The sequence below is a fragment of the Prionailurus viverrinus genome, chromosome D1, assembly GCF_022837055.1.
Source record: "Prionailurus viverrinus isolate Anna chromosome D1, UM_Priviv_1.0, whole genome shotgun sequence".
In the NCBI taxonomy this organism is placed as follows: domain Eukaryota; kingdom Metazoa; phylum Chordata; class Mammalia; order Carnivora; family Felidae; genus Prionailurus; species Prionailurus viverrinus.
In genome coordinates, this window is record NC_062570.1 from 88,281,021 (window position 1) to 88,402,916 (window position 121,896).

General features: G+C 42.8%; 2 protein-coding genes, 1 non-coding gene and 1 pseudogene across 5 annotated transcripts; all 4 read left to right on the plus strand.

Annotated features, from left to right (window-relative positions):
- The first annotated feature begins 17,170 nt into the window (after nucleotides 1–17,170).
- On the plus strand, nucleotides 17,171–20,255 carry LOC125146529 (40S ribosomal protein S17-like; annotated as a pseudogene).
- A 21,781-nt stretch (nucleotides 20,256–42,036) lies between these two features.
- CAPRIN1 (cell cycle associated protein 1) lies at nucleotides 42,037–80,568 on the plus strand. Its single transcript, XM_047824021.1, has 19 exons — nucleotides 42,037–42,220; nucleotides 42,798–43,013; nucleotides 57,074–57,136; nucleotides 57,250–57,336; nucleotides 61,001–61,239; nucleotides 61,327–61,409; nucleotides 65,068–65,205; nucleotides 66,376–66,428; nucleotides 66,504–66,590; nucleotides 68,615–68,770; nucleotides 68,853–68,961; nucleotides 70,066–70,127; nucleotides 70,621–70,731; nucleotides 71,430–71,579; nucleotides 72,491–72,641; nucleotides 75,343–75,537; nucleotides 76,029–76,129; nucleotides 77,181–77,244; nucleotides 78,777–80,568. Exons 2-19 carry the CDS (start codon nucleotides 42,798–42,800, stop codon nucleotides 78,839–78,841), a joined length of 2,130 nt encoding a protein of 709 aa, XP_047679977.1. The 5' UTR covers nucleotides 42,037–42,220; the 3' UTR covers nucleotides 78,842–80,568.
- A 450-nt stretch (nucleotides 80,569–81,018) lies between these two features.
- Nucleotides 81,019–119,834, plus strand: NAT10 (N-acetyltransferase 10). 3 transcript variants are annotated; one of them, XM_047824018.1, is made up of 29 exons: nucleotides 81,019–84,841; nucleotides 86,787–86,909; nucleotides 87,222–87,313; nucleotides 88,166–88,337; nucleotides 89,820–89,942; nucleotides 91,788–91,849; nucleotides 93,257–93,371; nucleotides 93,469–93,576; nucleotides 96,685–96,818; nucleotides 98,054–98,147; nucleotides 98,289–98,387; nucleotides 101,197–101,333; nucleotides 104,083–104,207; nucleotides 104,684–104,834; nucleotides 105,101–105,197; nucleotides 106,281–106,397; nucleotides 107,281–107,382; nucleotides 107,478–107,552; nucleotides 108,355–108,471; nucleotides 109,271–109,404; nucleotides 109,617–109,665; nucleotides 112,722–112,818; nucleotides 112,897–113,007; nucleotides 113,903–114,075; nucleotides 114,576–114,695; nucleotides 115,065–115,163; nucleotides 115,533–115,606; nucleotides 116,766–116,849; nucleotides 119,024–119,834. In XM_047824018.1, the coding sequence occupies exons 2-29, from the start codon at nucleotides 86,802–86,804 to the stop codon at nucleotides 119,133–119,135; spliced, it is 3,081 nt and encodes a 1,026-aa protein (XP_047679974.1). In that variant the 5' UTR covers nucleotides 81,019–84,841; nucleotides 86,787–86,801; the 3' UTR covers nucleotides 119,136–119,834. The 3 variants fall into 3 exon arrangements, with proteins under 3 accessions (XP_047679974.1, XP_047679975.1, XP_047679976.1); XM_047824019.1 differs by lacking the exons at nucleotides 81,019–84,841; nucleotides 86,787–86,909; nucleotides 87,222–87,313 and having other exon boundaries at nucleotides 88,202–88,337; nucleotides 88,745–89,942; XM_047824020.1 differs by lacking the exons at nucleotides 81,019–84,841; nucleotides 86,787–86,909; nucleotides 87,222–87,313 and having other exon boundaries at nucleotides 88,208–88,337; nucleotides 88,818–89,942.
- Nucleotides 89,010–89,116, plus strand: LOC125147240 (U6 spliceosomal RNA). The gene has a single exon (XR_007145078.1). It is a non-coding gene; the product is annotated as a U6 spliceosomal RNA (small nuclear RNA).
- Nucleotides 119,835–121,896: the final 2,062 nt, after the last annotated feature.

Genomic DNA, 121,896 nt, shown 5'->3' on the forward strand with positions numbered 1-121,896 from the left:
CAGAGAACAGGAGCCGAACTCCCATGCTTTGGCCACCATGACCAGCTTCCGATGCACTCAGTACCCTTCATGCAGTCAATCCATTGAAATAGGACCAAACCCGTCTGAACTTCTTGCCACAGGACATATGTCAGGGCTCCTGGACACCTAAAAGAAAGGCAGATGGAGCCCTGGGCCAAGTCCATAGGACTTCTGAACTTCCGGATCCTACCAGCAGGTGGGGCCGCAAGCAGTGCAATCTGGGAACTGAGACCTTCGTATCCAGTAAGAGGAAACAGACAGGGAGTAAAGTCTCTAACATACAGTTAAGTACCTTTAAAAAAAATGGTAGGTAGTATTATGGGAAAGGTGATTACTCACATAATACCACCACCACCACCATCACCATTATGTTTTCACAGAATAGAAAGAAGAGAGGGAATTTCTCCCAACTAGCAGAAGAATGAAACTCCAGTCAGGAATATCATTTTTCCTCCATCTTAAAGGATTGAGTGGATGGTATGAAAAGTCTTTAAGTACCCTCCCTTTCCTTGTCACCTCTCCTTCTACCCTTACTCCTTAACATTCAGTCGCCTACTGTAGCTATAACCATAGCAACCCAGCTGGTGGGAAATGATGGGAACTCCTACTCATTCTTATAGAGTCAGGTAAGTCTTCACCTTATCCGTGAAGCCTCCTTCAATCCTCACTTCAGCCTCAGAGGAGACCATCTTACGGCTACCCCGTGCACACCTGTATGGGAACATTTATTGCATGCATTCAAAACCCTGCTTGCTTGCTTGCTTGTCTCTATCACAACACCATGACCTTTTTGGGCATATTTGCACGCCCACTGCTTGGATTAGTGCCTGGCGCATAGAAGCTGCTCAGTGCGTTTCATGAATGTCGGAAATGTAAGGGAGGTGGGTAGGAGAGTGCACTGAATTGCCTTCGGAGGAGGTGGGAGGCAGGTTGTCGCAGGAATGGAGTCAAGCCAGAGTGGCCTAAGGGGCACTAACAGCTAACAACTAGGGGCACTAAGGGAGGAGATGGGAAGCATGTCCTCAGCCAGCACTCAGGCTGCCAAGGGGAGCAATGGTAGCTAAGAAACTAGAGAAAAGCAATGGGGATAGGAACAGAACAGAGGTGGCGGGATCGCTTGGGGAGGGAGAATTGAAGTCCAGATCAGCGTGCAGCCCTTGCAACAGGTTAGGACCAGGGATTCAAGACTGAGACTTGGTGGGAGGGGGCTCCAGTCCTGTTTTTATTTATTTATTTTTAATTTATTTATTTAAACTCAAAGTTAGTTAATGTATAGTCTAGTATTGGTTTCAGGAGTATCAAGTCCTATTTTTAAGTGGTGATGACTGCTTAGTGGGGGTGGGGGGGGGAGCGGGGAGTTTAAACAGAGGAAAATCTCTGTGCAGATTTCCTCTCCGTTGGCTCAGGGCGGTGAGAAAAGAATCAATCTAGAGTGTACACCTTTGTGGTCACTCTTTTAACCTTTAAACTGCCAAATTACACACGTCATCTCATTCAAAAGCAAATATGAATTGATAGTCAAGCAGACCTGGGTTCAAATCCCCGAGTGTTCCACTTACTAGCTATGTGAAAGAGAACATTCAAAATAATGTATGTAAAGTGCTTAGGACGGGGCCTGACACAGGCAGACATCTAAGACCAACTTCATCCTTGGTCCCACTTTCCAGCGCCAGCCAGGGCTGTATTTCTCAAATGCTTCTTTCTAAATCCATTTACACTGCACCGAATCTTACGGTGATTTATTTTTCAAATGAGGCGTGAGTTCTCAATCTGATCGCACAATCCCAAATTATGAGCACAGGCGTCTTCTTTCAGGGTCTGCAGAAGATCACGTGCGTACTCGCAAGCTTTGGAACTCTATTCTTCTTCTTTCCCTCATCTGTTACCTGGTGGATGCAATCTGTGCCATTTTATTTTCCTGTTCTTTCACCTTTGAGTGATGAGGCAATAATCGTTCCTGCAGGAGCATTTACTCAGCCAAGCTATTTCGCCAGCCTTTCGCCCTCAAATATACTCTTTGTTCCCCAACTGAAAATTGGGCTGTCTTTCATGAACAGAGATGACACTGTGACACTCTTCACCTTCAATGGGCTTTGTTAGTTTTCTTACAATAGCAATAGGTTGTAAGCTATCCACAAACCGTTTCACTTGGGATCTCAGCCTTATTAGTAAGAAACATGATTGGAGGACCGAAGCAGTAGGCTGGAAATTTGTGCAATTACAATTCCAGCCTTAGCCATAAAACTGTCACATATCAAAGGATGGATGGCAGGACATATAGACGGAAATTTCAAATAAGAAATCTCAAGGATGGCTCTCTTTGTATGATAACCATCTTACATGAGGAAGGAGGGAGTGGCCTCCTCTATATTATATCATTAATCTACTCTCAGCACATCCCCTGGCATTTGTCAGTCCTGCATAGTAATAAGGAGATTCTGTAAATACACTGAAAAACACAAGGTGCTTAAAGAGCTGAATTTCAATCTGGGGCCAAAATGAAGGGCAAAACACCCATGTCATCCATTTCACTGTTGAGAGATATTTGGACATACCCAGTAACACTCTTTGTGTCTTAAAGCTGGTCATAGAAAAATGAGCCATACCAGGATATCCCCACAAATTCGAGTCTACAGATGTTTCATTCCCAAGTGAAGGTGGGTTCTGGACGGATGTTGCCACTTTTTAAATGTGTGAGCCTAGACAAGTCACGGAACCTCCATTGTCTTGTCTATAAACTGAGAGAAATAACAATAAAGGAGAGGTGATAGTTTACCAGAAAAGATAGAACGATAATACTAAAAATACATACTTAGAAAATAGATAGGTGGCTACAGTTAAAACATCTTAAGGTCTTGGGGCACCTGGGTAGCTCAGTGAGTGAAGCATCTGACTCTGAATTTCAGTTCAGGTCATGATCTCACGGTTCGTGAGTTCAAGCCCCATGTGGGGCTCTCTGCTGTCAGCAAGGAGCCCACTTCGGATCCTCTGTCCCCCTCTCTTTCTGCCCTTACCCTGCTTGTGTGCTCTCTCTCTCTCAAGATAAATAAATAAACTTAAAAATATATTTAAAAATAAAAATAAAATAAAAACATCACTAAATTAAAAAATATGGTATTATTAAATTTTATTAAATATTTTCTTAAATATTTAAGACAAAATCACACCCAAAGAAATATAGATCAAACCACTAACGCAGATTTTGAAGGTGAATATATAAGCTTAAAAAAGAAAGATTGGAAATTAATTTATCATTCAACTAAAGCAGTTACTGAAAGAACCACAGAGAGAATGCTCAAAAAAGAGAGAAAAAAGAAGACTAAAAATTGGCACAGAAATTAATGAAATAGAAAATAAGGAGACAAGAAAGAATAACACGGTAACACCACCAAAACATTTGGGGCGGGGGGGAGGAATATTTATCTAATAAACAACCCTCTAGTGAGATCTATTAAAATAAAAGAGAGAGGGGCGCCTGGGTGGCGCAGTCGGTTAAGCGTCCGACTTCAGCCAGGTCACGATCTCGCGGTCCGTGAGTTCGAGCCCCGCGTCGGGCTCTGGGCTGATGGCTCGGAGCCTGGAGCCTGTTTCCGATTCTGTGTCTCCCTCTCTCTCTGACCCTTCCCCGTTCATGCTCTGTCTCTCTCTGTCCCAAAAATAAATAAACATTGAAAAAAAAAATTTGTAAAAAAATAAATAAAATAAAATAAAATAAAATAAAAGAGAGAGAAGACATAAATGAACAATATCAAGAATGAAAAGAGTATATATTACAGAATATTTGAAAAACAATAATAAAATACCATATCAACTTTATGCCAAGGTATTTGAAATGTAGATGGGCAGTTTTATTGAAAAGTTTAAATTACAAAAACTGAGTCAAGAAGAAATAGAAAACCTCAGTGAACTTTATAAGAAGGAAAATGAACCCTTAATTTAGAAAATCTGGGCCTCCTGGATGGCTCAGTTGGTTGAGTGCCCGACTTCAGCTCAGGTCATGATCTCACAGCTCGTGAATTCGAGCCCCGCGTCCGGCTCTGTGCCGACAGCTCAGAGCCTGGAGCCTGCTTCCGATTCTGTGTCTCCCTCTTTCTCTGCCCATAAGCCACTCGCATTCTGTCTCTGTCTCTCTCAAAAATAAATAATATTAAAAAATTAAAAAAAAAAAAGAAAATCTGCCAGTGATAAAACAATGAGAAATTATTGTTTTAGCGGACAGATTGATGAAAACCTGATACGTGTGATAATGCCAAGAGTCGTCAAAGATGAAGGGAAATGGGAATTCTCAAACTCAGATAATGGGAGTGTAAATTGGGACACTTGGGAGAGCAACTGGCAGTGTCACCTAAAATTGTAGGTTTTACCCTATGACCCAGCAATTCCACTTTCAGGAATTTGCTCTAGAAAAAGTCTGGCCCGTGGCTAACAAGAACAGATGCACACCGGCCATTGCCATATATTTTGAAATGGTGCAAAACAAAGTTACTACGTTTCTAACAGCAGGAGACTAGATGAGTAATGCATGTGTCCACATACGCAAGTAGAGAGAGAGACGCTATCTAGTAAGTAAAGTGAATAAACTTAGATACATTTCAATGGAGAGAAATCTTAAAAATGTAACTTTGCAAAAGTTGCAAATGGATACATATAGTATGATATTATATGAAAATTTTAAGAATGAAACAACAATATCCATTGTGGATTCAGATAGATAAATAGATCATTAGATATAGCTTTAGGACCTGTGTGGGATGGTTCAAACATAGAATGGGTTTTTTTTTTTTTAATTTTTTTTTCAACGTTTTTATTTATTTTTGGGACAGAGAGAGACAGAGCATGAACGGGGGAGGGGCAGAGAGAGAGAGAGACACAGAATCTGAAGCAGGCTCTAGGCTCTGAGCTGTCAGCACAGAGCCCAACGCGGGGCTCGAACTCACGGACCGTCGGGCTCGAACTCACGGACCGCGAGATCGTGACCTGGCTGAAGTCGGACGCTTAACCGACTGTGCCACCCAGGCGCCCCTAGAATGGGTTTTAAAATGCAATGTTTAAATACAGTAGGTTCTCTGAGGAAGGACAGAAGGAAATGGGATGAAAGTATTCAATGGTATCTGTAACATTGTATTTCTTTAAGGAAAAATACATGTAAATGTGTCAAATCTGGGCACTGGTTCATGGATCTCTATATCATTCTGTGTATGCTTGAAATGTTTGTACATTAAAAATAAATAGAGAACGTAGTACCTGCTCTGTCTTCTTCTATAAACATTGGAGGACATTTTTCAAGTGTACTGTAAATAAAGGTTTACGCAAATGCAAATGGTGTCCTCCTCAGAGGTCTCCAGTATGGCAGAGGTTGAGGGGGCGGTGGGAGCCAAGTCTGGGGCTCTCTCACCTGCATTTCCTACAAGGTCAATGTGAAGATCATTTCCAAGAGAAAATTCTGGTGGGGGCTCAAGCGGCTTGTCAAAATGCATATAGCCAGAAGTGTAGACAGCTAGAGTCAGGAGCTAAGAAAGGCAACCAAAAGGAGCGAAAGCGTACTAGGAAGTCGAAAAGGAGAGCCTGAGGAAAGAGAGCCAGGCAAAGACAGAAATGGCGTAAACGAATCCTGGAGATGAAGGCTGAGATCCACAGCAGGTTTTTACACGAGTTGGTAGGTCAGCTCTGTGTGAAGAATGGGGCTGGTGAGGGATAGAGTTGTTTTTGCTTCTGTAAGATGTGCTACCTTACAGTTTTGTAGGATTGGTTTCGCTTGCTCAGGCAGCTTTTCTTTGATGATGTTTCTTGCTCTTGAGACTCAGGCTGCGTGTCCCGGGTAGGTTTGGTTTGCCTTGTGGAACATAAACGGTTGTATTCACTGTTAGTTACAAGCATGGGCTCTAGGGTCAGAGATGAGAATCTGAATCCTGGTTCTACAGCTTACTAGATGTCTGTTCTTGGAAATGTTGAACTTTTCTTCTTTTCTTTTCTCTCTTTTTTTTTTTTTTTTTTTTGAGAGAGAGAGAATGAGCACAAGCAAGGGAGGGGTGAAGGGGGAGAGAGAGAGAGAGAGAGAGAGAGAGAGAATCTTAAGCAGGCTCCATGCCTAGCTCAGAGCCCAACTTTGGGCTCGATCTCACGACCAGGGGATCATGACCTGAACAGAAATCAAGAGTTGGACGCTTAAACAATGGAGCCACCCAGGCGCCCCTGAACTTTCTGAACCTTCATTTTTTCATTTGTAAGATGGAGCTAATGAAGGGCCTTCTCCACAGGGATGTTAAGAAACCAATTAGCAGCAAGGTACCTGGCACATGAAACACTTAATGAGCATGGGCCCTTTCCTGTAAAAACAAACAAAAGTAATAATTCAATCATGCTTCTACAAAGAGTGCCAGTCATTTAAAAGCAAATGTAGGGGCGCCTGGGTGGCTCAGTCGGTTGAGCAGCCGACTTCGACTCAGGTCATGATCTCATGGTCCGTGAGTTCGAGCCCCGAGTCGGGCTCTGTGCTGACAGCTCAGAGCCTGGAGCCTGTTTCAGACTCTGTGTCTCCCTCTCTCTGACCCTCCCCTGTTCATGCTCTGTCTCTCTCCGTCTCAAAAATCAATAAACGTTAAAAATAAAATAAAATAAAAGCAAATGTAGACCTTTATCTTATTCCAGAGTGGTGTCAGGAGAGGTGATACTAACTACCCAATTAACGAAAGATAGTTGATCCTGGTGTGTGTGTGTGTGTGTGTGTGTGTGTGTGTTGGGTTGGGGGGTGTTCCCTTGCACACAACACATGCCCACATGCCCCTATGTGGGGTTTGCAGGCAGCAGGGGCCATGCCCTCTCCTCATGGTCACAACAGATTCCTCAGCCTTGTTAAACCAGTCTGATCAGGATACATGGCTTCAAACAATTTCCTTCAGTTCTGGCTCCGGCCAGGTCTACAAACTGAGATGACTGAAGGAGTTAGTTCAAGAAAAAAAGAATTAAAAGGAAAGGTATTCTTGGGGCTGGGTGTGAGGGCTGCACAACATTATGAATGTCACTAAATGGTAAATTTATGTTGTGTGTGTGTTTTTAATGTTTTATTTATTTTTGAGAGAGAGAGACAGAGAGAGAGACAGACAGACAGAGGATGGGGGGGGGGGCAGGGCAGAGAGAGGGGGAGACAGAATCCGAAGCAGGCTCCAGGCTCTGAGCTGTCAGCACAAAGCCCGATGCAGGGCTCAAACCCACAAACCGTGAGATCACGACCTGAGCCGAAGTCAGATGTTTAACTGACTGAGCCCCACAGGCCCCCTATTTATGTGTGTTTTAGTACAATACAGAGAGAGAAAAGAATGCATGCATAACCACCGAAATTCACAGACCAGTCCACCAGACACAAAATTAGCCTACGCCTCCAGCAAAGAACACAGGACATGAGCAATCACTTCATGAATGGACCAAGATATATACATGAGGTGAGCACTTCCTGCATAACAGACAAAAGTATTCCATGTCAGACAAGTGATCTTTAGCTTTTCAAGGTGAACTGAAACCCAGATCCGCCTGACCTCTGAGAAACAACTGTGTATGATTTGAATTCAGCTTTATGGGAATAAACAAAATGTGACAGGTTCTAATGGTGCCACTTTCTTGGTGTGGTCATAGCCGTGTGGTTCTTCACCTATCAAAGTTGTCTGGCTTAGGACTCGCTTAAGAAGGGCATAAAACTTACCAATGGTTCTTGCCCCAAATTAAAGGCTGGCATTCATTGTTTTTGGCTTCAACGATTTAAATATGAAATAAGAGGGGTGTGTGGCTGGCTTAGTTGGCTAGGCATCCAACTCTTGATTTGGGCCCAGGTCACAATCTCACAGTTTGTGAGTTCGAGTCCCACTTCAGGCTCTGTGCTGACAGCACGGAGCCTGCTTGGGATTCTCTGTCTCCTTGTCTCTCTGCCTGCCCCCCTGCATCCCCCCCCCCGTCCCCCGCTCACTCTTTCTCTCAAAAAAAATAAACATTTTTTCAAAAATAAGAGGAAATAAGAATGTTTTAATTAGAAGGCTTCTGCCATCAAAGATCTTTTGCTGTATGTTACAGGGTTTCCAGTGCAGTCTCACTTGGATGGGGACCTCACTTGGGACCTTCAAGGACAAAGCCAGGAGAGTCTGTTGAGGAAGAGGTTCTAAGTGCATTTCAGTTTTCTATAGCAGTCATGTGCTGAGGGCTTAAACTGAGCCCAGCACTTTACTAAGCTCATCACAAATGTTATCACAGTTAATTCCCACAACACTCCTATGAAGGCAGGTACTATTATTATCTACATTTTACAGCTGATGGATCCAAGGCTTGGAGACACTGACTTCCTCAAAGTTACACGGCTAATAAGTGGCAGAGCTGGGTTAGAACTCAGGGTGGTTAGAACTCAGAGCTCTTAACCACCAGCTCTACGGCCTGTCTGTTCCACCTGAGTGGAAAACTGGGTTTCATCATTCTTTTTTTTTTATTTTCCGCCTCTTGCTCTGCTCTCCTCTGGGCTGACTTTGTTCTCAAGCAGGCTTTTTCCGCATGGCAGCAGGGATGGCCCCGTCAGCTCGGGATTTGTGAGATTCCTAGTATGTGGGCTTCTCAGAAGGAGACTAGGTGTAATAATGGCCCTGGGGAGGGCTCTGCGGTAAGTTCCCCGCAAAGTGGTCACCTCACCGACAATTCTCTTTTCTGTGCAAGCATGCTGCTCCTCCATCAAGAGATGGAGTCTATTTCTTTTCCTCCTGAATCTGAGATGGTGTTCTCTAACACTGTGACAGAAGTGACATTCTGGGACTTCTAAGCCCAGGCCTTTAAAACGCCAGCAGCCTCACTGTCATTGTCATGCCCTAAGAAGTCCAGGCTATACCACTGGAGAAGGTCACATGGGAAGGCCCTGTGAGATGAGATGCCACACAGAAGGAGGCCCACAGAGGAAAATTGAGGCCCCTTAGCTGAAGGTCACCAAGCACCATGGTCCCAGACCTCTCAGCTCAGCCTGGCTGCCTGCTGAATGGCGCTGTGGGAATAAGCCCAGCCAACACCACACGGGGCAGAGAAACGCCCAGTCAACCCACAGAATTGTGAGAAATAATAAATCAGTGTTTAAAATTGCCAGCTTTGGGGCGCCTGGGTGGCTCAGTCGGTTAAGCCTCCGACTTCGGCTCAGGTCATGATCTTGTGGTTTACGGGTTTGAGCCCCGCGTCGGGCTCTGTGCTGGCAGCTCAGAGCCTGGAGCCTGCTTCCGATTCTGTGTCTCCCTCTGTCTCTCCGCCCCTCCCCTGCTTGCTCTCTCTTTCTCAAATAATAAAAATTTTAAAAATTAAAAAAATAAATAAATAAAATTGCCAAGTTTGGGATGGACGGTTACATGACAATTGTCTTGGTGCAGGTAGCATCACATGCCCAGGGGCGCACAGGCCTCTGACTGGAAAGGTGTGCTTCACCTGTGTCCTCTCTTGAACCCTCAGTGGCTGCCCGTAGAAATACGAGGCAAATGGGCAAAGCCTATGCCCACTTGCTTTGTGTGGGTTTCTTTTTTTTTTTTTTTTTTTTTTTTTTTTTCAACGTTTATTTATTTTTGGGACAGAGAGAGACAGAGCATGAACGGGAGAGGGGCAGAGAGAGAAGGAGACACAGAATCGGAAACAGGCTCCAGGCTCTGAGCCATCAGCCCAGAGCCTGGCGCGGGGCTCGAACTCACGGACCGCGAGATCGTGACCTGGCTGAAGTCGGACGCTTAACCGACTGCGCCACCCAGGCGCCCCGCTTTGTGTGGGTTTCCATTAGCGTAGAAGAAAGAGCAAAGACTTTGGGGTCCAAATACTCGGATTGGAATGCTTGGTTCTGGCCTCTTGCCAATGAACCACCATCAATAAGATATCTTGCCTCTCCGGGTCTTTCTAAAACCTAGAAATAATCTCAATTTTTCATCCAAGCCTCTTCCGTTAAGATGAGGTGAGACTTATTCCACATTACTGAGCCCTTCCAATACACCTGACGCTACCTGTTGCATGGTCAGCTCTTGGAGAACAAGCTCTTTGTACTGTCGCTTTTTCTAAAGTTCCAAAAACATTTATTGAATGGATGCGTCGGGACAGATCCTGGTGACACGAAGATAGATGCAGAATTGACTTCTGAAAAGCTCAAGGGTCCGTGGTAAAGAATGTATACAGGACTACAAAGTGGGGAACAACATTTCACTATTATTTAACCTTTTAAATACAGTGGTTCACCAATTCACTTATTAGATTTACTAACTCTCCCACCTCATTCACAAGAGGATTTGCAGAAGCTTAAAAAAATCATCAAACATTAAAGGATAAAAGGTAGGTGAGAAAATTAGAGCAACGGGAAAATAAAGGTCGGAACAATGATTTATTCATCTATAACTAATTGCAGCGTTGATTGTTTTTAAGCTGGTAGCTTCACTTAAGATAATTAATCTCTAACTAGTGCCAAGATTTCTAGAAGCAATAAAATCTGTTAAATTAGCCACGTGTAGTTTTGCCTTAAACAGATCCACTCAGATTATACTGTACATTTCAAATCATTTTAATTGGTAGTAAAGGTCTTGGAAAAACTGCCCCTCCTCTAGTTGGGTTAAGTCGGTTAGTTCAGTCTAGGAATGTAACCATTGTGACATGGTGATCAGGTGGGAAGCAGTGGAGACCAGCAAGTAAAAACTAGAAAGCAGTTAGTAACTGAAAACCAAGCTTCAGGCTCCTGGGTCTATCACTTGCTAAATATGCGACGGTGAGCAGGTGACCTTTCCAAACCTCAGTTTCCCCGTCAGTAAAATAAGTGAATGACAGTACTTGCAGCATAAGGTTGTTATAAGAATTAAATGAGATAATCTGTGTACCATTCAGTAAATTTTCATGAATGTTTGCTAAGTTCGTTATCAGCACTGTAGCAGAGAGAGGATGTATTGTGGAAAGGAGAGGGTCTCTGGTTCGTGGGCAGCTGTAATTTTATTGTAAGTCTGAGTAGGTGGGTATTAATTAGGACACTTTGGTAGCAAGTGGAATGGAGCTAATACTGGCAGTTTGAAAATCGTCAATGTGCTTTTATATTTAGCTCGTCAGAACACGTGATCTTCCCCCCTAGTCTCCCTGAAGCATCCTTCTGGCTAGGGAGATTAAAATTGTTACAGGGGCTTCTGAGTGGCTCAGTCAGTACCGTCGGACTTGGGCTCAGGTCGTGATCTTGTGGTTTGTGAGTCCGAGCCCTGCTTTGGGCTGTCTGATGTCAGCACAGAGCCCACTTCGGATCCTGTCTCCCTCTCTCTCTGCTCCCCTCTCTCTCTCCCCCAAAAATAAACATTAAAAAATAATTTAAAAAAAAAAAAAAACCTGTTACATAGGAGAGGTGCCTGGGTGGCTCAGTTGGTTAAGCGTTTGACTCTTGATTTTGGCTCCGATCACGAGATCAAGCCCTGTGACAGGTTCCGTGCTAAGAATGGAGCCTACTTGGGATTCTCTCTCTCTGCCCCTCCACTGCTCACATGCTTGCTCTCTCTCTCTCTGTCTCTCTCAAAATAAATAAACATTAAAAAAAAAAAAACTTACAGAGGAATACAAAGCGGGTGTCTGGCTCTGGCACTTGAATATAGGATTTTTCTGCACCACTCCAGCTTTGCAAGTCAGACTATTAAGGGAGCATTGCATGGCTTCCTTTATTTCCATCTTTATTCATCACGGCCCAGGCTTGTAGAGTTCCATATAGGAGGAAAGCCTGCCCTTTCTTGGCCCCAGAAGTATCATAGGAGGAAGGATAAAGAAGAGGAGGCAAATCAAGCCTAGTTTTCTCTCTCTAGGCTTCAGCCGGAGTCTTTTGCCCTGTTGCCTGGGGCTCTGGGAGGGAAACACCTTGGTGGCTGCTCTAAAGCAACAAGGAGATCACACACACCCATTAAATTTGGCAGCTCAGCTTGATCAGGCAGAGGCAGTCTTGAAGTTTAGGTTTCCTGAGGGGCTCTCTAGCACTGAGGGACTGCAATCAGTCTGCCATCCTGGAGCAAGGCCACTAACTCCATCCCAGAGGTTAGTGGAGTTTGGGGGGGGGGGGCGGGGGGGAACCACTGGCTGGAGGCCAGAGGATGAGGCAGAGGGTCAGCAGCCTGCAGCCGGGAATGATGAAAGGAAGCCGACAGCACAGGAAAGAACGAACCACACCCTCCGCCTCAAGCCTCCACCAGCCGCCGTCACGCTGCTGAAAGAAGCCTGCTCTGTGTGACCTCGGACAGACCACATATCACTCTGGGCATCCAGTTCCTCGTCCGTAAAATGAAGAGGTAGGTGACATAATCTCCAAAGCTCACCCTTGTCACGGAATTTGATGATTCTACAATTCAAATCAATGTCAAACTTTCTCCTAATGCGTGCAATTTACAATAACAACACAACTTAATTAAAGTCACAGGTAAACCTGGTATCCCGGGCGTTGTAACAGAGTTAGAAGGCCTCGTATTTAGTGCATTTCAGACAGGCATTTAATGCATTCAGACATAGGCAACGAAAGACTTAGCAGAATTAACAAACTTCTATTTTATGAATTGCAAGAGCAGAGAAGAAAACTCTCTATTCCTCACTACTCAGCAATGAAACGCAGCAAACTACTTTATGGGTGAATCTCAAAATAATTATGCTGAGCGAAGGGAACCAGATACGAAAGCGTACATTTTGTAGGATCCCATTTGATTAAACTTTGTGATGACAGAAGGCAGATCAGTGGTTGCCTCGGATGGGGGTGCACAGAGGGGATTACAAAAGGGGCCTGAGGAAACTTTGGGGAGTAATGGATACATTCACTATCTTTTTTTTTTTTTTTAATTTTTTTTTTTGTTTCAACGTTTATTTATTTTTGGGACAGAGAGAGACAGAGCATGAACGGGGGAGGGGCAGAGAGAGAGGGAGACACAGAATCGGAAACAGGCTCCAGGCTCCGAGCCATCATCAGCCCAGAGCCCGACGCGGGGCTCGAACTCCCGGACCGCGAGATCGTGACCTGGCTGAAGTCAGACGCTTAACCGACTGCGCCACCCAGGCGCCCCTACATTCACTATCTTGATTAATGGTGATGGTCTCATGAGTATACACATATGCCAAAACGTAGAAAATTCGGATGCTCTAAATGTGTGCCATTTATACTTCAATAAATGTGTTTTTGTTTTTATTTTTATTAAAAATTTGTTAATGTTTATTTATTTTTGAGAGAGAGAGAGATAGAACACAAGCAGGGAAGGGGCAGAGAGAGAGAGAGGGAGACACAGGATCTGAAGCAGGCTTCAGGCTCCCAGCTGTCAGCACAGAGCCCAACGTGGGGCTCGAAACCACAGACTGCGAGATCATGACCTGAGCCAGAGTCAGACGCTCAACCGATTGAGCCATCCAGATGCCCCAATAAATGTGGTTTTAAAAAGATTAAATTTTACAGAATAAAAGAAGCTTTATACATTCCTTCATTTGTCAACTTCAGTAGGAAATATATGCCAAAATGAAAATTTTAACTCTTAGCTATTACAGACTTGGAGAAAAAATGGCAAAAGAGGATGTATGTATATATAATATGTATGATATATAATGTGTAATATGTAATATGTATAAAATACATGAAGTGTATGATTAGATAAGGTCTCTCCGTTTGATGGTCACAACACTGAAATCACACTGACTGGATTGGACTACAAAGTTGTCATCCGGTGAAGTAACAAAATGTTAAATCATAAGATGCTGTATTTTTCTAAAGTATTCATTGTTCAAGATACCGAAACTTCAGGAGTAAATAATATCATCATTTGTTTAGGTTTTGCTCAATCAGCATTTGAGATTCTGTTTACTTCCTTTTGGATGCTTTGCCTGCAATTGAAGCATGCTGTCACCAGTGAGCAGCTATGTCTCAGTTATAGCCATCACGTGTCAACAGCAGGGCTTCCACCATGGGTGCGGCTAATTGAGAGAACGCAGCAGAAATGAGCACTCACCTTTAAGAGACCAAATGAGGGGCCCCTGGGTGACTCAGTCGGTTAAGCGTCCGACTTCAGCTCAGGTCACCATCTCATGGTTGGTGAGTTTGAGCCCTGCGTCAGGCTCTGTGCTGAAAGCTCGGAGCCTGGAGCCTGCTTTGGATTCTGTGTCTCCTTCTCTATCTGCCCCTCTTCCACTCACACTCTGTTTCACTCTCTCTCTCTCTCTCTCTCTCTCAAAAATAAATAAACATTAAAAAAAAAAAAGACCAAATGAAAATTCTTAAAACTGATGCTCATCAGTATTGCTTATGTTCATTTGTTTTCATTGTAAAAGCAGTTTTAGAAATTAATATGGAAGTATAATTTTATTTCTTTGCAAATTCCTAATTGTTATACCTTTCCACTTCTTTGGAGGGGAAAGTTTTTGTGTTTGTTTTTGTTTTTGAGAGAGAGAGAAAGAGAGAGAGAGAGGGAGCAAGTGAGCGAGGGACAGAGAGAGAGAGAGAGAGAGAGAAGTGGGGCTCACCCAGGGCTCATGTTTTTTACCCGAAGTGGGGTAGAAGCTCACTCAAAGTGGGTCTCGAACTCACAAACTGTGAGATCATGACCTGAGTTATATTCAGATGCTTCATGACTAAACCACCCAGGCGCTTGAAGAGGAAAGTTTGGTTTTTTTTTAATGTTTATTTATTTTTGAAAAAGAGAGACAGAGCATGAATGGGGGAGGAGCAGAGAGAGAGGGAGACACAGAATCTGAAGCAGGCTCTAGGCTCTGAGCTGTCAGCACAGGGCCCGACGCGGGGCTCAAACTCAAGAACTGTGAGATCATGACCTGAGCCGAAGTTGGACACTTAACCAACTGAGCCATCCAAGTGCCCCAGGAAAGTTTTTAAGAAACAAACATTGGAACTCAAAGAGAGAGCGTGAGAAAAGTGTATCAGGGTAGCCAAAAACAAAAGTCCCTTGTTCTGGAGAAATCTGTGGCTTTGAAAAGATTGGCAGAAGACCAGCTCAATTCACATAATGGCATACACATTCTTGGTAAAACTTCAAACTGCTTTTTGTTTTCAGGTGTTGGGCTAGTGTGAAACAGGATTAAGGCCACATCCTTTAGACTTCGCTTGTGTAAAGTCTGAAGTTGATTTTAGATTCTAAAGTTGACTTTGCTATTACAGTGAGACTGTCAAAGCTGAGTTTCAGGGCACATAGTGACTCAACAACTCCAGCTATATTTCAAATTCACTGAAGGACCCCGTCATTCCAGAGTCATTGAAAACTTCAACTCGTAGGGTCAGTGACTCTCCATGTTTCATTGTCCTGTCATTATAAGAAAAGCAGTGGAGAATGAGGCCGGAATACCAGCAAGGGAGAAGAGCCTGCTGGAATACGGATGAGCTAGAAATATCTGTGAAACCATTTTATTGGTGATGGTGGGTGGGAAATTCTGGTAGGAGGTGAAGGGCGGGACAAAGTGTTTGCAGTGGACATTTCCTCTCCTGGTAATAGCCAGCTCCCCACCCCCATCACCAGCCATGTGGCTTGGGTGGGATTGACCCTGGCTCCATTTTAGATGGGCTGTGACTTGCTTAAGCCACCCGAGGCCTCTTAGTCACCATGGTCTTTCCAATGGGCACCTAGTGCATTGAAGGCAACTAGAATGCAAGGAAGTATTGGGACATCTGGGGGGGGACTGTTTGCTTTCCCTTCAGTGGGAGTATCACAAGAGACCCTCTTCCTCTGAAGAGTAGTAATAAGGACGGCACACCTGACCCACTTGGATTCTGAGTATCCCTAGGATCCCTGGACAGGTCACCCAGTTGTTCAAAATCCACCTTTGCCATAGTCCTCTAAGAGAGCCTTTTTTTTTTTTTCTGGCAGGCATGTATAGACATCCCATCTTGATGGAAACAGCTTTTATTCTTTTCTTATTTCCAGATCATGTGGGACTTGGTGAAAAATGGCAGCAAACTCTCAGCTAGGTGCTTGTTCCATACGGGTATTGTGCTGAGTAATTTATATGTACCATCTAATTTTCTTTCAGTAGCTACTATTTTTACTATCATACCTATTTTCTAGATGGAGAAAACGAGGGTTAGAAGAGTTAAGACACCTGCCCATGCCCACACAGGTGGCAACATCAAGGCCAGGGCTTGAACTCTTTCAGGGCCACATTGAAGGGTAAAGGCTACAGCTAATAATGTTAGTTACTGGTGGGAAAAGCCAAAGAGGCTGGTTCAAGGTCTCTTGGGCATAGATAAGCTGTAGCCAACATTTCCTCCTCGCCAGGAGACGGGAGCAGAAAAACAAACATTGCTGCGCAGCACGTGTACTTCCGCATTAATTATATGGTCATTACCAGGATCATTTCTTTCTGATTAGGAATGTGCCAACAAGCTCTGCTTTGGGGGGAAAGGACTGAAATCCCCCCTGCTTCTGTCCCTTTGGCACTATCTATGTGTGTGCTGAGTTGTGGTCCAGAAAGAAGATGGGGGCGGGGCGGGGTGGGACAGGAGATGGGAAGGGAGACTGAAAAGAAGCTTGAAGGGTCCTGAAAAACTCGCTAAAGGAGTGAGGTTTGAGCAAGATAGTGACTTAAACAATTGTCTTAAAGACAAAGGTGAATCTGAGATGTAGCATGAGTCGAGCTCCAAGGGGGTAGACTGGGAATACCCCCAATTCTAAAATGGGCAGATTCTACAGCAGAGAATTGGCAGAGACTGGTGCCCAGATCTCCATGTCGTGATAATGGTTTTGAAGTTGTGTTATCTCTTGCGTCTTTTGTAAACAAACTGATTCATTTCACAAACATGTTCTGATGTCTTGCTATGTGCTAGGCACTGTCCCAGGAGCTAGAAGAATAAAGATAAACAGGAGGGAATCCCTGTCTTCAAGGAGTTTATAGTCTAATGAGGAAAATAAATATTGGAGAAAATAAAATGCTATGTGTTAAGTGCTAAAATGGAGATATGAGAATAACTCTGACAAAGAGGCTTCAAAACGACAATATTGGGGCTGAGTCTTGAAGGATAAGTAGGAATTCTTCAAGGACCTTACAGGAAGGAGAGATTCTATACAGAAGAACTTAGGTTTGCAAGGGTATAAAAGAATGCAGTCTGTCTATAGATCAGCATCATAATTTGTGAGACTAGAGTATAGGGTCTCAAGAAGGATTTGGTGGGAGGGGGACTGATATGGGAGAAGTAAAGCCTCGGAATAATTCAAATGCCAAAAAGGGCGTTAACACGGAGTGGATTTGTTTCTCTGTTTTGAGTTGGCTGAGAGGTAAGATAGCAAGATATAAGTTATGATACATACGAAGGTATATCAGTCAGGGTATAATCAGGAGACAGAAATCATACAGTCATTACAACAACGAAAGTTCAGTATAAAGAATTATCAGCTATAACATGACTTTGGAGTGATGAATGATTAGTAAGAAGAGAACTCTAAAGAATACAGAAATAGCAGATCTCTAATAGCAGTTCTATTACCTATATTATATCCAATCGCGATTACCCCTAAGGTTGAGTTAGGGTACAGAAGAAGAGCCCCCATGGCCGCTAAGGTTGAGCTCATACTGGAGAGGGCATGGCCATGGCTTACTGGATGGCAAAGGAGTCTCTGTGGTGCTGCACCTGTGAAACTTACCATAAATCTGCTCCCTGGAGTTCACACCCTTATACAACTGCCTGAGGAGGGACCAGGGGAGGCTGGCTGCTGGGCCCTGGTGCACTTCAGGGGCAGGACACCAGAGAAGACTGCCATGCAACTGGCCACTGGGGAAATGACATGTGCCGCCAGAGCCCAGTGTTGAAGGAAGACACAGGAACTCAAGTTTGCTGCAGGAACCAAGAAAGAAAACCCTTTCCTCCTGTAATATCTCTCCAGCACCCTCTACTGACAAAGCTCCAGGGTCAGCTGGCGAAGGACAATGTTAACGGCCCAGACCCATTTTCACAGAACAGGCCAAAAGGTTGAATTGGAGCTGAGAGGAAGTAAATCTACAACTGACACCAAGGGACAGGGAAAAAGTCTTCCGACATACCCCGAGAAAGTTATTTTCAAACTAAACTCACGATGTCAACGTGTTATATCTGATAAAATCCTTTCTAGTGGCTAAAAATCTGTCCTGGGAGATTTGTGCCAGCACACCCCATTTACTAATATGACTTTTCTGTTATTAGTATCAGGGAAAGTTGTTTCCATTTGTGATTGAAAGTGGTGTTGTGTGCCTTATTTTTAAATGGTAGTTAAGAACAGGAGCTTTGGAGTTGAAAAATCTGAGTGTGGCCAGTTACTTGACGGCCTGGTACACATATAAATATTATCAGACTGCTAATAGCAGCTGAAAAGAATGACAGCATACTAACGCTTAAAATAATTCACTACATGCTAGACCTAACAGTGGCTTTAAAATATTATTTATTCATCCAATATTATATATCAACATTAATCACATCTTGGAATTTGGGAAAGAGACTGGTTTCAGATGCCATGAAGCTATATCAATATGGCAATTAGAATGTATTGCTCTTTTCTCTGTATTTCTGAACTAAATGCCTTATTTGTGTGCCTATTCTAGTGCTTAAATCATTTTGTCTGTTATTATGGTGTTATGGAAGATGGTTTTCACTAGACAGTGATTTCCTCAGGATGAATACTGTTTACCCATTTTTCTTTCCCCTCCAGACTTTAAAAAATTGTGTATTTTGCATACGACAGGCACTCAGATAATTGCCAAAATGGAATTTTTTATTTTACCATCAGTCTTTCCTTATTTTTGCATATCTTGAAATTCTTACAAACTCCCTGTAAAGATTTAAAGGGAACAAGAAGGTTTAATAATTTTGTTTTACAGGAGAAGATTCTGAGACCAGAGTGTTCTGCCTAAGGTCACACAGCTAGCTTAAGGACAGGCCTAGGACCAGAACCTAAGTTTCATTTATGGATTGGTCATTTTTCAGATGTTGAGCTAGGTACAATGCTGGGCTCTACAGTTCTACGAATTAAGCACAAAGTCTTTGCTTTCAAAGATCTGACAATATATTGGGATGGGGGGACAGGGGACAAGTAAAAGCAATCCTATGGATACCAAGCAATGTGACAAGTGTACTATAGGGAAACATGGGCTGATATTGAGCTGATGGTCCAAATACTGAAATATTTTTATGTCACTGATCAATAGCCACCTCCCCCAATACCTTCTCTCAGACATTCCCATGATCTGGAAACTAAAAGATTAATTCAGGAGTATCCAGAACTCTGTTCTAGTTGTTGCAACCAGGCTGCTGTTCTGATTAGTCACTCTCAAAGCAAAGTCAGTTTTTATATATCTTTTCATATTTTGAATATCACCCTGGGGATATGCATAGGGAGTTAGAATTCAATGGAGTGTAGCTCAGGAGAGGGAACGAATTCAGAACAAAAGGTTAAAAAGCATCTTCAAGAACTTTAAAAAAGATTATTTTTATCTGATTATAACATATACTAAAGAATTTATGAAATACATATATTGTTATGTAAGATACTGTCAAGGGGTAAACTGAGTGAAGGGTACAAAAGACCCCTCTACTATTTTTCCAACTTCCTGTAAATCTTCAATTATTTAAAAAAAAAGTCTTTTTTTTTTTTTTTTTAACATGAAGGAAACCTATCTACCTGGGTTGCTATTGTTAATTACAAAGATATTCAATATGCCATTGCAAATGGAATTCTGCTTGGGCTTAATTAAAATGCACAAATTTTAATGACAGAAAATTTTAAGTCTAAAATAGATCTGAAATATTTCACTTCACTAGTTTGCAGTATAACACAGACACATCTTACAAAGGTCAAATATTAAGGCCTTGGCCCTTTTACCCCACCCGCCAACACAGGCCATGTTCTCACCAGAACCGTGAAGAAGGCGACTTGGGTCATCACTGAGACGTACTACACACACCTGGACAACTTCCGTACCGACACGGCCCTGTGAGAGGAGACCGCCATTATTCCCAGCCAGAAGCTCCACAACAAGGCAGCAGGGCTATGTCACATGTCTGATGAAGCAGATGCAGAGAGGCCCGGGGAGAGGTATCTCCATCAAGCCACAGGAGGAGGAGAGAGAAAGGAGGGCTAATTATATATCTGAGGTCTCAGCCCTGGATCAGCAGATCTTGAGGTAGATCCTGACACCAAGGAAATGTTGAAACCCTTGGTTTTGGTACTGCATCCAACCTGGAAGTCACTCAGCCTACGATCAGGATGAATTTCAAAACACCATGTGGAGAAGTTTGAATCTTCCTGCCAGGCTGTAACATCTTCAATAAACCTTGGACAACATCATCAACATCATCATCATCATCATCATCATCACCATCAACAACAACAAAAGGACTTGGTCTTAAGGAAATCCCTCCTTCTCCTGAAGTTCTCCCTCACAGATGCCCATTCTCCATGATTCCTGTGGCCCATGCTGCATGTCAAACCCTGGAAACTCAGACTGCCAGGCCCTTCTGGGAAGCACTGATTCACCCTCACCATTTCCTCAGCAATTACTTGGGAGAGCTCGGTCAGGAAGGTTCTAGAGTCTACCACTTGCTCAACCTGGAAGCATTTACTCCAAGCAAGGACATAGTCATTATCCTTAAATTCTTCTGAAGTAAAGGCAGACCCCACCATACAGATGAGGCAAATATGATAGTCTATTTTTTTAAGTTCATTTATTTATTTTTGAGAGAGAGGGAGAGAGAGAACATGAGTAGGGGAGGGGCAGAGAGAGAGGGAGAGAGAGAATCTCAAGCAGGCTCTGCACTGACAGTGCAGAGCCCAGTACGGGGCTTGAACTCACAAACCATGAGATCATGACCTGAGCGGAAACCAAGAGCCAGACGCTTAACCGACTGAGCCACCCAGGTGCCCCTGAAATTACTAAAATTTTAGAAAGCCATTTCTCCTTCTTCTTCAAAGTCACAGGCTGGCTAATGACAAGCTCAGTTTGCATTACCAGACAGAACACGAAGTCTCAGTCTGTGGCATCAGTGTGCAGATTTAAAGTGAACCGTATAGCTTTCTTGGAGACCACTGAGTAAATATTTGCCTCATATAATAATAAATAAGGAGCACATTGTGCTGAGTTTCCCAAAACCGAGGAGTCAGCTCCAAAGAGAACTCCAGAAGCCAAAACAAATGACAGCTTCCTTGGATGGAATGACTTTACACACAACATGCACACATGCACACACACACACACACATACACACCTATAAACACCACTGTGCACATACGCTTATATATTTTAGTATAAGATTTTTCTTAGTTCCTATATATATTTTTTGAGTTCTTCTGGTACCCCACAAGATAATAAAATAGATCAACATAAACACAAAATGACAAATAAATGAAGTTAAATTTTAAGAGTATCTTTTCGACTCACCTCTCAGTACAAGTAAATATACATGAATGAACACGTATATTTCACTCTAATGCAACCACTAAGTGAGATATGTGAAACTCATACATTAAATAATGAATGTGAGATTCCCCATCTGCCAACATATGGAAGCGCTGATGAGTGGAGAGGCTGGGATGGAAATAAGTCACGGCATGTTAGTTCTAGAAGGCATGGTAACTGGTCTCCCAAGGTGGCTCCGATGAACCACGTTTTCTAGTAGCCACACCCTCTGTAGTCCTCTCTCACGGTGAATCTGGGCTGACCCTTCTGCTTGCTTTAACCAATAGAATGCAGTGGAAGTGATGCTCAACAACAAAAGCATTTTTTAATTCTTTTTTTAAAAGTTTATTTATTTATTTTGAGGAGGGGTGTGAGTGGGGGAGGGGCAGAGAGAGCAGGGGAAAGAGGGAGAGAGAGACTCCCAAGCAGTCCCCGTGCTGTCAGCCCAGACCTCACATGAGGCTCAAACCCATGAACCATGAGATCATGACCTGAAGTCAAATCAAGAGTCAGAGGCTGAACTGACCAGGTGTCCCAACAAAAGCATTTGTAACAATCAATTGCTATATAGAATTTAAGATTAAAAAAATATATTTTATTGTATGTTGTGTCTATTCATCTTTTATAGTGATAAATTATAAAATACACACAAACACATACATGTCACACACATACACACGTGCATGCACACACACACTTTTTTCCCAGAAAGCCAGTTGTTGAATATTCACCAGCACTGTTGGGCTTGCCTCATCTCAACATACCTTCCTGGAGTTGTAATCTTCTGGAAAAAAAAACAAGTCCTCAATCCTTTTACTCTGAACTGGAAATTAGTAAAATCTGCCAGAGTGGTCTTGGGTGACCCTTTGATCCCTGTGATAGGAAATACAAAAAAATCATTGTGATACAACTGCCCATGAGGATAGAAAGAGCGGGAAGCAGTGGGCTCACTTCTGCGTCATGCAAAAGAAAATGAAGGTCCTGAGTCTATGAGAAGGCCCTGGCTCAACTTCCTTAAAGGCAAGCTCCAAGAGAATGATGGAGTTGGTGATGCGGATTTGCTGTGGCACACGGGATTCAAGGTGATCTTGATGTAGAATACCTTGCCATAAAGACCATCAGACTCTATCCTGGCCTGCCACGGTCTCAGCAGGCAGTGAGACCCAGTCTCCGGGTGACAACATTGAGCAGAAACTTCTCTGCACACAGCATGGGTTTCAGCCAAGCAAGCAGGCGGCATCCAGGAGCACATGCAGAAGACTTCAGGCTCAAGCAGGTCAGTCTGACTTTCAGCTTCAGAAGCCAAGCTGTGCTAATACCCCAAGTCCCAGAAGGCTTTTGGCTCTAAGTAAAGTTTTAGTGTCAGATGAGATTTATTTTCTAGAAAAAGAGCAGAAGCTTAATTTTAAAAAGGAAGAGGGGAGGGGAAAAGAGGAAAGGAGAAGGAAAAAAACATTTTGCCTGGTCATTAAAGACGAGCATTAAGTTGGGTTCAAATTTAGCACCATGGCAAAGGGCATGACATTCATCCTTAAAACGGAAGTGGAATGGGAATGAAGGTTCTCACATAGACACATCTTGGTAGGTTGCCAAAGGGCAATGTCCCAGCAAACAGGGGAGCTTGCCACCAAAGGCAGAGGTAGGAAACTAAGGGCAGAGAATGTTTCCTAAACGAGGAAGGTACTTTAAAATGTATGGTCTTTTTAAAGAACTGTTTTTTTACCCTCTAAATTTTAGGCCCAACCACAGACTAAGCCTGTTACTAAATTGTAGCTCTAGATATTAGCTAAGTCACTTAAATTCTCTGAGTCTCCATTCTGGTGTATTGGTAAAATAACACCTGCCTCACTGTATTAATTGTGCAGGTCAAATAAGGATACAGATGAAGTGCTTGGCATATAGTGAAAGGTAGCCAGAATTGTTTCTGTTGAGGCCTTTCAATCAGAATTAGATTAGCAACGCTTCATACTAGATTTTTAAGTCTAAGAAAGCATTCAGTTTTACTTAGGGTTTATTTCTTTAAATTTTTCTCTAAAATTAGGAATTGTGGGACACCTGGGTGGCTCAGTCAGTTGGGCATCCTACTTTTGGTTTCAGCTCAGATCATGATCTTGTGGTCTGTGGGTTTGAGCTCTCCATCGGGCTCTGTGCTGACAGTGCAGAGCCTGCTTGGGGCTCTCTCTCTCTCTCTCTCTCCCTCTCTCCCTCTCTCCCTCTCTCTGCCCCTCCCCCGCTCACTTGTGCACACTCTTGCTCTCTCTCTCTCTCTCCCAAAATAAATAAACTTAAAAGTAAAATAAATAAAATTAGGAATTGCTTCATTAACGGTTTCTGCAGAAAAGTTATTGAAGATGTTTGATGAGAGCAGGTACCTGGGACTTAGGAAAAACAATCCAGTTTGATATGTAGTCCTACACAGGTACTACCATTCATCTTTTTTTATGTTACCTAAATTTCAGGCATAGTGTGTAGACAGAAAGAAATAGCCTCTGAAGGACTGTGCAAAGCAAATTTATAAGAACGTGTATATTTGGTGGGGGGGAGTGCCCCTGGTGATTCTGATGTGCAGTCATAAATATTTATTCGAATGAATGGATTTCCAATCCCTAAACCCCACAGTGGAGAACCTCTGGGAGCATGTTCAAATTTTGTTGCCAAGCTGTGCTTACTTGCCCTAATTTCCAATTAACTTTAGCATGCCCAGAGGGTACATGGCACAACACTTTTAGACCTTCTAAGGACTTACCCAGACAGATATTTCATGTTCTGATAGGTCCGTGGCTCTGTAAGGGCTCGCCCTGCCCTCACCTGAGCCAGACTGCACACAGGTATTTATGGGTGGCTCTACTTTGCTCCTATGGCCAATTGAAGGGAAGGGCCCAATATAAATCCAGTCTCATCTTGAGAAGTAACAGAAGTCGGATTAATTTTGCTCTTTTCGTGAGGACTAATATGTTAAGTTAGGGCAACTTTGGGTCATTAGCCCCTTCTGAAGAGCCTATAGAATTCTTTATAACCCCTCTAGGACATGGTGCCGGAATGAGAATTCCACCTGCAATCCCCAGAGAATTGATTGGGCTCTGACTCAAAGTGCCACTCCTTTCTCTAGTGTACTTCCTTCATTCTGTTCAGACGGAACTTCCAGCTTTATCCTGACTCATATGCTAGTGTTTCTGCCTGAAAGGACACATGTGACTTCTCCCTCTATTAACAGGCTAGAAGCAAATGATGGCCAGGAGTGATTCACGGACATGTGTGATTTTCCCTGGGAACTTGATAAATGTTAGGAGGGAGAGGAGTCTGAGAGATACCATAACATCTTCAAATCAACTACGTTAGGGCTTGGAGCTTTGAGATTCTGGAGTTAAGATTCAAAAATATTCCCAGAATTCAAGTGAAGTATCAATAAGTTTACTCCAAGTTTCAGTTCTCTAACTTGCCCAAATATTTTCAGGAAAACCTTGGAAACAATTTGAATCCCTGCTAGTCAATCAGGTAAGGTCTTGGAGCATCAAAATCAGGGGGATTGCGGGGTGCCTGAGTGGCTTGGTCAGTTGAGCATCCGACTTTGGCTCAGGTCATGATCTTGCCATTTGTGAGTTTGAGCCCCGAGTCAGGCTCTGTGTTGAGACAGCTCAGAGCCTGGAGCCTGCTTCAGGTTCTGTGTCTCCCTCTTTCTCTGCCCTCCCCCTGCTCACCCTGTCTCTCTCTCTCTCTCTCTCTCTCTCAAAAATAAGTAAAACATTAAAAAAAATTTTTTTAAAGATTAGGAATATTGGTACATTAGGGGTATTGGTATTGGGATATTGTGACTTCATTTATGTAAACCAGCTTGTGAAGCCTGAGATCTAACAGCTGTTGGCAGCTCTATGTCACTGTTGTTCTGATCCAGTTGTCTATGCCTGGCAGTCCTTGGACGTTTCAAGCACTATCACCACTCCTCAGTGGAGCCAGACAGCTGATTATATCTCGGCCAAGACTTCACAATCTAAGCCCCAACAATTCCACAGTGCTGCAGTTTTAGGCCAGCCTCCAATTTTCCTGAACTTAGTATAAAAATCCTTCAGTTCACAAGGTAGCACTGCTTTGTGCTAGGCTCCTGAAAGGGATACTTCATAATAAAGATTTCTGGACTCCGTGGTATATTCTCTGGGACTAAGCTGACATTACTTGAATTAAGACAAGACCCTCAACACCCCCCCCCCCCCACCACCCACCCAAGCTGAATATACTGAGGCCACTGGTGTCAAGCTGATGCCACCTAGAGTGAAGGGAGCCAACCCCTCTGTCCATTAACCCAGAATCGGACATCCTCCAGGGGATGGTGGATGGTGGACTAATCCACTCAGCACTCCCATCCCGGTTGTCCTTGCCACATTAGTCACTGGCTTCCCATCACATCTGTGGTCTCTGAAAGTGTGGACCTTGGATCAGAGCATCCACATCACTTGTAACACAACTTGTAATACAAATTCTCAGGCCCCACCCAGACCCACTCAATCATACACTCTGGGAGTGGGTCCTAGCAGTCTGTGTTACAACAAGCCCTCCCCCGTGATTCTCATGCACATTAAAGTCTGAGCATGACTGCATTAGAACATCATCCCCATTATGCTCCATATTTCCTTGTTCCTGAATCAGTACCCCTTCCCCCCCACTGCCATCCAATGTACCTTCTGGAGCAACTGCTCTGGGATCAGCAAATTGCCCTTCATTCTCCACATATTCCAGGCATTTTCTCCATACCTCCTCGCATTAATTGAAGCCCAGTGTCTTCTAGACAGGCCCTCTGTGGTGGTGGATAGGTGGTCGTATCTATTTACAGCAGGGCAGGTCCTTGTCCCCCTTCCTCTTCATCAGTATTTCTACACAATTACTTCTTTCCCACCTTTTTAGAAAAACACCTACTCCATTGAAGCTCATGCCCTGTAGTTATATCTCCCTTCCCTCTTCTCATCATTCAAGTCTTCTGTACCAGGCTCATCCTGGGTCACTTTGAAGTCCATTGTGCTGGTGAACACCTGAGCCTCTCCATTTCTTGACTACTTTATCTCCAATGACTTTCTCCTTTGTCCTCTAACACTGACTCCCAGAGTACACACAGAATCTGTTCCCCTTGAAACTACCTTCCCTCTAAAAATCACAAATACAGGCATCCCATTCCTGACCACAAATTCTTGCAATATAGTTTGTTTGACCGCTATTCCCATCAGGATCATTTTCGAACCTCTTTGGGATATCTAATTCCAACCCTTCCCCTTTTAATCCCCTCATGTGGTCACCTCCTTTGTTCCTTTCCCAGCTTTGATTGGATGGCCTATCATTTCAGTCTTTTGTATATATCTTCATTTACTTTGTCTTTCTGACCTCTGTCTCTACTCTGGCAAAATCCAATCATGGTTGACATCAACCATCAATAAATCAGATATTGAATAAGCATCAACTTCATGTCCAGTACTTTTTACAGGCACTAACACTGCAAAGTGAACAAGTCCGATCATGGCCTTGGCCTAGTGGAGTTTATTCCCTATTGGAGGATAGATGGGGATGAAAAAATCAGACACACAGATATTCATTTCTTTATTTTCCTTTTTTTTCTTCCAAGATTTTATTAAAATTCAAGTTAGCTAACATATAGTGTGGTATTGGTTTCAGGAGTAGAATTTAGTGACTCATCACTTACATATAACCCAGTGCTCATCACAAGTGCCCTCCTTAATGGTCATCATATATCTAGCCCATCCCCGCCCCTACTCCCTCTCTTGCAACCCTCGGTTTGTTTTCTACAGTTAAGAATCTCTTATGGCTTGCCTTCCTCTCTTTTTTTTATCTTATTTTATTTTTCCTTCCCTTCCCCTATGTTCATCTGTTTTGTTTCTTAAATTCCACACGTGAGTGAAATCATGTAGTATTTGTCTTTCTTTAACTTATTTCACTTAGCATAATACACTCTTGCTCTATCCACATCATTGTAAATGGAAAGATTTCACTCTTTTTGATGGCTGAGTAATATTTTATGGTGTATATAAACCACATCTTCTTTATCTACTCATCAGTCGATGGACATTTGGGCTCTTTCCACACTTTGGCTATTGTTGATAGCGCTGCTATAAACATTGGGCTACACATATAATATGCCCCTTATAATCAGTATTTTTGTATCCTTTGGATAAATACCTAGTATTGCAACTGCTGGGTCGTAGGGTAGTTCTATTTTTTTAAAAATATTTTTAAACATTTATTCATTTTTGAAAGAGAGAGAGATAGAATGTGAGTGGGGGAGGGGTAGAGAGAGGGAGACACAGAATTCGAAGCAGGCTCCAGGCTCTGAGATGTCAGCAGAGTCTGATGCAGGGCTCAAACCCATGAGCCGTGAGATCATGACCTGAGCTGAAGCTGGACGCTTATCCGACTGAGCCACCTAGGCACCCCAGTGTAGTTCTATTTTTAACTTTGGGAGGAAACTCCATACTGTTCTCCAGAGTGGCTGTACCAGTTTGAATTCCCACCAACAGTATAGACGGTTCCCCTTTCTCCACATCCTCTACAACATCTGTTGTTTCTTGAGTTGTTAATTTTAGCCATTCTGACAGGTGTGAAGTGATATCTCATTGTAGTTTTGATCTGTATTTTCCTGATGATGAGCAATATCGAGCATTTTCCATGTATTTTTTAACATTTACATGTCTTCTTTGGAGAAATGCCTGCTCATGTCTTCTGCCCGTTTCTTAACTTAATTATTTATTTTTGGGGGTGTTGTTTGATAAATTCTTTATATATCTTGGATACTAACCCTTTATCCTATATATTTGCAAATATCCTCTCCCATTCTGTCAGTTGCCTTTTAGTTTTGTTGCTTGTTTCCTTCCCTGTGCAGAAGCTTTTTATCTTGATGAGGTCCCAATAGTTCATTTTTGCTTTTGTTTCCCTTGTCTCTGGAGACATGTCTATTAGGAAGTTGTTGTGGCCAAGATCAAAGAGATTGCTGCCTGTGTTCTCCTCTAGGATTTTGATGGTTTCCTGTCTCACATTTAGGTCTTCCATCTATTTTGAATTTAATTTTGTGTATTGTGTAAGAAAGTGGTCTAGTTTCAGTCTTGTGAATGTTGCTGTCCAGTTTTCCCAACATCATTTGTTGAAGAGACTGTCTTTTTTCCACTGGATGTTCTTTCCTGCTTTGTTGAAGATGAGTTGACCATATAGTTGTGTGTCCATTTCTGGGTTCTCTGTCCCATTCCATTGATCTTTGTGTCTGTTTTTGAGAAACATAGATATTTAATATGTGTCAGGATCATGGTAAGTGCTTCCAGGAAGAATAAGTGCCAATAAAGGGGATAGGAAATGATGGGAGCAATGGGGTGGGGAAGAGGGCAGCACTATTTTAGATGCCATGGTCTGAGAAGGCATCGTGAGGAGGTGAGTTTTGAGCAGAGACCTGAATGAGGTGAGAGAACCAAGGCATGGGAGGAGACTCCAGAGAAAAGCAGGTGCACAGATCCTCAGGTGGGCATGTGCTTTGCCTGTCAGAGGAAGAGCACGGTAATGGCAGAATTGAAATTCAGAGAGTAGTACAAGATGAGGTGGGAAATATACCCACAGGATGTTTCATGAAGGTCTTATAGATCCAAATGAGGACCTGAGAGTTTGTTCCAAAGAAGCCACTGAAGAGTTTTAAGCCTTTGAATGAAATGGTCTGACTTTCCTTGGAAAACATCACTCTGAATACCGTGTAGAGATTATACTGTGGGGAAGGCATGGACGGAGTTGGGACACAGTGAGGGAATTCTGCTGTGGTCCAACTGGGAGATGAAGGTGCAGCCATACACTTTCTCTGTACTTTTCTCTGAAAGTGTGGTCCCTGAGCCAGCATCATCCACATCACCTGGAAACTTCTAATGCAAATTTCCGGGCCCCAACCCACTCATCTACCTACATTTATTAAACTTCTAGTCCCTTACATATCCCCTCGTTCTCAGAAAATAACCCTCACTTCCTACTTTGCAGGGAGAATAAAAAAAGGGAATCCATTGTGTAAGAATTCTTCCATTTCCCATATCTATAAAATTATTTCTTTCCAGTCTATTCGTACTAAGGACTTATCCCTCTTTCTAATTGTGGTCTCTCCATCTTATTTGTGTTTATTGTTCACGCGTGCTCAAATCTCTACCAACATGCTAAAAATAATTTTCCCCACCTCGACCTCCAGCCATCACTCTGATCCAAAGCTGAACAAACTCTTCGAAAAGCTGCTACATTCATTCTCTCTACCCTCCAATCCCTCTCTCCTCCCCAACCTACTTGAACCTGGCTTTGGCTCCCACCATTACCCTGAAAGATCTTTCACCAGGTTCCAGGTCATCTCTTGCTGTTAAGACCATAGAAAACATTCAGCCATGTCACAAATGTACCCTTGAACTTCATGTTAAATTATTGGAATACTTTTGTACCAGTTTTATAAAGAGCTGCCACCCAAACCCCACCCCAATACATCCTCTCTCTCCCTGTCTCAGACCCTCCTGCTTAGATCCCCCTCACCTAGTAGCTGAGGGGTTAATGCCAGGCACAGCAAGTGCCCTCCTCACCCAACTCCCATATCAGCCATTCTGATTGGTTTGTATACTATATACTTTAGTATAACCCATCTCAGCTAAAATCACAAAACTTCCAGGCTCCTTCTTGACTGTTCAGAATCATTTAACACAGTGGACTATTTGAAACAGTCTCTTTGATTTCTCTGATGACACACTCTTGATTTTCTTCTTGCACTTTTCAGTTTCCTATACTGCCTTTCCCCATTGACATAACCTTTACGTGTTGATATTGTTCTGGACCCTCTTCTCTTTACTTTACTATCTCAATAGATCTCACTTATTCTCACCTCATGTCTTTAATTACTATCTGTATGCAAATGAATCCCACATTAAATGTTTAACCAAGACCTCTCTTCTGAACTCCAGACCTGACTCAAATATCTGCTTAGCAAATCATTTGGATGTCCCATCAAATCTGCAAATGTAACATGCATGAAATTGACTTTCTAGCTCTTAGCTTCCCATCTGTTCCTTCTGCAGAGATGGTTCTACCACCATCTACCCAGATGCACAAATCAGAAAGCTGGGAGTCATCGGTAACTCTTCTCTCTCCCTCACTACCCCTTCACTACCCCTCATTTTCCATCAGTTACCATGTCCTATTTACTCTCTTTTAACCTACATGGGATATATATTAAATCCATTCCGTTTGCTCCCCATATCCCCTGCCATCTCTGGTTCAAGCCACCATCACCTCCTACCTCACTGATTACAGTGGGCCTCTTGTATTCCTGCATCCATATTTGCCTCCCTCCATTCTATTTTCTCTAAAGCAGCCAGAGTGATCTTTTACAAAATGCAAATCTGATTAAACTAATATATCCTGTTTCACTCCCCTGGAGTTCAAAATGAGGTCACATTCCTCTTAATGTTCAAATCAGATGAGTTAGAGCCTTCAGCTTGTCTGCCAGGTGTGATAACTTCAGATTCCAAAGGTTCAGATGGTCTTAATAAATAGAGCTGGAAAATCTGCTTGACTCTCAGTAAAATGCCAGATTGTACTAGTCCTCTGTCCTTGGGTAGTCCTCATCCATTGCTGCATGATCTGTAGTGACCAGGTACAAACGTCTGCCAAATAACCCAGAGTAATCCTTACCCAGTGAAAGAAAGTGTTTTTAAGGTCTAAGCCCACCAGTGTTTCAGTTCTGGAAGTAGGGGGAAAGAATCTTTACAAATGTCATAGCCAGCTATGATAGCTCAATGCCATGGTAGGCCTGGGACCCAAATGTTAAAGCTCTTCCCTTATTCAGCTCTTTTAGTTCAGATACACGGACAGGAGTGATGGTGGGTATCAGAATCTGCTTACATTTCCCAAGGCAAAGCCTTAATGCCTTTGTGAATTTATGCACGGAGATTGATTTGCTTGTCCTCAGGCCTGCAGGCCCCAATGCAAAGGATATTACCAGAGGCCAGCAGCCTGGGCCCCAACACTAATCAGAATGCACCTGAAGCCTAATGAGTTAGGGTGTAGTCTACCTCTTTCTGAGAAAGATCATTTTTAACCCAAATGTCCCTGACACTCTCTAATTCCTGTCTTGAGTAGGGGGTCTGACTACTAATTCAAGGTAGAAACACAGGAGAATCCCAGGAGCTACCCTCTCCCTGAATCACATCTAATCAGCCACCAATCCTTGATGATTCTACCTATGAACGTCCTTAGAATTCAGCGCTGACACTTAGTTCAAGCTCTTATTTGTTCTTTTACCATTTTAATCAGTTCCTACAGGTCACCTTGGCTCGACTTCCAATATAACGTCCATATTGCACTCATTGATCTTTCTAAAATATAAATCTGATCCTGCCTCTGTTCTGTTGAAAGCTCTTTAGTTAATCCTCCATGTATCTTTTGCAAGGATAGGATACTTAATCTGAGATGCAAGCAGCAGGAGTCAATGGATGGGCATCAGAAGAATTGTGAATCATATGCAAAATTGTACATGTGCATTTTCCCAATGAAATAGCTCACAGTTTTCATTGGAGTTTCAAGGGAATGTATTTCCACAGAAAGGCTAAGATCTACAGCTCAAGCTCAAGCTGTTTAGCTGGGATGAAAGGGATTTTCATGACCCGGTCGTTGCTTACCTGTTCGGTCTTATCATCCACATCTCTCTCCCTGCCACCCCTCCCCACTCAATACTCCAACACTGTAAAACTGCTTATGATTCCTAAAACACACCAGGCGATTCTATGCCTCCATGTGCTTTTGCGCATACCGCTCCCTCTGCCTGCAGTGCCTCCTTCCTTTATTTGCTTTTGTCTGCTTGTAAAATTTATCTTTCAAGATCCAGCTCTGGCAACATTTTCAGAGAATTTTCCTGGTTCCCTCCTATGAAGAGTTAACCACTCTGACTTGTGAGCCACCTCTCTTTTTTTGTACAGGTGTCTGATTTGGCCCACCCTTGTGTCCGTAAGCAACCGAAATATGTTAAGGAGACATTTTTGTTGAAGTACAACATGTGTCCAGAAATGTGCAAACCTTTTAAGTGTGCGGCAGCTCTGTGATTTTTACAAAGTGCATACACCAGTGTTAACCGTCACTCGGATAAAGGAAAGGAATACTGCCAGGGTCCCGAAAGCCCTCTCGTTTCGCCCCCCGTCATTATCTAACCTCGAATGTAACCACTGTTCTGATTTCTTCTTCCATAAATTAGTTTGTCCATTTGAAGATTTCCGTGCCTCTTGTCCAGCTTCTTCGCTTCGACATTCTGTGTATGAGACTCATCCATGGCGTTTCTGGTAGCAGCGGGTTTGTTCGCTGCTGTGTGGTATTCTTTTGTGCAATTTGCGTTTCTTTTTCTACCACCGATAGACATCTGAATTTTTTCCATTTTTAGCTACTAAGAACAGGTCGCTATGAACATTCTTATCCATGTCTTTCATTCACCTTACATATACATTTCTATTAGGTATACATCTAAAAGTAGAATTTCTGGGTTATAGGGTATGTGTGTATTCAGGATACTGCCAATACTGCTCTAAAGCGGTTGGGTCAATTTATACCCCCAGCAACAGTGTTGGAGGGTTCACTTTGCTGTACGTTGTTGCCATTACATGCTCATTTCAGTTTTTTTAAAACATTTTTTAATGTTTATTTTTGAGAGAGAGAGAGAGAGAGAGAGTGTGTGTGTGTGTGTGTGTGTGTGTGTGTGTTTGAGAGAGAGAGTGGGGGAGTGGCTGAGAGAGAGGGAGACACGGAATCCAAAGCAGGCTCCAGGCTCCAAGCTGTCAGCACAGAGCCACACTCGGGGCTCAAACTAATGAGCCATGAGATCATGACCTGAGCCAAAGTCGGACATTCAACCAACTAAGCCACCCAAGTGCCCCGATTTCAGTTTTTAAGCTTCAACCCACTTTGATGACTGGAGTGTTACCTCACTGAGGTATATACTATACTGAATTTTATTTCTTTACATATCTGTCTGCCCTCGTCAACACTGATTTCCTTGAGGCCATGGGACAATGTCTCATGCAGCATTGGGCACCAACGTGTACAATGCCAGCACACTCGGGTGCTAAGGAAGTGTTTGTTGAGTGAACAGACTGTTGGAGAAGTGAGAAGGGGCTCACAAGTCTTCCTAAAGGCAAAATCAAGCTTTTGAGGTAAGTGAGTGTCTATTTTTGCCTAACTTTAAGTCAAGTCCTAGTCATTAGATTTGAGTGTCCATCCACTGCCAGTATTATTGTTCTGGTACCTTCTCAAGGACTCACTAGCTAGGTACTTCATAGCATTGACCAGGAATGTATACACCAGGGCTGTTGACAATTCTAACCATAAAGTTAAAGACACCTTGAAATATAATTGTATTTCCCTCCTTTCTGGCAAAATCACATCTAAGCCACCCGCAGCAAAGAAGAAGCTAATCCTTGTTTAAAGATGCTGATCTTTGTTTAAATCCTCGATTAAAGAAGTTAATTCTTGTTTAAACCTTGTGGGTTTGATGAACACCATTTCTCACAGAGATACATTCACCAGGATAGCTTTAATAAAAAGGAAAGGATAGTAAGTGTTGGCGAGGATGTGGAGAAATTAGAGGCCTCACAGACAGCTGGTAGGAGTGTAAAACAAATGGTGAGGCTGCTATGCAAGATGGTTTGGCCGTTGCTCAAAAACACAAGCCTAGAGTTACCACAGGATGCAGACATTCTACTCCGGCCATATCTATAGAACTGAAAACACATGTTCACACAGAAGCTTGTACATTCATGTTTATAGCAGCATTATTCAGAATAACCAAAAAGTGGAAACAGCCCAAATGTCCATCAGCTGATGAATAGAATTCGTAACAGTGGAATACTATTTGGCCATGAAAAGGAATGAAATACATGTTACAACATGAGTGAATCTTGAAAAGATTGTGCTAAGTGAAATAAGCCAGACACAAAGGCCACGTATAGGGCCATCTACATAAAATGTCCAGAATAGGCAAATTCGTACAGACAGAAATTAGGTTAGTGGTAGCCAGAGGCCAGGGGAAGGAATAATGGAGATTGATTTGTCCCAGGGAGGGACCGATAATGGATACACATTACTTTTGGGGGTGATAAAGTACTAAGATTAGATAATGGTGATGCTGCATGACTGTCAACATATTTTAAAAAACACTGAATTGCATACTTTAAAAGGTTGAATTTTATGGTACATAAATTATATCTCAATAAAGCTGTTATACAATATTTTGAGCTGTTAAATTTATTTTTTTTACGTTAAGAAGTAAAATTTACAATTTACTTCTTATCTGAACTGTTTGCTATAAGCTTGTACTGCTTGTGCAATTTCAAAAATACAAAGGTTTCAAAAATACAGGTGACCCTTGAACAACATGGGTTGAAAGGGGGGGGGGAGGTCCACTTATAAGCAGATTTTTCAATGAATATAGTACAGTAATGTGAATGTATTTTCTCTTCCTTATGATTTCCTTAACATTTTCTTTTTTGTAACTTGCTTTATTGTAAGAATACAGAATATAATACAAATACCATTCAACATATGTGCTAACCAAGTGTTTCTGCTATTGGTAAGGCTTCCTGTCAACAGTAGGTCATTAGTCACTAAGCTTGGGAGAGTCAAAAGTTATACACGGATTTTCTACTCTGCAGGGGAGAGTGTCCATACCCCTAACTCCCAGACTGCTCAAGGGTCAACTGTATATTTAATTATGATTTGTATTTTTTTTCCCTGTAAAAAGGTTGCATTAATGTACTTCTCCTGTATTATTGCCTCTTCTTTTTCTCATTGAACCGGGCAGCATCATCCTAATGAACTGGCCCCTGCCTTCTTCAGGTGGATGTCAGCATAGCATTCGTGAGGATTGTCACCGGCTCTAACTCCAAAGAACGCCAAGGAGTATCATGTGCAGTAGGAAAGGGCTGGCACAGGCATTTGGTTCAGACCAGAAGAACCCAGGGGAAAGTTTGCTGTTTCCTTCCCTCATTGTCCTTTGGAAGCGACGTCTTAATTGAATATGACTAGCCTGATCAAAGTCCCCTTCTACTTCTTCTCTTCTGGTCTTTTGGAGAGGAAAATACCAAACAAAAAGTAGGTACATGAAACATGGTATTAGAGTATGTACCGTCACCTTCGACGGCTTTTAAAAATTTTGTCTTCCCCTTGGTTTTTTTCCTTGCTCCAATGATTTAAGAAAAAAATTTTTTTTTGTTTTTAAATTCCTCTAATCCTGTGCTTCTCAAAATGTGGTTCCCAGCCCAGCAACACCCACATTACCAGAGGAATTGTCAGAAATGTAGATTATTGGCCATGGGAACCTGCACACGCCTGCACTGGGACAGGGACCCCGGGGCCTTAAGTAGCCCCCCCTCAAGGTGATTGCGAAGGCTGCTGGCCTTTTAGCACCCCTGCTCCGGTTTCTGCTTCTCTCTCTCAGCCATCAGCTTTTCAAGCCTAATGCACATTAGCAAGGCGCCACAGATCTGCTGAGTCACCCTCCTTTCCCTTCCTTTCCCTTCCCCTAACCTTCGCCACTCTGCCTGGATTCTTTCCTTAGCATATTTCTCTGCATTTTCTCTTCCATCTTGGAATCCAACTGCTCTTTCCCAAATCAGCAACTTGGGTTTCTGGCCTTTCCCACCTATCCGGCGACTGACAACATGCCCTACTTAAGAATCCCTCACGGCATTGCCTGGGAAGAAAGAGGGTACCACGAAAAGAGGAATTTTTGTTCGAACATTTGTGGTACTTACTTTTGTAAAAATAATTGTGCCACTGCTGTGGAGCAGAGATTGACAAACTCAGATGTGTAAAGGGGAGTTTGTGATTTTTAAAATGCATGTTTCCAGGGGCGCCTGGGTGGCTCAGTCAGTTAAGCATCTGGCTTCAGCTCAGGTCATGATCTTGTGGTTCGTGGGTTTGAGTCCCCACGTGGGGCTCTGTGCTGACAGCTCGGAGCCTGGAGCTGTGAGATCATGACCTGAGCTGAAATCAAGAGTCCAATGCTCAACCAACTGAGCCACGCAGGTGCCCCGGTGCCACAGGTGATTTTGAAGGTGGTGGGCCTTGCCCACTTTGAGAAACACTGGCTAAAGCATGAGCTTTATGTTGGGACAGGCCTTCCATACCTCTTCCCTTTGGAGAGTCTACGCTCACTGGAAATGTATACAAGAAAAAAAAAAGTAACACAGGACCTATATCTTTTAGTAACTGAGTGCGAAGTACTGGAACAAATGACTACATTTTTGGCCCCATAAAATAGGGTTGACCAATTCCAGCATCACCATTATTTTGGTCTGGATAATTCTGTGCCGTCCGGTGCTTTGCGGGAGGTTTACAAGTATCCTTGGCCTCTACCCACACTATGTGTCAGTAGCACCTATCCTCCAAGTTGTGATAACTTAAAAATACCCCCAGACATTTGCCAAATGTCCTTGGGGGAGCAAAATTTACACAGGTTGAGAACCATTGAAATGGGAACCTTAAGTGAAGAGAATGTACAATTCATATAAGTAACTCTATGGAACATTTGAATGCCTGTGGTCAAAGTAGTTTTGCGTTTACATTAGAAATAGTGTGTAAATGGGGCGCCTGGGTGGCGCAGTTGGTTAAGCGTCCGACTTCAGCCAGGTCACGATCTCGCGGTCAGTGAGTTCGAGCCCCGCGTCGGGCTCTGGGCTGATGGCTCAGAGCCTGGAGCCTGTTTCCGATTCTGTGTCTCCCTCTCTCTCTGCCCCTCCCCTGTTCATGCTCTGTCTCTCTCTGTCCCAAAAATAAATAAACGTTGAAAAAAAAATTAAAAAAAAAAATAGTGTGTAACTTCTAAGAGTGTTCAGTTAGAAACGACAGTGTTTTAAGAAATCTGAAAAAAAAATCTTATATCACTACAAAATATGAAGCATATCGCTAAAAGTAACATGAAGAAAGTTAAGGTGGACACATGAAAATGTAAGTGGAAAAGAAAGTTATCTCAGCTGATGACCATGTAAGAGGGCAAAGAGGCAGTACGGACCAACAATAATAATATCAATACCATACTGTATGTTAATACAGTAGGCGATATTGACAAAACATTTGTGCCAGGCGTATTGTTACTTCTGAGAATGCAGAGGTGAGAAAGAAAACAAAGTAACTGCCTTCTCTCATAAGGATCAGAGTCTAGTGGGGACTCAAGGGCACAGACAAATAATTACAACATTGACTGAATTAGCATTAAAAGGGCAGTACTGGAAAAATTATGATAGCAGTATCTACTGCTCACTTGTGGTAAAATAACTGAAAATTTTAAGAGACTTTAAAAGCCTTACTGTGTGAGCAGTATAGTTCACACCCAGGCCAGGTTTCTGTCATCCTGACAGAGTTAATATAATTCAGACGGACGTACCCCTCTTTTGATTGTAAATAAACATGGCATTAGTTTATTGGGTGATTGAAGTTGAAGCAGCTGGACTATTTTGACAAAATGATCAGGATAAGCAGTTCAATTATTCACTTCACTTGTCTGTGAAGAATTCAGACGGCTGTGGTCCAATGAATTAAGTGAATGTCAACTTGGGAGATTTGTGTTATTAAAATATGTTGGGGCGCCTGGGTGGCGCAGTCGGTTAAGCGTCCGACTTCAGCCAGGTCACGATCTCGCGGTCCGGGAGTTCGAGCCCCGCGTCAGGCTCTGGGCTGGTGGCTCAGAGCCTGGAGCCTGTTTCCGATTTTGTGTCTCCCTCTCTCTCTGCCCCTCCCCCGTTCATGCTCTGTCTCTCTCTGTCCCAAAAATAAACGTTGAAAAAAAAATTTTTTTAAAAATAAAATATGTTAATATTTGATACAGCTTTAAAACCAAGGTCTTGGGAGAAAGCGTTGTCCATTTATAGGCACACCTCATTGTGTTGCACTTTGCAGATACTGTGTTTTTTTACAAATTGGAGGTTTGTGGCAACCTTGTGTTAAAGCAAACAGCATCTTCTCATTTCATGTCTGTGTCACATTTTAGTAATTCTCACAGTATTTCAAACTTTTCATTATATTTGTTATGGTGTTCTGTGATCAGTGATTATGACTTACTGAAAGCTCAGATGATGGTTAGCAATTTTTAGCAGTATTTTAAAATTAAGGTACATACAGTATTTTTTAGACCTATTACTGAACATTTAATAGACTACGGTATAGGGTGAACATAACTTTCATATGCACTGGGAAACTAAAAATTCATTTGACTCGCTTAATTGCAACGTTTGCTTTATCGTAGTGGTCTGGAACCGAACCCACAGTATCTCCAAGGTATGCCTGTATACACATATGCTCTCCCACTGGTTTGCTGGGAAAATGCTTTAATTTTCTTGTTTCTTCAGTGATCCAATTACCCCAAGCTACTGCATGGCTCTGGGTTAGAAAAAAAGGTTAAATAAGAAAAAGACAGTAAAGGATTAAAAATCCACATAACCATAGCTGCAGTACCTTTTTTGTCAAGTAGGAATCAGACAAATTTGGTTTGCTGGGCCCATGGCATTGGACTGGGGAGGAAGTTAGACAAACGATATTGATTTGCCTTAAAATTTATTGGTCTTCCTGGACTTGCTGACCTAAGTAAGCAACTGTGAACACATTCAAACACCAAGGAAATGGGGTTGGGATGACTGTACATAGGAAATGACAGTGTGGACAGCTATGCATATTCGCAAATATTTCTAGTTCACCTGGCTTCCTGCTAGGCATTTGATAGAACGGAGCCCTTTGGATGAATGGGATCATGTGACTCTTTCTGGCCAATGAGGTTTGAGCATACATGTGGCATGGCTGGCTGGGGTATTTGACAGCTAGAGATACTCCCTAGTTCTTTTCCTTATAATAATCAGCAACACACGAAATATGGTTTTATCAGCCTGAAATCTCCTGAATGACTGTGAGCATAGCCCTCTGCTGAACCTTGATGGATGTATATCATGTCTTAAGCAGAAAATTGGCAAGCTTCTTCTGTAAAGTATGAGTATTTTAGGTTTTGCACACCATACTGACTGTATCACAACTACTCAGCTCTGCTCTGCGTGGCCTGAAAGCAGCCATAGGAAATATATACGTGAATGGATGTGGCTGCAGCTCAAAAAAGCTTTACAAAAACAAAAGGCCACTTGGCCTTGGGACTATAGTTTGCAGACCAGACCCCTGCTTTAAGTCATAGACTTTTTAGGATTGTTACTGCAGCATAACCTAGCCCATCTTGATATACTGTGGGCTGTGAGATGGCCCCCCAAGTGAGAATCTTTGTCATCTGTGTTATCTTTCCTGCTCTCTCTTGATAACCTTTCCTTTTTCCTTGAAAAGCCTAACTTAGCTGACCATAACTGCTTCCATAACTGTTACTGATGTGCCAATGAAAGGCAGCAGTGGCCTCTCCTCACACCTTCTCTGGAGCCCTCTTCAGCTCAAACCTGAATCATTCATTAGAGGTCTCGGTATCATCGGTTTCTGTACTTTAGAATCACCAGGAGGAGGTGTTAAAAACAGATTGCTGGGCCCCACCCCTGGGGTTCCTGACTGTAGGTCTGGAGAGAATTTGTCTAGCAGACTATTTCATGTCTGATCTTAAAGACATTGGTCCAAGGAATAAAAGCAGTGCTTTTTTTTCTTCAAACTTCAATTTGTATGCACACATCAGCTGAGGAGCTCGTTAAAATGCAGATTAATACAGTAGGTCTAGGGTGGGGCCTGAGATTGTGATAGTGATAGAGGTCAGGCGGAGTACACTGAGTTGCAGGGGATATAGGATTCTAATCTTCCTTTCTAGCCTCTAGGTGTAGCAGTGCTAAACACAGTGCAGGTGCTTCAATCTTGAATAACCTGAGGTCAATATTGACTTGTCACACCTTACGATTTTGTTAGCAAACTCTGTTGGTTCTATTATCACAATACACAAAGCAACCAGCCACACATCACCACCGTCATTGTAACACCCTGACCTTGGCCACCACCACCTACCTGTGGGCCATATTTCAAAAGCCTCCTAATTGGGCCCCCAGATTCTGCTCTTGCCCCACTCTCCCTCTTACCTCTAATCCACACTCACGGTAAATTCTTTACATAGCAGCAAGAGGATTTCTTTTAAACACAGGTTGATTACATCACTCCCCTGCTTAAAACTATGTGTGCAGCGACTTCCCATTTCACTCAGCAAAGGCAAAAGTCCTTATGATGGTCTGGCAGGATTCATAACACTGGATCTCTCTTAGATCTTTGACCTTATCTACTACTCTCTGCTTCAGTCACTGTGGCCTGCTTGCTGTTCTTGAACCCACTGAGCACACTCCCATCTCCGATCCTCAAACTGGGGTGTTGCCTCTACCTGGAAAATTCTTGCTCCAAGATAACTATTGGGCCTCCTTCCTCACTTCCTTCAGTTTGGTCTCAAGTGAACGGTAAGACTTTTCCTACTTTTTCTTCTGTATCATTTCAATATCTGACATTTTCTTTTCCTCACGTGAAATGAAGTTCCACAAAGATCTTTGTTTTGTTCACAGTCTCTAGCACTAAAGAGTTCTTAACACATAGTAAGGTGCTCAATAAATATTTGAATGAATAGGTAACATACTTTGCAGCTAACTGGAATATTTTAAGGCTGGAGGCTGCTGTTGTTTCCCTAGGCTCCCTCAGGATACACTGTTGCCAGCCAGTATTACTCATTTTATTCCCCAGGGAATAGTGGGTTTGGTATATAGTACTTCTCAAAATCCGTTTTCAGAGAATTGAAATCATAAATTGGTCATTTACTGTTGTCATACATTATGCGGCTGAAATTTCTGATCATGTTCCATACATTTTCTTCCAGCACTTGGCTTATTTTCTGTTCATTGTCCACACCCAACCCCACCACACCCCTATTTAATTACAGGACTGGAATAATTCCCTTTGAGCAAAAAAAATTTTGTTTTGTTTTGTATTTAACATTCTCTTGCGAGTATTAGGAATCCAAAACAAAAAGTCTAATTTGTGATACTCGGGTTTATTGGTTAAGTGTCATCTTAAGATAATTTTTAACATGAGTCCCGAGTTTTAAGACTTTTTATAAGCCACCCATCTTGCTCATTTCCAACGCGTTCTATAGGGAACTCCTAGGTTACCGGGTGATTGTTTTGTGGGGGTTAGAGGCGAGCTTTTTTCCAAAGACCTTTTGGGGTGTGGGAATTTGCTTGCTCTGCATACAGAAGGAATTCTAGAAGCTGGGACTGCACCACCCACCCCACGTACCCCTAACTTGCAGAAACCTTTGCCCCCCGCACCCCCCCTTGGCCCCAAGGCTCTTTACAGGGCAGGGGCCAGCTCCGATCCAGCTGCTTGACACCTATTGTCCCCGTTTGGACGTCAAGCGACTTCGCCTGAAGGACCCTAGGTTTGATTTCGCTCAAAACTCAGGACTCCGCTGGGGCACCCCTCCCGGAGCCGTCCCGACCTGCGCGGATCGACCGTCCCCCCGCAAGGGCAGGGGCTAGAGCGGCGCAGTAGGAGACCCGGTGGGCCCTTTCCCACAGGCGTTCGCGTCGGGCAGCCCGAGCGGCCGCGAAGGCCCCCGCCCGCAGCTTCTCCCGCCCCCTCCGCCCCAGAGGGCCGGCTGGCTAAGTCCCTCCCGCTCTCGGCTCTCCGCCTCACTAGCAGCGGCTCTCGGTGCAGCGGGGATAGGGCGAAGCGGCCTGCGCCCACGGAGTGCACGACACTGCCCGGAACGCACAGCCACCCTTGCCCCCTCAGCCGCCCACTCGGGATTTCCAGCGTCCTCTGCGCGCGCACGGTGAGCGCCACCCGGACCGAGGCGCTGACGGTGAAGAGGGCCGCTGCCCCGAGTGTCCTTTACCTCCGGATCGGCTGGACCTTCTCGAGGGGCTTGCTCCTCAAGTCTCCCCTTCCCCCTCCGCCCCCCCTCCCCCGGTCATTTCCAGTGCCCTTCTCCGCCTCAGCCTCGACCTCTCTCCTCCCTCCTTTCCTCGCCAGGCGACGAGCGCTGGCCCACCCCGGCGGGGACCGTTGCACTGGCCGTTGGCGGCCGGCTCTGCGAGGCCCCGCCCCCGGCGCGAGCCTCGGTACCCCGGGGCTGGTAGGCCGAGCCGGCGGCCTGCGCGGGGGAGGGGCGGGCCGGGGGGGGGGGGGGGCGGTGCGAGGCCCGGCGGGGCGCCCTGCTGGCGGGTCGCGCGCGCGTCCGCGGTGTCTTCCTGCCCTCGCGGCGCGCGCCGGCCCCATCCCCACCCCCACCCGCTCGCGCAGGCTCCCGCCCGCTGCGCGTTTTGTCCCGCGTCTCGCCCCGTCCGCCGCCTGACTCGCCGCTCTTGTCCTTCCTCCCGCTTTTTCTTGTCTCCTCTCACGGTCTAAAGATGCCCTCGGCCACCAGCCACAGCGGAAGCGGCAGCAAGTCGTCCGGACCGCCACCCCCGTCGGGTTCCTCCGGGAGTGAGGCGGCGGCGGGGGCCGGGGCAGCTGCGCCAGCTTCCCAGCACCCCGTAACCGGCACCGGCGCTGTCCAGACCGAGGCCATGAAGCAGATCCTCGGGGTGATCGACAAGAAACTTCGGAACCTGGAGAAGAAAAAGGTGCCAGGAGTTGGCGGGGAAGGGAGGGTTTGATGCTCCAATCCTGACTGCTGTGGCCTGCCCTCTTCCCGTCCCTGTCGCATCCCCTCCACCCATCCCCACCCCCCACGCCCGGCCTGCTCTGTAAACGGAGCTTCGAGCCCTGAAAACGGGCTCCTAGGGGAGGTGCTTGTCACCTGACCCGGACGGGGCGCTCTCCCCCCCTCCCGCCCCGGCCGCTTTATTACTCTCCTCCGGCAGTGGGCCAGGCTTCTTGGCCTTTGGGAGTGGGATGTGTAAGGGCGGGGGCCTGCCCTGTCGCCAGACTTCGCCGTGTGATACCCTTCCCTCCGTCACCGAGGCCCGATTTCTTTGACGAGGGCCAGCGGGGAGAAATGAAGGGGTCCCGGTGAGGGGGCTCAGGGCTCAACCCACCGCCTGGTGGAGTTGGGGCGGCCTACGTCCTACAGTCGTGGGGTTGGTCCGCTCGGTTACCGTGTACTTGAGGCCTGTTCGGTGTGCCCTCACCTCTCTTGGGAGAGAAGTGTGATTTCACCCAGAATTGCTTCTGTGTCAGGCCCCTTTTGAGTGTGTCTTCGATTTGCTACCCCCCCCCCCCCGCCCTTATCTGATGGGCGCCCCCACGTTTCCTTCTTTGTTTCGATTGTCTAGGTGCCCCCCTGAGCCTCAAGCTCAACTCGATCCCGAGAAGATTTTCTGCGGCGGCTCTTTGCCCCTCCGGGACTTTAGAGAGGGATGGGAGGGAGACGGCCACGATCGAGATTCGTTGGGGGGCGTGGGTCCGTGTTAGACCGAGGGGATCGCCAGGTCTCCGGGCACATGGAGAGAGCGTCTAACATGGCGGCGGCTGCGAGGAGAGGGAAGCGCTTTACAGGAGCTGCATTGTGAGCACAAAGCGAAAGCAGAGGGGGAGGGCAGCGACCAGGCAGCCGCCCCGGCTGGCCTTCCTCGCCCCCCTCCGAAAAACAGTCGAGCCACACCCACAATTTTTTGGATTCAATAGTTTGCCATTCTAGGTCACACCGTGAGGTTTATCTTCAAGTAGGCCTTTTGTTTTATGCTTTCAGTGCAGGACAGTGTACCAACTCTGTTTGGAGCGGCACGTGTGTGTGTGTGTGTGTGTGTGTGTGTGTGTGTGTGTGTGTGTGTGTGCCTGTGTGGGTGTGTACGTATGTAGAGAAAGGGTCTCGGCAGAGTGGATAATTCCACCTTCAGTAAGACTGGAGGTGGAAAGGGAGAAGCAAATCAGTAGTATGAAAAATTGGATAATTACATATGTGACTATTATGCAAACTTTTTGCCTTTTACCTTAAGAAAAATAACTTTGCTTGGATAACTTTCGTTTGTCTGCTTCTAGTAAGACATTTATTATAAAACATCTTGAATTTTGAAGAAGTCATTTAAGAATGTTTATTTAGTCACCCACCTAACAGTGTTACTTAAGATGTTGTTTGAGATAGTAGCTATTTAAAATTTGGGCCAAATAACTTGAAGAAAATGGTGACATTTAGGCCTTAATTACTTTAATTGCTTGTTTAATTGATTTTATAGTTTTTGGGAGTTTTAAAAGACATTTTTAGATTAGATACTAATCTGTCTCATTTTTTCTACTAGGGATATTACTTGAATTTCTTAGCTTTTATTTGAAATCGAGAGATGCACTAATTGTGGATGTCTCCTACCTTTTGGTGATACTCTATTTTGATAAACAAGTGTAGTTTATTATAAATGATAAAAGTAATAGATGAATCAATATCAGCAAAGCAACAAAAGTATTTTACTTGTAAAGTAGTTGCATTTAAATACGTATTAGAATAAGCATGCCCAAGGCCAGTATCTTCTGAGTCTGCCATCTGAATCAAGATTTAGGAATCTTTTTAAAACCTCTTGCTACAATAAATCCCGTCAGTCTGGTTGATGCCTGAGTGGTTTAATTTTCAAAATTCTTCTAGGATAGGAATCAAAAATAGTAATGATGTAGTAAATGTTAACTATAGACATATAAATGTAGATATTCATATTTTAAGGACTGAAAAGTAATTTTTCAAAGCCCTTAATGTAAAGTCAGGTACTGATTAGCAACCAATTTAGTTATGACATGACTGATTCTAGTGCTCCAAATGAGTATGGAAAAAAATTAGTTTTTAAGCCCCATGAGGACCTGAACAATGATAGGTCACCTGTGTATGTGTTTATATTGTATACATTGCCTAACACCTGCCACCCCCACCCCCATAGAAGAGAAAGTAATTACAGACTTAGGCTAGTAAGTACTGAAAAATTCTCTTGTAATGGTGGAGGGAAAAAACCTCACAAAGTAACAGAAGTATTTCGTCTTTTTTTTTTTTTTTTTTTTGGGTCTTATTGTTTTGAGTGCTAGGTAGTAGAAAGGTCAAATTACAGGTAAGCTTTTTGGTAACTCACAGACTGAGCTACCTACTTGTTAAATAGCTAAGTTGGCAGTATGTTGTGACTATTGAAATTAAGTTTTACTTTTTGAGAGACTTAAGGATTTTGGATTTTTCTCAAAGCACATCTGGTTTCTAGTTTATATTGCATTTTTTCTATATCTAGATTTACTGTATGAAAATGTGATTTTTTTCAAAACATGATTAATTTTTCAGTAGTGAGCATTTCTAATAAACCTAAAATAGGATTTACTTTACAAGTCAGTTTTGAATCTTTATAAACCTTTATGCAGTAAAGGAAGATGGTATTTATAAATAACTGGGTTTCTTTTTATTTCAGTCCATTTAGCAACTTCTTTTTGAGCTATATTTTAGACTTGACCTATTCGTAACGGTCTTCAGGACAAAATCTTTTTTTTTTTTTTTAATCTTTATTTATTTTTGAGAGAGAGAGACAGACAGAGACGGAGCGGGAGCTGGGGAGGAGCAGAGAGGGAGACAGGAATCCGAAGCAGGCTCCAGGCTCCAAAGCCTTCAGCACAGAGCCTGATGTGGGGCTCGAACTCACGACCGTGAACTCATGACCTGAGCTGAAGTCGGACACTTAACCAACTGAGCCACCCAGGTGCCCCAAAATCTCTTTTTTAATGGATTCTAAAATCCAGTGTCCTGACCAAAGTTACTACTAGAAATGTATTATCATTTAGTTTAAGACTTGGAGAATTGCAGTAATTTTATTGTACTTCATTTAAAAAAACAAAGTATTTGTTAATTTTCTGATAAGTCAAGCCATTAGAAGAACGCTAAGCATCTGTTCAGTAAGAATGCATGCTTAACATTAATTAAATATGATACTATTATGTAATGCAACTAAATGGCCTGGTAGTTTTTGAAATTTGGGTTTATAAAGACTATACTATGTATATGCTTAGCAAACAAGAAATGCAGTTATAATCAAAAGAATCAAGTGCAAAACTCCATTTACAAATCTTTTAATTTTTATAAGTAATAGAAATTGCCAAGTTCTCTTCATCAGTTTGTTGGTATAAAACGGGGCTATAGGCTAGGCAAGATGTTATTTTGAAACCAAGTTTTAATTTTCACTGAAGAGAGAGCTTATTTATATGGTGAGATGTAATCAGTTTTGATGTAGAATAAAGGATGTTTAAATAGATGACATTTAAAATTTTTATGCTTTTTGTAAGTATAATAGGTTTAGACACTAGAGATTTTGGTAGGTGAAAGATTAACCACTGTTCTCTTGCAGAGCAGTCTGACAGCTTTGTAACCAATATGTGACCAAGACAGATAGCCAAAGTGTACTGTTTTTCATCTACTCTCTCAAGTCTTTTTTGCTCTTTAGATCTTTTTAATTAATTTACTGAAAAAAGATGCTATCATTGTTAGGATAACATTTCTTTTTAGAGCATTGCAGTGTGCCTCTACTTAGAATTTTCAATGCAGCTTTTCTACAGAATTTCTTTGCTAAGTATTTTGAAATAATAACATTCTCAACTATTTTATAAGTAAAATCTTTCCTTGGGGCTAACATCTGAAGTTTTTCTTGACAGTTGAAATTGCTGATGTATCCTCTTCTCCCATTGGTTGCATGAACTATTTCTCTGCAATGCAGAGGGCAAGATTACTTTGTTTTGCATTCACCTTGTCACAGGAAAAAAAAAAAAAACCCAAACATTTATAATGCTTCATTTGTTTCTCTCTGCCTGCCTGCCTGGGTGTGGGTGTGGGTGTGTGTGTGTGTGTGTTAGGGAGAGAGAGAGAAAGAGAAGTATTTAAAATTTGAATTTAAAAAGGAAAAGATGTGAATTTCCTCGTGTAATAATTATAAGTATGTTTTTCTTGCATGAGAGTAGAATCCCAAGTATTATAATGAGAATGAATTGGTTTAACCTGACCATGTTATTTTGCTCTAGAAAATTCCCATGTGGCAAATATTTGTATTAGAATACATTTTGTGTGACTTAGAGATTAAACATACAGTTTGTTATAATTTTATGTAATTAGTACCTTAGTTTACATTTAGGAGGAGAGGAAGATTAGTACTGTTTCATCTTTTAAAAAAATTAAATTCTTTCAAAGGTTAAAATTATAACAACCTGACATCGATCTTATTGTTATACTGTTAATAGAATCTAAGATCTTTTAAGGCCTTAAAGTCATCTTAGAATTTATTCTAATTCATTTTATGGAAGAGTTCATTCAGATGCCCATGTAAAGTCAACCAGTTTGGAAAGAGTGAATTCTAAGGTCTCTGGTTTTATGGGAAAAATTAGAATTTGTAATGTTCTGCAACATAAGTATTTTTCATGTTTAAGCCAATAATGTAGAACCAGGTGAAGGCTTTAACTTAAATCTTTAATTTTAGAGTTCCTCTGTTTTAAAATGCTGAAAGCAAAAAGAAAAAGCTTTTTATTTCTTCATTGTTCGACCTTTATTAGTATCTTGTTAAATTGTGTTTTTAGGCTGTCCAGGTAATGGGTCTTGAGAAAAACAGTACAAGTAAAGCCCCATTGTATCAGGTGTCATTGGGACATCTGTATTGTTGTAATGAAATGAACTTTTAAAGTTTAAATTCTGATCTTTCTCTTTGTGCTTAAGTAAGCCCTGATGCTCACTGGTCCGTCTTAATGCAGGCTTGGTATGTCGTAGACCAGATAATTTGGGAAAAGTGTTACCAGTAAAGCAGTAGGAGGTGTGTCAACCTTTCCGTATTCTTGTATTACAGGCTTTGGATATTTTTTTAGTAATTGGTCCCTTTCTCTGGTGGCAGTGAATTGTATGTAAGCAGTAGAGAAGAGTAAGAGGAGTAGCAGAAGAGACAGTATCAGCCAAAGTTGGAATTGTAAATCGCTTGGCTTCTGCTCATTTCTTTATTTCTCCCCCTAGATGTACCAGTGCTTTTGTTGGATAGAGTATGAGTGTAAAAACATACATGACAGAGACTTTATTGGGCAGAGTTCAGAATTCATATTTCCTGAGGAAAAGGGAAGGTGTGCTTTTTGGCTGTGCTCAGCTAAAGGATGCTGTTTCCTTTAACTTCTGTACTACCTATTGTCTCTACACTTCCTTGACATTTTGTATTGTCTTATGCTCTTACCTTATGTGTTTTTCTAAATAGGTAGTTAAGCTCCTTGGGGAGTATGAATGACAGCATATTGGGCCTTACACATGGTAAATGCTAAATATTTGTTAGTTTGACTGAATCATTATATAGAAATATTTGTAGCTTCATCAGTAAAATCCTGTTAAGACGGATTAACCCATGAGGGAGAAAATGCTTTTTGTACAGAGCTGTTTACTTCACTGTTTTTACTGAGATGGAATTTTTCCTGAAGAATTTTCTTTTGATCTATTTTTTAAGCGAGTAGAGTTCTTTAGGCAAGTAGAGCACTTTTATAATTTTTAAAAAAAAATATTTATTTTTGAGAGAGAGAGACACACACACAAAGCCCAAGAAGTGGAGTGGCAGAGAGAGAGAGGGAGACACAGAATCTGAATCAGGCTCCAGACTCCAGACTCCAAGCTCAGCACGGAGCCTGACGCGGGTCTTGAAACCATGACCCTTGAGATCATGACCTAAGCGGAAGTTGGACGCTTAACTGACTGAGCCACCCAGGCACCCCCTGCAAGTTGAGCACTTCTAAAATCTTGGTTCTATAAGCACAATTTGTAAATAGTCTTAGGAAGGAGAATAGATGATTCTTTGTATTTGAACCATTGTAAATGATTAGAAATTTTCATTGTATTCCCCTTAATATTGTTATCTAGCCATAGAAATAACTGAAATATACTTTAATCATTGGGAAAAAACCTTTGGTCTCCATTTTAAGTGAATTACAGTTCTCATCTTTTTACATTGAACTCTGAATAGAGTTTCTAAATCATTCATGTAACGAATATACTATACTCATTCTACTGAGTAGTTTGGTTAAAGCAAGTAATAATTCAAAAGATACTTGTTAAGATTGTTGATAATCATGTGTTTTTCAGATGCACAAGATTTAGACTTAAGAATTCAAAGTGGGTGATACCGGAACTCTTCAAAATTATCCTTTTTTGTTTTCCTACTAGGGTTAGCTGCTTCCATTCATTCAGGCTTAACTGCATAATTAACAACCATGGACAAGGAATAAGGATTATCTGTTACCTTTTTTTCCCCTTTTTAGTTGGACAAAAGTCCTGTCAAGTTAAACTCCTGGTTACTTATTTGCTTGAAAGATTATCTTACAAATTGTCTTAGAAAACCTCTAAGTTAGGAGCACCTGGGTGGCTAATTCGGTTAAGTGTCTGACCCTCGGTTTTGGCTCAGGTCATGATCTCGTGGTTTTGTGAGTTCAAGCCCCACATCAGGCTTTGAGCCTGCTTGGGATTCTCTCTCTCCCTCTCTGTCCCTTCCCCACTCCTGCTGTCTTGGTGTCTCTCAAAATAAAAAAAAAATAAATAAACTTAAAAAATATTAAAAATAAAAAACAAAAAAGAAAACACCTAATTTAGCATCCTCTTACTGTTCTTAGTGTTAAGAAATCCTGCATTCTTGACAAGTGTTCATTCAGTTTCTGCATTAATCAGTCTTCTAGGGCCTGGTAGAATGCTCATTTCTCTGTGAAAGTCGATTTCATTTTTGAACAACTCTTTAAGATCTTGATGCTAGTCACCTCTCAACCCACTCTTCCTCTGTCCTACACAATATTTAATATTTGTTTTCTGGAACAGCTCAGATTTCTGCTACATGAGAAGTCTTCCAGCATTAGAAGAGCACTGTTAGGGATCATCTATGGATTGTACTATATGTTCTCTCTACCCTCCTTTTTATAATTGAGAAAACTTTTGTTTCATACGGTCTTTCCTGTGAAGTTTATTAGCAACTAATTGTCATTTGAACTGGTGAAGGGTAAGCAGGAGGCAGTCAGCTGCCTACCATTATATGGGCAAAGTCAGAACTGATGTTTCTAGGTGAAGAACAGGGAATGTAGGGATTGGGGACTTGAAATAATGTCTAGAAAGTCCACTGAAGATTATGGAAAGTTGACAAGAAAAATCTTTATCTTTTGTTTTTACATTTGTCTTTCTATAGGTTTTCAATACTGAGAAGTGATTTATTTGGCCTGGAGACACAAAATAGCTTCTAGATGGGTGCTCTTACTACTTTTGTTATTTTAGGCTTTATTTTTAAATTTTCTGTCTCAGTGTGGAGATCTTCTTAATTCAGAACAGAAGGTACAGTTTCTTGGGTAGCTAAGCTAGTTTTTTCAGATGTTGTCCCCTCCTAATCTTTCTTGTTGTGACTGTTTATAATTGTCTAGTTAAGGAATTTGGTTTTTTGGAGTCTCTCCTTTGCTATTTATTTTTAATTGTGTAATTAAAAAAAAATGTTTTCTTTATTCATTTATGAAATTTCAGATCTAACAGGAAGGAAGGAAAGCTCAGGAGGATAGCTGTTCTGGATATTCATCATCTGGCATCCTCACAGCACTGTATTGAATTTTTAAAAACCATTTCAGTTAAGTAACTTTGGTGGTGGTGAAAAAATCTTTGGGAAGAGTGAAAGATCTAGGTGTACTGCGATTAAGTCACCTAATTTTTACTCTGGTGAAAGGAAGGGAGGAAAACAGCAGCAGGGCAAAAATGAAACGTAGCAATGTCTAGAATCCAGAGTGACAAAAAAGAGGGGTGTAATGAGGCACAAATGATTTTTCTGGGACTTATGACCTTAGGCAAGTTACTAACTGCCCTTTCAGTTTCTAATTAGGTGAAATATGATTGATAATAGTCCTTGCTGATAGGGTTAGCTACCTGATATTTTAAATTTGAATGTCACGTAGTGAATACTGTCAGCTATTAAAAGCAACAAAGAAACAGGAGATAGGGGATAGGACTGGGCTGTACTTCTTGGGTAATCATTTGTCAGGACCACATATACATATAATCTTTTGACATTTACTGGGCATAGTCACATCTCCATACTATGGTTCCCCTTTAGAGACCAGATAATCTGGGAAATGGCCTGATTTTTATCTTAATCATATGTGGTGCTATAAGTGAACCTTTAATACTCTTAGGATGCTCAGTAGTTTGAAAAGGAGCCCTAAATAGAATTTCTAAATAATTATTTCCAGATAGAATGTAAGAGAGCAGGTTTTTGTTACCAGTTTCGTGATAGGCTCTTTGATAAAGATTTCCTTTTATGCTAGGAAAACAACTCCATTTTCTAGAAAAAAATACTTAATGTTCATTTTATGTGGATGATATGTGTATCAGCCAATTTATTAACTAGGTGTTAGGCAGCCATGTTCTAGCTTAGGGAAGAAAAAAAAAAAAAGCAGTGTTTGTGTGGAGCCCTTTGCTCCTATCCTTGCCCCTTTGCGTTCATCGGAGTTCATGTTGGATCAGTCATTGTGAAAGGCAGTTTCTTATTTATATATTGATTTAGTTCATACTGCAAATTTTAACCTCAAATGCACAGTTTTTCTACTTGGACTTAATTTAAGCCATTTGGATGGGATGTGACCATAGGAATGAAGTTTGTCTTTGAGTAGTCTACTCATGAGACTAGTGCAGATACATCCTTTTTTTTTTTCTTTTTGAGATCTCTGAAAGCTACTTAGGAGTGAGCTGAGATTGCAAACCAACCTCATTTTTCAAAGGTAGAAAATTAAACCAGTTGATTTTTCTATGAGGCTTTCTGTTTCTAGTGCAAAATTTGGCACTCACCAGTGAGTTTAAGTGCTCTAAACTTCTGGAGCTTGGCTCACAATGCAGAACTTAATAAAAGTAGTATTTATGAATGGAAGATGGTACCCCTTCAATGTTTGGATCATAAATGGATTTTTTCTTATGTAACTAGTGACTAGGTTAAATAGATTTATAAGCTGGTTTAGAAAACCACTATTCAACAAGTTTTCGGAGTTGTTTAATGTTAAACCTTTAACCAAATTGAGGTTGCCATATAATGTGTTTTATGGTCACAGTTTGTATTGGTTGTGTGATTCAGAATAATTTCTTATTTCTAAGACTCAATTGCAATGTATTTGATCTAGGTTAGTGTTTCTCAAACTTAAGCACACATTAGAATCAACCAGAGGGCTTGTTAAAACACAGATTGCTGGGTCCCAGCCCCCAGAGTTTCTGATTTAATAGGTCTGGGGTGGTGCCTGAGAATTTACATGTCATTTTTCTTTTTTAAAGATTTAATTTTGGTGGCGGAGTGCCTGGGTGACTCTGTTGGTTAAACATCCGACCTTTGATTTCAGATCAGGTCATGATCTCATGGTTTGTGAGTTTGAATCCCACATCGGGCTCTGCGATGGCAGTGCAGAACCTGCTTGGGATTCTCTCTCTCTGCCTCTCATTCTCTCTCTCAAAAAAAAAAAAAAATTAATTTTGTAAAAGTAATTTCTACACCCAGCGTGGGCTCTAACTCAACAACCCCAAGATCGAAGTCGCATGCTCCACCAACTGAACCAGCCAGGTACCCTGAGAATTCACATTTCTAATAAGTTCCTAGCTGTTGCTGATGTATTGCTGGTTTGGGGACCACACTTTGGAAATCACTGACTTGCAGACTAATACAGGGTCTCTGCTATGTAGAGTTAATTACGTGTAATAGTGAACAGAGGTGCCTTTAGTTCAAATTTCATGGTGATGAAAGTCTTTATACACCCAAGCAACCAGGAGATCCTGTATTATATGGACAAAGGAAAAAAAAACACCTAGTGCCTTTTAATGTAGAACACTTTTTTCATTGTCTTTGCAGTCTTATTAGAAAGTTTTGAGTTTCCTCAAATGAGAGCTGTTTATTAGGCACTTTGATCAGACTCAGCATCTTGCTTTTTTAAAGGTCGGGTAAGGACAAGGGGATGGGATATTTATAACAGTAATATAGCAAGTGTTAATGGCTATATAGAGGAACAAATGTAAAGCTGTAATGAAACTTTTGTTTTATTATGGTTAGAAAAATGTTCATGAAAGACCTGTAGTTTCCATTCATTTGATTAACATTTTTTTTTATTGGACACTATAGCTGTATTAATTCATCTTACCAGATATAAGGAAGTGTGGTCTGCTTTTGAAAATCTTCTGTTAAAGACGCTTGAGATTTTTAAGTTATGTCATGATTTTTGAACATATTTCTTCTGTCACAGTGAACTGTCATTTCTTGTGGTGTTAGTGACAGTCCTTCCTTTCAAAATTAGGGCTCTTGGGGTGCCTGGGTGGCTCAGTCGGTTAAATGTCCAACTTTGGCTCAGGTCATGATCTTGTAGTCTGTAGGTATGAGCCCTGCATTGGGCTCTGTGCTGACAGCTCAGAGCCTGGAGCCTGCTTCAGATTCTTTGTCTCCCTCTGTCCCTCCCCCGCTTGCACACGCTCTCTCTCAAAAATAACATTAAATTTTTTTTTTAATTATGGCTCTTAAATTGTTATGAATTGATAAATTTGAAACCTGTTATAGCAATATAAAAATCAAAAGAAACAGATGTACGAGTTCTAATGAAATAGATCTTTGTTTTGGCTGCACAGAGTCCTTTTGCCTATTTTTTGGTGACGGTATTTCATGAAGATGTGTACTGTGAAACCGAGTTTTGCATAGCAGCTGCTTTCCCTTTCTTTTGATTTCTCTTTTACCCTTGTTCCAGTTACTCCTGTGTGATAAATCACTCCAAAACTTCATTTTATTATGCACACATTCTGCCTGTTAGGGATTCAGATAGGACACACAGTGGGGTTGGTGTCTCTGCGCTAATGATTCCTGGGGCCTCAGCTGGGAAGACTAATAATGCTTGTTTGCTTCATGTCTGGTACTTGGGCTATGATTCTAACACTAGGATTGCTGACCAGAATTCTTAAATAAGACCTCTTCATGGCTTGGCCTCCTCGTAGGATGGCAACCTCAGGGTTGTTGGACATCTTTTATTTATTTTTATTTTTTTAAATGTTTTATTTATTTTTTGAGAGAGAGAGAGGCAGAGCATGAGCAGGGGAGGGGCAGAGAAAGAGGGAGACACAGAATCCGAAGCAGGCTGCAGGCTCTGAGCTGTCAGCACAGAGCCTGATGCGGGGCTTGAACCCACAAACCGTGAGAAGGGTTATTGGACTTCTTAAATGATAGCTTGGGACTCCAAATGTTTTTAGTGACTAGCAAATAGGATAGAGATACATTGCTTTTATGACACAGCCTTGGAAGTTGTACAGGATCACTTCCACTGTACTCTGTTGGTTGAACCCCACTTAGTACAATGGCAGGGGAATTGGACTAGTTCTTAATGGTGCAGTGAACAGTATGTAGACCTACAGATGTGGCCATTTTTGGAAAATGCAATCTGCCGTAGAGTTTGGGTTGGATAAATACTAAATTTGATATTGTGTAGAAAATTGGAGCTTTGCTTTTCTCTAAAGGTTATTTATTTTGAGAGAGAGAACGTGGGGGAGGGGTAGAGAGAGGGAGAGAATTCCAGGCAGGCTCCTCACTGTCAGCTTGGAGTCCAGTGTGTGGCTCAAACTCATGAACCATGAGATCATGACCTGAGCCAAAACCAAGAGCTGGACGCTTAACCAGCTGAGCCACGCAGGTGCCCTTGGAGCTTTTCTCCTTTAGGGTAGCTTGCCCAACTATAGGATAGTATATAGATTCATATTCAAAGATTATTATAGGTTAAAGTCTTGGCAGTATCCTAAAATCTGCCAATCTTAATAACTTTTTTATAGCATGAAATTATAATTTTTTTATTATACAAACTATATGTTCATTGCAGAATATCTAAGTGTACAAAACAAAGCAAAAGGAAAAAAGTTCCACCTATAGTTCTACCACTCAGGTACATTCTTAACATTAAAAAAGCTTTTCATATATATTTTTACATATAAACCATCATGATTTAGGAATTCGATTTGACATCCATTTTGATGGCATGTATGGTTTTAAATTTGTAAGACATTAAATGATAGAGCTAAACTAGGTATGTAAAACTCTACCCTGTAAGGGATATATACTGCACTCAACTCTGTATTAATTTTAGATTTAGCAACAGTTTCTTTGAAGAATGTATGAAAAAAGAAGATAATAAATGCTAGGTATGAGCTAATAGCAGTTTTTCTTTTGCCTAGCAGTGAATTCAGAATTTTTACTGTACTAGCACTACATTTCAGGCCCTCTTTCCATTTGCATATCTTCTGTTATCTGTATATTTCTAAATAGAGGAATCCTGACTATAATAAAGTGCTATTATACCCTAAGTCATCATTAAAGGCAAATCTTGTTTGTTTTTTTCTTTAAAATAGCCTACCCTTTTAAAAAATGAATGAGTTGTTTTTATTCATCCTCAGAGAGTGTTCTGAGACAGTTGAGCTTATCTTTTTTACCTGGAATTAGGCCTGTCAGATCAGTGTAGAAAAAACTTGCATTTTTCAACTGGTAGACTTGAATTTTATACCTCTTCAGCCGGAGGTTATTGTGTGAAATAGTCTACCTAAGCATAAAATTGGGTACTTGGATCAGCCTTTAATGTTTTAATGTTTATTTTGGTTTTATTTGCCTCTAGGATAACTAAGGAATTGTTAGGCTTTTAATTTAGGGTGGAATGGTTATGCAAGTTGACTAATGGTTCTGGTGCAAAGAAAATGGATGATTTGACCTAAAACAACTTTTTAGTATTGTTTTTAAACTTGTTTCTTGACCCTGAATGCATTTTATCAGATTTTGTGTTTCGTGGCTAATTTTATTATTACTAAGGGTGAGGAACAATATATGTTTATAATTTATTGTGATTATATTAATTTAAAAATTTGTCCCCTTTAATTTAGGTTTCTACTTATTCCTGCTCCTCTGACTTTTAAAACAATAACTTGACTACTATCAAGAATTGTCAAGAATTTTTGACTATTGTATTACCTGAGTAATACTTTTCTTTGGGGTCTTATCTAATAGTAGCCTGGGAAACTGCCAACATTTTCATTTTAGTTGGGGGGAAAAAGATGACTTAAACCAGAGGTTAATTTTCTGTCCCACTGTCATATTTAATTCCATTTGTGAGAAAAGAAAGCAAAGCTGTTGAGTAATGCACTATCCATAGGTGATATGATAGCTTGGAGTATCATGTTGTTCAAGAGAAATGGATGAGGCCTATCAAAGACAGTATGCACATGGGTTTTTTTCAGGGAAAATACACTCTTTTTATATCACTTAGTCACACGAAGTGAGGAAGTGAGGTGAAGCAGGGGGTGAGGAAGGGACAAGAATTTAACATTATAGAATGTCTGATATGCTTCTGTGTAAGTAGGATCATAACCAAATTGTGGCCTTCACCCATGTTGGTAGGAACCATTTGTGCAGGCCATCTGATGCATATCTCTTTTTGAGAAACCTAAATAAGCAGTGTTGTATCATGTCATTGGCTTATACTGTGGAATTTGGTTATTATTCAGCAGGGGCTGGAGTGTCTGCATTCATATTTTAGCGCACTATTTATTAAACTAAGTTATTTTATGTACAAACTTAAGCTGAAGTTAACTAAAAATTATCTTTAGGGCAAGATTTGAGACAAACTTAGAGGATTATATGGGTTTGTTATTTCAGCATGGTTAGGCTGGTATATACTTTAAAATGTGGGGCATAATTCTTTTTTTCTTTTTACATAGGGCAAGCTTGATGATTACCAGGAACGAATGAACAAAGGGGAAAGGCTTAATCAAGATCAGCTGGTAAAGATGCTACATTTTATTGAAGATTTTCTGCTCACTATTTTTAATAAGAAAATTAATTTTGTGGTTCTTTATGTTTCCAGTAAAGTTGGGCTCTGTCTTTGTTATTTTAGGATGCCGTATCTAAGTACCAGGAAGTCACAAATAACTTGGAGTTTGCAAAAGAATTACAGAGGAGTTTCATGGCATTAAGTCAAGATGTAAGTAGAAGACTATGTATATATGTTTATGAAATATTAAAAATAAGGAAGGCAAAAAATTTTATTTCTTTACGATTGATAAGCTCTTTGTAAGATGAGAGGATTGGATCCAATTATATCTAAGATGCTTTCCAGTTCTGTAAAGTTTAAAGTAACACCTGAAAGATGCCTTTTTAAAATTTTTAAAAATAATTTATTGTCAAGTTAGCTAACATTCAGTGTATATACAGTGTAGTCTTGGCTTCAAGAGTAGATTCCCATGATTCATATGTACAATTAGTGCTCATCCCATCAAGTGCCCTCCTCAGTGGCCAACTCCCCACCCCCATCAACCCTCAGTTTCTTCTCTGTATTTAAGAGCCTCTTATGGTTTGCCTCTCTGTAACTTATTTTTCCTTCTCTTCCCCTATGGTCTATTAGTTTCTCAAATTCCACGTATGAATGAAAACATCTGTCTTTCTCTGACTGACTTTTTTTTTTAAACATTAAAAAATTTTTTTTAATGTTTGTTTATTTTTGAGAGAGAGAGTGTGAGTGGGTGAGGAGCAGAGAGAGGGAGACACAGAATCCAAAGCAGGCTGCAGGCCCAGGCTCTGAGCTGTCAGCATAGAGCCCAATGCGGGGCTGGAACTCACAAACCATGAGATCATGACCTGAGCCGAAGTCCGACACTTAACTGACTGAGCCACCCAGGAGTCCCAGACTGACTTATATCACTTAGCATTATACCCTCCAGTTCCATCTACGTTAATTGCAAATGGCAAGATTTTATTCCTTTTCATCACTGATCCGTTCATCTTTACATCTTTATCTGTTCATCAGTTGATGGACATCTGGGCTCTGAAAGATGCCTTTTAAAAGGACTGAGTCTCAGATATGACAAATATATATATAGGAGATACCCTGAAGATCTCTAAAAAATTAGCTTGTATATACGTGTATATATAAATATAGCAGGCATTTATTTGCTGTATATTCCTTTATACCTAATGACCATCTTATAATTCTGTTAACTATCAGAAAATAGGTCTTTTTTTTTTTTGGTAATCACTGTCTCCATTAGGGATCTTAAGGAATGTGGCAGAGTGGGATACATTGCTCTTGTATCAACTCGTGATCCAACAAAGTAAAGTGGTTTTGTGTTTTTCCCATACATCTTTGGATGTGATAGAAATCTCTGGGAACAGGACAAAAATGAAATACAGGCAAAGTCAAATAATTTGAAAGTTGAGATCAGAAAATTAATCTTCTGAATTAGTATTAGCTTATTTGGAGAAAGGCTAAAAGCACTGAAATACAAAACTGCCTCTGATTTGGTAAAATGAATAAACAAAACAATTTATTATGTGATGAGAGACATTGCAGTACAGAGATGAAAAGTTCTAATTCTGGAACCATACTGTCTGGTTTGAACCCTGATTCTGCCACTTAATAGTTGTAGGACTTTGAGTTACTTAACTTGTCTATCCCTATATCACTCAGGGTTTTCCAGACAAACAGAACCAGTAGTATCAAAAGAGAAGGGGGGAGAGGAGTGGGGCCGTCACACTGCTTCAGTGTTCTAATCTGTAAAATGGTGATAATAATGGTACCTCCCTCATCTCAGGGTTGTGAGCAATATTTGATGTATAATTAATATATTTCATGCACTTATTATTAAATTTGATTAAAGTTGGAAAATATTGATGGTATCCCTCAAAATGGAATAAATGAAACTTAATTTACACCCAAGTTGGGAATTGATCCACTTAGGTCAGATGAATCCTGGCCAATTAATTTTCTGATTAAAAAAAACTTATGGGTCATAGAAGTAGGATTGCTATACAATTTAATAATAGAATCAGTCTATTTCTAAAACTACTAACACTGTGTAAGTGAAAATACTTGTAGTCTCCTTTGCTTTTATGTTAACACTGGTATTTTCAGGAACTTTTCATTGGGTCTTTAACTTCATTGGCAGTCTTTTTATTGAACTCTGATCCTTTATCGCGCTTTCCCACAATTGTTAAACACCTTTTTTGTTTTGTATTCAAGAATTCTTTAATCAAGCCCCAGCCTACCTTTTCTAGATTTCATATTTTCCTTACTTGAACTGCTCATTTTATTCAGAGTGGCATTCTTTATCTTACTTCTTTGGTTTTATTGACTTATTTCATATTCCTGCCTCTATTCCTATATTTCCTGCCTTTGGCTAGGGGCTGCTTCTCTGTCCTAAAATTGTACCCCTCACCCCCAGTAAGATTATGTTCCCTTTCTCCTTGAAAGCTTTCTAGAGTGCCCTAGCTTGGATTTCATATCTCTGTTCATATGTACTGTTCACTTGCCACTTAACTGCTGAATATCATTTAATCTGCTGCCCTCTCTGCTGCCATCATAGATTTGTCTTATTTTAGACTTTATTGTTCTCCTATGTCTCTCTTCCCCCATTACTCCCTTTATTATACTTTTCTTTTTAATTTTTTTAAATGTTTATTTATTTTAGAGAGAGAGCGGGAGTGGGAGAGGGGCAGAGAGAGAGGGAGACACAGAATCTGAAGCAGGCTCCAGGCTCTGAGCTGTCAGCACAGAGCCCGACGCAGGGCTTGTACCCACAAACTCTGAGATCGTGACCTGAGCCGAAATCGGACGCCTAACCCACTGAGCCACCCAAGCGCCCCTTTATTATACATTTTGTATGTCTTTATTTTGGTTTTCTCTGTCTCAATTTATCCCAGTGAGGCTTGAGAAAGGGGAAGAAGGTGGGAAGGAAGACACTTTCATGGCTCTTGAAAAGATTGACCTTTCTTTAAAATTCTGACCATTCTTTGAGCCCAGTCTGACACTGGACATGAGAAGAGAGAGACGTACTTGAGTCTGGTTGATGTTCTCCCTTCAACCTTCACAGGAAAGTAAAAGACGAGTACTAGGAAAAGAGTAGTGGGAAAAATACATGTGTACTAAGCATTTATTTGTCTTCTGCCACCTTCTTTTTCTCTGCCAGCATCCCCTTATTCATAAAAACAAGCTAGTTTTAGTCACTATTTTCAAAATGTTGGGATAATATAATACTAGCAGTGGGTTGTGAGGAAACAGTGGTGGGTTTTAGCATCTCTTTTTAAGTTGATAGTAGGTACTTAAAATGAAAATTTTGGACCAGTTTTCCATAGAGGAGATGGATATAGGTAAGATTTTTTTTTATTTTGCTGTACTCGGGTTTCTTTTTTAATTGGCTCGGGTTCTTAATTAGAAATTTTAATTCTTATACTTTTTATTATGAAAAATTTCAAAACTAAAGAAAGGAATATAATGAATACCTCTGTACCCATACCCAGCTTCTACAGTTTTTATCTCATGGACAGTCCTGTTTGATATACTCCCTTGTTCCCTGTCAGCTAGATTATTTTGAAGCAAATCCCAAATATATTGTTTTATTGGCAACATTTAGTGTTACGATAATACCTTATAGGGAAAGAAAGATGTGTTCTGAATTTCTAACATCTGTTTAAAACAGATGATGTTATTAGATATTAAACTCTATTTGTACGTTAGGAATCAGCATTTTGTGTATCAGGATCACATAACTCATCGAGTAAAATATGTCTTACATTGGAAATGAAATTGGTTGAACTAAATTGGGAGTTTTGTGAAATTCATTTTAATGTCTATGCTTAATATTTTTATGCAGATTCAGAAAACAATAAAGAAGACTGCACGTCGGGAGCAGCTTATGAGAGAAGAAGCAGAACAAAAACGTTTAAAAACTGTACTTGAGCTCCAGTATGTTTTGGACAAATTGGGGGATGATGAGGTGCGAACTGATCTGAAGCAAGGATTGAATGGAGTGCCAATATTGTCTGAAGAGGAATTGTCATTGTTGGATGAATTCTACAAATTAGCAGACCCTGAACGGGACATGAGCTTGAGGTATAGTGGTATTTGGTAGTAGAAACTTCTAAATGTTGGCTTGACAACTAAAAGGTAATTAATTAGCTTTTTAATTATTATTATAAGGTTGAATGAGCAGTATGAACATGCCTCCATTCACCTATGGGACTTGCTAGAAGGAAAGGAAAAATCTGTATGTGGAACAACCTGTGAGTATTATAATTGTTGTAACTAAGAATATAATTTTGTAACTAAGAATCTTTAGAAGTTAGTTTTCTTTTTGAAAGTAATGTTAATTGGAGAAATTTTTAGAATTGTGTAAGTAACATTCATCTACTGTTCACTTTTTGGTTTATTTCCTTTTTTTCCTTTCTGCTGTGTGTGTGTGTGTGTGTGTGTGTGTGTGTAAGTAAAAAAAAACCCATCATGAACCAATAAATCTGTAGAGATGGGAATCCCCTGACTTACACGATTTTGTTTGTAACTTACTCTCTGCTTGAGGTGGACAGATTAATACTGAATAGGCTTTCCAGAGTTCTTGGTATTAGATAGGGACTGGTTTTTCCTTATGGCTGAAATTTTGTGAAAAAATACTTACTATACCTCATACATTTTACTCATGGTCATTGCCTTCATCTTTTCTTAGTTTTTCATAGACTTCTGATAATTTGAGGACATGTATTCTTTTGTGCTTTTTAAAAACCTTAACCTCAAATATGCAATGTTTATTGACTTTAAAGAAAACAAAGGACATTTAAGCTTCACTTCATTAGTAAATTAGGAGTTTTAGGTTTATTCTCTTAGTAAATAATAGGTTCTTATCTTTGCTATTTATAAAGGTGGTTTAGGGAAGTAGATTTTTGAACATCTTAAGGTAAAAGTGCTTATACCTTATTTTTAGCTGTTTGGTGAAAAATTAAATCGGATTAAAAGCTTTAATTGGCAAAACTGTATGATGTAATTTGGATTGTATTTGCTTTAAGGAAATGGGTAAATCAAATACGAAGAAACAACTCTTTTATATCTTTTCATTTAAGAAATAATTTTCTTGAGGCACCTGGGTGGCTCAGTCGTTTAAATGTCTGACTCTTGATTTTGGCTCAGGTCATGGTCTCACAGTTCGTGAGATTGAGTCCTGTGTAGGGCTCTGTGCTGTGCAGAGCCTGCTTGGGATTCTCTTTCTTGCTCGCTCTCTGCCACTTCCCCTACTGTGCTTCTTTCTCCCCCAAAATAAATAAACTTTTTTTTTTTTTTTTTTTTTAAGAATTTTTCAGTGCTCTGGGGTGGCTCAGTCAGTTGGGTGTCTGATTTTGGCTTAGGTCATGATCTCATAGTTCGTGGGTTTGAACCCCATGTTGGGCTCTCTGCTGTCCGAGCAGAGCCCCCTTGGGATCCTCTGTCTTGCTCTCTCTCTGCCCCTCCCACACATGTATGCGTGTGTTCTGTCTCTCAAAAATAAACATTAAAAAAAAAAAATTAAAAATAAACTAAAAAAATTTTCTTTGTTGTGTTGTTTAGTGTATTTCTTTGTAAAGAAATCTTTGTGTCTTCTTAATTTTAGTTTTGCCACAAATATGTACAGAAGTTTTATTAGGAAGAAATTTACATATGTGTATAAACTTGTTAGCTTAAAAAAGTAGTTTTAGTTCAAGCCTGATCAATTTTTCATGAACGTTATTGATGAGTAACAAGGGTTAAAGTATAAGTTTATATCTTGTTATGGTGTTTTTTGCCTAGTCTTGTTTACTTACCTTAGGAATGTAACATCTTTATAACTAATGAAAAGTTACTAATGTATTCAAGTTAGTATTTTTATGTGCATTCAGTTTTCAGATTTTTTTTAATGCTTATATATTTATTTTGAGAGAGAGAGAGGCAGAGAGAGAGAGGGAGAGAATCTCAAGCAGGCTCTGTGCTGTGAGCTCAGAGCTTGACGCTGGGGCTCAAACTCACAAACCATGAGATCATGACCTGAGCCTAAATCAGGAGTCGGTTGCTTAACCAACTGAGCCACCCAGGCGGTCCCTCATGCATAAGTTTTTTATTTTTTATTTTTATATTTTTTTTATTTTTTATTTTTTTAAAATTTTTTAACGTTTTTATTTTATTTTTGAGACAGAGAGAGACAGAGCATGAACGGGGGAGGGTCAGAGAGAGAGGGAGACACAGAATCTGAAACAGGCTCCAGGCTCTGAGCTGTCAGCCCAGAGCCCGACATGGGGCTCGAACTCACGGACCATGAGATCATGACCTGAGCCAAAGTCGGATGCTTAACCAACTGAGCCACCCAGGTGCCCCTGCATAAGTTTTTTTAAAATTTTTTTTTTTCAACATTTATTTATTTTTGGGACAGAGAGAGACAGAGCATGAACGGGGGAGGGGCAGAGAGAGAGGGAGACACAGAATCGGAAACAGGTTCCAGGCTCTGAGCCATCAGCCCAGAGCCTGACGCGGGGCTCGAACTCACTGACCGCGAGATCGTGACCTGGCTGAAGTCGGACGCTTAACCGACTGCGCCACCCAGGCGCCCCAACCCTGCATAAGTTTTTTAAAATGAATAGTTTTGAGTTGTGAGCCTCTGAAGTGGGGAAGGAAAACATGAAATGTTTGGCATAGAAAAAGTTGTTGGTAGTTTTATTGTTAATAGAGGTAATTTTATGATATTTTAATATAGTCCTGGGAAGTTTTATTTTTCTGTATAGTGACTGATTAGGGAATAGATACATTCTATGTACATAGGTATATTCTATGTTTTCAAGGCCAGGAAATTGAGATTCTTCTTTGTTGTAGTTTTTGAGTGAGAGGGGGAGAGAGAATCTTAAGCAGGCTATTCATGCTCAGCGAGGAGTCCAAGGGCCAGGCTCAATCTCCTGACCTGAGCCAAAATCAAGAGTCTGACGCTTAACTGACTGAGCCACCCAGGCAACCTGAGATGAATTCTTGACACACTCCTTCACCTGCTGCTCTGCCCTCTCATATCTTAGTGTGTACCAAATTGTGACAGTTTTTTGCCTTTCAAATATCTTCTGAATCTGTCTCTCCTACGTTTCTCCCTTAGTGTATTCTCTTAACTGAATCCACCCTCCCCATCCCTCTTTAAAATTTTTTAATGGCTGTCTTTTAAATTAAATTTTATATACATTTGTCTTTAATTTAAAGACCTTGCATGTTCTGGCTCTTAATCAGTTTCTCCAGACTAGTCTGTATACTTTTTCTTCCTCCCTATCCCTCCTCAGCTACAGTGCATGCTTTCATTTTCTTGTATTTGGTACCCCTTTTCTATATCCTTATCCTTTATACAGGGCTTTGTAAATGGTGTTGCTTCTGCCTTGAAACACTTCTTTCTACTACTCATCTTCTAGATCTCTGCTCTTGCAGCATTCACACACCAGGAAAGCTTCCTGTGCCTCTCTCTGATTAGGTTCAATCCATTGTACCTCTTTGTAGTACGTTTCACAGATGTGATTTCACTGCTTTTATATCTGATAACTTTTCTCTATTGGACTGTAAACTTAGGGAAACTTAGGGAGGGCATATACTGTATCTTACATATTTTGTAGCCCCATTGCCTAGCACATTGCCTAACATATAGGTAGGTGCTAAATAAATAATGAATAAATGATAACTGTCAGCTTTTTTTTTTCTTGCAGTTACATGAAATATATAAAGTTTAGTACTAATAGATTCTTCTTGTTCTCTATCATCCCATAATTTCTGTCCTTAGTGGACTTCAGTGTTTTTTATATGTATGTTTCAGTAACAGTTGATAAGGTTTTTTTCTTACCACAGCATTTTGTAGCATATTGAATCTTACTCAGGTCAGGCATGCCCGATAGTCTAACATTATAATTCATGTTCTGTTTTTAGATAAAGCTCTAAAGGAAATTGTTGAGCGTGTTTTCCAGTCAAACTACTTTGATAGCACTCACAACCACCAGAATGGGCTATGTGAGGAAGAAGAGGCAGCCTCAGCACCTGCAGCTGAAGATCAGGTAGCTGAAGCTGGTGAGTACTTAGGTGGATATGAGCTGTAGTGTAGGAATCTTGGTTTTACTCTCCTTTGCCACAAGTTCAAGCTCTGCATTTATTTAGTTATGTATGCACACTGAGAGTTTTAAAGGAGCTTTAAGCACAACAAAACATTAAAACAATGCATATTAAGAATAATTCCCAGAGGTCTTGAAGATCTATCATTTACTTACTGGTCTTGATCACTATTACAAACTGATAACTTTTTTTGTTGCAATATTGCTGGCCTGGAGTACAGATGAGGGGAAATGTTTTAGGACTTTTTAAGTACATTTTGGCTGACATACCTAGATTTATTGTTGTTTACCATGCCAGTATATGAAGTGAATAGTATGAAGGGTGTGTGTGTGTATGTTAAATGATGGGGAGATTATAACTCTAATCCTGAACCATAAATTTCTCAGTGGCAAGGGATCTTTTCAAATTAACTTTAGTACAACACTAATATGTAGGTAAGCACTTACCAGGAATACTTTTATAACTTAAGTTGATGAATAAAATTCTCAGTACCATTGGAAACATTGTCAGAGTATGAATTTTGAAATGGTTGAAAAGAATCAGACTGCCTGGATTGTAATCTTGGCTTTGACGCTCATTAGCTATGTAACTTTGGGCGAGTGACTGAATTTCTCTGTTTATCTCTGGTGAGAAAGCAGTACGTGAAAGTATATATATGGTGCCTCTCACATAGTAAGCACTTTACACAAGTCTTAGCTATTAGGTTGAAACTAGAAGGGAAGATTGCACATTGGTGGAATTTATGGTTGCAGATGGACATAGTAAGCCTCCTCTCCATCCCCCCAACCACTTTACCAAGTAGGTTAAAATAGTAAGATTTTTAATCTGTATGTTGCTGTATGATAGTACTCTAAGAATAGAGAGGTTTTAACTTAGGTCTTTATTGGCATTATACCTAGTCCAGAATAACTACTCTTGAGCCTAATTTATTCTGTAATAAATGGTAAAGAAAACTCTAAATATTGTAAGAATGATAAAATACAGAAACTTAATGCTAACTATTGTAACTTTGTAAATAAATTCCGGCTGTTTGATGGTAAACTGTTAACTTATTTGGAGTTGAAATGAATTGCTAATAAAAAAAAATACTTTCTTAACACTCATTTATGTCAATTTTTAACTACTTAGAACCCGAGCCAGCAGAAGAATACACGGAACAAAGCGAAGTTGAATCAACAGAGGTATGATTTTTATTTAATGCTAGCTTTCCTTTTCTGCCTTTCAAACAATTCTCAAACATTTATTTTGCTTTGCAGTATGTAAATAGACAATTTATGGCAGAAACACAGTTCAGCAGTGGTGAAAAGGAGCAGGTAGATGAGTGGACAGTTGAAACAGTTGAGGTAAGAGTTCTCTCAGTTGCAAAGTTGGTGTCTTTTGTTTTAATTAGTCATTTTTATCTCTCCTAAGAACAGATTTAGTTTTTTGCATTATTAGTACATTTACTGTCATATTAAACTTAGTACACATAACAGGATCATTATGTTTTAAAAAGTAATTTGTTTATCCCTGTGTATGTTTAATAGAATCTCTGCTGATCTAGCTACAGAAAATTTATATAAAGTTATCTGTGGATATGGGAAAAAAAAGTTATCTAAGGTTATTAAAGTACATGATTTTCTATTGTCGATACCAGGCTGCTGTTTAAAAATCTGGGCTCCCACATAGATAACCTCCAGAAAAGGCCCACCTTCCAAGGGATATATTGGAGTTTCCTCTTAGACTCCTCTTTCTCCCTAATGCGCTAGACTTCTGGTGTTTCCTAATTCTGTCCCTTAATTGACATTACCTTTTTTCAGGTCCTCATGTCTAGTTCAGAGGCTCTCTTCATATTTTTCTTTTCTAACTGCCCCAGGCCATCCTATTCACTTTTACAGGTCAATTATTAGAAAAGTTAGTTTTGATTAAGTTACTTTCACTTGAAACTCTTTGATGGTGCCATGTTGCCTATAAGATAAAATCAAATGCCTTACCAAATTAGTCCCAACCATCCTTTCCATCCTCTTTTAGGTGACTTCTTTTATGTATTCATATCTCTAAAGTGCAGAAAAAATAATATGTCTTCTATCATTCTCCAAAGGTGCAATTGTAGTAGTACTTTTAGCTCTTATTGATGTGCCAAAACATACTACTGATAACCTGCCCCTGACCCCAGAAAGTTACCTAGTTTAGATGAAAACACTGTTCCATGAAACCCTACCAAGACAGTCTGTATTTGCTGAATTATGCAAGGCAGTTCAGAAATACTAGAGGAGGTTTAGAAGAAAATAAGATGTAAAAGATCTATGTAATGGTGGTGTGCGAACCTACTGAGCCTTGACTAAAAGTAGATTTGGTGTGTATTTTCAGGGAAGTCAGATAATAGGTATATATTAGCATGGATATGCAGGTAGAAATGAATTAGCATATTTGTTTTGTTGAACATTAGGAATGGAAAGTATGGGTTGGCATAGTAGGAAAAGACTGGGAAGTAACAGTGCTTTGTAGTTAAGTACTTTTTTGCATTTTATTGAGGGAGAAAAGTATATTATCACACTTAGCACCATGCCAGTATGGTTTGTTTTTAAGTACTTGGCAGGTAGGGTCTTTTTAAAGGCTATCCATATGGGATTCTAAGGAATTTTTTGACCAGCCTGATGTAGATGACAGATCAGTTGGTCTTTGTGATCAGTTTAGGTAATGATGATTATCTCACTATTGCTTATAAAAGAAAATAAGGTTATGACTTACTGAGGCTTACCAGGTATGAGTTGCCCAGGTTTAAAAGCCAGACAGAATGTAAATTTTGACTGATGTAATAAAAATTAGATTTCCTAGAAGAGCAGGGAATTAGTAACAATAATAATCAGAAATTATTAGAGCTAGGAAAAAGGTAGATATAGTGAGTTTTGGCTTTTGTAGCAATTTAGATAAGGTGATAGGGCTTGATTCTATGGTACTGGCAGAAAGAATGAAATGGTGGGAACTCAAAATTTGATGATAAATAGTAACTTTTCTTGAGTGCTGTTTATCAGGTACTGAGGTGGATATGTATTTGATAAATATAAATTTACTTACTATAGAAGGCAGAGCAGTTTAAGCACAATATGTTTTTTTGGAAGTAAGCATGGGTATTCCTTCCTTTGAAAGCGGTTTATAAAGTAAATCTGAAAAGGTACGTGGCAATCATGTGGAGTAGAGAACACTGTAGAAGCAATAGCACTGAATGTTAAATTTGGGATAATTGTCAGTTGGAGTAGCTATATTAAAGCTGACTATCTTGTTTATAATGTAGTTCCATACATAGTTCAGGGACCTGTTGTGATGGTCATGAATGGAGCTCTTTCATTCTACCAGTCTGCATCTCCCCCCACTTCTTCCACTTTAGGTGGTAAATTCACTCCAGCAGCAACCTCAAGCTGCATCTCCTTCAGTACCAGAGCCCCACTCTCTGACTCCAGTGGCTCAGGCAGATCCCCTTGTGAGAAGACAGCGAGTCCAGGATCTTATGGCGCAAATGCAGGGGCCCTATAATTTCATACAGGTAGGTGCAGTTCAGTCAGACACTAACTAACTGAAGGTTTAAGTGTTTACATTATTTAATTCCATTATATCCTAACTTGCAGGATTCAATGCTGGATTTTGAAAACCAGACACTTGATCCTGCCATTGTATCTGCACAGCCTATGAATCCAACACAAAACATGGATATGCCCCAGCTGGTTTGCCCTCCAGGTTAGTAATTGTACATTTTTGTGTGAGAAATATAGGGCCAGTGCTTTCAGGTTTTGTAAAAAATGTGAAAATGAATTTTTCCCTTTTAACGTTTGCTTAACTTTTGGATTTTGTGTCTTTTAATTTGATAAGAAATGTTCTTTATTCCTATAATATGAATAACTCTGGTTCCGTTTTTTTAAACTTTTTATTGTCATATAGACTTAAGTACGTGCAAATGTAGAGTTTGAAGAGTTTTCACAAACTGAACACACCAGCACCTAGAACCGGAACATTACCTGTACTCCAGAAGCCTATTTGCGTGTACCTCCAGTCACTAGTTATCCTCCCTTCCAGCCCTGTGGGAACCATTTCCTGTAATTTAGATAAATGAAATTTTGCTTTGCTTTTTAAGTTTCAAAATTCATTTTAGCATAAAAATAATAGGGGTGTCCTTCTCTGAAGGATGCTTGCAGCTTTTTGGGAGAATTTCTGAGCATTTTATTACTTAAATAAAAATGAGATGCAACGGTCTAAGTGGGAAAGAAGAGGATGCTTAAGAGGAAAGGAGAAGATGAGTCAAAAGACAGTTGAAGTTTCAAACTCTTAATAGTCTTACACCATTTTTAGAAGTAGTAGCACCAAATAGAGTTGTTGGTGTGTTCTTTGGGTTAAGTGGACTGTCTTTCTCAAGGACCATTAGTAATTTTGAGTCTTGGTTTTTTTTCCCAGAACATGGCATTAAGGGCACAAAAGTTGGAACTGTATAAAATATTTAATATCTTCAGTTTCATAAAACGAGTTGCTGAATAAAAGCATGTTTAATGACACAGTTAGTTTGGTAGGGTAGTTAGGATTTCTCTAAAGTAAAGGGTACTCCTATCTCTGTAACATCTCTACCAAGAGTTAGAAAACAGATTAGGGTTATGCCTTCTAGAAATAAAAGCAATTGTGAGAGTATACTAATAATGACTACCAGGGAACCAAAATGCTCACTTGAAAGCTAAGATCCTGCCTAATTCTTTTCATGATCACCAAAAAGTGTTTTTTAGGATTTGGCTATAGAAATTTTCTCTGAAGAAATTTGATTTTGGATAACAGTGTTGCTTTTGGTCAATTTTGCAGTTCATTCTGAATCTAGACTTGCTCAGCCTAATCAAGTTCCTGTACAACCAGAAGCTACACAGGTAGGAATGATAGAAATATTGTTGCATATTTGTTTTTAATCTGTTCTTGGGTCTCTTTCTTTAATTAGCGTAATGAAAGTCAGGTATGAATTTTATCATTGTACAAGTCTGGTGAGGGTAGCTGTCTACTTTTATTTCCATGTTTATGTTTACTTTGGTATTAATAACTTAAAAATAATTTTTTTGGTTAAATCTTATGTTTATGATAGTAAGGAATATGCTTTTTTATTTCAAACAGTAAAATTTGAGAAGACACATTTTAAATTTCATAATTCTAAAATTTAGTGTAAATGTTGCCATTCAGAAGCATTTGTGGGGGACTTCATAACTGGATTGGGTTTATTTAATGTTCATCTTTAGTATCATATGTATTTTTTGCAGTTGTTAGATTTTATAGTCTATTTAACAGGTATATCTGTCTACTTCTTAGCCCTGTCAGTATTAGAGTTGGTTTATAACAGAAAACAGCTTTGATTGCTTTATTTCTGTGTAGGTTCCTTTGGTTTCATCCACAAGTGAGGGGTATACAGCATCTCAACCCTTGTACCAGCCTTCTCATGCTACAGAGCAACGACCACAAAAGGAACCAATTGACCAGATTCAGGCAAGTTTCTGTTACTAGGTAACATAAACTTGATAGGCACTTATTATGAATTGGGCAGAGGTAAATTATTAATGTTGTGACTCTTTTTGGACCTAATGCATGCGATACGTTATTTTGCTGTGATGCAATACAAGTATTTTGCTGTTATGAAATAGTTGAATTTTTTTTTTTTTTTTTTTTAATTTTTTTTTTTTTCAACGTTTATTTATTTTTGGGACAGAGAGAGACAGAGCATGAACGGGGGAGGGGCAGAGAGAGAGGGAGACACAGAATTGGAAACAGGCTCCAGGCTCTGAGCCATCAGCCCAGAGCCTGACGCGGGGCTCGAACTCACGGACCGCGAGATCGTGACCTGGCTGAAGTCGGACGCTTAACCGACTGCGCCACCCAGGCGCCCCAGTTGAATTTTTTTTTTAAGTTTATTTATTTTGAGAGAGAGAGAAAGAGAACATGAATGGGGGAGGGGAAGAGAGAGAGGGAGTGAGAATCCCAGGCATGCTCCATGCTGTCAGTGCAGACCCCCTTGACTCAGGAACTGTGAGATCATTACTTGAGCTGAAATCAAGAGTTGGATGCTTAATTAACTGACTGAGCCACCCAGGCGCCCCAGTTGAATTTCTTAACATACTAAGACTTGGATAGTAGACTTGGCTAAATTTAGTTTATCACTAAAGTGCATCTGTTTACTTTGTGTTTAGGCAACAATCTCTTTAAATACAGACCAGACTACAGCATCGTCATCCCTTCCGGCTGCTTCTCAGCCTCAGGTGTTCCAGGCTGGGACAAGCAAACCGTTACATAGCAGTGGAATCAATGTAAACGCAGCTCCATTCCAATCCATGCAAACGGTAAGTAAATTAAACTAACATTAAATGGCTAGTGTGTACTATCATCATGCCAAAGTCTCAACAGAAAAGTCTTCATTTAACTTTGTGCTTGAGTGTGCATCTACCCAACTATAGAGTATATTTAATTGATAAACTCTGATTTTTCCTGCTCCCAGAGATAAATTTGAGTCTTAGGAGTTATGTGCTCTCATATCTTACTGTTTTGTAGTTTCATCCTTTAGATTTGGTTAACAAAAGTAAACATGCAGAAAAGTAGACTACTGTATCTGTGTATGTAAGTCATTACCGAGATTTAACAACTGTCTACATTTTCCCATACTTGCTTAATCTTTTATTTTACTGAAGTTTCTCATAATAAATTTCACCTGTTATACTTCATCCTGGTTTTTCAGTAAGCATCCCTAAATTGCAGAATTTCTAGGAAAGGATGAGAATATTGTAATTGATGGGATACAGTTAAATCAGTGCTCATGGGAAAGTTTATAGGATTAAATACTTAAAATATTAACTTTTGGTTAAAATGTCAATAAGAAGAAAATTTAAATGAATAAAATATTCATAGAATTAATTTCTGTAAGTGACATTGTATCAGTGGTTTGCATCTCTTAAAAGATTTCTTATTTATAGTAACATTTTCAAGACTGCTGATTTTTGTATTTTTAAATTTTGAAACCCAGTTATGCTCTCCTTGAAGTGCTATATGGTGTGTGTGTGTGTGTGTGTGTGTGTGTGTGTATATATGTATAAATATAAATAAATATGTATATGGGGGGAATATACGTGTGTGTTTGAGACTTCTGTAATGTATTTACATTTTTCAGTAAAACCAATATTGAGGTCTGTCATCTTAAAAGTAGGGAAATTGTTAGCAATAAGGGGAAGAAGTAATCATTTACTTTATTTACTTACAGGTGTTCAATATGAATGCCCCAGTTCCTCCTGTTAATGAACCAGAAACTTTGAAACAGCAAAATCAGTACCAGGCCAGTTACAACCAGAGCTTTTCTAGTCAGCCTCACCAAGTAGAACAAACAGACCTGCAGCAAGAACAGCTTCAAACAGGTAGGAAAACCAGTGTCCCTTCCTTGGCTGCTTGCTTTCCAACACCATTACTGACAGTGTTAGGAGGGTTTACACTTTAAATTTTTTTTTTCAACTTTTTTTTTTTTTTTTAATTTATTTTTGGGACAGAGAGAGACAGCATGAACGGGGGAGGGGCAGAGAGAGAGGGAGACACAGAATCGGAAACAGGCTCCAGGCTCTGAGCCATCAGCCCAGAGCCTGACACGGGGCTCGAACTCCCGGACCGCGAGATCGTGACCTGGCTGAAGTCGGACGCTTAACCGACTGCGCCACCCAGGCGCCCCAGGAGGGTTTACACTTTAAAGTGGCAGTGTCCACAAGTTTTTGTTCTAGTAGTAGACTTTATGGAATTTTTGTTGCAGATCCTGAATTAAATCAAGTCCATATTTATTGTATGTGAATTATGTGCACTTTTTGGGAGGCCTCATACCCATTTTCCTTTGGTCAGTAAGCTTTCATAATATCTCTGTTTCATTCTGTGATTTTAGTGGAACTTGTTAGATTATGATCTACTTTACTTTTAATTGCTAATTAATTAAAGCCGGCTAGCATGATACCTGGTAGGTAGTTAAGTCAGTTATACAAAGTTAAGCAGTAAGGAGTTGTCAGTGTGCTAATTATAATCAGTAAAACATGCAGAAATCTCTTGGTGGCTGCATTTGGTAGAACTAGGTTGAAATAAAATCCTTTTTGGCAAGTAGGGTCATACGTAAGTTGGCTAGTTACCATACCTGTCATAACAATGTAGATAGAGATATCTTAGATTTCTTAACTTTGTAAGGCATTAGAAATACCTGCTTAGGTCTTTGGTTATTTAGATCCTCGGTTGTTTAATTGGAATATCCCACAACAAACTAGCAAACCTTGCTAAAATCATAGGAGTTAATAGTTTAATTTTATCAGACTGATTGAAATAACTATGAAATATTCTAATCATCTAATTTCTTGATAGACTTTGATGAACATTATGGATTTTTTCAGTACTAAATTCTTACATATCCCTGTAGTATTTAGCACTCACTAATTAGTAGGAAGTTTGAATCAGCTGTAATCTGATGGATATTTATCCATTAGGCTATCTATGTTCAGCTTCTGAATGATAAAGCTGGGCTTTGTGCTCAGGCTCCTTTAATTATTGCCATGTACTCATAAGCATGTCAGCACAATGGGCCCCCAGTACACCTGCTCTACAGCAAATTGTAGTATCTAGTTAGGAACATCATGAAAAAAGGATACGGCAAGAATCTGGCTATTTATGGACTTAAGAGTTTATGCTGTACAAACACTTCAATAGAAATTCTGGGGGTTTTGTTGTTTTTTAAGTAATTCTGGTATTTTAAAATAAAGACCACACTTTAATTGTATGAGTTTTATTTATTGCTATGAGTTTCCTTGCAGTGAAATTTGGCCAAGACTAATAAAATTCTTATTGATAAAAAGTGAGGTGAAAATTCACTTCTTTTGCCACTCTCTACATGCATATGAATGACTCTCTTTAGATAGAAAATGTCACCTGTAATCATGATATTTACCTGTAATTTTAAATTTAAGGAATGTAGGGAAAGGCAGTCTGTGTAGAAAGACCACAGTGAATAGTGTAATTAGTCCATTAATTGCACAGTTCAAAAAGGAGCCATAACATCCCTTCCACTAGGCACACTTTAGCTTTTTCGTTGCAAAATAGTATTTTAAGAACCGATAAATGTATTTGGGGTTTCCTGAGGCCACAAAATATATCTGGTCAAGTTTTTCAAGAGGTACACCACCTTTTCTCTCTGTCTAAACATGGGGGGTTTGGGCTGGCTGTTTTTTGTTATTGGGGCGTGGGCCTTCCTCTAGCCTATACCTTCCTCACCTCCCAAAGGTAGTGTTAGTATCCTGTCTTTTCTCCCCTGTGCATTGCGAACATTGGTTAATACCCGAAAGGTACCTCTGGGCTTAATTTTTAAAGATTTCTAGATTCTAGACTTCCCATTGTGGAAGGAGGGGGGTGTGCAAGGTAGTGTGAACCTTCTAGAATCTTTTCTTTACCTCATCAAGTTGAGTGCCAGTGTGAGTACTATTTAACTGTCTTCTTAATTGGTTGTACGTTAAAAGTACTTGAAATGGAATCAGGCATTAAAGGAGGTGTAAGTTGAAGACTTCTGCTAATTTACCTTCATAATTGACTGAGTATTCTACCATACGGTTGTTTAGCTATGGGAGAGCATAGTTTTGTAGGTTTCATTAACGTGTCAAGGGAAATTTAAAAGAATAAGAAAGCTTCTACCACTAAGGAGTTTTATAGTGGAAAAATAATTAAATGATACACAGTGGTAATTGTACTGTTTTAGTATGTAAGATCTTTTGAATTATTGTGGGTCTCTTGTGCTAATAGGCAGATGCCTCTCAGAAGATGTTTAATAATACAGGTTTTCATTCCATTTGGAAGGGATAGAGTTTTGTGCTCTCAAACATTGTGTGCTTCCAAAAGTTTGGAACTGTTGTTGGAGAATTGCTTAATATATGGGCAGGAGAAAAATAGGGACTTATGTGTAGGTTTCCTTATTGGAAATATTAAAATTTATTTAAAGATGATTTGAGGAGAAGGTATAAGACACTTCTTAACCCAGAAAACGTGAAAGAACAAATTGTAATGAGCTCTGTGTGTGTGTGTATAAATTTTTTCTTTTTATCATAGTGGTTGGCACTTACCATGGTTCCCAGGACCAGCCCCATCAAGTGACTGGTAACCACCAGCAGCCTCCCCAGCAGAACACTGGATTTCCACGTAGCAGTCAGCCCTATTACAATAGTCGTGGTGTGTCTCGTGGTGGCTCCCGTGGTGCTAGAGGCTTAATGAATGGGTACAGGGGCCCTGCCAATGGATTCAGAGGTAAAGAAAAAAAAAAGTAGCAAGTTCTTGTTCCTTTTTGATTTGTAAAATAGAAATATGTCATGAGGTTTTTGGGAAAGATATGTATGTATCTTTGTGTTAATCTCCCATGTACAGCTTAAACATTTTAAACATTTTTAGTATATTATAGGTTATTTAAATTGACAAAATTGGTAATGGGTTTTTTTTTGTATGTGTCAAATCCATGTTTTCCATGTCTCTGAGGGGATAATTGCTTTCCATTATCAGAGTTTATGGGGATTTTTTTTGTATGTGGGGTGTGTGTGTGTGCATGGATGGGTGAAAATGTCCTCTTCTAAGGAAATTAATACTCAGAAATTTAGGAACAGATTGGATCAGGATGGGGAATTAGAAATTAATTTGAATTACTGGCATGGCTTATAATTTTTCAGTTCTTCCCTTGGTCAGTAGTAAGAAAGTAAAAATTTCTCATTTAGATAAGAAAATTATTTTCTTGTCCTAAATTTTAGGAGGATATGATGGTTACCGCCCTTCATTCTCTAACACTCCAAACAGTGGTTACACACAGTCTCAGTTCAGTGCTCCCCGGGACTACTCTGGCTATCAACGGGTAGGTAGAAGTTGCTTTAAAATATAAACCTGACCTAAATAAGCCAATGAAACAGACTGATGGGGTTGTTTGGACTTGGGTAACTAAGTAATTTGAGGCTAATTTTGCACATTTTTACAAGATACTTTATTATGGAGAATGGTGACTTTTGCTTTCCCTAGCACTCTAGTATAGGTACTCATTTTTTAGAGTCTGTTAAAAAGAGAATGATTTCATGCCCTATTGGTGGGAATGCAGATTGGTGCAGCCACTATGAAAAACAGTATGGAGGCTTCTTAAAAAATTAAAAACCATATTACCATATGATCTAATAATTCCACTGGGTATTTAGCCCAAGAAAATGAAAACCCTAACTCGAAAAGATACACGCACCCCTCTGTTTATTGCAGCATTATTTCTAATAATCAAGATGTGGAAGCAACCCAAGTGTCCCATCAATAGATGGGTAAAGAAGATGTATATATACACAATGGAATATCACTCAGCTACAAAAAAGAATGAAATCTTGCTATTTGCAACAACATGGATGGACCTAGAGGGTATAATGCTAAATGAAAAAAGTCAGAGAAAGACAAATGCCATATGATTTCACTCATGTGGAATTTAAGAAACAAAAAGACAAAAGACGAGACTCTCTATAAATAGAGAACAAATTTGGTAGTTGCTAGAGGGGATGTAGATAGGGGGGATGGGTGAAACAGATAAAAGAGATTAAGAGTACACTTACCTTGAGCACTGAGAAATGTATACAATTGTTGAATCATTATATTGTACACCTAAAACTAATGTAATACTGTATGTTAATTACACTTAAATAAAAATAAATTTGTGTCGGAGAAAAAAAATGATTTTTAAGAGCAGAGATATTTCATTGAGTGTTCTTGAGAGTAACAGAAGTAAATTACAGAATAACTTCTGGCTATTATATATTGAAATGTCTAAAAAGAATAAGGACAAATTTTGTGTTCTGTGTGAGACACTAAGAATAGATAGATGAGAAAGCATTAAAAAAAATTACGTTTTCTTCAGTACTAACTAGCTTGTCTTTTAGGATGGATATCAGCAGAATTTCAAGCGAGGCTCTGGGCAGAGTGGACCACGGGGAGCCCCACGAGGTAATATTTTGTGGTGGTGATCCTAGCTCCTAAGTGGAGCTTCTGTTCTGGCCTTGGAAGAGCTGTTCCATAGTCTGCATGTAGGTTACATGTTAGGAATACATTTATCATTACCAGACTTGTTGCTAGGGATTAAATGAAATGCTCTGTTTCTAAAACTTACCTTGAACCCAAATTTAATTTTTTGAATGACTTTCCCTGTTACTATATAAATTGTCTTGAAAACTAGAACATTTCTCCTCCTTAGAAAAAGTGTTTTTCCAACTGCAAATTATTTTTCAGGTCCTAAAACCTGCTAAATGTTTTTAGGAAGTACTTACTGAAACATTTTTGTAAGACATTTTTGGAATGAGATTGAACATTTATATAAATTTATTATTCCTCTTTCATTTTTGAACATGCATATTATATTTTAGAGTCAGAAACACTTTAATGGCCAGATAAGCCATAGTTACATTTAGAGAACCATTTAGAAATGATAGAACTAATTGAAATTTCAATGCCTTTGGATCACTAATAGCGATATAAATGTCAAATTATTTCTGACTTTTAAGTAAAACATACAAAATCCTAACTAACTTACTGAACTATATTTAAAAATTGTAGGTTTAAAGAGTTTCTGATTTTGTCTATTACCATAGGAACACTGCTTCCTCATTTGGGCAGAAAGTCAACCTGTGTAACAATTAGAGGTAGCATTTCATATGATCTGAAGTTCTAAATGGTTCTCTGATTTAAGGGAAGTTAAACTGAATAGGTTTCCTCTAGGTTTTGGCCATCACATGTATAAAATGTATATTAAGGAGGAATTACAAAGTACTTTGATTTCAATGCTAGTAGAAACTGGCCAGCAAAAAGGTGCATTTTTAAATTAATGGATCACTTGGGAATTATTGACTTGAAGTATCAAAGGATATTTGCATGTGAATGTGGGTTATGTTCTTTCTCACCTTGTAGCATATTCTATGAAAGTTGAGTTGACTGGTAGCTAAAAATCTGTTTTAACAGCATGTAAAAAGTTATTTTATCTGTTACAAGTCATTATACAATTTTGAATGTTATGTAGTTTCTTTTTAACAGTTTAGGTAACAAGGTCTGTTTTTCATTCTGGTGCTTTTATTAATTTTGATAGTATGATGTTACTTACTACTGAAATGTAAGCTAGAGTGTACACTAGAATGTAAGCTCCATGAGAGCAGGTACCTTGTCTGTCTTCACTGCTGTATCTATTTCCAACGCCTGATGACAGTGCCTGGCACACAGTAGGCACTCAATAAATACTTGTTGAATGAATGAATGAATGAGTACTGGTGGAATACTCCATTAGCTCTACTCTTCTTTTAGCTAGAGAACATGAGCAAATTTGCGCATGACAACTTCCAGGACAGGTGAACACTGAAGAATTGACCTCTTAAACCTAATAATGTGGTGACAAGCTGCCCACATGCTTCTTGACTTCAGATGAAAAATCTGCTTGAAGGCAAAACAAATAATATTTGAAAGAAAAACCAAATGCCATTTTTGTCTTCTAGGTCGTGGAGGGCCCCCAAGACCCAACAGAGGGATGCCGCAAATGAACACTCAGCAAGTGAATTAATCTGATTCACAGGATTATGTTTAAACGCCAAAAACACACTGGCCAGTGTACCATAATATGTTACCAGAAGAGTTATTATCTATTTGTTCTCCCTTTCAGGAAACTTATTGTAAAGGGACTGTTTTCATCCCATAAAGACAGGACTACAATTGTCAGCTTTATATTACCTGGATATGGAAGGAAACTATTTTTATTCTGCATGTTCTGTCCTAAGCGTCATCTTGAGCCTTGCACATGATACTCAGATTCCTCACCCTTGCTTAGGAGTAAAACATAATACACTTTACGGGGTGATATCTCCATAGTTATTTGAAGTGGCTTGGAAAGAGCAAGATTGACTTTTGACATTGGATCAAATCTACAAGTCAGCCCTAGAGTTATTCAATGGTAATTGACAAAACTAAAATATTTCCCTTGAAGAAGGAAGGAGTGGAGTGTGGTTTGGCAGAACAACTGCATTTCACAGCTTTTCCAGTTAAATTGGAGCACTGAACGTTAAGATGCATACCAAATTATGCATGGGCCCTTAATATAAGGCTGGCTACCAGCTTTGACACAGCACTCTTCATCCTTGGCCAAACGACTGGTTACAAACACATGTAAATTGCTTTTTAACAGCTGATACTGTATAAGACAAAGCCAAAATGCAAAATTAGGCTTTGATTGGCACTTTTTGAAAAATATGCAACAAATATGGGATGTAATCTGGATGGCCGCTTCTGTACTAAATGTGAAGTATTTAGATACCTTTTTGAACACTTAACATTTTCTTCGACAATGACTTTTATAAGGATTGGTACTATATATCATTCCTTATAACATACATTGTCTGTCACTAATCCTCGGATCTTGCTGTATTGTCACCTAAATTGGTACAGGTACTGATGAAAATATCTAATGGATAATCATAACACTCTTGGTCACATGTTTTTCCTGCAGCCTGAAGGTTTTTAAAAGAAAAAGATATGAAATGCCTGCTGCTACCACCCTTTTAAATTGCTATCTTTTGAAAAGCACCAGTATGTGTTTTAGATTGATTTCCCTATTTTAGGGAGATGACAGACAGTAGTTTCAGTTCTGATGGTATAAGCAAAACAAATAAAACATGTTTATAAAAGTTGTATCTTGAAACACTGGTGTTCAACAGCTAGCAGCTTATGTGGTTCACCCCATGCATTGTTAGTGTTTCAAATTTTATGGTTATCTCCAGCAGCTATTTCTGTAGTACTTGCATTTATCTTTTGTCTAACCCTAATTGAATTCTATCTTTTTCTCATGGAGGCATTTATATTCAAAGTGGCGATTCCTTCACTTAGATGCATAGGGAGAGTCACAAGTTTGATGGAGATGACAGTTTAGTAATTTATGTACTGTTGGAATTTGTGCTAGCAGTTTGAGCACTAGTTTTGTGTGCCTATGAACTTATTGCTGCTTGTCATATCCCACTTTGAATTCATGGAGAATTAATCCCATCTTTTCAGCAAAGGCTACTAATACTAAGTTAATGGTATTTCCAGTAGGTGCTCAGCCACTGAAGAAAAACAAAAACAAAACACAAGAACGATTCTCAAACATTCATTGTTAGACAACTGGAGTTTTTGCTGGTTTTGTAACCTAAAATGGATAGGCTGTTGAACATTCCACATTCAAAAGTTTTTTGTAGGGTGGTGGGGAATGGGGGGGTATCTCCAATGTTTATTTTAAAATAAAATAAGTTCCTGACTTTTCTCATGTGTGGTTGTGGTACATCATATTGCAAGGGTTATACGTTTACTTTTACAAATGAGTATTTCTTTGGCTAGCACCTCCCGTTGTGTGCTTTAAATGACATCTGCCTGGGATGTACCACAACCATATGTTAGCTGTATTTCACGGGGAATAGATAAAATATTCATGGTTTACTGGGTAACCCCTAGATGTGTATGCTTACAATCCTTCTATATACAAAACTAAATTTGCTATCTGTGTAGAAAATAATTTCATGACATTTAAAATTGAAGTAAATAAGTGATTCTTCATACAGTGATCTCTATGAATCAGTTCAGAGATGGGATGGGGGAGAAATGCTTTCTAGGTTTCAAACTTCTATGCATTAGTGTGGATGTTGTGAATGTGTAAAGGTGTTAGTAGTTTCATTATTTCTGTGTATGTTTTTAAAAGAGTCGTTCTTTTTGAAATAGTATAATTTTTTTTTTTGGCATTCTATCACAGTCTAAATGTAAAGCTTTTATGTCTCAATTCAGACTATATTTTTTAAAGGAGGTGCCTTGTTATGAGGCAGAGAACTTTTTAAAAAGTCCCGCTAAGATCTGAGTCTTGGTACTAAGTGTTCTGTATAATATGTGAATACTTGTCCTACCTGCAGAAGACCTTTTGTTTGGTCAAATGCATATTTTAGCAGAGTTGCAAGGAAATGACTGTCACGTGTGTCACTGTAGCTTCTTGGTATAGTAAGACTCCACATATAAAGTACTTTTGTAAATGCACAATATCAATCATCTCATGTGGATAATGAGACTTCTATTTTAGAGCTTTAAGGTAGAATGTCATTGATGACCTTGGTTAGAGCAGTTCTATTTCTAGATCTTAATATCCCTACTGAATATGGAAGAGTTTTGCAATCACTGTATCTTGATATTAAAACAAATATCCTTTGAAACATTTTTTATCAGTTAGCTTCTACAGTTCTTTTGTCTCCTATATATGCAACTGTTATGTGGGAGACTTTTCCACTTATAGGAGGCATGAGAATGTGTTTATTTGCAGAAGGCCCAATAACTGAAGTGCTCTGTTGACAATTCATAAAATGTAGAAGCAGTTGAGTATTCAGCCTCCTGAGTGTCTTAGGAAATTTGTACTGTTCATTATATTTTCAGTAATATATCTAATTAGGGGATTGAGATACAGGTAAGCACTGAGTTCAAACCCTTCTTCATTTCATCTTTTAAGTTCCTGGATCCTCATCCCACTTGAGTTCTTATTAAGCACTTTGGCTATAAATTATATTCAAAGAATCAGTATTGCCCTTAAGCTTATCCCTTCTGTACAGTCAGTGGGGAGGGCAAACCATCAGGAAAATGAAAGTAAGTTGTTAAGGCTTTTCCCATTCTGACTTCTATAAAATACTGGAAAAGAATAGTGAATGTCTTAAATTACATAGATTAAATATTAAAATCTGATTTCTTACTGTCCTTGAGTGAAGTCTGCGTTAGTTGTGTATAGTATCCAGCAAAGCTCTGAAGTGCTACTTGTGAGAGGAGAGGAAAAACCTTAACAGAAAATCTCTCTGGTAGCCTTGTCTTCTCAAGAGTCTAGACTACCACCACCTTCTTTCAGTCAGGAGCTCATTGAATGTAGGCCGTGAAAAGACCACCTCATCTAGTAAATAGTAAAGGCAGTTATTGGTGTATTCTTACTTGTACGTACTGCTTTAAGTACTGTCTTTATATTAGGGAGACACCGTATTAAGCCAGTGAACCAAGGCTTTATTTGGCAAGTTTGGGTGTCCCTTTGCCAAGCATAATGGCAAGCACTAAGCATTCAGTGGTGACAAAATCACTGTGGTTCCTGCTTTCACTGAGCAGTCTGTTCAAAGATAATGATGTCGTGACACAAAAATGTAGCAAATGCCGTGATGGAGCAACAGAGTTGACAGCTATAAAGGCCATGACTGCGATAAATTATGACCTAGTCAAAATGACTGGGAAAGACTTCGTTGAAAGGGATAATTGAACTAAGACTTGAAGGATGAGGAGTAATTAGAGAAGTGGAGAAGAGAGCATATCCAAAGAAAGGCACACTCTTCCAGGACTGAGAAAGCTATCTGGTCAAGTAGGAGTATGTGTTTTAGTAGAGTTAGAGGCTGAAAAACAGGTAAAGAGTACTACAGGTGGCTTTACAGTTACGTTCCATGTTTTGTCTCTTAAGAACAGTTGGAAACTAAGGTTTCTAAGCTGTGTGTGTATGGGGCCAGGAGTGGGGTAAAGGATAGTGGGTCACCTAACAAAATTGCCATTTAAAGAATACACAATGCAGTTTTGAGAACAATCTGTATAGGGCGAGAGATGTCTATTGGGAATAGCCCGTGAGAGAAATGATTACAACATAAAGTGGAGGGCAGTAGTGAATGGATCCTACATATTTCCTGTCTCACTTAGTGCTCAGTATCCTTTCCTGGGTAATCCAGGCTTCAGTTGTGAGACTGATCTCTAACTACATTCTTCCCTAGGCGATCCCATCTAATCCCAGGACTTTGAATACAATCAGTATTTTAGTTCCTCCTAAATATTCCTAGGTCCCCAATTACTCCAGTCTTGAGTGTTCCAAATCAATCTCTTCATTAACCTGCATTCATCCATTTGCTCAGGGCAAATACTTTGGGTATACTTTCTTTTGTACCCTGGATCTAGTCCTTAACCAAATCCACATAGTTCTACCTTGAAAATATATCCTGAATCATCTAACACTTCTGACCACCACTACTACCAGCTTAGAGCAAGTAACCACAGTAGCTTATAATGGCTCTCTTTCTACTCATCCTGCAGTGATTTTTGTGGACAAGTCAGGTTTTGTCACTTCCTGGTTCCCCAAACTCCACTGGTTTTCCCATCATACCTAGAATTAAATCCTAAATTTTGGTCTACGTGCGTTCATTATTTGGCCTAATTGTCTACCGTTTTGTTCTTGCTCACTAGTCGATCTTCAAGCATGCAAAGGCTTTTCACTCAAATATTCTTAACGTTCATTCTTTCTAAATTCAGGTGTTTGCTCCAGTGTCATCAGCTCAGAGGCCTTCCATGTCCACCACTAAAACATATCCTTAGTTACTTTACTTATTGGACAGTTTTTTCTTAATAGCACTTAAAGCTTACCCAGAATTACGCAAACTTTATAAGTGAAAAACATTTTGGTCATTTTATCCCTGGTGTCTGGCATATTGACATTTGTTGAGCGAATATGAAAATGATGGGTGTTGGACTAAAAATGGGTAGTAGTGATGATTACACTGGAATTGGAAGTGTCTTGGTTTGAGGAAGGAGTTCAGCTTCAGACATTTTGAATCTGAGGTATTCAAGAAATGTCAAGCAAGCAGTTGGAATTTGTTTACTTGAAGTTCAACAATCTGGCCCAAAGACAATGTATAAGAATATACAGGTGGTTCTTGTAGTATAAGAATATAAAGGTGGTGCTTGTAATATGCTTGGGCGAGTTCGCCTGGGAGCTGGGCGGGAGGAAGAAGTATTTAACAAGAGCAGAGCCCCAGAGCTGATTTTCAGAAGAGCGCCATCATTTGATGTCCAGTTTAGGCCTAAAGGGAATTTACAAAGTACCCGCACCGGTGGGTAGAAATAGAGTTTCCGACAGGTCTACAGGGCCCTTTCTTCAGGTGTGGAAGATCAAGTGAATAAAACAGGTCTGCTGATCGAGTTTCCTCATTTTGTCACGTTAAAATGGGAAGTTATTTAAATAAAAGGGTAAAATTACGCACAGATCCCTGGAGTCCGTCGTCTCGTATAACTAGGATAAACACTAAGAGCCTTGGACCCCCTTACCGTGTGCTGCCCTGGGCCTGTCTGGTAACCCGGGCTCGCTCCAGCACAGCGGCAAGCGCTTATTTTGTCCCTCGGAGCCAGGGCATCTTGATTCTGATACGAGAGGCAAATCGCACCCGTGCCACTCGGAGCAGAGACTAAATTCCAAAACCGTGCTGGCCACGTAGGCTGCAGCTCCGCCTCCCGGGCATCTGACGTCATCACACGGAGACATGGTTGCCGAAAGTCCCCGCACGCACGCCGCACCGCGCCGTTAGTGCGCTCGCGCACATGGAGCCTTTCAGTGCCTGAGCAGGACGCGCGTCGCGGAGTGAGGCCAGCGCTGAGAGCGCGCGGTCAGGCATCGCTAGGGGCAGCCCGCCGCTCCCTCTGGGCTTCTGGAGTAATTGGGTTTCCCCACGTGCTTCCGCTTGGCTGCTGGCTGGGATCCGCTGGGTTCGGGGTGCAGGTACCCAAGACGGGATGGCTGGGGATGGGTACCAAGGTCGGTGTCTGTGTCCTGCTTGGGACCAGAGGTGGCCGGCTCGAGGATGAAGGCTCTGTATCCTTGCCAATGCTCGGCCCGCGTCGACTGCCGGCCCACACGGGCGCTCGTTCCTAGATGACAGGCTCCTCTTCCCCGATTGGCGGCCACTCTCCGCGTGCTTCTCGAGCGCTCTCCGGGGTTGCGTGGCTCCATCTCCACCTTCTGGGGAACTCTAGCTGGGGGTCTGGATGTGTGTGTGTGTGTGTGGGGGGGTGACAACACTTTTGCTTTCCGCGGAGCTTGCCTGCGGTTCCTGGTTTTGGCGCTAGGCATTAAACCGAGGCAGTCTGATTCCAGATCCTCCCATGCTTTCATTTGTTTGTCTAAGCTCGTTCGTTTATACTGTTTTTTTCAGGAATCACATTCAGGACTTGTTTCATTTGCTAATGCATCTAGAATGGTGACTGGCACATAGATGCTGTGTTTACTTGTTAGACAAATAGACGAGTGAATGAGGAATAGTTCTCTTTCTTTTCCTTTCAAGGCCCTCTTCCTACGTTAAGCCTTCCATGGCAATTCCAGCCCACGGTAATCTCAGACCTTCATCAGACTATTGGCTGTACTGTTATTTTTGCGTCTAGTTTTATCTGTCTTTAGACAAATTGTCCCTTATCTCTTTCTCTTGAATATTCTCTGCAAGGAGAATGAAAGCTCCTTGAAGTCAAGTCTTGTCTGGTATTGTTTCTGGGGCTCCCACAGTAACTAGAGCAAAAAGCAGTCCCTACTAATTAGTTATCGATTGATTTGTGTGTGATCTCTATGTGGCCTCAACTGACAAGTTTGGCAGAGTGGGGAGCTGGAAAGAGCTTAGGCTTTGGAGTCGGGCAGATTTGAGTGTGAATCCTGTCATATTCCTTCCTTAAAATACTTGAATTCTTTATACTTGCTCCTTTCCTTATAAAAAAGGAGCCATTGATTGTAACATAATGTTTTATATTAAGAAAGGACTGCTAAAATCCATATTTGGATTGGAGGGTAGAAGGACAGTTAAGGCACACTTAAGGTTCAATTAATGAACTTTATATTTAGAATGCAGCAGGCTCTGTAGTTTCTAGGTAGGCTGTCATTCTTCCTTCAATGTTGTAGAAATATAATTGATATTCCTGATGTTTCTTTGGTGTATTTATTGTGGTAATAATGCATTATCGTATTGTACGTAATCCAACTTTAAGGTCTGTCCGTACAGGCTTCAGTACGGGTTTCTCTCCTTTGAGGAGACAGTTGACACATTTCATCACAGTAACATTCATTGATTTCCTTTCTCTGACTTTATTAGTAATGCATATGAATAAAAAAAACAAAACTCTAAAAAAACAAAAGAAAGTAAGAACCACCTGCAGTCTCACCATCCACAAAAATTACATTTTTGTGTTTTCTTTCAGGTTTTTTTTTTTCCCTTCATGTTATGTACATGTGTTTAAAAGATGGTATCATGCTTTGTTCTGTGATGTCAGTCTTCTCATAAGCATCTTTATCCATATCCTTAGATAATTTCTGAAAACGATTTTGAAGGGGCTTTTTTGAAAACTGCCTTATTATCTCACAAATATACCATCATATATTTTAATCATTCTATTTTGTGGACCATTGTTTCAAGTTTTTTAAAATCCTTGATAGAAGTATGAAATACAGCGTCCCTTCTGACTTCCATGCTGAGGAAACATTTTCTTTGCCTCCCAAGCCTCAGTTCCCTAATTTTAAAAATGAGACTGACATGTTCCCTAGGAAGCAGTTTGAGGGTTAAGTAAAATGATACTTCCCACCGTGCCTTGCATAGCTCCTGGTCCCCCAAGAGGCTGCCAGCTAATGTTCCTCACCCAGAATCTGGCGTTCATGTCCAGTTGTGTTTCCTTTCTCTCTCTTTCAGTGATAGTCTTTCACCATGCATCGGAAGAAAGTAGATAACCGAATCCGGATTCTCATTGAGAATGGAGTTGCTGAAAGGCAAAGGTCTTTGTTTGTTGTAGTCGGAGACCGAGGAAAGGACCAGGTGAGACCTCGTAAACACTTCCTGGCTGACTTTGTGTCTTGTCCCACAGTTAGCTTGTTACTGCTCCTCTGAGGTTTCAGCACATAATAACATTAAGGTCCCTTTGACTGCTTTTCTCTACACACAATGCCTTGTGAGAACCTAGGGGTGGACTGAGCGCAAGGTTAAGAGTGTGTGACCGGGCTTCTAGTCCCTGCCTGGGCACTGCCCTCTCCTGGCCCTCTGTTTACTTTCCAGATCTGTCAAAATGAGGTCTGGCAGTCTCTGAGGTCTCTCTTGGCCATGAGATTCTGTGACTTTTTCCTTTGGCAGGTGGTCATACTCCATCACATGTTGTCCAAAGCAACTGTGAAGGCTCGGCCTTCAGTGCTGTGGTGTTATAAGAAAGAGCTGGGGTTTAGCAGGTAAGTTGGGCCTTTTGAGTGTCCCATACCATTTATAGTTGCTGCTCCTTAATTAAATGCCAGGAAATGATTATCTGACATCGTTTTTCAGGGATTGTTAGGGAGCTGCGACCTCTGAGGACTCTTCCAAATAGTGAAAATAATAAAGCTGATGTCCTTCTTTCATTCCTGACGATAAATTTCAAAGCCACCTTGCCTTTCCCAGGTCTTCTGGGGAACGGTACTGTGTAGTAGAAGCTGTGGCTTGAGACTAAGGTAACGAGGCCACCAAGGTTGGTTTCAAGCTCTGGTCTAGCCAAATAGGAGGTTTAGGTACTCTCGTTACCCTTCTTTTGAAGATGAGAATCTGTGGAAGGTGCCAGGGCAGCACAGTAGGATTCCCCCACAGGCTCACCCCTGGCTCCGGGCCCATCCTCTTAACCTCTCTACTCTTTCCTTCACTTTTATTTTTTTATTTTATTTTATTTTTTTTTATAAAAATTTTTTTTTTTTCAATGTTTATTTATTTTTGGGACAGAGAGAGACAGACCATGAACGGGGGAGGGGCAGAGAGAGAGGGAGACACAGAATTGGAAACAGGCTCCAGGCTCTGAGCCATCAGCCCAGAGCCTGACGCGGGGCTCGAACTCACGGACCGCGAGATCGTGACCTGGCTGAAGTCGGACGCTTAACCGACTGCGCCACCCAGGCGCCCCTTTCCTTCACTTTTAAACGGAGGGGGTTGGCCCTGCGATAGCTGAGTTCCTTCTGGCTCTGAAGGTCTTGATGGGTGATCAGTGAGCCTGTCCCCTGCTCCTACCCCTTTAGCCTCTCTGGTTAACTGGCTCTCCTGGGGTGGGTGGGTGATTGCAGTCATCGGAAGAAAAGAATGCGACAGCTACAGAAGAAAATAAAGAATGGGACGTTGAACATAAAGCAAGATGACCCCTTTGAACTCTTCGTGGCGGCCACAAACATCCGCTACTGCTACTACAATGAAACCCACAAGATCCTGGGCAACACCTTTGGCATGTGCGTTCTCCAGGTAGGTGGCTTGCTCCAGCTTGGGACTGGCGTCAGAGAGCGGAGGGCTCCCCTCAAGAACAGGCGGACAGTAAGGAGAAAGATTGACCCATACAGCCTCCCCCAGGCAGTATCAGTGGAATAGTTGGCCACTTTCCAAAGCAAATTGGGTAACTCACCCCATATAAAAATAAACTTTTCCACTTAAAGCGACGCTTAACCTAGAGATACCAAAACTGACACAGGTGCTCCATCATGGCTGGTTCTAACCGGCTGAGGATGAGAAAGAAAGTATTGTGAACTTAGAGGGACCCCAGATTCCCAGATCCTAACTGGAAGTAGCCGAAGACTTTGGTGAGCAGGGAGCAGTGGGACCTGTTTTAACTGGCTGGGCGTAGTCCTTAAAACCCCCTCACTTTTCCTCCACAGAGAACTACCTGGTACATTTCTTCTCTGGTATTCTTGTCTTGCCAGAACAAACTTCACATTTTTTTGTTTCCAGCTCTGGCGGTCTCTGTTTTATCCTTTGATTCTTGGACACCTGTGACCCCCCCAACCCCTCCACCCCGAAAGGAGAACACATTTAAGCCCCCGTCCCCAGTTTTGGTGCGTGTTTATCATTTGCGTGTAGTACCAGGATTACGTATGTCCTAAGTTGTACCTTATGAAAGGTAAGTTAAGAAATGAGGGGAAAGTGCTTGCCTTGGCAGCACATATGCTAGAGCTGGAATGACACAGAGAGGAGTAGCACGCTCCCTGTGCAAGGGTGACACACGGCTTCCTGAAGCATTGCATAGTTTTGGCATTCAGAGGGCACTTGTTGGGATGAGCACTGGGTGTTACATGTAAGTGAAGAATCTCTAAATTCTGCTCCTGAAACCAACCTTATACTAACTGGATTTTAATAAAATCTTGGAAAGAAAAAAAAAAAAAAGGAATGAGGGGAAAAAAAATCACGAATTGGAAGTTTTTGGTTTATTTTTCTTACATTCCACTTGTTTGTCCCATACTGCTGGCTTGCATCCCACCTTGTAGACTAGAAAGGAGCATTTCGCTGCTTCTCACCTGGCCACGGATTGGTAGTGAGTGCTCTTAGGCCACCACTGTTACCAGGTGCAGTGAAGATGGCTCCTTGAGGCAGCGGCTCCCCCATGTGGGGCAGTTTGAGTTTTGTCAGATAGGTTTTATGTAAACACATCCGAAAACGAACGTGAGGTATTTGTGAAATACAAGTGCAAATCACTGGAGAGGATTTCTTCCCAGATAGGATCTTGTGTGAGGTTATTAGACACACTTTTGTCATACAAAACCGGGTACACCTCTTGCCCAGTGCTGGGCTCTCTTCTGTGCCCCTAAGTAAAGGGAGGTGTGTGGGCCCCTCCTGGTGAGTTGAGTGAGGGCTGTGGTCTTGGGTTCGTGTTCAGAAGCCCTCCTTTTATTTAGTTAAACTTCCCCGGGGGTGCTCTTTGTGTGACTAGCCCTTTTTGAGGTCTCTTTCTTTCAGGATTTTGAAGCTTTAACTCCAAACTTACTGGCCAGAACTGTGGAAACAGTGGAAGGTGGTGGGCTGGTGGTCATCCTCCTACGGACCATGAATTCGCTCAAGCAGTTGTACACAATGACCATGGTGGGTATATGGTTTTTAACTGAGTTGTGGCGGTTCACATCAAGTGTGTTTTTGCTGTTTGCCACTTTCTTTTAGGAGTTCCTATGGAGGGGGCACCTGGGTGGCTCAGTGGGTCAAGCAGCCGACTCTTGATTTTGGCTCAGGTTATGATCTCACTGTGGGATCGAGCCCCATGTCAGACTCTGCACTGAGCATGGAGCCTGCTTGAGATTCTCTCTCCTCTCTCTGCTCCTCCCCTGCTTGTGTGTACTCTTTCCTCTTCTCTCAAAATAAGGAAGTAGACAAAAAAAAATTCCTGTTGAACGGCTTTAGTGAGCAGTCAGCACAAGGTCTGGGTTGGGAGTTCTTTGACTGTAAGTAATGAGAACGTCACTGCAGAGAAAGTCAGTGACCTTGAGTGTGCCCAGGCATCTCTGAATTTCATATTTCCTTGCAAGTATTTGTAAATTCTATACCTGTGAGATTCATGTATGTGGCAGTTATTAGGTAGTTACGTTTCTGGAATGGTATTCTGCAAAGAGCCACGCCAGTGCCCCCATTTTGGATTACCAAAAAGGGACCATGCACAGACTTGCCCACCAGTCCTCATGCTAATGGATAACGAAGGAACATTTGCCACTTCCACTCCCAGTTTGGCAAGAGATTTGACTGTGAGAGGGGTAGTTTCCACCCAAAGCTGAGGACATGGTTAGGAGTGGGAATATGTCTCTGTGGATTCACAGCTAGTCTGCGACCCCATCAGTATTGCCATTTGCATGTTCCTTGTGACAGGTTTTAGTCACAGGCCTGTGGCCCTGCTCAGGAATGGTGTTAGAATTGGCCTCAGGGTTTCACAAGCTGCGTTTATGCGGGGACATGGACTTTTCCACAGATCTTAGTAGCTGCTTCCCATCACCGCTTCTCCTATAGCCCCTCTGGCTTCCTCAGGGGCCCTCAGACATGCTCAGTATGCTCTCACCTCATGGCCTGTGCACTTGCTGTTGCCATTGGGATATCTGCACAGCCCGCTTCTCACTGCATTCGTGTCCCTGCCCACATACCCCCTCCTCTGTGGGACAGACTGTCTGTCACTCCTTGACCTGCTTGATTTTCCTTCACAGCATCTGCCAGCTACCTAAAGTTACATATTTATTTGTTTGTTGCCTGCCTCCCTGTGCTGGTCTGTAAACTTCATGAGGTTAGGGACTTAGTTTTCCTCACTGGTGCATTCCCTGATTCTGGAAGAGTGCCTGGTGTTTAGTAAGCACTCGCTAAATACTTGTGAATGAATGAATGACTTTTTGCCCACATCAGTTTGTTTGTCCTTCTTCCCCCTTTTCCCTGCTGCCTGCTTCTCACCTCAGAGGTACACCACGTAAGTAGCCACACTCCTGCCATTTGCTGTCACTGCACATTGTTTTTCATTTGGAGCATTTGCCAGATTTTTTTTTTTTTTTTTTACTCGTTTCCCTCCGACCGTTAGACTGTAGGCTCCATGAGAACAGAGGTCCTGCTTTATTGAATACCGGTGTATACCCGGCATGTCTGGTTCACGGTTGGTATGTGTGTTTTATTGAATGAATGAACACATTTTATGATGCTGGATAAAATGTGGAAAAAGTCAAAGCCGAGGTGAGGGGATGTTTGTTGTAATAAAAAACATTACCTTTAGCATTTGATGATCCATCCCAGTTCCAGCAAATAGCAGCTGGGCTGTTCAGCACAGCAGGTTCTGGAGGAGTGGGTTTCCAGCAGTCGCTCTGGCGCCTCCTTATCCCAGGCTTGCTTGATAAAGCTGCTTCACATTTGGACCGCGAGCCGCAGCGCTGTTGGGATGTCTGTGTTCACAGATGTTGTCTCTTTCAGGACGTGCATTCAAGATACAGGACGGAGGCCCATCAGGATGTAGTGGGACGGTTTAACGAGAGGTAGGTCTGAAGCACATTTCTCGGGTCCTTAATTGTGGGGAGCCGCGGTGCAGAGAATATTTTTGTCTTGGACCCAGATGAAAGCGGTGCTTTTGTCTGAGGGAAGGTAGCACAGGGGTCCAAAATGGTGAGATTCCTGACAGCAGTGGTGGTGGTGAAGCCAACTGGAAGCAGCGAAAGTGAGTGGGGAGCTGGGGCCTGAACCAAGTCACTCTCCTCTCTGGCTTTTAGCTTACTCATCTGTCAAAGGGGTGATTTGTCTGGATCACTGTTTCCCAAAATGTGTTTCACAGAACACCAGTATTTTACGAGGGACTTTATGTCAAAAGGGTTTCTGCTAGATACGTCTGGGAAACGCTGATACAGTTTTTCCTATGTGAAGATTCACGTTAGCCTGTTGTAGTCTCCAAAAAGTGTTGCAACAGCAGGGATCTATTTAACTGATTGTTTCCCAGATTTATTTGACCATAGAGCCTTTTTTTAGGGAGCATCAGTTAGCAGGCTGTGAAACACATGAAGAAGCTGTGGCCTGGATCAGTGGTCCTCATCTACAGCAGTCTTGCTCCCTGGGGACATTTGGCGATGCCTGGAAACCTTTTGCTTGTCATGACTTGGGGGGAGGGAGTTGGGGGGACGCTACTGGCATCTAGTGAGTAGAGGCCAGGGGTGCTGCTAAATAGCCTAAAATGTACAGAACAATCCCACAACCAAGAATCATCTGGTCTGAAATATTGCTGGTGCTGAGGTTTAGAAATCCTGGCCTCGGTGAAGCTTGGGGCCTTTCCAGTTTGAATCCTCTCTGGTGTTTTCATTTAGTAGATGGAGTAAGCCGGGGGGGCGGCCGTGTGCTGCTGGATAGAATGGAAGCCTGTGAAAGTAGCGTGTGAGGTTCTCTTCTTGCACCTGTGGGAGAAGTTTGACTTCTCTAGCCAAACACATGTTTTCCTGCACATGGGAATGTCTGTGTTACATTTCTTGAGGCAGCTTTCTTCTCCCTTTTCTTTGTTTTTTCTTCCTTTGTGGCAGAAGGTAAATTTGTGACTGGTGATCATTTGTGGAGTGGGGTAGGAATTCCCCATTTAAGGATGGCCTGAGACAGCTCAGTCCTCAAAGGGTGAGCCTCAGAGGTGTGGGAAGGGCCCTATGACTCAGTTGTGCACAGTAGGAATGCTTGTAACCCGTCTCGAGAGAGAGAGTTCTGGGTTTTCTTGTTTGCCGTATAGAATGTGTTCAGGTGCCTGGTAGACGAGGCTCAGAGTCCTCTTACCCTGCTCTCCAGCTGGGTTTTAGCTCTTTCTAGCTTTCTTAGAGACGTGTGGGCATCAAATCATTTTCCTCAAGAAAAGCCACACCTTTATCGTGTATCAGCCCCTCCCCCCAACGCCTCATTACGGTTTTCTTCCTCAGATTTATTCTCTCTCTGGCCTCTTGTAAGAAGTGTCTTGTCATCGATGACCAGCTCAGCATCCTGCCCATCTCCTCCCACGCTGCCAGCATTGAGGCCCTACCTCCCCAGACCCCGGTGAGTCAGCCAGGGGTCCAGGAATCTGGGTGAGGCCGTGTTTTTTGTGTGGACCCTCTCGTGGCAGTGGCAGACCTTGTTCTCTCCTCTCTGGTAGGATGAGAGTCTTGGTCCTTCTGATCTGGAGCTGAAGGAGTTGAAGGAGAGCTTGCAGGACACCCAGCCCGTGGGCGTGTTGGTGGATTGCTGCAAGACCCTAGACCAGGTGAGTGTGGTGTTCCGAACTTCCCTGTTCCAGTATAGACAGGGCAGAGGTAAAATAGAACATGCAGAAAGCAGCGGAAGCCAAGTTAGGACAAGTGAGGATTTGGATCCTCCTTGGGGAAGGGACCTTTTCTCTTGCTTGAACCCCTGCAGCAACACCAGGGCTAGTCTCTGTCATCTGCATTCATGGAAAGTCCAGAGATTATGTCCCCCTTCACCCCAGGTCATTAATTCCCTGAGTAGAGGGTCTGGGGGGAAGATGGATGTAATTTAAAGAGGAGCCCCCAGTGCTTTTTCCAAGAGAGGGTGATGCATCTGTATTACTCCATTTCAGTTCAGTTTTGATGACATGAAGGTTTTGGCCTACGCCTTGCATAGAAGTGAGAGGAGAGCCTGAGGCCCCTTGTACTTACTCTAGTTCCAGAGTGAGGCCTGATAAGGCCCTCCAGGGTGGGATGGACCTGATCTGTAGGTACAGATAACAGACTGGGTGGGAGCTTCCAGAGTGCATTTCTGTGCTCACGGAGGTGGCCAGGGCTGGTAAACTCGGATTCTCTCCTGGTTCCTGGGGTGAGCAGAGCTGACCGGGCAGTGCCCAGAAGCCTTCACTTTGTCAGGTGTGTTCAGGATTCTGATCGTGAGCCTCTTGGCACTGGACTCTTCCCTCATGATGGAAAACAGCTGCAGTGACACGTCCCACTTGGGGCAGAATCCCAACAGGCTGATTCCCTTGTTCATTCTAGAAATAGAATTATCAGCCACATAGCTCTCTATGCAGAGGCTGCGGGCTTTAGGTGGCTTTGAATCCAGTCTGGGATATTCTTTGTCAGAGGAAATGCAAGAGGATGGAGAAAGGGCAGAAGAGGGAGAAGCTGTAAAAGCAGCAGGAGTGTTATAAGAAAATACGTAGAAAAAAAAACACTGAGTGTGAAAGAGTGTTCGTTAAAAATGGAAAATGGTGTTTCTACTTGGCAGTCCCGCTCTGTAGAGACAACTGCCATTAACAGTTTATTTTGGATACTTCTGGACCTTTGTCTACGCATACAAATGGATACTTTAAAAATACGTGGAGGGGTTACACTGTACAGTGTAAGTGATCCCCTATTAGGCATTGGGTTGGTTGGTTGCAGTTTTTTTGCTGTTATAAACTGTGCTGTTAGGATCTTCTTACAGATACGCATTATCTCTGGGATAAGTTTTTTTCCCAGAAGAGTTGCTGGATTAGATTGTGTGTGCATTAAAATAGGTGTCGTGCCAGTTTGTGGAACCAGCAACAGGGTGTGAAAATGCCCTTTTCCGTATGCCTTGCCAGCGTTGGCTACAGTTAAACTTCCAAGCCTACCAATGTGCTGTGGGAACACAGGATCCCTGTTTTTGTTTGTATTGCTTTAATTATGAGAGAAGCAGGCACTTTATCATATAATTACTGGTCATCTGGGTCTTTTTGTTTTGTAAATTAGTTTGTGTATTGGTTTTTCATTTTAGCAAATTATTTTAGAATGCGTTTTCAGTTCAGATTTCTTACTCTTCTATTCTTACTCTTCTTTTTTAATAGTGGATTTTTTCTGGTTATGTTTTGTCGGAGTTTAAAACTTCTCTAAACAACAAAAGGGCAAAACATGGTGTTCAACAAAGGCCACGTTAAGATGAGCTGGGCCTGGATCCCCTGACTGTTTCCTCTGGAGAGACTCTGGCTTCCTGGAGCTCTTCCCCTTCCTTCCCTTCCATTTGCCTGGGCTTATGTCTCTTCAGTGTCTTCTTAGTGTTGCTGCCTGGGTGTATAAGGCAACTTCAGGACCTGACAGGCCAGGCTGGACCATCTGGTCTTCTTCCCAGTCTTGGTGGCCTGTTCCCAGGGCAGATGCCAGTCGGGTAGTAGAGTTTGGCCCCTAAGTAGTGTTGTGGTTTCTCCTCTCACTCAGTGCCTGCTCTCTTAGGTGCCTGACACGACCCTAGGCACTGGGCTCAACAGTAAGAAGGAGGGGCACACCTGCTTCGTGGGGCTTACGTTCTGGTGGCATGAGACTGACCGTGAGTCAAGGAAACCCGCCCATCCTGAAGTGTAGTAGAAGGTGCTGTGTGCAGTGTGGACACAGGGCATCAAAGAGGGGTCGGGGGTGCAGGAAATAGGTAGAGGCTGCGGCTCTGGGAGGCTTTGTTTAGAAGGTGATCCTCAAGCAAAGCCTGGAAGGAGTTGGGGAAATGAGCCATGGGGCCACTGGGGAGAGTGCTTCTGGCAGAGGGGCCACCGTCTGCATAGGCCCGAGGTAGGAGTCTGCCTGGGGTACTCGAGGACCAGCAAGGAGGCCGCCGGGGGTGAAGCAGAGTGAGCAGATGAGAGTAGGAGGAGATGACAGAGGTCACACGGCACAGTCACGTGACCCTGAGGGCTTGGCCTTACTCTCTGAGAGGTGGGTGCCGTGGAGGGTTTCACATGCACAGTGTCTCAGCCCGGCTGCCGGAGGGATTCTTAGGCTGAATTTTAAAAAAGATCCCTCTGCTCTGTTGAGTCTAGACTGTAGGGGAACAAAAGGGAAGCCGAAAGACTAACTAGGAGCCTACTGTAGTAAGAGGAGGATTCGGGATAGTGGCTTCAACCAGCCCGGTAGAGGATGGCACTGGTGAGGAATGGTAGGATTTATACATATTTTGAAGGTAGCGCTGATGGGCTTTGCTGGTGAGTCAAGTGTGGGGAGAAAATGGAGAAGGCTTTTGGCTTAATCAGTTGGACAGTTAACTGACAAGGGGAAGACTGTAGATGGAGGAGGCTGGAGGGGGGACACTGGGTTCCCCTCAGGTCAGTCAGAGAAGCCTGTCTGATGTACAAGGGTAGACACACAGGGGCAGTTGCGTGTATACAGGAGTTTGATGGGTGGGGAAGAGGTCTGGACCAGAGACATGAATGGGGTGTTACCAGCATCTGAGGGGCATTTAAAGCCTTGGGCCTGAGAGGAGATGACCAGGCAGTGAGAAGCCCGAGTGCTGAGCCTTGCCTCCTGCAGGAACTGCCCCCACTTTGATTTAGCCTCAGCTTCTCCACAGTGGTAGTAGTAGATGGCTGAAACTTGGTCTTTCTCAAAGCTCACCTGATAGGGTTCTCTTTTCACAGGCCAAAGCTGTCTTGAAGTTCATTGAGGGGATCTCTGAAAAGACCCTGAGGAGTACTGTTGCGCTCACGGCTGCCCGAGGAAGGGGGAAGTCTGCAGCCCTGGGATTGGCTATTGCTGGGGCAGTGGCTTTTGGGTAAGGAGGTCTGATTCCCCCTCTTTGGGAATTCTGAGCTCTCAGGGAGAAATGTGCAGGATAGGGGTCAGGGGACTAGGAAACTGTTCCTGGGTCTGTGCAGGCTCCTGTGTGATTTCCGTAGGTCATGGGTTCTGGTCTGGAAAACAGCAATACCGTTTCCCCCAAGCACGCCCAGCCCCAGCCCCAGCCCCAGCCCCATGGGGCACATATATGTGTGCAGGTACACGTGGACACATACACCAGGACCTTCGCGATCAATATTTAAAGTTGAACAGATACACACAGAAAGTTGGACAGACATAGAAAAGCAAAGAAATGGGGGTAAGAAACGTTAAAACTCTTCAGGAGATGGGAATGTGTATGACCATGTTTGCCAACTGCGAAAAGTACAGGTTTGGCATTTGAATGATTTTGATCAGTAGAAAATCTTGTTTGCTTTTGAGGATCTACATTTGAGTGTTTTTTGTCCTGGGTGGAAGATTTATGCAGTTGCCAGAAGAGTGTGTACTTCCAACTTCGCAGTCAGAAATAATGGATCTAGAATTTACCATGTCCTCATATGCGTTATCTTCCTTGGTGCTCCTAACAGCTCCGTAAGCATTTCACAGATGGGTCAACCTAGGCTCAGGGAGTTTCAGTGACTCACTCAAGGTCCCCCAGCAAGTCAGTGCTGGTAGTGCTGGGGCTGAGCCGAAGCCCTGACTTGTCTCTTGTCCCTGCTGCTCCAGTGGTACCAATCAACACCTTAGCCGTTAGCATCCTTTACACTGAACAGGGGTCCCCTGCAGGTTCACTGTGGCCTTGGCCTGAGCACTGATTGAGCTATCTGGCCTCACAGTTTGGAACCCTCTCAACACAGCCAGTGATGACTGTGAAGCCACCCTCTTGTCCCAGGACACAGGCTTGGGAAGCAGCATGCTGGCTCTGCACACTGAGGGCGTTGTGTCCAGGCACCTTTGGGCAGTGTGCCTTCACAGATGTCGTAGCTAATTGCCAGGACATACTACCTTCAAGTTGTTAATGTGTTTTCGTTAGTTTGGGAGGAAAAATATCCTCAAAACTGGAGTTGCTTTACTTTTCCTCCCTAAAAAGTGTTCTTTTTTCCTGCCATTATCTCTGGTTATCGCCTGTGTGATAGGGCGAACAAAAATCTCTTCTTTCCTCTTAATGTTCCCTAAAAGTCTCTTGGATTTCCTAATGACTTATAAAAGTTCTCTTCTTTTGTTCAATAGGTACTCCAATATCTTTGTTACCTCCCCAAGCCCTGATAACCTCCACACTCTTTTTGAATTTGTATTTAAAGGATTTGACGCTCTGCAGTATCAGGTAGGGAATTAGAAAAGAACTCCCATTGATTCAGAGCTGGGTTTAATCTAGGTAAAATCTTTGGGATGCCTGCTTACTTTAATTTTCACTTCTAAAGCTTGTTTCTAAAGTTTGTCATTGGTTTGACTCTCTTTCCATCAGGAGCATCTGGATTATGAGATTATTCAGTCTCTCAATCCTGAATTTAACAAAGCAGTGATCAGAGTGAATGTATTCCGAGAACACAGACAGACCATTCAGGTGAGGCTCATTCTAAAACCCTGCTAAGTGGGGCCAGTGTCCTGCTGTATTTAAATACAGTAATTTCACATCATTTTATGTCCTGTGTAATTGCATGTCTTGTATACAGTGTTGTTTTATGATAAACCCGGTCCAGATTTTCAGCCTCTTCTCAACGAAGACATTCAAGCAAACTAACAAATAATGTATGTAGCCAGAATGGAAAGTTGTAGTTTTATACCTTGAAAATTGAGTAAGTGTATTTGTGAGTATGCTAATCAGCTAGAAGAAATACAGTCACTGTTCTGACATCAGTTCTCATTTTGCTGGGTTACAGCAGGTTTTGAAATGGTGCATCTGTAACTAGAACAATAATCTCTCCATTTAAAAGAAAAAAAGAACTTTGCAAGATGTACTCTGAATCTTTGTGGTTTAGCCAGTGGCCTATTTTCCTTTTTAAACAGTGTTTCCCTGAAAGCTCTATAAATCTCCAGTGCTCTGGAGGCCTGAATGGCTTGCACTTGTCCAAAGGCTGCAATTTTGTTCAGTTGTAGAGAAGCATCAGTGTGACAGGCTTGCAGAAAGGATGGGAGCCGCTGGGCTCCTAGCGGAGGAGGCTCATCGATTATTTTCGGACTTGGGTCGGGGTGGGAAATGGGCCAGGCACACTTGGCAGTTTATGTCTTTGACCTTTATGCTCGTTAAAGCATATGTATGTATGCCTGTCAGGGAGGTATTTCTTTTATCAAAGGTCCAGATTGTAAATAATGGTAAGTGTTTATACTTTTGATCTAAGGAGCTTAATTTTTTCTTACTAGGTCTCTTTCTAGAATCTCTTCATTCTTTAGTTTCTTCCACTTTTGCCTGACGCCCTTGGCTGAGGTGGGGGGGGGGGTACAGATGGCGGGGTGGGGTGAGGTGGAGGGCAGGAGGCCGCAGGGAGAGTGCGGCGACCTGTTAAAACTCAAAAGTACACAAACCAAGGAAGGAACACTTTTCTCTGAAATGCCCAGGCTCAGCCCTGCTGCTCCTTGGATTTGTAATTAGAGACCTGCTTGTATTGCCAGAGTCCCTTTGTCTCCAGACTGGAGTTTAAGCCCAGAAGAGGTGACCTGACTTCATGAGGCTCCATTTGTGTCCCTTGGAAGCCTCCTCTTCCTTGCTGGAAATTGAGAAAAAGACAAACATTAGATTAAAGTCAGCTGCGCCTCTTCAGGGGGCTGCTTTCTGCTGCTTTTATGAGGTGCTTGTTTAGTTTTTCCCCTTAAGAGTCCCAAGACATGGGGCCCAGCCGAGGGTGTGTGTTCCGCTGTTCTAACTAAGTGGAGTTGCTGTCTCCCTGACCTATCATTCAGCTTCCAGCAAAGCAGTTAGATGATCTTGTAATGAAATACTTCAGAAAAGTGCAGAGATCAGTGGAACACTCAGATACCCAGCACTTAAGCCTTAGAAATGTTGACATTTTGTTGTTTGCTGTGTTTCTTTTGTATTTTAAAAGTCCTTTTTAGTTTTGTTTTAAAGACTGAAAGCATCACAGACACAGTTGAAGCCCCTCTTCTACCCCTCCGCATCACATTCCCTTCTTCTGCCCCTCCCTATAGGTAGCTCTACTCTGGATTGGGATTTCCTTCTGATTCACATGTTTGTGTTTTACTATGTAATTATGCCTCCATAAATGGTAACATACTGTACTTGTCCTTTTTCAGCCTGCCTTTCTTACTCAGCATTTGTTTTCAAGATTTGTCCAAGATTGAAGCTTGTGGCTTGGGTTGAGTTTAAGCACTCTATGTTTATATTACCATTTATTGATGTTCTAGGGGTGGATGAGGGGAGCTCTCGGTTTTTAGGGTATGAATAGATTTCCAGCTCTCTTGGATTTTGCCAGATTCTCCTTCTAAAAAGTGTACCTGTTTGCCTTCCCAACAGCATTTTTTTTTTTTTTAAGTTTTGTTTCTTCAAGTTCTCATCAGCACTGGGTGTTTTATTGCTATTTAATTTTTACCTACCTGTATGTGAAATGGGATCTCCTTGTTGTCTTTGGCATTGCACTGACTACTAGTGAGGTTGAGTGTCTTTGTTTATGTTAATTGGCTGTTCAGGTTTCCTGTCCTGTAAAATCCCTCTTCATGGCCTTGAGCAAACTTTAAAAATAGCAGGAAGCCCTGAAGAAACTGAAGGGGTGGTTTGTATGCATAAGGGTGCCAAATTTTTTGTGGCATCAGGTGGCCATGCTAATAATATAAATAAGGGTGTGTGAGTGTGTGTATTAGGAAGGGGTGGCGTCTTAGAAGCATCCTCACCAGCGCGGGGAGAGTTGGTTTTCCTAATGACAGTATCCACGCAAGAAGCGCGGTACCCAGTGTGTAGCAGGTGCTTGAGAATGGTGATGTCATCCCATTTGCCGCCTCTGGGGCAAAGTCAGAGCCAGGCTGGGGGGGAGCATGAGGAGACAGAAGAGAGAAAGGAGAGGGCAGCACCATCTATGAGTACTAGGCCAGGCACCAGCCAGGGCATTTTTCCAGATTTACCCGATTTTTCTCTCAAGCAGCCGTCAGATAGGTATTTCCTTCACTTTCCAGGAGAGGAGTCTGAGGCCGTGAGGGTTAGTGACCTGTTCAGGGGCACACAGTTGGTGGTTGAACTTCTGAACCCAGATGTCTGGCTCCAAGCTCATTCTGGTTTGCCCTGCCACGGAAAAGTGGAAAGGAGGAATGGGAGAAAGAACTGGGAACGGAGCGAGAGAGGACAGAGTGGCCTTTATGAGGCGTCATGGGGACCGCAGCTATGGCACTGGGTGGCCAGGTAATAATAGAAATCTTCCTCCCTGCAGTATATACATCCTGCAGATGCTGTGAAACTGGGCCAGGCTGAGCTCGTTGTGATCGATGAAGCCGCCGCCATCCCCCTGCCCCTGGTGAAAAGCCTCCTGGGCCCCTACCTTGTGTTCATGGCATCCACCATCAACGGGTAAGCACCTGGAGTGGGAGTCCTTGCTCCCCTTATCGGTTCTTGCTTGTTAGGCTGGGGGGCGGGAGGTGGCAGAGGGAGAGGGAAAGAGAATCTTTAGCAGGCTCCACACCCAGCCCAGTGTGAGATGATGATCTGAGCCGGAAATCAAGAGTCAGACCCTTAACCCACTGCTGACTGAGCCGCCCAGGCGCCCTTAGAGGTAGCTTTTGTTGTATATTTTCTATGTGTTCGTTTTACTTTTTTGTTTTGAACAAGAATGTAAATATACTTTACATATTGCTTTTAATTTTCTTTTTTAATGTAACAACATTTTGTGAACTCTTTCCAGGTCAATAAATATGTATCTTCAGTATTGGAAAGATTTCTGTGTGGAAATCACATCTTCTTAAAGAGAGAATTCTGTATTACAGATGTATTATTGTGTCTTCCTTACACTGAAAATATTTAAATAAAATGGATTTTACTTTTTTTGCTAACGGCTTTATTGAGACACAGTTCATATACCATACAGTTTTACCCACATCAAGTGTATAATTTGGTGATTTTTAGGTTTTAGATCTGTATAGAGTTGTGCAACCAGCACCATAATCACTTTTACATTTTCATCACCCCCAAAAGAAAAACCATACCCTTTACCTGTCACCCTCCAGTCTGTCCCTAATCCCCTGCCTTAGGGAACTACTCATCTACCTTCTCTGTATAAATTTATCTATTCTAGACAGTTCATGTAAATGGAGCCATACAGTACAGGGTCTTTTGTGACTGGCTTCTTTCACTTACCATAATGTTTTCAAGGTTCATCAGTGTATCTTTTATTGGTATTTCCTTCCTTTTTATGGCCCAGTAATACTCCATTATATGTTTATACACATTTTGTTTTTCCATTTATGTGTTGATGGACATTTGGGTTATTTCTATCTTTTGGCTGTTAGGAATAATGCTTCCGTGAACATGGGTGTGTAGATAGGTTATCTGCATGGACGTGTTTTCAGTGCTCTTGGGTATATACCTAGGAGTGAAATTACTGGGTCAGATAGTAACTTTATGTTTAACTGCTCAAGGAACTGGCAGACTGTGTTTTCCAAAGCAGCTGCGCCATTTTAAATTCCCACCCGCAGCGTACGAGGGTTCCAAGTTTTCCATATCCTTGCCAGCATGTGTGTTAACGGCTTTTTGATTATAGCCATCCTCGTGAGCATGAAGTTGCGTCTCGTTATGGTCTCCATGTGCACTTTCCTGATGGCGGTGATGTGGGGCATCTTATCATGTGCTTCTTTGCCATTTGTGTGTCTTCTTTGGAGAAATAGCTATTCAGATCCTCTGCTCATTTTTCTATTTGGCTTGTTTGTCTTTTTATTATTGAATTGTAAGTGTTCCTTATGTATTCCAGGTACGAATACATTATCAGATGCTTGATTTACAAAAATTTTATTCCATTCTGTTATTTTCCTCACTTTCTTGATAATGCCTTTTGAAGCATAAAAGTCTGTTTTGTTGCTTGTGCTTATTTGTTTTTCTTCTTTTTTAAATAAGTAAATGAAATTCCTTCGAGGAAGCTTTGTTCTGTGAGGTGGGGCAGAATAAAACACTCAAAAATTCCAAGTTTTTTTCAAAATTTCTTTTTTAATGTTTATTTATTTTTGAGAGAGAGAGAGTGAGACAGAGCATGAGCAGAGGAGGGCCAGAGAGAGAGAGGGAGACACAGAATCTGAAGCAGGCTTCAGGCTCTGAGCTGTTAGCACAGAGCCTGATGCAGGGCTCGAACCACAAACCGTGAGATCATGACCTGAGCCAAAGTCAGACAGACGCCTAACCGACTGAGCCACCCAGGTGCCCCCAAAATTCCAAGTTTTTAATTCTTCTTTAAAAATAGTATTTGAACGAGAGGAAGTATTTATACAGTTTTGAAATATGACCACAGTGAGTACTACGAAGTGTTGCAATACTGGATTAAAAAGACCCGGGTGCCGGGGTGGCAAAGTTGGTTAAGCATGTGATTCTTGATCTCAGCTCAGGTCTTGATCTCAGGGTCATGAGTTCAAGCCCCACATTGGGCTCTGCACTGGGCATGAAGCCTACTTTAAAAAAACAAACCCATTGAGCAGTCTGCCCCCTGTGGTCCCTGAGGCTGTGACTAAAGGAGGAAATCCAGATGAGAAGAGCTGGCTCAGTGATCTGATGATTTCTTTTTTTCCAAAATTCTTGTTAAGTTGTTTTATGTCACCTTTTCAGTGAAAGTAGTGATGAAAGGAATTACTAAGTGGTGGTTTGTTGGTTTATTCAGTCTTGATTTTCCAAACTGGAAGCACTCTCTGCCTGCCTTCAAGCATGTTGCTTCAGTGGCTCTCACTCACGGACCATTTAATGTAGTTCAGTTCATTATGCTGAATGCTTTGCACATCATCTTTCCAGTCCTTTCAGTTCACAGCATGATCCTGTGAGGTGTGTAGAATAATCCCCTTTTGAGGATGAGGCTAAAAGTGAGTGTGAGTTCTTTGCCCAGAGGTACTGAGTAGATGTGCCACACTTGAGCCACACTGCCAGCCCCCAGCTGAGCCACCGAGCTGGCCACCTTGCCTCCTTGGGTGTATGGATGCCCTGCTGGAAGTCTAGAGGGCAGTGGGGCTGTCAGCGGTGAGCAGGAGCTTGGTATTTCAGCAGGATGAGGGAGGTGGTCCTCTGTCCTCTCCTGGAGAGTAGATTTGGAACCTCATTCATGCCTGATGGCCTTTGCTTTTGCTCCTAGCTACGAGGGCACTGGCCGGTCCCTGTCCCTCAAGCTGATTCAGCAGCTCCGTCAACAGAGCACCCAGAGCCAGATCAGCACCACTGCTGAAAACAAGGCCACAGCGACAGCCAGACTGGCATCAGGTACCCCCAGAGCTCTGAATGGGCCCGTCCATGGCAGGTCCCCACAGATTCTCTTGCTGGATCATCTCCTCATGCCACCACAGGCAGTACCAAACTGTCATACTGTCAGGCACGAAGGCTGGGTCCCCAGGAAGGGGAATTGCTTTCCCCGAGGAATAGCAAGCCAGTGACCAGATGGGAGACTGACCCAGGCCTTCTGGGTTGGGCCCTTGTTTGTTACTGCCTTAGGGCACGGTCACATTGACTTAGATCCCTGTGGGATCAGTGTCATGGCAAATTGAACATCCCCCAGAATAGTTTAAAACCACTCAGTTAAAATCTTTAAGCTGTATTTATGTGGGCATCAGGTAACAAAGAGAAAGTAGAACATTTGCTTTGCTCTTTTAGACAAACACATTTAATAATTGTTTCTCATTGTGTGTGTGTGTGTGTGTGTGTGTGTGTGTGTGTGTGTGTGTGTGTTTTGTGGGGAGCAGCGCGAACGCTGCATGAGGTTTCCCTGCAGGAGTCCATCCGATACGCCCCCGGGGACGCGGTGGAGCAGTGGCTGAACGACTTGTTGTGCCTGGATTGCCTCAACATCCCCCGGATAGTCTCAGGCTGCCCCCTGCCTGAGGCCTGCGAGCTGTATCCTCCCGGGTTCTGTGCCCAGTGAAGGGAGGGGGGTGATGGAAGAATTCGGTTTTGGCCCTTTGTTTCATAGGCTGCTGCTCGAAGGAGAGGGGGAAAGTTAGACATTCTCCATTTCCTTTCTTTTCCTTCCCTAATGTGTTCTGTGCGGGACACAGGGCTCTTCCTTCTAATCTGAGGGACATCTGCATATCCAGGTTTCCCTTTGGAAGCAGTGTGTCCTATTTTGGGCTCTCCTATTTTGGCCTTAACTCCAGACCCAGCTACTACGTTAACAGAGATACTCTCTTTTGCTACCACAAGGCCTCCGAAGTTTTCCTCCAAAGGCTTATGGCCCTCTATGTGGCTTCTCACTACAAGGTAACTGCAGCTGGCTGAAGTGGGTGAATTGCAGCTCTGACAGTCCCCCTTTACCGGCTTTCCATGTCTTGTATTCCCCAGTGGCTCAGGTGACTATTCTACTGGGACTTAAATGTCCTGATGTTGTCAAGGTCCACTGACTTTGCCGGAGGGATTGCATTTCCCATGGTTGTTCAGGCCTGTCTTGGGCTCCTAGCTTTGCACACGGAGTGTGGGATTCCTGCACGTAACTCCATACTTGGTGGGTGGGGAGGGTGGAAAGCTTTGCCTGTTTTAAAACGGGTTCTTCTATCTTTCTCTTGTCTGCTAATCAGATAGACTCAGATGATGTAGCAGCTGTTACCTGGTGGTGCTGACTGACCCAGCCCAGCCTTTTACCTCTGGGCTATTTTCAAACGTTTATTTTTGAGAGAGAGAGAGAGAGAGCATGCATGCACGCAAGTCGGGGAGGGGCAGAGAGAGAGGGAGATAGAGGATCCAAAACGGGCTCTGTGCTAACAGCGGAGCCTGCCGTGGGACTCAGACTCACAAACCGTGAGATCGTGACCTGAGGCGAAGTTGGACACTTAACCAACTGAGCCCCCCAGGACTCCCCGCCCCGGGCTATTCTTAAGGAGCACTGGATGCAAATTTAGAATATTTGAGAGTCTTCAAAACTAAAGGGCACATTGGGAAGGACATTTCTTGAGTATCTAGGTAGCATTTTTGTGAACACCCCTTAACGGGAGGCTGATGAGTTGGTGCTAGAAGTGGTGATAGGTTTTCTTGAGATAGCCTCTTCTCTGGGAAGTGACAAGTTCACTCCCCCGCTGTGAACTACACAGTGCTAACTAGGCAGTCCTCTGCCCTCTGCAGCCTCAGTGCTCGTGGAGAGATGACAGCAAACATTTGAGGCTAAGTCCCACATAGGCCATCTCGGAGGGTCTCAGGCTGGCGGCCAAGATGCTGGAAAAGAGCTTCCCCAAGTTTCAGCTCGCCACTTGGCTTTGGGGAAGGTGGTGCTCCAGTCAGTGACTCCGGAGTGGCCTCTTGAGTAAAGGACAAGAGGAGTGGTTCTCATGGACCCGTATTTGTGCCCCACAGAACTCCCCCAACGATCTCCAGATGCTTTCTGATGCGCCTGCCCACCTTCTGTTCTGCCTCCTCCCCCCGGTGCCCCCCACCCAGAATGCCCTTCCCGAAGTGCTTGCTGTCATCCAGGTATGCTGGCATTCATTTGAAGAACCACTTAGGAATCAAGGATTAATGGCTCAGTAACTGTGGCCTGGGAGGGGGAGTGTTGATTCCTGGTGCGGAGCCAAGTAGCTGGGTCATCCGGGGCAGACAGTTAGGATGTGTGGAAGGGAACCACTGCCGACAGAAACCCAGAGCCCCACCGATGGGTGAATAGATGAAAGTCGGAACTGGCCGCTCGTATTTTGATTTACGGCTCCTCCTAAAACAGGATTTGTTTGTTTTGCTCTTATTACAAAAGCAACATGTGTACTTCTAAAATTAGAAAATACAGATGGAAACATGGGATCATAGTGTTTGGTAGTCTGGGTTTTTTTTGTTTTGTTTTTTGTTTTTTTTGCAGTGTGTCAAATATTCATAATCTCTGTAGTTTTTATTTTTTTTTCATAATTTCTGTAGTTTTTAAAGGTTTTAAAGGCTGCATTATTTATGCACGTACCATACCGTGTATAACCATTCTCCTTTTAGACACTAGAGTCGTGAATTTGCACTATTTCATATAGAGCTGCATGAGCGTCCCGTGTCTTAATTGATGTTTGCACATGTGCACATTGTGTGGAGACCCTCTTCTAGTGTAGTTTCTGTGCTTTGGGCCAGAGTTTGTCTGTGGTCTACCTTGTTATGACAGTGTCCGGATGCTCCTGGGGCAGAGTAATGAAATGTGAAAATGGAAGTCAGTTACAGGGTGAAGCCGGAAGTCACTGAAAATGGAAGTCAGTTACAGGGTGAAGCCGGAACTGGAGTGGAAACAGCTGGCCTCGTCAGGGAACTAGCAGAATGCTGATGATCTGTGAGTGGGCTCTGTACCTGGGCTGGCCTTTCTGTCTACACCGTCCTGCTTCCTCCATAGGTGTGCCTAGAGGGGGAGATTTCTCGCCAGTCCATCTTGAACAGCCTGTCTCGAGGCAAGAAGGCTTCGGGGGACCTGATTCCATGGACCGTGTCCGAACAGGTGCTGCACTTTCCCTGGTATGGCTGAGTGAGTGAAGTTGGCGGTGTTGGAGGACTTTTTTGTTGCTCACGTACTGCCCTGTGTCTCCCACACAGTTCCAAGACCCAGACTTCGGTGGCCTTTCAGGTGGAAGGGTTGTTCGCATTGCTGTTCACCCGGATTATCAAGGGGTAATGTGTCCTCAATGCTTCTCAAAACTCGATGCTTTATTAGCTGCAGCCGTGTTGCTGGCAGCTTGTGAGGGCAGGTGGATTTGGTGGTATGAATGGAAGGCTGGTCAAGGAATAAGCAGTTCCAGGAACTCCTCTGCCATGAACAGTTTTCCTGGGGCTGGGGGTGGCGAGTGGGCAGGATGATTGTATATGCTTGCTTTTCTTTTGTGAGGACAGAGCTCTTGTGAACCTGACCTACTTTTCACCGTTACCTCCTCTTAGAAATCCCCACTGCCGGGGTGCCTGGGTGGCTCAGTCGGTTAAGAGTCTGACTTCGGCTCAGGTCATGATCTCATGGTTTGTGGGTTCGAGCCCCATGTTGGGCTCTGTGCTGACAGCTTAGAGCCTGGAGCCTGCTTCATATTCTGTGTCTCCCTCTCTCTCTGTCCCTCCCCGGCTCACACTCTGTCTCTCACTCTCTCAAAAAATAAACAATAAAAAAAAAAAATTAAAAAAAAAAAAGAAATCCCCACTGGGGAGTCCGTTGTGGAGACATCAGTTTGGGGCTTGCTAGTCTGTGGATCAGAAAGCCCAGCCAGCCATCCTCAGGCTCAGGCTAGATGGTGTGAGAGTCAGGGTCATAGCATGCTCGCTCTTAAGGGTCTCTCTTCGGACCTCTTTGAGGGATTTCATTAATTCTTTTTGCCAAGTGTACTGTGACTCAGAGTGAAGGCTTTCTGGAAGGAGTTCAGGGACGTAGAGGTGATTTAGACAGATTGAGAACATTCTCTTGTCTGTCTCCCTCCATGTTTGCTCACAGATGGGCTACGGCAGCCGAGCTCTGCAGCTGCTGCAGATGTACTTTGAGGGCAGATTCCCTTGTCTCGAGGAAAAGGTCCTTGAGACATCACAAGAAATTCGTACCGTCAGCAGCGAGGTAAGCATCTTTTGGCCGAACTCCTTGTTCCTGGAGGATAGTTCTCAGGAGCATCTAGAACTGTCCAGTGGTCTGGGCTGTCTGAGCACCAGCAGATTTCCTCCTGTTTTGGAGAAGCTCTTGCTTCTCCAGCTGCCACTGGTGTTGAGAACCTCAGATCAGCATTATCAGCATCACCTGGAAACCTATTTTAAAAATGCCGGGTTTTAAGCCCTGCCCCCAGTCATGCTGACTCAGAGGGTCAGGAGTGGGGCCCAGCGGTTTGTGTCTCAGCTCCTAGGTAATGCCGCTGCGTGCTCCAGCTTACAGCCGCCCAGCACTGAGCCGGGTCTAAGGGAAGTTGTGTCTTTCTTGGTAAGGTGATAAACGCCAGGAACTGTGATGGCTTTTCACACACGTTCACTTGATTTTCACAGTAGCCCATTCAGGAGGTGGGGAAAGGCCTTATATTTAAGGTCCGGCTCAGCGGTTTGTTACTTCCCAAGTCCCAGACCCATCTGATGACAGAACTGGATCTTCGGAACCCCACCTCTGTCTCTCTTTAAATCACGTGGCTATTTTCCTGAATTCTGGGTTTGGAGCGGTGTGGTTTCATGCATGTCCAGGTGTTTGGTATACTTGGAAATGATCACTGGACTGAGTGGTGTGCCTCTATTTTAAAATCCAGGGAACAGAGAAATCTGTCCCAGTTTTTACTGTGTTTAGGTCAGAGCCTGGTATGGTAGGGGTGCTTGGGAATGTTACTAAGCTTCCTCTCCCTTTACTGGGTGGACTGTGTTCTCTTCCTGACATCCTATAGGCTGTCAGCTTGTTGGAAGAGGTCATCACTCCCCGGAAGGACTTGCCTCCCTTACTCCTCAAACTGAATGAGAGGCCTGCTGAGCGCTTGGATTACCTGGGTGTGTCCTATGGCTTGACCCCCAGGCTCCTCAAGTAAGGGTCTGCCTGCTCTTTCTTTTTCACATCACCCCGTGGCCTTGGTGTCCTGAAAATGAGCATTCTGTGGACTGTGTTTGCCCTTCCAGCTGGTGTGTTTGTCGGTTCCGTTGACCACTCCCCCACCCCTGCCCAGCCCTTCCCGTCTTCATCTGCCGGCCAGTCTCAGAAGGTGCGCACAGTGACCTGCTCTTTTTGTGTCTTGGCAGGTTCTGGAAGCGAGCTGGGTTTGTTCCTGTGTATCTGAGACAGACCCCGGTGAGTGAGGTGGAGGAGGGGTGTGGGTTTGCAGTTACAGTTGGTGACAGGTCTGTCCTTATATGGAGCCCAGGTGCCTCTTGCTATGCTCTGAGCACGTGTGCCCTGCCTCCAAGAGGTTTATTCGGATGGACACCAAAACAGCCATTGCCACTTCAAGGCCATGCGATCACACACTTCGTTCGCTCCCCCGCTGTGTGGTGCACACTCGGTGTGTACCTGGCTTTGTGCTTGATTGTAAAATGGCAGAAGTGCGTGTGGACTCGTTCGTCAAATTCTGGAATCCTGCAGCCTGGGGGCCTCCTAGAATTTGTGAAAAGTGTAGCAATGTCTTTAGGAGAGGCTTGCAGCTGCGCAGCCTCAGGTATGTGAAGGAGGGATGTGATTACGTGGATGACCAAGCCATGGAGGATTATTATGGAAGGGAGAGAGTTACTGGGAGTTCATTAAAAAAAAAGAATCTAGCACCTGCAATGAGTAAGGTAAGCCACAAAACTTATTTTCTAATGGGTAGAATTAGGCAACAAGAAAGTGAAGAAATGAGAAGTTTTTTAGGTTACGCTATGTGCCGTAAAGAAAAAATTGGAAGTGTAGCGTACTGAGTGGTCAGGCTTCTGAGGGGTGGCCTTTCCAACTGGACCCTGAGCATAATGCACTAGCCACATGGACGGTCCTAGAGAAAAAGGTGTTTCTTTTTTTGTTTGTTTTGTTTTGTTTTTAAACTTAGCCTGCAAGTGAGTGGGGGAGGGGCAGAGAGAGCAGGGAGAGAATCCCAAGCAGGCTCCTTGCTGTCAGCGCAGAGCCGGATGCGGGACTTGATCTTACAAACTGTGAGATTATGACCTGAGCTGAAATCAAGACCCGGATGCTTAATTGACTGAGCCGCCCAGGCACCCTGAGAAATATGTTTCTAAGCAACAAGTGCAGGGCCTGAGGTGGAAGTGAATCGGTGATTTGAAAGCGACAAAAGAAGGTTGGCGTGGGTCATTGGCTGGGGACTCTGTTTTCTTCCCTCCAGTTGGAGGAAGGTGTTCGGGAGCTGTGGCTGCTGTGTAGACAGTGGATGGTGGTGGCCCAAGAGTGGAGGCGAGGATGTGGGTGGATGAGAGATGGGGTGTGGGCTGAGGAGGAAGCAGTGAAGATGGAGAGAAGTGGCCGAGGCCGGGCATGTTTGGGGGTGACACTGACTAGAACTGAAGGATTGGATTGCAAGATGAGCGAACCAAAAGAATCGAGGATAATTCTTAGGTTTTTGGCTTGAGAGTCAGTAAGAACTGGGAGATAGAGGTGTTATTTGCCGAGAAGAGCCGCTGGGGGAGGACAGGTCTGGAGGTGACAGCGGGAATGCCCTGGCACAGTGGGAGATGCTTGTCACATGCCCGATGGGAACAGAGACAAGCGGTGGCCTGCAGGAGTCTGGCACTCCAGGTAGAGGTTGGGGCTGGAGATGGACACTTGGGAGCGTATTCTCAAGAGAATATACTCCCCGGGGTCAAGGACTTTGTTTTCTTCACAGCCGTAACCCCGGCACTTAATATCATCTACTACATGTGGTATCGTGTTCAGTAAATATTTTTCAGTGAATGAGTACATTTTAAAAGTTATCGAAAGCTGGGACTGAAAGTCGACTGAGGGTGCGTCCTGGACTGTCCAGCCTTTGGAGGAATGAGTCAGGAGATGGCAGAATGGCCTTGAGGTGGAGGAGAAAGTTGGGGAGCGTGTCAGAAGCCAGGATTAACCAGTGTTTCAAGAAAGGGACTCAGTCGCTTTCGGAGAGCAAGTAAGCTGAGGACAAATAAATGGTCAATGGACAATGGTGATTAGAAGGAAGGCAGCTCCTGGAGAGCTCAGGGCTCATCCTAACTGGAGAGAATGGGAAGTGAGGAAATAGATGATTCATATGGGAAGTAAAAGGGGCAGAGAAACAAGGTAGCTGCAGGGAGACTGGCATTCAGGGGAGTTTATCTGGTGGGAGATTCTAGAACATGGTTGTTTGCTGCAGGGTATGATTCTGTAGAGATCACACAAATCGTAGTATAGGTGACAGGGGCTGATTGCAGACCTCGAGGCAGGGGGAGTAGGACCCTGGGTGCAGGGGGTGAGGTGGCCACCTCATCCTTCACAGCAACAGGGAAGGCAGAAAGTTTGGGCACAGAAGGTGTGGGTCAGTTGGTTGGGTTGGTGCTGGGAGGACGAAGTTCTGTTTTCCCAGATGGGAGGCTGAGAGAAGGGGCGTTGGAGGTTTGATTGTTTTGGAGTGCACAAAGCCCCCAGTTTCCACGGGCGGTGCCCATTTGAGAGTTTAAAGTGGGCCTGGTGAAGACCACTGGGTGTTCGGCTGCTTCTGTGGGCAGAGCAGCTCCCAGATGGGCTGGGTCCTTGTCAGTGAGTGGGGCTGAGGCTGGGCTTAAATTTGCTGGTCGGCTGTGAGGTTTGTGCAGACCGTTGAGTTCAGCATAGACCACGGTTTATCCCTGTGCTCTTGTGCGGTGTGCCACTCATTTGTGACATGGTGTGGGTATTTTGCTATGTGAGTGCTCTTTGGTCAAAATCCAGTAGATGTTTCTATCGTGTGGGGTTTGTGGTTGTTATGTAATAAAGACGTAAAGACCTATGTTCACTATTTTAGCACCTAGAGAAACTTGCATTTGCAAGCTGGTTGCCAGTATGGGAACTCTAGGTTTGGGGCAGGGAGTTTTGTTGTAAGTTACCCAAAACCTGTTGATTGGATCATGTGGAGTTTAAGCTGTAATGACTCAGAGTTCAGAATCTGACCTGATGGCGTGCGAGTGGCTCACTTCCATGGGTCTGGAGCAGACCTTGAACCGCTCTGCTCCACTCCTGCGGCACCTGCTAGGAAGTCACAGAACTGAGGGGCCTCTGAAAGCTGTTATGCGGGAAATGAGGCTGTGTGGACGTGCAGGCAGTGCGTGGGGGGCTCTCCTAGCTGAGAGGAAGGAGACGCCTCTGGAAGCGCTGTGTCTTCCTGCCCTTCAACAATGACAGCTTCTTCAGAAAAGGGTGTTCTTGGTACCAAGTAGGCTTTGTGTTTCCAGAATGACCTGACTGGAGAACACTCGTGCATCATGCTGAAGACACTGACTGATGAGGATGAGGCTGACCAGGGAGCCTGGCTCCCGGCCTTTTGGAAAGGTAAATTAGAGTAGAAGGGAGACAGGTGACAGGCAGGCGGCCCCCAGACCTCTGACTCTGTGCGGTTGTCCTCCACAGACTTCCGAAGGCGGTTCCTAGCCCTGCTGTCCTACCAGTTCGGCACCTTCTCGCCTCCCCTGGCTCTGAACATCATTCAGAACAGGAACATCGGGAAGCCAGCACAGCCAGGTGAGCCGCGCGGACTGGCGCAGAGGGCTGGTAGTGGCTTGGTTTTGTGGAGGCAGGAGGTGGGCGTGGTGGTCCAGGAAGGCTGGCTTAAGAATTGAGGGATGGGCCCCCAGCCTGCATCTCCCACTGACCCCCCCTTCCTGCCTTTGCCCCAGCTGACCCCGCTCTGCCTTAGGGGCACCTGCGCCCACAATACTTTCCATCTTTGTAACAAGACTTTGGGTGTTAAATAAGTTCATATAGCTAGTTAATTGTGGAACTTGATTTAAATTCTGTGAGCTAGAGTAACCAGCTTAATTCTCAGGCTCAGTGTCCTCATTCATGAAATTTGTAATAATATGTGCTCCTCCTCCTGTGGCTGACACATGGGAAGTGCTTTGGACATGTAAATTCCGTTGGAATATTTAAAATATTAAAAAGTGTAATGGATCATTAGTATTAATAGCTGTAGGTTTTTTCTGCTGCTGGGTATGTGTGTGTATCTTTTCTTTTTTCTTTTTTTTTTGTCAATTATATTTTAATGGAAAAATCTGTTTTCCTCAAACTGGGCAGAGCATACACACTTTCTGTGAAGCTGGGTCCTGAGGAGAAGTGGCAAAGTGGGGAAGGAGTGTTGCGCTCCTCTGTCCCTGGGACGCTGGAGCCTTTCCTTGGTCTGATGGGCTGGCGTGGAACTCTGAGCAAGGGTGACATGCCAACCGTCCCCCCTCCCTGCGTGGCCTGAGGCTGCCTGCCCTTGGCAAGAGAAAGGTCAGGGCTGGCCCAGAGGAGGCCCTGTGGAGGAGCAGCTGTTAGGGCGCCACCAGGGGGACCACTGTGTGTTACTTGGGAACCCCATCAGGCCTTGCAAGGACGTCCGGCTGCTCTAACGTGTCTGGCTCTGTTGCTTGGACAGCACTGTGCCGGGCCGAACTGGAAGCCCTCTTCCTCCCCTATGACCTGAAGAGGCTGGAGATGTACTCACGGAACATGGTGGACTATCATCTCATCATGGACCTGATCCCGGCCGTCTCCCGGATGTATTTCCTAAACCAGCTGGGGGACCTGTCCCTGTCTGCGGCCCAGTCAGTAGGTTATCTGCTGCTTGTGTGCCCATTCAGTTGGATGCTCTGATGTAATTTTGTGCATTTAATTCCTTACGGTTCTGATCGGTGGGTAGTATTCTCCCCGTTTTACAGGTGGGAGGACACTTGGGCTCTGAAGTTGACTCACGTGTCTGGCCATATAGTCAGAGGAAGAGCTGCGGTTTGAACCCACATTCTTCCCACCCCACCACATTGCCTTGATTCTAACTCTACCTTAGCAGAGGTTCAAGGGCACTGTGTAATTTAAAATGCAGCTGTGAAGCAGCTGTTTGTCAGGATAATCAGTTTGGGGATTTCAGGTGGAGGAAGCATTTCTTGGTGGTTTCAGTAACAGGGTGAAAGAGAAGATGCCAGAACAGACCATACCAGTCGATATTTTGTGGCAGATAGCTTTGGTCAAAAGAAAGTGACTGGTTCTCCGTGCCCTTTTAGTGGGTAAGGGTCTGTCCTAGTGGCCACTCCAGCAGGTTTTCCATCCTCCAGGCTCTTCTCTTAGGCATTGGCCTCCAGCACAAGTCTGTGGATCAGCTGGAAAAGGAGATTGAGCTGCCCTCAGGCCAGTTGATGGGACTTTTCAACCGGATCATCCGCAAAGTGGTGAAGGTAATGTCATCTGAAGGCAGGGTTTTGATCTGTTTCCGATAATTCAACAAACTCACTCCCTGCCCTAAAACAAATAGATGTTAATGTTTGGCCGTATTTGTTGCAGATCTTCTCACTCACTCACTCACTCACTCACTCTCGCTCTCACATGAAGAAATAGGGGCCTTCAGCTCTATATGGAATGTTCCCGTGCTTTCTCCCAGGGGCGGCACCACTGTTAGGAATTTGCTATCTTCTAGTCTGTGTTTTTCTACTCTTACCATGAAGGGGTGCACTCTTGCCCATGTGAAGTGTGTGCTAAGTGACTCGGTAGTGAGTGACAGGGTCCCAGCTGCCGCTCCGCTTCATCTCTCGGCCGTTGTCTTGCAGCTATTTAATGAAGTGCAGGAGAGGGCCATTGAGGAGCAGATGGCGGCAGTGAAGGATGTGGTTATGGAGCCCACGATGAAGACCCTCAGTGATGACCTGGTAGGACCCGCTTAAAGCATGGGAATGTCGGAGGCGCACCCGTCGCCCTGGGGGGAGAGTCCTCCGCCCTGACGCAGCGGAGTCCCCCTGGCCTGCGTGTGCTCGCGCTCTTGCTCCCCGACGTGCGATGCCCCCCGAGTGCGTGTGTGTAGGCTGTCCAGCACTGCTACTGACAGCTTGTTTGTCCTTTCAGGCTTTTGCAAACACACATTTGATATTCTTTTAGTAAGAGCTGCCTCTGATGGCGGGGAAGAGGGTGAACCGAGGAGAAGGAGCTGTCTGCTCTCATAGTGATACCGTGCCCTCTTTTTCTGTCATTTGTCCTCTGCTCGGCTCTGACCTGCTCTGTCTCTGGGGCTTTGACCGCAGGATGAAGCAGCAAAGGAATTCCAGGAGAAACACAAGAAAGAAGTGGGGAAGCTGAAGAACATGGACCTCTCTCAGTAAGGCCCCCGCACCACTCATGGGGAGTGGAGGCTCCGCCTTGGCCTTGAGGACCCTGGGGACCTGTCTGCAGCTCCCCTCTGAACCACATCCGGGTGCCCTGGCAGCTGTCACATGGCACCATTTTAGAAGCCAAACAGCTAAAACCTCTCTAACTCACTCTGCATATTTTGAGGATTTTCCCTCAGGTCCCCAGGGAGGGGTGCTAACTGATGAACATCCATTTTCTTTTTTTTTTTTTTATTTAAAAAAAAAATTTTTTTTTTAACATTTATTTATTTATGAGACAGAGAGAGACAGAGCATGAACAGGGGAGGGGCAGAGAGAGAGGGAGACACAGAATCGGAAGCAGGCTCCAGGCTCTGAGCCATCAGCCCAGAGCCCGACGCGGGGCTTGAACTCACGGACCGTGAGATCATGACCTGAGCCGAAGTTGGACGCTCAACCGACTGAGCCACCCAGGCGCCCCAATGAACATCCATTTTCAGTGGCTGCTTTTCTCTGTTTGGCTTTTACATGTAAACTTGATTCAAGAAAGGATTTTACTGCCTACAAATAAACCAAAACCCCTTGTTCTGGAACCCTCTGTGAACTAGGACTCCTAGTCCCCCTGAGCTTCAGCTGTAATGGTGTCATCCGCTCTGTGGGTTGATGTAAATGAAGTTTCTAGAATTAGTGGCCTCTGAGCTTCGTTGACCTGTAGCCCCCTGAGTCCTTTAGAAATGGTGGTTGTTGGACACATGAGATGGAGGACCCTGGAGGTCCCTGGGCAGGGTTTTGAGCTCTGCCCTCAATTCACAGTATCAAAACCCTGACTTGCTGGGGCTGCTGGCTTGAGAGAGGTGGGGCGAGGTGGGGCAGGGAGGCACGATTCCAGGGCCTGTGGGCACCATGCCTCTTGAGGTGGGAGTGAGCAAGATGCTTGTGGGGCCATAGGAGGCTCCCCCTGCTGGACAGTTAGTGAGAGTATGACTCCTGGCAGGCCCTGTGGCCCTCCTTGTTCCCATGAAGCTCCCTAGTGTGCAAGTGCCCCTTCCCTCTGCCGTTCACGCTGGTGCGGCTGGCCGGGCCTTTGTGATGGGCCATGTCTGCTGAGAACGTTGTCACTATCTTCTTTTGAGCAGGCTTTGAGATTTCCTTTTTTTTTTTTTTTTTTAGATACATAATCCGTGGAGATGATGAAGAATGGAATGAAGTTTTGAACAAAGCTGGGGAGAATGCCTCCATTGTCAGCCTGAAGAGGTGAGGGGCCAACAGACTTCTGGCAGGAGAGGCTTTCTGGTCTCTCAGCTCCTCTAGTGACTTTCATTAGGAAATAGGAGGTCGAAGCAAAAGCTTTGAGGGACAAAATCACTACTCTTTCCTTGAGGGTAGCTCCTTTGGTATCGTATTTCCTACAGATGAGGCAGGGCCATGGGGCTCTTGTGGGCATCAGTGTGGTGTCCTGTGCACCCTCACAACGGTGGTGGCTGCTTTATGACCAGCACTGATCTAAAAATGAAGTGACCGAGGCTCCAGGGTGTTAAGTAACTTCCCAAGAAGCATCCAGCCAGTAAGAGGCTGAGCCGGGGTCAGGACCAGGTGTGTCCACTGCTGAAGCTGGAGTTTTACCTGCTATATTCCCCTTGCTTGAAACTGGTGATTCCCCAAGTCTTGGGTCTTAGAGTTCCTTTGCATCATAAAAATTGAGGGCCCCCAAGGGACTTTTGTTTATGAGGGTTATATCTATCAATATTTTCCATGTTAGAAGTAAACTGAGATGTTAAAAAATTCATCCAGAATTAACAATCATGGACTCATTATGGTTTTGTTGTTTAGAAAAATAGCCTTTGCCCACAAAAATCTTAAGAGTGGCGTTGTTTTACATTTACATTTTGCAAACGCTGTCTGGGTTAATAGCAGCTGACTCCTCTGCTTCTGCGTTCATTCTGGTGCCATCGCACACCTCGTAGCTTCTGGAAGATTGGACAGCTGTGAGAGTGAAAGTGAGGGGCAGACTGTGTTTGTATTGTTGTGAAAACAGTTTCCCCCTTGGGGCCCACCTGAAAGAGTTAGGGATCCCAGGAGGCCCTGCTTGAAAACCTCCCCCTCCAGCTGCTTCTCTGCAGAGGGGGGCATTTGTAGATCATGGCTTCTCGGGCCTGAACCTATATTGGAGTTCCTGGGGAGGAGAATGAGGTTTCCCCTGCCCTCGGCCTCTGGAGATGAACTTCCACAGCTGGTTTGGAGTTAGTGGGGAGGTGAGTTCTTGGCGTTGCCGTAGGATAGGTTCCCTTGAGGGATAGATTTGGAAAGAAGTCTTGTGACTCTAGGAACTAGAGATCCCAGAAATCAGATACTGTCTCCTGCAGTCTCCATAAAGTTACTGTGGCATTTTGAAGGTTCCAGCAGTGCTGCCAACCTCAATCCCCGGATGCTCTCAGATGTGGCACGAGAGCTCACTGTCATCGTGTCCTAGTTTCTGGTTTGGCCAGGATAGCAGATGACGCACAGGGCCTGTGATGGCTCTGGCCTTGAGCATGGTGGCTTTGACTGGAACAAAAGGCTGGGACCCTGCTGGTTCCACGTCCCTCGGAGCTTGGCTTTTCCTGCCGTTTGGCTGTGTCACTGCTGGTGAGGAGCCTCCTGCTTTCACTGGCCTCTGTGGCAGATCTGCTTGAAGTTCTCTGAGTCAGTTCTACTCTTGGAGATAAAAACACTGATACCTGTCATCGTATTCTTTGAGGCCTTGCTTTTCTTTTTTGAGAGGTCATTTCGTTCAGGTGATGGTAGTGGTCTGTGGATGGAACTGTTTGCTTTCTCGTCATAGGGAGGTGTTTGTTCCCAGGACGAAATGCCACTGGAGAGAATCTTTAACCTGTAAAAGGGAAGGAAGGCGGTAGTCCTTTGCTGAATGACTCCAGTACCAAGCTGTCAGCGAGGCCGCCCCTGGCCAGCTGAAACGTGCAACCTGAGTTCCTACTCCTTTCGGTTTCTGTCTCATTTAGGAAAAATAAAATACTACCACGCTGGAAAGTATTACAGGGTGTTCTTGGGAGAGTCCTGCTTTGTATTAGAGACTATCCACAGGGTCCGTGGGATAATATGTCTGCTTTTGAGTGGTGGGAGGGGAGAATGAACAGCAATCCAAAGGGAATTCAGATTTCAGGTGTTAAGAGAGATTTATTCCTCCAAGGAAGAGCCCGGTCAGGGCAGGAACTGGTCGGCATGTTCCCCCCAGCACAGTGTCTGGCGTGCAGGTAGGCTTGCAGAGAACATTTCTGTCTCATTAATGTTTCAGATGGTGAAAACCCGTTTTCAGACAAAGCAAAGCAAGCCTGAAGCAAAGCAGTCTGAAAGATGTTACAGATCTGTGCATATTTCATTTTCTCTTTCTATTTGTGGGTTTTTTTGTTTTTTTTTTTTTGTCTCTCTAGTGACAAGAAAAGGAAGCTGGAAGCCAAACAAGAACCCAGACAGAACAAAAAGTTGAAGAAAAACAGAGACATGAAGAATAAAAAAGATATGAAACTGAAGCGGAAGAAATAGGAAGGTGGGCATTCGTGGCTGACGCATAAGGAGAGGAGTCTGACGTGCTGAGCTGTCTCTGGCTGGACCGGGTGGCGGCCTGGATGTTAAAAGCAATGAAGTCCCCATCAGACCCAGAAGCTGCCCAGGAGTTCAGTCCGTGGGCCAAGCTTGGCTTAAGGCGACGTCCCTTCTGTGCTGGTCCGCTTAGAACTGGACGGTTGGACAAACCTCTGGTGCTGCTGAGGGCCTGCCTCCCCTCCCCCTGTCCAGGTCTTTTTTCCCCCATAAGTTCACACTTTGCTCTGGGCCCAGCTGTTTTGGCCCCTTCCCACCTGTTGGAGCCACGCTGACTCTTGTCCCTTCTCAGACATTAAATGCACAACCTTCTGGTGATGCTCAGGAGGCCCCTGATGGAGCCCTGGGCCTCTCGTCGTGGCCTAGAGCAGCAGGAGCTCTGGTCCAACCACGTGGCCGCGGCAGGTCACTGTGCTGTGCGCTGGGCTTTGCTCTGCCGTGAAGCATTCCTCTCCTGGCTCCGCAGGCCTGCTGCCCTGTGTCCCTGGAGAGCTTGAGCTCTTCATTTAGGAAAAGACTATGACATTGAGTCCCCAGATCTGTTATTTCATCTATTTGGGAAAAAATGTGCAAGACCATTTTGCTAGCAGGGGTGAGGGAGGGATAGAGAATCTATTTTTAATAAATAATAAGCTAGAAAGACCAACCGCCTGTGGGTGCTCATTGACCCCGTGTGGGTGGGAGTGGTGCCTTGCCTTGTTTCTCCTGGTGGGGCTTGGCTGCCTGGTAATCTCCGGAAGGAGTTGGTACTGAGGCCGAGGGTGAGCAGGGGCCAGGGCTTACCGATGACCCAAAAGCTTTTGGGAGAGTGGCCGGCACCCACTGTGCTCACTGTGGTCCCTCTGAGGGACATGCTGTGGTTCCGGGAAGCTAGCTAGCTGTGCGTTTCCTCCAAGCTTCTGTCAGGTCATCGGGTCCCTTCTGTTGGGTACAGGAATTGTGTGGTGACTTCACGCATACTTTGGTATGCTGTTTCATGGTATCTACTTTCTGGTTCTAAACCCAGTACTGTGTATTGAAACCTTGACCCTGAGGGCCTCTGCTGGTTTCTGTAGGATTGTTCCTTATCCCTGTCGCTGAGGGTGAGAAATGCTCAAGGTGGAAGTCGGCTCAGTCGTGCTCTTGTTCTGATCTGCTGTCTCCCTGTGCCCTGCGGCTCCCTGGCTGCGTCAGCCTCGAGCTTTGGTTACTGATCCTCCTCAGATTTTCATAGAACTTAAAAGGACTGGTCTTCCATGAGTCCAAAGACCCTTTCCTCAGCGAAAGGTGTGTAATCCAGCTTCCTGGAAGGGGAACTTCTGGACCAGAGGATTAAATGTACACCTCCCAGGACTCACACCCACAGCAAGGAGAGCAAATTCGGCCTGGACTGGTGACCCCTGCACCTTGCCTACATAGGTTTAGGGGTCTTTCGTCTCCTGGATCCACAGGTTCCTGTCCACAGACCCCCTGTTAGGCCAGCAGGAGAGTTCAATGAGAGGGGCAACGAGAATTTTTGATCTGCTTGTTTTTCAGGTGAGTGCCCGAGCCTATCTTCCAAAGGATTTTCTTAGGAGAGTGACTTTTTTTTATATGAAATTTACTGTCAAATTGGTTTCCATACAACACCCAGTGCTCATCCCAAAAGGTGCCCTCTTCGATACCCATCACCTCCCCTCCCCTCCCTCCCACCCCCCCATCCACCCTCAGTTCTCAGTTTTTAAGAGTCTCTTATGCTTTGGCTCTCTCCCACTCTAACCTTTTTTTTTTTTTTTTTTCCTTCCCCTCCCCCATGGGTTTCTGTTAAGTTTCTCAGAGAGTGACTTAAAATCAAAGTCGGAATCCCAAGTGGTCAGAGCTGGATGGTTTCTTAAAACTATTGTCTTAAGCCATGTCTTCCCATGCGTATGGGGGCCCAGATCGGCTGAGCCCTTGCATGGCACCTCCCACCCCGAAGCCTGGCTTATGCTCTGCTCCAGGATGCAGGGAGAGGTGCTCTGAGGTCAGACCTCCGGGCTGCAACACTGTTCTGCCCTGAGCCCCACTGTGACCTTGGGCACGCCACTTTCCCTCCACCTGCTGTCCGGGCCCACATCTGTGAGACGCAAGTGGTAATGACCATTCCCACCTCATGCACCGTTGTGAGGAGCGAGTGGAGCTGAGTGTGAAGAGCGGACAGTGGGGCCTGGTATATGGCAAGTGCTCTAGAAGTCTCTGGGTTGTGTGGCCTGCATCTGCATAACCAGGGGAGCTGCTCAGTGACACGCAAGCTTAGTAAGACTTAGTAAGACTGGCTTTGTTCTAAAACAACCTAAGCTGAAGAGCCCCACTTGGGGGGCAGGAGATGATGCACTTTGTGGTCAGACCTGTCCGTTTCTGTGGCTTCCAACAAGGTCATTCTTCTCGGAGACAGCCTTCCCCTTTGCACACAAAGAGGAAGTGAACATTGTGCCTTGGCCCTTTTATTTGCAAAGGGTATGTTCTTAGGTCCCTGCACTTTGTGATCTTGGGTTCCCCTCCAAACTTGAAAAAGCACACCTCCCCCAGACCTCACCATCTGGCCCCCAGACAGTGACATCTGTAAAGCTAGGCTGTCTCAGGAAATCTCATTGGTGAAATGAATTCAGATAGGCTGGCTAGGAATGCTGTCACCAGGATGGGAACGGGGCTGAAGAAGCCTGAACAAAGAAGATTCCTAAATGGTCTCCATCCTCCTGAGCTGGGA

Bases quoted from the DNA above. Each gene is read 5' to 3' on its own strand.
- CAPRIN1 (XM_047824021.1), top strand. From the start codon at position 42,798: ATGCCCTCGGCCACCAGCCACAGCGGAAGCGGCAGCAAGTCGTCCGGA. The intron at 61,240-61,326 runs GTATAGTGGTAT...TATTATTATAAG, and splicing joins GAACGGGACATGAGCTTGAG to GTTGAATGAGCAGTATGAAC. The intron at 66,429-66,503 runs GTATGATTTTTA...TTTGCTTTGCAG, and splicing joins GCGAAGTTGAATCAACAGAG to TATGTAAATAGACAATTTAT.
- NAT10 (XM_047824018.1), top strand. From the start codon at position 86,802: ATGCATCGGAAGAAAGTAGATAACCGAATCCGGATTCTCATTGAGAAT. The intron at 104,208-104,683 runs GTACCCCCAGAG...TGTGGGGAGCAG, and splicing joins GACAGCCAGACTGGCATCAG to CGCGAACGCTGCATGAGGTT. The intron at 115,607-116,765 runs GTAAGGCCCCCG...TTTTTTTTTTAG, and splicing joins AAGAACATGGACCTCTCTCA to ATACATAATCCGTGGAGATG.